This window comes from Zingiber officinale, chromosome 4A (assembly GCF_018446385.1).
Source record: "Zingiber officinale cultivar Zhangliang chromosome 4A, Zo_v1.1, whole genome shotgun sequence".
NCBI lineage: Eukaryota > Viridiplantae > Streptophyta > Magnoliopsida > Zingiberales > Zingiberaceae > Zingiber > Zingiber officinale.
Genome location: NC_055992.1, coordinates 130,503,578 through 130,647,756, shown reverse-complemented (window position 1 = coordinate 130,647,756; position 144,179 = coordinate 130,503,578). Strand labels below are relative to the sequence as shown.

The 144,179-nt window shown below is 37.8% G+C and overlaps 3 protein-coding genes, 1 long non-coding RNA gene and 1 pseudogene across 10 annotated transcripts; 1 reads left to right on the top strand and 4 right to left on the bottom strand.

The window, feature by feature from the left end:
* Positions 1-61,709: 61,709 nt before the first annotated feature.
* LOC121971213 lies at positions 61,710-65,998 on the top strand. 3 transcript variants are annotated; one of them, XR_006109090.1, is made up of 4 exons: positions 61,710-61,738; positions 61,851-62,382; positions 62,477-62,669; positions 65,445-65,998. It is a non-coding gene; the product is annotated as an uncharacterized LOC121971213 (long non-coding RNA). The 3 variants fall into 3 exon arrangements; XR_006109089.1 differs by lacking the exon at positions 61,710-61,738 and having other exon boundaries at positions 61,797-62,382; positions 65,433-65,998; XR_006109088.1 differs by lacking the exon at positions 61,710-61,738 and having other exon boundaries at positions 61,802-62,382.
* On the bottom strand, positions 62,967-65,811 carry LOC121971212 (probable metal-nicotianamine transporter YSL12). Of its 2 annotated transcripts, none has more exons than XM_042522365.1 (6): positions 65,454-65,811; positions 65,070-65,308; positions 64,929-65,026; positions 64,709-64,843; positions 64,441-64,630; positions 62,967-64,364 (listed from the first exon to the last, which is right to left on the bottom strand). In XM_042522365.1, the coding sequence occupies exons 1-6, from the start codon at positions 65,809-65,811 to the stop codon at positions 63,252-63,254; spliced, it is 2,133 nt and encodes a 710-aa protein (XP_042378299.1). In that variant the 3' UTR covers positions 62,967-63,251. The 2 variants fall into 2 exon arrangements, with proteins under 2 accessions (XP_042378299.1, XP_042378298.1); XM_042522364.1 differs by having other exon boundaries at positions 65,145-65,308.
* A 15,762-nt stretch (positions 65,999-81,760) lies between the features above and the next one.
* LOC121971208 lies at positions 81,761-84,963 on the bottom strand (annotated as a pseudogene).
* A 121-nt stretch (positions 84,964-85,084) lies between these two features.
* LOC121971211 (APO protein 2, chloroplastic-like) lies at positions 85,085-93,949 on the bottom strand. Of its 4 annotated transcripts, none has more exons than XM_042522361.1 (4): positions 93,101-93,239; positions 86,938-86,999; positions 86,237-86,731; positions 85,085-86,052 (listed from the first exon to the last, which is right to left on the bottom strand). In XM_042522361.1, exons 2-4 carry the CDS (start codon positions 86,976-86,978, stop codon positions 85,224-85,226), a joined length of 1,365 nt encoding a protein of 454 aa, XP_042378295.1. In that variant the 5' UTR covers positions 86,979-86,999; positions 93,101-93,239; the 3' UTR covers positions 85,085-85,223. The 4 variants fall into 4 exon arrangements, with proteins under 4 accessions (XP_042378295.1, XP_042378293.1, XP_042378294.1 ...); XM_042522359.1 differs by lacking the exon at positions 93,101-93,239 and adding an exon at positions 88,340-89,092; XM_042522360.1 differs by lacking the exon at positions 93,101-93,239 and adding an exon at positions 88,344-89,092.
* Positions 93,950-94,577: 628 nt separating this feature from the next.
* Positions 94,578-102,862, bottom strand: LOC121971207 (vacuolar-sorting protein BRO1-like). Its single transcript, XM_042522358.1, has 8 exons — positions 102,150-102,862; positions 100,522-101,472; positions 99,627-99,716; positions 97,947-98,015; positions 95,852-95,992; positions 95,632-95,680; positions 95,371-95,474; positions 94,578-95,150 (listed from the first exon to the last, which is right to left on the bottom strand). Exons 1-8 carry the CDS (start codon positions 102,807-102,809, stop codon positions 94,785-94,787), a joined length of 2,430 nt encoding a protein of 809 aa, XP_042378292.1. The 5' UTR covers positions 102,810-102,862; the 3' UTR covers positions 94,578-94,784.
* Positions 102,863-144,179: the final 41,317 nt, after the last annotated feature.

Sequence of the window (144,179 nt, the reverse complement as noted above, 5' to 3'; positions counted from 1 at the left end):
ATCATCAATTATTACTAGACAGTATAAGTTTTTATTAATAGATTTAATCCCATGTGAATCAAATAAATCTAAGTGTAATAATTCAAGTGGTGAATTGGTTTGAATTTGATTAATTAGTTTGTGGGTTGATTTGGTCTATATTTCTTGTTGACAAGTATTACAAATTATTGAGTCTAAGTTATAGTTTTGGTAGTCCTCTAACTAAACCATTTAGTTTGGTGACGTTTCTAAAGTTAGTGTGGGGGCATCCTCCTATGCCATAGCCAGATTTCCTCTTTTTATGTCAAGTGACACTTAAGTGAGGAGTTGGCTAGGTTAATTGTATAAATGTTATTATTCTCATGTCCTTTTAGTTTTATTGTAGGGTCTTTCATATGTTTAATTAAGCATTTAGTGGATGTAACCTAACCTTATACTTTGAGTCACACAATTGATTAACACTGAGTAGGTTAAATTTAAAATTTTCAATAAGGACTGCTTTTTTAATAACAAAATTGGATTCTAATTCAATGTTACTTATTCCAATTACCTTCAGTTTGTCGTTGTTTCCAAAGCAAACTATTCCTAGTCTTTTGAAGGTTAACTTTATAAACATTGTTTGATCCACAATCATGTGTCGGGAGCAACCATTGTCCAATATCTAATTAGATTCCTAAAAAAATTAAGAAAAGTAAAATTTTAGCTAAGTGTGAACTTAACTTGATTGATTTTGATTTAATTTAATTTAACTTAAATTAAATTCGATTTTAATTTTAATTTAATAAAAGTTAATTTAATTTAATTTAATTTATTTTATTTTACATTTTATCCTTATTCATCTCACCTAGTCTAAGTTTTCATAAAAAGGGATTCTATAGTTTTGTGAGATGAGTTAAGTTAAATTTCAAGGTTTAGTTTAAACTTGTGTTAGATTCAAATTTAGCTTTGGGTTCAACAAACATGTATTCTTTGGATAAACTTCTAAGCTATGGTGAATCGCCTGGACATCATTAGAGTAACCACGCTTTCGAGGTTTTCCAAATAGTTCTATCCACTGAACTTAATAACAAAAGTTTGGTCTAACCAGTTAGGATTGGTAAGGGGTAGCTTCACTTAGTTCCACTAAGCCAAATACACCAGGTTGAAGTCATATCTTCCTAGATATGCATAGACATAATTTTCCTAACCTACTATCATCCAAAACTTCTCCAGTACTATTTGTCAAGTTAAACTTTTATCCCTTTTTGGTCTAATCCTAATTATTCTGTCGGGTAACGTATTAATTTAGAGGTGCCAACTAATTTGGAGTCTCCCTCTGAATTATTAAACTTTTCAGTTTAGGTTTTAAGTTTATGTCAATTATTTTTATAGTTAAAATAGATTTGATGGTAATTGAAATTAGCTTTGAAGTTATTTGATTTGAATTTATTTTCTCTATTTAAGTTTAAATTATTTGATTTGATTTGATTCTTAAGTTTGGAATTTAGCTTTGAAGGTTTATTTTGGTTTAGTTTTAAGTTAATAGGTTTAGTTGGATTTGATTTTAGATAATGAATTTTAATTTTAGGTACATAGAATTGATTGAGTCTTACTTGCGTGGTTAAGCTCGCTTTCAGAACTCAAGCTTTAGTTAAGTTTTTGTTTTGACTTATCAATGATATAAAGATTTTGTTTGTTAAGCTGGACTTGTATCCAAGCTCGGATTTATTATATACAACTTTTTAAGTTTTAAGAATTAAATCTAAATTTTTCGATGTAGTGGTAAAAGTTTCTAATAATCCTTTAAGTTTATTAATTTCACTTTTTAAATTTGTGTTTTTCTCCTCAAGTGTTACATCTTTATTTGGATTTCTATTTTCAATTTGTTCCTTAAGGTGTTGATTTTCCTCAAGAAGTGATTCATTTTATTTTTCATATTTAATTAATTTTTATTTAAACATGTAATTATTCTAAAAAATTTAGAGGATGGGATAGAAGATACCTCGTTTGAACCTTTGGAAATGATTGTGGACTCGTGTCTTAATTCATCTTTGGACTTGTCGTCTTGCTCTGACTCGCTTTATAATTTCTGTTCCATTGCCATCAATGCGAGGTAGTCATATGATTCCGATCTATGTCATCCCAAGTCATCTTTTCTTCGTCCCGCATTTTAACGTTAACTAGTTTATTCACAGGTGAGTTTAGTTCGGTTACCTTGGCATCATTTGTTTCCTTGTGTAATTCTATGAGTTTATCTCATAGTTCCTTCGCGCTTTTGTGTGGGTCAACGTGGTTCAGTTCTTCCTTTGTTAGCCGCACTGGATTGTGTTGAGAGCCTTGAAGTCAATTCGGACCTTCTTCTTCATTTCTGGATTCTAATTTTCCGGGTCCATTGGAATTCCAGCGTTGTTGACAGGAGCCTTGTATCCTTTGGTGACGTTGAACTATTACTCGAAGTCAGTCTTCAGATACACCTCCATCTATTTCTTCCAATATGGAAAGTCATCACCGTTAAAGAGGGGAGGACGTACGGTATTGTATCCCTCATTTTGGGCTATAAACCTTGCACACAAAAGAAGAAAAAAAGAAAAGAAGTCCAAGACTAGATCTTAGATTAGTAGTGTGAGAGAAAAAAAAATTAAGACTTGATTGGTGTTGTATCAATTCAAAGTAGTTTGCAACGGAAAAAAAAAATTATCCAAAGAGGTAATTGTACCAATTTGGATTATATCGAAAAAGCTCAAAAATCGAAAGAGAGAGAGGGAAAAAAAATCACCCCTTACCTGATTGGTGGTTGCACCAATTCAGAGCGGTACCCATTCTGATATCACTTGTAGGATCGAAAATGATGTTAGAAGGGGGTAAATAGTGATCGTTGAAAATCGAGAGCGAATTAAATCAAAGTACGTAGCAGAAGAAAATAAAACAATGCTAACAAACCAAGTTTTACTTGGTTTGAAGCCTTCGACGACTCCTACTGTAAGGCCTGCACTCGTCGAATGCTTTCGTTAGGCAATCTACTAATAGTTCACAAAAAGTGTTACAAGAGTTAAGTACAAGAACTGAAATAAAAGTTACCGACAACAAAGAAAATAGGAAAGTCTTGGTCGTCGGTTGTCGAAGGAGCTTCACAGTGTCGTAGGAGCTTTTTCAGAGCACCGAGTAAGAACGAAAGTCGTAGCAATTGATATTTTTAAACTCCTGGTCAAAGAACTTTAAATAGGTCCATTCCGAGCACTTGGAACCCCTCCGAGCGCCTGGACCATGTGGCTCGGTCAATCGATGTGCTCCACATCATCTTATGGATAATTTTTTGGGTTCGGGCGCTTGGACCGAGTCTGAGCGCCTGGATCAAGTCCGGGTGCCAAGACCGTCAGGGCGCCCTAGGCACCAGCCTGGGCGAGCCTGCTCCGGGCACCTGGACTAGCTCCGGGCGCTTGGACCTCCATTTCTTCAATAGCTTTCTCATACAAGAAAAAGGTTAGTTCAGGCGATATTTTTACCCTGTAAAACAGAGTTAGCATAGCATAATAAAATATGAGCAGTAATTAGATCATACCTCTTCAAGACCAGGATCTAGTCAAGGTCTCAGCTTAGGTTTCCCAAATGGACCTAAGCTGGACCGACGCCTACAATTCCCTCAACGGGGAACGTGTCCTCACTGGGTCTCTCCTCTAGTTGTTTACCTTCACTTGCCACTTATAGTTACTTGACTTGACCCACCAGGGTTTCTTGCCAGTTGTTAGGTCCGCAGATCCAACTAGATTTCAACCGGTTGTCAAGTCCCACGGACCCAACTAGACTTCCCGCTAGATATTGGGTCCCACGGACCTATCTGGACTTTGCACCAGCTATCGGATCCCACAAACTTAGCTGGATTTTAATCTGGTGTCTCCTGCACATTTAGTAGAAGGGTTAGATAAATAACACATCTAACTTTAACTTTTTGTCATACATCAAAATCAAATTATTAGTGCAACCTGCACCAACATCTCCTCGTACTCTTTTGGAAGTTTTTGCCACTAACAACAGAGTATGTTTCATAGGCAAATTATATGATGGAAGCTTTCAGACTGTTACATCAGAGATATGCATGTTCACTTAAGAAAAGGTGTCGGGGACATTTTTGGCTCGTCTTTTCATAGGATATTTGAAAAAATGTGTATATACTTTGAAATGTGCGCGCAGATACTACAGTGTCACTATAAAAAGGGATTCCCATTTACAAGAAGAGGGATGCACAACTTTATCATTTTACACATTCTTTTGCTACAATACTCTTGCTATTCTCTATATCGTCAAAAATTGACTTGAGGATCAGGGGACCAATATCGAGAACCCCTTCCCGGCCTGACATTGACGCTTTTGTAAAAAAGGTAGATCCGCTATCTTAGCGGCCCCCCTAATGCCAGTCTCTCGGATATGGAAAGAGATAAATACAAGTACACAAGTTATAGGCACATGATAGGATAAACTCCAGATCGTCAGTTCCTGAAAATCAATCCCTAATTATTATACCAGATATATCATACGTCCATCATTTACGCAACATCCTGAGGACGACACTGATACTTTTATATTGTAGGAATATGTAAAATCTTCACCACGTCAAACTTTTAGCTTCCTTGCTTTCCGTCTACTTCATACAAGAACAACTATTATACTGAATACTTATATGTGTTTGAATTTGAATAAAAAAAGGAAAATAATAATCCAATAAAAAACATAAATTATATAAAAATTATATTGAATAAAAGTTTTTAAAAAATATAATTTTATTAGAATTAGTTAGAGATGAGACAGTCTACAATAATTAATAAAAAATATTAAAAATAGTATCATAAAAACAATTTTTTTAAAAAATATATATATATTTTAGAATACCTTAGTATAATATAATCCACCAATACTGAAGACATGTGTTCTAATTTGAAACTAAAAAGAACAAAAAAGGAAAATAGTAATTCAATAAAAAAAATATAAATTATATTGAATGAATGTTTTAGAAAAATTATAATTTTATTAAAATTAATTTGAGATGGGACTCTTTCTAGATCGAATAACTAATAAAAAATTATTAAAAATAGTGTCATAAAAACAAAATTTATATATGAAAAAAAAGGTATTTTAGAATACCTTAATAGTTTAACTTAAAGCGCCCACACCTCTATACTTGGATTTGAACCCATGATCTTTACCTGTTAAATAGTTTTACTACCAACTAACCAAGGAATCCAAGTAAAAACAATTTCTAATTTAATTAATAAGAAATTTAGAGATATTACATTCAAGCGAATTATATGGATTAATCTTGATAAAGTTAATAATTTGGGGGGAAAATATATAATATATAACATTAATTGACAAATTATGTTGTTGCTTCAGTAAGTTCCACGATAAAGCAAATCTGATGATGGCAGGATTTTCACAAGTACAAGTCCAGCAAGATAATTTTATTTTCTACCCAATGAACAACTTCAGTCAATTAATGTGAGTTTAGATTTTTCACAGCAAGGATCCATGCAGGGACAAGAACATAGTAATGTAATTACAATCTTACTAATCCTTTAATAACCCTAAATCCTAAATTCAAAAAAGTAAATTAAAAACTTATGATGGTTTTCATTTATGGAGGCCTAACATTGTGTTTGATTAGTCTGTCAAAAGTCCCTCAAATTATTCTCAAGTATCCATTCCCAAAATAAACGATGAAAAATAATTTACTTGTAGATGACTTGGTCATATTAGTTTAAACAGTGCATAGCAAATTTTCCACATTAATAAATTGATAACAAAAACTTTGGCACAATTCGCTTATTTTTCAAGTTTTGATATGGATTTTGATACTTTTTCATTTACAATTTATGATATGAAAAATAAATGTTAATACAAGGTCATAATTTTATGTGAAGGGAGATAAATTATATATGATATTAACTTATAGCCGACCACTAATGGTCAGGATGTTAGGATGTATACTAAAAGCCTAGTTTTTGATATAAAACATTTATCTAGAAATAAGAATCACATTGGTCAAATGTCTACATTTATGATAAATGTAGTTGTTCAGTTAATTTATATTGTAGATAACATGGTGTGTGGTGTCACACACAGAAGATCATGTTATCAGTACCTTATAAATTATAAACAGTAGCTCACGACCATGATGGAAAGGAACAAACCATTGGAAGGTCGTAGTGTAATTAGGTGTTAGTTTATCTTAACTATATAATTACACTAGTACACTAAGAGTGTATTGAGTAGGACCATTTGAAGTCGTTCCTTTTATACTGGCTTAATGAAGGAGCAAAGATCTCATTTATTATGGAAGTGTGTGCTCTTAATCCTAATATAATAACAAGCACATATATTTGATATTTATTTCTTTAATTTATCAATGGGTGAGATTTAGTTCGATAAATCAATAAGCCCGATAAGTTGGGAAATGATATCACTTATAGTGTGTGTTGTTGATTATAGAAGGAAACTATGTCCTAGTGATCTAGGTTGAAAATGTCCCCAAGAGGAGCTCATAAGGATTGTCATGTTAAACCCTGCAGGTGGACTTAGTCCGACATGATGATGAAGTTGAGTGGTACTACTCTTGGAGCTAGATATTAATTAAGTGAGTTGTCAGTAACTTACTTAATTAGTGGACATTTGTTATCTTAAACACAGGGAGACTAACACACTCATAATAAGAAGGAGCCCAAAATGTAATTTGGGATTGGTGCGGTAGTTCAATAATAGTTCTTTAGTGGAATGAATTATTATTGATAAAATTAAGTTATGTGTTCGGGGTGAACATGGGATGCTTAATTTTATCAGGAGACCAAAACCAATTCCTCCTCTCGGTCTCTATCGTAGCCTCTAGTATATAGAGATTTATACCCACCGCATACCCACTTTCTTACCCATCCAATGGGGCCGGCCAAGCTAGCTTGGAACCCAAGCTAGGGCCGGCCAAGACCAAGTGTATGAGCCATGTAGGTGGCTGGCCAAAGCTTAGGTCTCAAGCTTAGGTGGTCGGCCACTAGAATATTAAAAAGGATTTTTATTAAAATTATTTCTTATGTGGATATCATGATTTTAAAAGAGAGTTTAAAAATTAAAAATTTTCTTTTATAGCTTTCTACAAAAGATTAAGAGAAGAGATTAATCTCTTTCCTTATTTGTAGTTTAAAAGGATGATTTTAATTTTTGGTAAAAACTCTCCTAATTTGTAAATCATCTACATGTTTAAAAGAGAGTTTATAATTTGAAATCTTTCCTTATTTGTTGATTAAAGGAGGATTTTAAATTTTAAGAAAACTTTCCTTTTTAACCATGTTCATGATTTAAAAGAGAGTTTAAAATTAAATATTCTCTTTTATTAGTTTCTACAAAAGATTAAGAAAAGATTTGATATCTTTCCTTATTTGTAGATTAAAAGAGTTTTTAATTTATAGAGATAACTTTCTTTTTATCCACATGTTTAAAAGAAAGATTTTAATTTATTAAATTTCCTTTTTATAAACCAATGATGAAGGGATAAAAATTATTGGACAAATTTTTTTATAAATTTCCGGAAGCAAATAAGGATGTTTTAATTTTTTGTTTAAAATTTTATTTGCTTGGAGAATTTATGTGGTGGCCGGCCATTACAAATTGAAAAGAAAAATTGTTTTTAATTAAATAAATTTTCCTTTTCAATGGAAAAAGAATTAAGGAAGTTTTTATTAAATTTTCCTTATTTGCCAAGACCAACGATTATAAAAGAGGAGCTCATAAGGATTGTCATGTTAAACCCTGCAGGTGGACTTAGTCCGACATGATGATGAAGTTGAGTGGTACTACTCTTGGAGCTAGATATTAATTAAGTGAGTTGTCAGTAACTTACTTAATTAGTGGACATTTGTTATCTTAAACACAGGGAGACTAACACACTCATAATAAGAAGGAGCCCAAAATGTAATTTGGGATTGGTGCGGTAGTTCAATAATAGTTCTTTAGTGGAATGAATTATTATTGATAAAATTAAGTTATGTGTTCGGGGTGAACACGGGATGCTTAATTTTATCAGGAGACCAAAACCAATTCCTCCTCTCGGTCTCTATCGTAGCCTCTAGTATATAGAGATTTATACCCACCGCATACCCACTTTCTTACCCATCCAATGGGGCCGGCCAAGCTAGCTTGGAACCCAAGCTAGGGCCGGCCAAGACCAAGTGTATGAGCGATGTAGGTGGCCGGCCAAAGCTTAGGTCCCAAGCTTAGGTGGCCGGCCACTAGAATATTAAAAATGATTTTTATTAAAATTATTTCTTATGTGGATATCATGATTTTAAAAGAGAGTTTAAAAATTAAAAATTTCCTTTTATAGCTTTCTACAAAAGATTAAGAGAAGAGATTAATCTCTTTCCTTATTTGTAGTTTAAAAGGATGATTTTAATTTTTGGTAAAAACTCTCCTAATTTGTAAATCATCTACATGTTTAAAAGAGAGTTTATAATTTGAAATCTTTCCTTATTTGTTGATTAAAGGAGGATTTTAAATTTTAAGAAAACTTTCCTTTTTAACCATGTTCATGATTTAAAAGAGAGTTTAAAATTAAATATTCTCTTTTATTAGTTTCTACAAAAGATTAAGAAAAGATTTGATATCTTTCCTTATTTGTAGATTAAAAGAGTTTTTAATTTATAGAGATAACTTTCTTTTTATCCACATGTTTAAAAGAAAGATTTTAATTTATTAAATTTCCTTTTTATAAACCAATGATGAAGGGATAAAAATTATTGGACAAATTTTTTTATAAATTTCCGGAAGCAAATAAGGATGTTTTAATTTTTTGTTTAAAATTTTATTTGCTTGGAGAATTTATGTGGTGGCCGACCATTACAAATTGAAAAGAAAAATTGTTTTTAATTAAATAAATTTTCCTTTTCAATGGCAAAAGAATTAAGGAAGTTTTTATTAAATTTTCCTTATTTGCCAAGACCAACGATTATAAAAGAGGGGGTAGAGGAGGCTTCAAGGCTAAGGACTCTATTCTATTTTTCTCCCTCTTTTCCGTGATGTGGTGGCCGGCCCTTCCCTTTCTCTTCTCTCCTCTTGTTGTGGCCGAAATCTATCATCTCTTGGAGCTTGGAGGATGTGGCCGGATCAAGGAAGGAGAAGAAGGAGAGATAGCATGCATCCCTTGGAGCTTGGTTGGTGGAAAATTCTTCATCCTTTGAAAGTTCTTGTGCTTGGCCAAAACTTGAAGGAAGAAGGAAGAAGGTGCCTAGGTGGTTCTCATCTCAGAAGATCGTTTCCCACACAACGTCCGAGGTTAGAAGAGGAATACGGTAGAAGATCAAGAGGTCTTTCTAAAAGGTATAACTAGTAATTTTTCTTTCCGCATCATACTAGTTATTTTTGGAAATAATACTAAATACAAGAGGCATACAATTCTAGTGTTTCGAATTTGTTTTCGATATAGTGTTCTTTTGTTTTTCTTTTCCTTGTGATTTGATTGTTCTTTTCGGTTGACCTAAAGTTATTTTAGGAAATTAAATATTAGCTTTCCTTAAAAGATTTTGTCTAGTCGGTGGTGGTTGCTCCCATATCCAAGAAGGTCATGTGCCTCGCCACGTCAGTACTGGGAACCAATTTTGGAAATTAATATTTAATGGAATTAATAACTTAGGTGATTTGGATCAAACGTGTTAAGTTCCGCAGGAGATCCAAGTCAAAACCTAAAAGAACAAATAGATTAAGTTTTGGATCAAACGTGTTAAGTTCCGCAGGCGATCCAAAATTTAATTTAAAAGAACACATGGTAGCTAGGAAAAGGTTCAGACCTTTGTACAAAATTTTTGTACAGTGGAACCTCTAGGTTTTCCGAGTAGCAACCAACAATTGGTATCAGAGCTAGGGTTTTGCCTCTGTGTATTTGGTATTAGTTTAATTATGCACTTGTCATACATAATTTAGGCAGGATAATAGTAGGATGTGCTAACTTTGTGGATGCAGGATACAACTATTATGGCTTATAGATATTGTGTGTGTGATTGGACCCTTGGACATGTCAAGGGCATTTATTGTGTGTGCATGGTTGTATTATAAAATACAGCAGGAGCTGTATTTAGTTTTATTAGGATTTTATTTTTTGATCTAGTTTACATGTACATTCCTTCGAGGAATATAGGATCGAAAAATGTAAAATTCTATTTATGTCGCGGATCGAATCTTGCAAGGCGTGGAACCTTTTTGAGGACCAGAGGCGCAGCAGAACAAGGAGCAAGATGGATGCGACAACTAGACCTGGTGGCGGTGGCCAAAGATGGCAGCAGCTAGGGTTGGCGACACACGGAGGACAGCAATAGATAAAAGCCATAATAGTTGAAAATTAGTTTTTTCTATTTATTGCTTTTTATGCTGTGTTGTGTGTGCTTGTTAGTATGCATGTTAGGTAGACTAGCATAGTCAAAATTCCTCACTTTAAATAACTAAGTGGGAGAGAGATTTATTTTAAATAAATTCCACGGTCTCCATTACTGGTTTATAAGTGATGTAACAAGTTTGCACGTTGGCTCTGAGTGCCTTCCTCCATATCGGATGAGCTTGTTTGCAGATCACGAGATTAAACTTCCATTTTGGATGACTATAGGAAGTTAATTAAGAGCGTGTGATCTTCCCCATCGGAAGGGGCATAATTTTATTAATGGACTTAGTGCCAAGTAATGGTATACACTTAGGCACGTCTAATAGTATCCTCCCCATCGGAGTCACTGCTATTATTTGTGTGACCGAAGAAAACCAACTATTAATTTGTCAAATAAATAGGTTGACAAGATAATAAAATTAAAAACCCCTCTTACAAATGTTTGATTTTGTATACGTCCACACTATCGTGGCATACAAAATTCACGGTATTTGAGGTAATTTTATTTGTCATAAAGATTTATTGACAAGATAATTAATGGGTAAACCCCTCCTCTTACAAATGTTTAATTTTGTATACGTCCACACTATCGTGGCATGCAAAATTCACGGTGTTTGAGGTGTTGGTGAATTTAAATAATATTGTTTGAGGAATCAATGTTATTTTAAATTCAAAAGTTTTGACCAAATATTTGATCAAAGAAAGATCAACTATTAATTTTATTCATCATAAAGTAAAGTTGACGAGATAATAAAATTAATGGATAAAATCTCTTCTTTGATTTTGTATACGTCCACACTATCATGGCATACAAAATTCATGGGGATTTTAAGGAATTGATCTTGACCAAATATTTTTGTAATTCTTAGGATTTAAAATGTTTGTCAATTCCCTAGTTGTTATACTATAGAAAAGACTTAGTAGTCCCGATTGTAATGATTGGAAATAAGACTTGGACATTAAGGTAGTCTGTCTTTTTAGAACTAAAGAACAATATAGGTGTATTTAATTCATTAGTTGAAACATGTTTAGTGGTGTTATCTACCAGAACCTGGAGTGTAGATACAGATGCCATTAATCATGTCCGCAATTCATTGCAGGGTTCCAGGAAACCCGACAACTAAATGAAAATTAAAACACTGTCCACATGGGCACTACTGTAAAAATGGTAACTGTTGCAGTGGGAGATGTTTATTTTTTGATAAGAATAAAACATGGATTTTTGAGTAATTGTCTTTACGCACCAAGTTTAGAAAGAACTAGTTTTCAGTTTCTAAACTATTCAAAGAACTTGATATTCTGTCTCTTTTAATAACAAAGTTGTTATTAAGAAAAAGAGGGAAGTTATCTGTTCTGGTACGTTGGTTGGCAATTTATAAATCCAATAACTCTCATGATGCAACAAATGGAAATTAGTAACACATCTTCTAACTTTAAGAGAAAGTAACCTTTGGAAATAAACCAATTATATCTTTGGCATCTAAGGCTAGGTTATATTAACTTGAGTAGGATTCATTGGTAGCTGATAAACTTTTGGGTTCATTAGTAGTGGAAATCTTTCCAACCTGCGAGTCTTACTTGGAAGGAAAAATAACCAAGAAGCTTTTAAGTCTAAGGGGTATGGAGTCAAAGATATGTTGAAATTGGTTCATTCTGATTTGTGTGATCCTATGACTATCCAGACAAGAGGTAGTATTGAATATTTCGTCTATTTTATAGACAACTATTCAAGATACAAATAAATTTACTTAATGTACCGCAAGACTAAGTACTTTGATTAGTTCAAAGAGTACAAGGCTGATGCGGAGAAATGTTAAAGTAAAAGTCACTATGGTAAGATCGTAGTGGCAAGTACCTCTTGGGAGAATTTAGGAGTCACTTATCAGAAGTAGGGATTCAATCCCAACTAACTGCACCGGGTACATCCCAACAGAATGGTGTAGAAAAAGGAAGGTATAGGACTCTTATGGAAATAAATAGATTGATGAGTTATTTAGAATATTACCAAAATTATTTTAAGGATATACTCTGGAAACGGAAGTGAATATAGTACCTTCCAAAGACAGAACTCTCTACTCATATAGAATTGCTGAATATGCGTAAGCCTATTTCGAAGCATATTCGGATTCGGGTAGTTCAACACATATGCAGAAGAGAGACAATGATAAGTTGGACAGGAATTCACTTGTTTGTGGGTTATCCTAAAGAAATGAAAGTAGGTTTATAGTCTTAAAAATCAGAAGGTCATTGTTAGCATCAATGACCGATTTTTAGAAAAGGACTATGTGATAAACCATGTGCCCATAAGAAAATTTGTTCTTAAGGAAATAATAAAAGACATGTCTAATCTAGTACCAACTGTACAAGATGAGATACCACTGTTGATACAGTCTAACCTGGCTGTTGTTTTGATGTTGACACTGATTTAAGTTTGTATTAGATGTTATTTGAACTCGGATTGATTACTGGTCAAGTTTGATCGTGTGGAAGGGAAAAATCCAAGTTGGAAACTTGGCACGCGAGGTCAGAGAGGGCTCGGTAGCTCGTTCTCTGGACCTGACGAAGTCGGAGAGGGCTCGGAAGCTCGTTCTCCGGACTAGGTCAGAGAGGGCTCGGTAGCTCGTTCTCTGGACCTGACGAAGTCGGAGAGGGCTTGGTAGCTCGTTCTCCGGACTAGGTCAGAGAGGGCTCGGTAACTCGTTCTCTGGACCTGACTGAGTCGGAGAGGGCTCGGTAGTTTGTTCTCCGGATTAGGTCAGAAAGGGACCTAAGTGGATATTCCATGGTGCATTGGATCGGTCGGCAGACCGATCCAGTGGTACATGAGACAGTGGATCGGTCGGCAGACCGATCCAGTGAAACTAAGTTTCCTGATCGGTCTGGTGACCGATCAGGAAACACTCAGTAGCACACTGAGTGTAATCTGATCGGTCTGTGGATCGATCAGGAAACACTCAGTAGCACACTGAGTGTAATCTGATCGGTCTGTAGACCGATCTTCGAGAGAAGCGGAAAGGATCGGTCATGGAGACCGATCCAGCTGCTGCCTGATCGGTCTCCACGACCGATCAGGATGTGTCCTGATCGGTCCATGGATCGGTCTGGTGACCGATCCACACATAATCTGATTTGTTCGATGTTCTGCGATTCCTCCACTGCATCTGATTTGTCTGATTCATGTGATATAACCCTCTGTGCTGTTAGCTTTTGAGTTTGCAGGATTACAGGCACCATTCCAAGCATAATTTCAAATTAAGTCCATAAGAGGAATACGACAAATGGACTTTCTGCTGTGATTCGCGGCGCATGGTGCATTTGAAGCATCAACGGCTACTGGTGAGATCTGGCTGCGATCCGCTTTACTCCTGGTGATTGGTTCGAGCTCAGAAGACACCAGTGAAGACTGTGATTTCATTGGTGTGAGTTCAGAGGACCAGGTAAGGAGGAAAAGGGATTGGCTGCAGCGATGATTTTGTGCAGATTTACCACGATCCGTGACAGCAGAGAACAGGGGCTTAAGAAGCAGAAAACAACGAGAGTAAAAAATAAGAAGCAAGCAAGAAAGTGAAAAAGTTCTGTTGATCGTTCTTGAGCTCTCGTGTGAAAAACTGTGATCTGTGAGTTCTTGTTTCCACTGATCCTCGTGTGGTTGTAAGCATTAGTTCATTCTTCTTTGCCACCGAGCTCTGTAAGTCTTGTGCTTTAACATATATATTTCTTGAGACTTTGTGGAGAGGTTACTCCACCGAGAAGGAGGATCTTTAGCCGGAATTTATCCGGGGTGCGATCTACCGAAGATCAAGGAGTCGTCCACCTTACGGACACTCCGAGGAGTAGGGGCAAGTTATCCCCGAACCTCGTAAATCGTGTGTTAGTGTGCTTGTTTCCTTTGTTTTAGTTTCCTAATTCCGCTGTGCTAACAAGTTTCTCTGTAGAAATCTTTGTTTAAGTTTTTAAGAGGCTATTCACCCCCCCCCTCTAGCCATCTAAGATCCTAACAAGTGGTATCAGAGCCTGGTGCTCTTCATCTGGACTAACATCCAAAGGAGCAAGAAGATGGCCATGAAGGAAGGATTCAGCACAAACAGACCACCCTTCTTCGATGGAGCAGATTTCCAGTACTGGAAGAGCCGCATGGAGTATTACCTCAAGACTGATATCTCCATGTGGTTCTCGGTCAAGGAAGGATTCACACCACCGAAGGACGAAGAAGGTAAGGAACTCGATTCATCAAGGTGGTCTACTGAACAAACTCGTAAAGGGCAAGCCGATGCCAAGGCTGTAGTCACCTTACAATGTGGGATTTCCAAGGACCAACTCGTCAAGGTAGGTCTATTCTCGAGTGCAAAAGATTTATGGAACAAGCTTATCGAGCTCCAAGAAGGAACTCGTGATTCTCGGATAGCCAAGAGGGACCTATTCTTGAATCAACTACAAAATCTCACCATGAAGGAAAACGAAACGGTAAGTGAACTACATGGGAGGTTCAAGGAAATCATCAATGGTCTACATTCCGTGGATGAACGCGTGGAGAATCGCGATCTAGTAAGGTACGCTCTTAAATCCTTTCCAAGGAATGCCTTGTGGTCATCTATGGTAGATGCCTACAAGGTTTCCAAGGATCTTTCCATTGTAAAGCTAGATGAATTCTTTTGTGAAATGGAACTTCATGAACTTGCTAACAAAGGTCAAAAGGAGAAAGGTATAGCTTTGGTTGCAGGAGAAAAGAGCAAGGATGGGAGAAGAAAGAAAGGAAAGAAGAAGGAGAAAGAGATTCTTTCATCTTCATCCTCCTCCGAGTCCGATGATGAAGGTGGATCATCATCAAGCGAGATGGCAAATTTTGTGAGAAGGATTATGAGAAGAAGCAGGAGATACAAAGGTAAGACTGTAGATCAAAATATTGATAAGTCTAATGTTACATGTTATGAGTGTAGCAAGAAAGGCCACTACCGAAGTGAGTGTCCAAAACTCAAGAAGGAGGAACGGGCCAAAAAGAAGGAGGAAAGAGCCAAGAAGAAGAAAGCTCTCAAGGCCACTTGGGATGAATCTTCCTCAAGCTCATCGGAGGAGGAAGAGAAGAAGGAAAAGAGTACTCGGCAATTGGCACTCATGGCAAGGGAGGAGTCCGAGTCCGAGAGTGATGACTCAAGCACTTCAGCCGCGGCTTCATCATCTTCGGATGATGAAGAGGTAACCTCTTCTCACTTAGAAAAATGCTATAAGACTATTACACATTTGTCTACTTTGCTTAAAAAATCAAAAACAGAAAATAAATCATTAAAAGAAGAAGTAGAGAACTTGAGAGCTCTTAGGGAAGATGAGGTTGATGACCTACATCTAGAGCTCCTTGAAGATGAGAACAAGGCCTTGAAGGGTGAGGTTGAGAAACTCAAGAAAATGCTTGAGAAACTCTCAACTAGCTCTAAGACCCTAGACATGATTCTAAATGCCCAAAGGGCGGTCTACAACAAGGCTGGATTAGGATACCAACCTAAGGAGTCTAGCTTTATTTCTTTAGTGTCAAGAACCCAATTTCATAGATCGCATGTTTCTAGGGTTCATGAGACTAGGAAGAAGGTAACAAAGGCATGGGTGCCTAAGTCCTTCATTGTAGATGCATTAGGTCCCAAGATTTGGGTACCTAAAACATCTATCTTTCATGTCTTGTAGGCTTTGGTAAAGGGGGAGCGTCTATTAACTTGATTTGTTGATAGTGGATGCTCCAAGCACATGACCGGGGACAAGTCACTATTTTCTACCATTCAAAACAAAAATAGAGGTAATGTGTCTTTTGGTAATAATGGTAGCCTTAAGGTTATAGGGGTTGGAGACATTCATATATCCGAATATCTCCAAATCAAAAATGTCCTTCTAGTCAAGGGGATGACTTTTAATCTCCTAAGTGTCAGTCAATTGTGTGATACGGGTTACACAATTGAGTTTCATTCGAGTCAATGTCTAGTCAAAAACATTGACACACTTGACACGGTACTAGTAGGCACAAGGGTAGATAACATTTATCAAGTTTCTTTTAAAAGTGCTACTAATGCTCTTGATAAGTGTTTCATGTCAAAAGAAGAAGAATCGTGGCTTTGGCATAGGAGGTTGGCTCATGTGAACATGAAGAATATCCGGAAGCTGGTCAACAAAGGGTTAGTGCGAGGCTTACCAAGCATCAAGTACCAAAAGACCAAATTGTGTGATGCATGTCAGAAGGGTAAGCAAACTAAAGCGCCTCATAAAGGTAAAAGCGCTGTAAGTACAACTATTGCCTTAGACTTATTACATATGGATTTGTTTGATTGCAGTAGTGTTATTTCATTAAATGGAAGTAGATACTGTTTAGTGATTATTGATGACTTTACTAGGTATACATGGACCTTCTTTTTGAAAACTAAGGATCAAACCATAGATATTTTTATTTCCTTTTGTAGAAGAACTGAAAATGAAAAATCAACAACAATTAAAACCATTAGAAGTGATCATGGTGGGGAATTTCAAAATCATAGGTTTTTAGAATTCTGTCAAGAAAAGGGATATAGGCATGAGTTCTCTACTCCAAGGACCCCACAACAAAATGGGGTTGTGGAGAGAAAGAACCGAGTCTTACAAGAGGCTGCACGAAGTATGCTCAATGAGTACTCACTACCGAGTTACTTATGGGCTGAAGCTGCTATGTGCAAAACCGAATCCTGATACATAGGTTTTTAGGAAAGACTCCCGATGAACTTTGGTTTGGAAAACCCCCTACAATTAAACATCTTAGGGTGTTTGGTTGTAAGATGTTTATTTTGAACACCAAGGACCATCTTGGAAAATTTTCGACCAAAGCTGATGAAGGGATACTGGTCGGGTACTCGCTCACCAGCAAAGCCTATCGAGTCTACAACAATAGGACTAAATTGATTGAAGAGTCCTCGGATGTAGCTTTTGAAGAAATCCCTAACTTAAATGATCAATCAAGGGATGTAGGAGAAATTCAACTTGAACTTAGAAGGCTAAGTTTGAATGATCAAAACATTGAAAGAGTCGAAGTTGACTCTGATGATGATGAACGAAGGCAACAAAGAACTCAATCTGATCCTTTGCCTGATATTGAGTCCTTGCCTGTGCCTAGTGAGACCATTCATGAGGCACCACCAACACCAAGACAATCTAGGATAGCCACTAGTCATCCCCAAGACCAAATTGTGGGAGACATCCAACAAGGGGTTAGGACTAGGTCATTCTTTAGAAATGAGTTTAATGAAGTCGCATTGATTTCAGAGGTTGAACCAAAATTAGTTGATGAGGCATTGCGCGATCCTGATTGGATCATAGCTATGCAAGATGAGTTAGGTCAATTTGAAAGGAGCCAAGTGTGGGACTTAGTTCCTAGACCTAAGAAGACCACCATTATTGGAACTAAATGGGTCTTCAAAAATAAGTTAAATCAAAAGGGAGAAGTTGTAAGAAACAAGGCAAGACTTGTAGCCAAGGGCTATAGTCAAGTCGAAGGTCTCGATTATGATGAGACTTATGCTCCCGTGGCCCGATTAGAGTCCATTCGTTTGATGCTAGCTTTTGCTGCACATAGAGGTTTCAAGCTCTATCAAATGAATGTTAAATCTGCCTTCTTAAATGGCTTTATTAAAGAAGAAGTCTATGTTGAACAACCACCGGGGTTTGTGAATACCGAAGCTCCAAACCACGTGTACAAACTCAAGAAAGCACTTTATGGGTTTAAACAAGCACCACGAGCTTGGTACGAAAGGTTGTCAACATATTTGCTAGAAAAGGGTTTTGTAAGAGGCCAAATAGACCCAACACTATTTCTGCGTAGAGATGGTGAAAACATTTTTGTAGCCCAAGTGTATGTCGATGACATAATTTGTAGCTCAAATAACAAGTGCTATTTGAATGAATTTATTTCTCACATGGAAAGTGAGTTTGAGATGAGTCTAGTAGGAGAATTGACTTTCTTCCTTGGACTTGAAATCAAACAAACTCGAGATGGAATTTATGTCCATCAAACGAAATACACTCAAGAGATGCTCAAAAAATTCAACATGAGTGACTCTAAGGAAGTGTCCACTCCAATGGCGACAAACACTCGTCTTGACAATGATGAGAGTAGGAAACCAGTTGATCTAACGCAATATAGAAGCATGATCGGTAGTCTTCTATATCTCACAGCTAGTCGACCGGACATACTTTTTGCTGTGGGCATGTGTGCTAGATATCAAGTTTGTGCCAAGGAATCTCATCTAACTGCAGTTAAGAGAATTCTAAGGTATCTCAAGGGCACAATTAGAGTAGGACTGTGGTACCCTCGTACGGAGTCTTTTGAATTGATAGGCTATACCGATTCCGATTATGCTGGATGCAAATTGGATCGAAAAAGTACTAGTTGGGGTTGCCAATTTTTAGGTTCATCGTTGATTAGTTGGTCAAGTCGGAAGCAACATTGTGTTGCTCTCTCCACGACCGAGGCTGAATACATTGACATGGGAGAGAGTGTATCACAATTGTTGTGGATGATTCACACTCTAGAAGATTATGGACTTTCATATAAAGGAGTGCAAGTGTTGTGTGACAACATTAGCACAATAAACCTAACGAAAAATCCAGTCCATCATTCTAGGACCAAACACATTGAAGTGCGTCATCACTTCATTAGAGATCACGTAGCTAGGGGAGACATTGCACTCACATATGTTGAGTCAAAGTCAAACTTAGCCGATATTTTCACCAAACCCCTTCCAGAAAATGAATTTAGTCATTTAAGGAGGGAATTGGGAATGTATTTGGCTCAATAAGTCATTTTGACCACATCATGATCAATAAGGACCATTAAAATGACAAGAGAAATTGGAAAATTAATTTGGGCAACTTAGGGACATCTCACACAAACTATAAGGTTTAACAAAATATTTTTGTTTGCTAGAAATGGGGTGAGATGCTAGGATCAACCAAATTATTCAAAATGTATCATGCATCCCTTGAATAATTAGGTTGAAGAGACATAAATTGAGTATGGGGAAGGTCATTACATAATTCATGTGTATTTGGCTCCTAGATCTTACTCATATATTCCAACCAAGGAATCTTGGTTGGATCTGTGTCTAGAAATCATCTAACCTGGTTGATGTGTTGATTGATACCCTTGATTGATACCTTCCTGATTTTGATTGAAAATAGGACAAGTTGGTGAAGAAATTTGACATATTTTGACAAACTTGTAACTACTCATAGGAAGGATATATCGTGAACCGATAGCCTGAGTCATATTTATTACCTTGGTTCACTATAAATCATAGTTTCAGCAAACAAATAAAACGAACTTCTCTTTTGAAACTTTGAGATTCAACACATTTGTTATGAAGTGTCTGAAACTTTCGAGCCCTTGATAATTCAAAATCATTAGAGCTCATCATTAGGAAATATTCACTGGTATCACTGAATATAATCTGTGGGCTCTTCAGATCCTAGGTTCGGTTCTGAACTTGAAAGTTGTTGAACCAAGTTTCAGAGCTGTCGATACGACTGAAGTCACTGATTATCAGACACTGATCGGTCCAGGGATCAGATGATATCTCGATCGGTCTCTACGACCGATCGGAGATGCCGATATCTGATCTTCGACCGATCGGTGGTTAACGCAGCGATTCTTGATCGACTTCGATCGGTCGGGGACCGATCAGGCCCGATCGGTCTCCACGACCGATCGGGAGGCTCCTACCTCTGGCACCTCGATCGGTCCGGGGACTCCCTGATCGGTCTCCACGGCCGATCGAAGCTCTCGATCCACCTCGATCGGTCCGGACCGATCGCTCGATCGGTCTCGCGACCGATCGGAACACTCCGACCGATCGGGCGTTCCACGATCGGTCAGGATTTCTCCTGATCGGACGGCCGTCCGATCTTTTGATCTGTTCACCCCTTTTTAACTTCCCCCAATCCTTCGTCCTCTCATTTCACGCCGAAAACCCTAGCCGAACCACTCCTCAGTCCCGACTCTTCTCTCCATCTTCTCCGAAAACCTCAAATGGCGCCCAGGTAACTTCCTTTCTCCCCGAAATCTGTTCATTTTTGACATTTTAGTTTCTTTTCACAGTGTTTTTCTGTGTGTTGTCTTGGTTCTCTACTTTGTGGCTCCCGTGGACTCCCATTTGCCTCGACCGTGTCCTATTTTTTAACCTATTTAGGAAGAAATCTACCGGTGAGGGTACTTCTAAGTCTTCTGCCGAGAAATCCAAATCCCAGGCACCCTCCCGACCTCAACCTTCCTCATCTTCAAGATTCCCTAACTGCCAGTTTGAACAAGCATTTCAAAATAGGACATTCAAGCTACTCCCATGTCGATCTGTGGATCGAAAGTACATGGATGAGTTTTGTCATTCTGTATCCGAAACACTAGCATATTACAATCTTGACTCGTTAGTCTACTTAGAAAGGGACATCAACTATGACCTAGTCTCTGAATTCTACAACAATCTTCATCAAAATAGCGATGGTATTTATAGAACCAGAGTCGCTAAGAAAACTGTTGATTTCTCTGTAGTAGAATTCTTTAGGTATCTAGGTTGCCGAGTTTGTTCAGGAGATCCTTTTCCCATTTTTCCTGATTTACCAGAATCATTACCTCCTCCACTTGATGTATCACCTGATTCCATCTATGAGTACTTCTTCGGTCATCCTAGACCAGGTGGACTGGATGAGTTGGATGTTGATTTTCCCACCTTTGCCGCTCTACGACTATCTGCCCCTGACTATATTCTTTTTAAGATAGTCACAAACTGTCTCCTTCCAATCACGTCCAAACCTTTAGCAGAGATCCGACCATACCACTGCCTGATGCTTTATGGTTTGCGTCGGCGTCTCGACTTTGACATTATGTCCAGCATCTATTCTTCGATCATCTCCTATTCTCAGCCTAGCAGCTCCACCATTTATATGCCTTATGGGCATATAATTACAGATTGGCTCGAGACCCTTCAGATAGATGTGTCTAAGGGTAGGATAGTGAAGATGGTCAGACAGGATTGTCGGCTTGGGAAACGGGCATTTTCCAAGTCCGGTATCTTGGGACAGAATGGGGATGTTCGGTGGAAGGATGGGAGAGGTCTAGGAGAGTTACCACGGGCACTTCCTCGACAGGTTGTTGTTCCTCCTCCTGCTGCTGATGAGGCCGATCCTGATCTGCGCTGGCAGATCGCTGAGCTAGAGAGCCGCTTCGATCAGCACGATGAGCTGCTGGCTGCTGAGCTCCATGGACTGCGCGTTCGGATCGACCAGCGCTATGATGATCTACGCAGTCAGCAGCTGGTGACGCAGCAGCTGCTTCTGGGCTGGATGGCCAACTACCCACCTCCACAGCATTTCTCGGGCCATCCACCTTCGAGCTCCAGCATGCCGCCTCAGGGTTACGAGCCTCCCGCGGATGATGATGATGTTCCTCGTGTTGAGGAAATTGATTGATACATTCTATGTGTTATTTTGCCTGTCTGTATGTTGGATGATATTTGTTGGATATCTTTGTCTGACCTGGATACTTATGCTACTCCTATATTTTTGCTATTCATTTGCCCATTTCTCATTTTTCCTTATGCTTCAGTTCATATTAATATGCTGTTCCTATGCCATGACTTGATTGTATCTTATCTCTTTCTTACTGTCACATAGTACACTTCGAGGGAACTCTAGGTGCATTAAGAAAAGACAGTATGGGTTAAGGGGGAGTCTTTTGAGTCTTATCACCCCATTCGCACCTTTTCGGTGTTTGACAAAGGGGGAGAGATATCTAAGTTTAGAGGTGTATGAAGGTTTGATTTTAGGGGAGAAGATAACCGGGAGGATCTTGATTCTCGTTATTGACTTCCTTACATCATGGTATATTCATCTTAGGGGGGAGGATCTTGATTCCCCTAAAATTATGAAAATAAGAACATTTCTGATCTAAACTTAAATCGTGTTGTCAAACAACAAAAAGGGGGAGATTGTTGATACAGTCTGACCTGGCTGTTGTTTTGATGTTGACACTGATTTAAGTTTGTATCAGATGTTATTTGAACTCGGATTGATTACTGATCAAGTTTGATCGTGTGGAAGGGAAAAGTCCAAGTTGGAAACTTGGCACGCGAGGTCAGAGAGGGCTCGGTAGCTCGTTCTCTGGACCTGACGAAGTCGGAGAGGGCTCGGAAGCTCGTTCTCCGGACTAGGTCAGAGAGGGCTTGGTAGCTCGTTCTCTGGACCTGACGAAGTCGGAGAGGGCTCGGAAGCTCATTCTCCGGACTAGGTCAGAGAGGGCTCGGTAGCTCGTTCTCTGGACCTAACGAAGTCGGAGAGGGCTCGGTAGCTCGTTCTCCGGACTAGGTCAGAGAGGGCTCGGTAGCTCGTTCTCTGGACCTGACTGAGTCGGAGAGGGCTCGGTAGTTTGTTCTCCGGATTAGGTCAGAAAGGGACCTAAGTGGATATTCCATGGTGCATTGGATCGGTCGGCAGACCGATCCAGTGGTACATGAGACAGTGGATCGGTCGACAGACCGATCCAGTGAAACTAAGTTTCCTAATCGGTCTGGTGACCGATCAGGAAACACTCAGTAGCACACTGAGTGTAATCTGATCGGTCTGTGGATCGATCAGGAAACACTCAGTAGCACACTAAGTGTAATCTGATCGGTCTGTAGACCGATCAGGAGATGCTATTGCGAAGAGAAGAGGGAAGGATCGGTCATGGAGACCGATCCAGCTGCGGCCTGATAGGTCTCCACGACCGATCAGGTAAGCTGTGGACCGATCAGGATGTGTCCTGATCGGTCCATGGATCGGTCTGGTGACCGATCCACACATAATCTGATTTGTTCGATGTTCTGTGATTCCTCCACTGCATCTGATTTGTCTGATTCATGTGATATAAACCTCTGTGCTGTTAGCTTTTGAGTTTGCAGGATTACAGGCACCATTCCAAGCATAATTTCAAATTAAGTCCATAAGAGGAATACGACAAATGGACTTTCTGCTGTGATTCGCGGCGCATGGTGCATTTGAAGCATCAACGGCTACTGGTGAGATATGGCTGCGATCCGCTTTACTCCTGGTGATTTGTTCGAGCTCAGAAGACACCAGTGAAGACTGTGATTTCATTGGTGTGAGTTCAGAGGACCAGGTAAGGAGGAAAAGGGATTGGCTGCAACGATGATTTTATGCAGATTTATCACGATCCGTGACAGCAGAGAACAGGGGCTTAAGAAGCAGAAAACAGCGAGAGTAAAAAATAAGAAGCAAGCAAGAAAGTGAAAAAGTTCTGTTGATCGTTCTTGAGCTCTCGTGTGAAAAACTGCGATCTGTGAGTTCTTGTTTCCACTGATCCTCGCGTGGTTGTAAGCATTAGTTCATTCTTCTTTGCCACCGAGCTCTGTAAGTCTTGTGCTTTAACATATATATTTCTTGAGACTTTGTGGAGAGGTTACTCCACTGAGAAGGAGGATTTTTAGCCGGAATTTATCCAGGGTACGATCTACCAAAGATCAAGGAGTCGTCCACCTTACGGACACGCCGAGGAGTAGGGGCAAGTTATCCCCGAACCTCGTAAATCCGTGTGTTAGTGTGCTTGTTTCCTTTGTTTTAGTTTCCTAATTTCGCTGTGCTAACAAGTTTCTTTGTAGAAATCTTTGTTTAAGTTTTTAAGAGGCTATTCACCCCCCCCCCCCTCTAGCCATCTAAGATCCTAACAACCACAAGGAAACTGCAACACGTATCATAAATGATACACAATTGCAGAAAGTGCCTTGTCGTAGTGGGAGGGTTGTTAGGCAACCTAAAAGGATTCATGTTTTGGGAGAGTTTTTGGACTCGATCCCTGGAGAACATGAACTTGATCTCCGCGCATATGACGAAGCACTCCAAGAAAAAGATGCAACATCCTGGCAAAGAGTAATGAATAACAGAATTAGAATATATGTATTCTAATAAAATCTGGAAGCTTGTAGAAACACCAAATGGTGTAAAAGCCTTTGGGTGTAAAAAGGTCTATAATAGGAAAAGAGGGATAGACAGGAAGGTAGAAACTTTCAAAAGCAAGGCTAGATGAAAAAGGAAACTTTTTCACTGGTAGTCATGCTTAAGTCTATCCGGATTCTTTTATCTATTTGGCAAGTGGATGTCAAGACAACATTCCTTAATGGAAGTCTTGAAGAAAGCATCCATATAAAGCAACTAGAAGGGTTCATTGTAAAGGGCTAAGAGCATCTTGTGTGCAAGCTCAATTAGTCTATGGACTGAGGCAAAGCTTCAAGGTCTTGGAACATCCAGTTTATCAAAGTAATCCAGACCTATGGATTTATTGAGTAAACGGATAAGTCTTGTGTATACAAAAGGTGTGATGGAAACGTGGTGGTGTTTCTTGTACTATACGTAGATAACATTTTTGGTAGTTGGAAACAATATCAATATGTTGTCAGAAGTAAGGGTATGGTTGTCCAAATAATTCGATATAAAGGACTTGGGAGAATGTATATATTTTTGAGATCAAAGTAATAAGGGATCGCAAGAAATAAATAAATAAATAAATATATATATATATATATATTACTTATCCCAAGCTTAATACATCGGAAAAATCCTTGCTCATTTTTAGCATGCAAAACTCCTAGAAAGGTTTCTTACCTTTTAAGCATGGAGTGTCTTTATCTAAAGAGATGTCTCCGATGACATCAAAGGAGATTGAGGACATGTAGGCAGTTCTTTATATTTCGGCAGTTAGACAACCTAATGTATGCTATGCACAAGATCAGAAATCTGTTTTGTCAAGGGCATAGTTAGCAGATATCAAAGTAACCCTAGACAAGGACATTGGACTGCAGTAAAGCATATATTAAAAGTACCTTAGAGGCACTAGAAATTATATGCTAGCTTACAAGGCAGTTAATTTGGTTCCTGTGGGTTGCATGGATTTTGACTTCCAATCGGATAGGGACAATAATAAGTCAACCTCGGGGTTTTGTGTTTACTTTAGGAGGTAAAGTCATAACTATGGAAGAGTGATAAGCATAGGTATTTTTCTGGACTCCACCATAGAAGCTTAGTATATGGCAAGCCTCTGAGGTAGCCATAAAAGCTGAATGACTCAATAACCTCAAGATAGACTTAGATATGATTTCTGGTTTGTCCAAAGATTATTACAATTTATTGTAATAATGTTGGTGCAGTAGCAAACTCGAAGAAACCATAAGTCTATAAGGCAAGTAAACACAATAGAGCGCAAGTACCACCCAATACGAGAAATCGTATAAATGAGGAGAAGTTGTTGTCGCCTAGATTATATCAGATGATAACCTAAGGTCCTTAAGGAAAGAGCTTTTTGAAAGGTATGGGAATCAGATGTATGGCAGCAGATATGGCAGCTTAGTCTTTTAGTATAAGTGGGAGATTGTTAGGATGTATACTAAAAGCCTAGCTTTTGGTATAAAATATTTATTTAGAAATAAGAATCACATTGGTCAAATGTCTACATTTATGATAAATGTAGTTGTTCAATTAATTTATATTGTAGATAACATGGTGTGTGGTGTCACACACAGAAGATCATGTTATCAGTACCTTATAAATTATAAACAGTAGCTCACGACCATGATGGAAAGGAACAAACCATTGAAAGGTCGTAGTGTAATTAAGTGTTAGTTTATCTTAACTATATAATTACACTAGTACACTAAGAGTGTATTGAGTAGGACCATTTGAGGTCGTTCCTTTTATACTGGCTTAATGAAGGAACAAAGATCTCAGTTATTATGGAAGTGTGTGCTCTTAATCCTAATATAATAACAAACACATATATTTGATATTTATTTCTTTAATTTATCAATGGGTGAGATTTAGTTCGATAAATCAATAAGCCCGATAAGTTGGGAAATGATATCACTTATAGTGTGTGTTGTTGATTATAGAAGGAAACTGTGTCCTAGTGATCTAGGTTGAGAATGTCCCCAAGAGGAGCTCATAAGGATTGTCATGTTAAACCCTGCAGGTGGACTTAGTCCGACATGATGATGAAGTTGAGTGGTACTACTCTTGGAGCTAGATATTAATTAAGTGAGTTGTCAGTAACTTACTTAATTAGTGGACATTTGTTATCTTAAACACAGGGAGACTAACACACTCATAATAAGAAGGAGCCCAAAATGTAATTTAGGATTGATGCGGTAGTTCAATAATAGTTCTTTAGTAGAATGAATTATTATTGATAAAATTAAGTTGTGTGTTCAGGGCGAACACGGGATGCTTAATTTTATCAGGAGACCAAAACCAATTCCTCCTCTCGGTCCCTATCGTAGCCTCTAGTATATAGAAATTTATACCCACCGCATACCCACCTTCTTACCCATCCAATGGGGCCAGCCAAGCTAGCTTGGAACCCAAGCTAGGGCCGGCCAAGACCAAGTGGATGAGCCATGTAGGTGGCCGGCCAAAGCTTGGGTCCCAAGCTTAGATGGTCGGCCACTAGAATATTAAAAAGGATTTTTATTAAAATTATTTTTTATGTGAATATCATGATTTTAAAAAAGAGTTTAAAAATTAAAAATTTCCTTTTATAGCTTTCTACAAAAGATTAAGAGAAGAGATTAATCTCTTTCCTTATTAATTTGTAGTTTAAAACGATGGTTTTAATTTTTGGTAAAACCTTTTCTAATTTGTAAATCATCTACATGTTTAAAAGAGAGTTTAAAATTTGAAATCTTTCCTTATTTGTTGATTAAAGGAGGATTTTAAATTTTAAGAAAACTTTCCTTTTTAACCATGTTCATGATTTAAAAGAGAGTTTAAAATTAAATATTCTCTTTTATTAGTTTCTACAAAAGATTAAGAAAAGATTTGATATCTTTCCTTATTTATAGATTAAAAGAGTTTTTAATTTATAGAGATAACTTTCTTTTTATCCACATGTTTAAAAGAAAGATTTTAATTTATTAAATTTCCTTTTTATAAACCAATCATGAAGGGATAAAAATTATTGGACAAATTTTTTATAAATTTCCGGAAGCAAATAAGGAAGTTTTAATTTTTTGTTTAAAATTTTATTTGGTTGGAGAATTTATGTGGTGGCCGACCATTACAAATTGAAAAGAAAATTTATTTTTAATTAAATAAATTTTCCTTTTCAATGGCAAAAGAATTAAGGAAGTTTTTATTAAATTTTCCTTATTTGTCAAGACCAAGGATTATAAAAGAGGGGGTAGAGGAGGCTTCAAGGCTAAGGACTCTATTCTATTTTTCTCCCTCTTTTCCTTGATGTGGTGGCCGGCCCTTCCCTTTCTCTTCTCTCCTCTTGTTGTGGCCGAAATCTATCATCTCTTGGAGCTTGGAGGATGTGGTCGGATCAAGGAAGGAGAAGAAGGAGAGATAGCATGCATCCATTGGAGCTTGGTTGGTGGAAAATTCTTCATCCTTTGAAAGTTCTTGTGCTTGGCCGAAACTTGAAGGAAGAAGGAAGAAGGTGCCTAGGTGGTTCTCATCTCGGAAGATCGTTGCCCACACAACGTCCGAGGTTAGAAGAGGAATACGGTAGAAGATCAAGATGTCTTTCTAAAAGGTATAACTAGTAATTTTTCTTTCCGCATCATACTAGTTATTTTTGGAAATAATACTAAATACAAGAGGCATACGATTCTAGTGTTTCAAATTTGTTTTCGATATAGTGTTCTTTTGTTTTTCTTTTCCTTGTGATTTGATTGTTCTTTTCGGTTGACCTAAAGTTATTTTAGGAAATTAAATATTAGCTTTCCTTAAAAGGTTTTATCTAGTCGGTGGTGGTTGCTCCCATATCCAAGAAGGTCATGTGCCTCGACACGTCAGTACTGGGAACCAATTTTGGAAATTAATATTTAATAGAATTAATAACTTAGGTGATTTGGATCAAACGTGTTAAGTTCCGCAGGAGATCCAAGTCAAAACCTAAAAGAACAAATAGATTAAGTTTTGGATCAAACGTGTTAAGTTCCGCAGGCGATCCAAAATTTAATTTAAAAGAACACATGGTAGCTAGGAAAAGGTTCAGACCTTTGTACAAAATTTTTGTACAGTGAAACCTCTAGGTTTTCCGAGTAGCAACCAACATAGGAAAGGGGACGGAAGGGGAAATAAAGGGAAGGGAAACTTTGAACCTTGTTTGGAAAGGAGTGAGAAAAGGGAAGGAAAGGTAAGAAATGGTAAGTTTTAACCTTCGTTATCCATGGAAAGAAAGATTTTCTTACACCCCGAATTGGGGTGTAAGGAAGAGGAAGGGAAAATAAACGATTTTTTATTCTAATTTTATCCCTGTTCTTAATAGTTTAAGAAATATTTCAATTTCTAATTTTGCTATATCGCCGGAGTTCAATTTCCTCGCCTTCTTCACAGCTCGCTTGCTGCCAGATTATTATAAGAGGAGATCCGACACATCTTCTAACTGAATTGAAGGCAGAAACCATTTTTATCCTCAAAACTTAAGAGGATATCTACTATTTTTTTAATTTTCCATCAAAATTTAATAAGTTTTTAAAGAATAGGAATTCTCGTTATCAGCATTATCTTTCAATTTTTTTTATTTAAGGTTTCTAAAATCATTATTTTTCATTTAATTACTTGATTATCGGTAATTCATTGTTTTATTATGAATAGTATAAAAAATTAATTTTTTTATTAAAAAATAGTTAATTTAAATGATAATATAAAAAAATAATTTTATTATTAAAAATATCTAATTTGTATTTATAAAATAAATATTAATATTATGAAAATTTTCTAATTTAAAAAGTAGGGACATTTTTGTAACTTTATCTATTTAACTTTCATTCCCCTTCCTTTCCTCCCAAACAAAGTAACACATGTTACGTTAATGAACCTTCCCTCCCTCCCAAACAAGGAGAAGTTAAATACTTTACTTCCCCTCACTTCCCCTTCCTTCCCCTCTCTTTCCCTTCCGTTAATGAACCTTCCCTCACTCCATCCAAAGAGAGGGTAAGTGGTTAGAGGATGGAAGGAGTTTTTTCCCGAAGACATGCTCATGTTGAGAATTAATCTATATTTTATTATAGTAAATCTGCCATGCTAAAGCCAACTAGGTACCTGTGGAGACATGATATGAAAAATATTTTTTTTTCATTCAGTACCATCTGATATGATCAAGTCAAAAGTCAAATTGAGTTGACGTCAAATCAAGACAAGCTCGGGTTCGATAAAGTTGAGCTTGGATCAAGTGAAATTGAGCTTGATCAAATCAAGTTCGGGTCAAGTCGACTCCTGAGAGATGACCGTATCCAAGTTTAATCTGCCTAAATTCGAACTTTGATTCAACTAGACAGTTATTGAAGTACTAAGAGACATGGTTGTTGAAACACGATCACCAATAGACATGTCTCTTGGCAAGGAAAGGAAGAGGTGTGCTATTTAGGAATCACGATTATTCTTTCACTTTCTAGTTAAAGTGAACCCTTAACTCTCAACTATCCTTTTTTTCCATTTGTTTTCTCCACCTTTCTCTAATATCGGAGTGGCCTTGCCAAGGTTCATCTTGATCTACTTCTAATGTCTAATCTCCTCTTTGAGTCTTTGTAGACTTTCGTTCGAAGGACCTCCTTAGCTTGCTACTTGAAGTCAATCTGGACCTTCTTTTTTATTTCTGGATTCCAATTTTTTGGTCCATTGGAATTCCAGCGTTGTTGACGGAAGCCTTGTATCCTTTGGTGACGTTGAACTATTAGTCGAAGTTAGTCTTCAAGTACACCTCCATCTATTTCTTCCAATATGGGAAGTCATCACCGTTAAAGAGGGGAAGACGTACGGTACTGTATCCCTCATTTTGGGTCATAAACCTTGCACACAAAAGAGGAAAAAAGAATAAAAGTCCCAAGACTAGGTCTTAGATTAGTAGTGTGATAGAAAAAAAATATTAAGACTCGATTAGTGTTGTATCAATGCAGAGTAATTTGCAATGGAAAAAAAATTATCCAAAGAGTAATTGTACCAATTGGATTATATTGAAAAAGCTCAAAAAACGAAAGAGAGAGAGAAAAAATCACCCCCTTACCTGATTGGTGGTTGCACTAATTCAGAGCGGTACTCGTTCTAATACTACTTGTAGGATCGAAAAGGATGCTAGAGGGGGGTGAATAGTGATTGTTGAAAATCGAGAGCGAATTAAATCGAAGTACGTAGCAGAAGAAAATAAAACAATGTTAACAAATCAAGTTTTACTTGGTTCGAAGCTTTCGACGACTCCTACTCCAAGGCCCGCACTCATCGATTGCTTTCATTGAACAATCCACTAATAGTTCACAAAAAGTGTTACAAGAGTTAAGTACAATAATTGAAATAAAAGTTATCGACAGCAAAGAAAATAGGAAAGTCTTGGTCGTCGGTTGTCGGAGGAGCTTCACAGTGTCATAAGAACTTTTTAAGAGCACCGAGCAAGCATGAAAGTCATAGCAATTGTTGTTTTTAAGCTCCGGTCGAAGGACTTTAAATAGGTCTATTCCGAGTACTTGGAACCCCTTCGGGCACCTGGACCACGTGGCTCGGCCAATCAATGCACTCCACATCAGCTTATGGATGATTTTTCGAGTCCGGGCGCTTGGACCGAGTCCAGGCGCCTGGACCGAGTTCGGGTGCCAGGACCATCAGGGCGCCCTAGGCACCCGCCTAGGCGAGCCTACTCTGGGCACCCGGACTAGCTCCGGGCGCTCGGACCCCCTTTTCTTCAACAGCTTTCTCATGCAAGAAAAAGGTTAATCCAAGCGGTATTTTTACCCTACAAAACAGAGTTAGCACAACATAATAAAATATGAGTAGTAATTAGATCTTGTCTCCTCGAGACCAAGATCTAGTCAAGGTCTCAGCTTAGGTTTCCCAAATAGACCTAAGCTGAACCGACGCCTACAGTTCCCTCAACGAGGAACGCTTCCTCACTGGATCTCTCCTCCAGTTGTTTACCTTCACTTATCACTTGCAGTCACTTGACTCAACCCACCAGGTTTTCTTGCCAGTTGTCAGGTGTAACAACCCACCTTTCTACACTACTACTATTCTCTAAAGGTGGACGCTACTTGACTACTAACTCTACTTAACCGGTATGATTAAAAATCTTTAGGAAAACCCTACCGAAAAATTTCGGCAGAGTCTCCCCTGTACCGGTGACCCCAAACTGGGATACATAACATGTATACTCAGCCACAGGCGGCTGGAACAGATATTTTCACAACCACGCAGTATAATAGCACAATAAAAATATGAAACTACTCTAGCAATGGCAAACAACCATATCACTCCAACAATAGGAGGTATCAAACTACAAATGCGGAAATAAACTCAATTACAATCTCAACTTCATCATAGCATTAAGGAGAAAAGAAAATGAAACATAACAAATCTTAAACTAAGTGAGTTCTTTAGCTAAGTCTCAAGGATCTCCATAGTCCACACATCACACACCGTCACAGCATCTCCTTGTCGCCTTCTTCCTTATATTTTAGCTTTTCCTTTATCTGCAGTAGGAGGAAATGCAGTCTATAAGCATAAAGCTTAGTGAGCGCTATCTACTCACAAAAACTCGATATGCATGTATACAAATAAAGACATGCTAAAACTGAATGCTAACATGTAAAGCTACTCATGCTCATAAATAGCAAAGAAATCAACTAACTGAAAAGCTAACATGTATAGCTACTCATGCTCATATATAGCAAAGGAATCATGCTAACTGAAATACTAAACATGTATAGCTAATTATGCTCATAAATCAATAAAGGAATCATACTAACTGAAATACTAAACATGTACAACTAATCATGCTCATAATAGCGAAAAAACTAACTGAAAAGCTAACATGTAAAGCTAATCATAGAACTATCATGTGTATCAATAAGAAACTGAATTGATACCTAAGCTAAACTAATTAATGCTAAACTGAGTCTAACTTGTATTCACATAACTAATTTGTGAAGTTTTGAAAACTATTTACATAATAGATTAAAATAATAATCATGCTGCTGATGGGCCCGGCAACTGTACTTGCTGTGCGCGCATCCCTAACTAAACCCGGGATTGCAAGTTCCGAGTCTAGTAGGGTTTACTAGGTTATCTAAACCTAGGGACGACTGTGGGAGCCCAACCCAATGGATATCTAATCCAGTACAGTGCCACTGCTGAAAATAAAATACTGATTTCATAGCTAATTTTCTTACCTTGCTTTAACTAGGTTATCTGAACCTAGAGGCGACTGTGGGAGCCCACCCATTGGACCGTAGTCCCATATAAGCTGAAGCAAGACTAAATAAGTTATTTTAAATGCTTCTACTGCATTAACTGAGCTATTAAAATGCCTACTGTAACATTATATTGAGCTAAGCATTTTATCAAGCACTTGGTGTGCACTAGAATACACCCTGCGTACTGAAAATCTGTATACAAAGCTTAACATAAATCTGCATGCAAAGCTTAACAAAAATCTGCATATTAAGCCTATCACAAATCTGCGCTAAAATGCTTAATAAATCTATGACAAACTAAACTGAATGCTTTAAATCTAAAACTGCAATACAATTGGAAAACTGCAATGCCAAACAAAACTAAAACTGGAATACTAAACATAACTAAAACCAAAACAGTAATCTCCAAGGCTGTTCATGTCCCCTTTTGTGGCACAAACTAATTTGAAACTTGTTGGCATTTAAGCCTTTGTGAAGCTTGCTGGAATCTTAAACAAACCTATGTAAAACTAGTTCAAACTTGTACTTTTATAGAGCAACAAAAACAAAACTGCAGGTCTAATTACTCTACTAACTAATTACTCTATTAAAGGTTCTAACCGAATGCTAACCGTGAGGAAGAAAACAACTACAAGCTCAAAATTTATCCCAAGCTATCTCATGTTCATCGCCTACTGCATATACCAATAAGACTAACACACTTCTGTTCAGTATTGTGGCAAGGAACCAAAAACCTAGCTATTCTGTATACCCAGTGCCACGGCAGGGAAAACTCAGACCATATGCCAACACTATGCAATTCGTTTCCCTTCTTTGAAAGTCACAGCATATCTTATTAGGTCAAGGAGGTGTAAAACAATATCAAGAAACATTTTGAAACTCTTTTCCATATCTGTATCGAGACCCAAAGGAAAACTCACGGCAATAGCATAAAACCAAAATCCCTAGCTAAATTCTGAAACTTGTAGGGCTCATGTGTAAACCGAACATACCAATTAGGGTAACAAACAGGAAACCCAAATCAAACGCTGAATTGCTAACATCAAAGCTTGAAGAAAACTAAATCCGAAACCTCAATTCACAGCGACAAGGCAGAAAATCCCGGAAGCAAACAAAGAAGAATCAAAGCTCGCGGAACTACTCCTACTGCAGGTGAGAAGCAACTCACCTTCGTTTCCTTGATTCACAGCCGAAGGAGGAACTTCTAATTCTTCTAGGGCTTGCGGCGAGCTTGAAATCTCGGTCTTCTTCGCGCCTTTGAGTTCTCTTCGACGAGGAGACCTCGAATCTGTGAAGAATCGACGGAGAGAAGTGCTCATCGGCCGCCGGAGACGAAGCCCTAGCTTCGTTTTCCTTCGCTCGGGCAGAATCGGCGCCGACGCCGTTCGTGAGGGAGAAGAGGAATTTTTAGAAAAACTTAATTTCTCTCTTAACTTATCCCTTTTTATAACCTAGGGTTATTTCTGTTATCAATTATACCTTAAATATTTGTCGCTGCCTATTTAATTAGCAACGATCGCTATCCCAGTTGGTCCGTTGGGCTTTGCTTGAAGTCATAGGTTTGGGCTTCGATTCTTGGCCACACCCCTTTTTCTCCGATTTATTTTAAACATTCCATCTACTGCATATATACAATTCGCTCCATATAAGTTTAACAAAACGAACGTAGCCCGTCTGGTCGGCTGTGTCAGGTTACAACCTTGTTCGGGTCCGAGCTCTTGGGTTCAAAACCCGGCTTCAACATATATATTTTTGTCGAAACTTACTTCGCTTAGTAAAAATACCAAACGACCTCTAAAAATTCCATAAAAATACTCTAAAAATTTCTAAAAATCTCTAGAATATTTCTATAGCATTTCTAGATTTTTATAAGAACTTTTAGGACTCCAAATCATGAAATTTGGGGTGTTACATCAGGTTCGTAGACCCAACTGGACTTCAGCTGATTGTCAGGTCCCACGGACCCAACCGGACTTCCCGCCAGATATCAAGTCCTGTAGACTTATCTAGACTTCATACCAGCTATCGAGTCCCGCGAACTTAGCTAGATTTTAGCTTGGTGTCAGTGTTGGTTAGTTCTAGGAAGATCGTACCGGTTCCACAATACAAAAATTTTGTACAAGTGTCAAACCTTTCCTTAATAACCTATTGTGTTCTTTAGAAGTTAAATTAGGAATCGTAGACGGAACTTAATATCATTGATTCCAAATTTAACTTATATGTTCTTGATGGTTTAGACTTGGATCGCAAGTGGAACTTAACACTATTGATCCAAATCCACCTACATTATAAATTCAATTAAATATTAATTTTTAAAATTAGCTTCCAGGTTAAACATGGCTAGGCACAAGGCCTTCTTGGATATGGGAGCAACCACCACTTCCTAGACAAAGCCTTTTAAGGAAAGCTAATATTTAATTTCCTTATATAACTCTAGGTTTAACCAAAAAGAACAATCGAATCACAAATTCGAAAAACAAAAATACAAATTTGAATAGCAAATCCGAAAACTAGAATCTAATACCTCTTGTGTTTGGAATTCTAACAAAGAAAAATAATTAGCATGATGCGGAAAAAAATTACTAGTTATACCTTTTCTTTGCAAGCTAATGACCTCAAGATCTTCTGCCGTATTCCTCGCCTCGCCTTGGACATCGTGTGGGCGACGATCCTCCAAGATGAACACCACCCAAAAGAGCTTCTCCTTCTTCTAGTATTCGGCCACCACCACCAAGGAGCAAAAGAGAGCAAAGGGAGAAGAGAGGGAGAGAGGGTCGGCCGCCAAAGAGATCACCAACAAGAGAATAAGAATTATGTTATCTCATGAGGTCTTCCCTCCCCTTCTTTTATATTACTTGCCCAAGGCAAATAAGGGAAGACTTTTTACAAAAATTAAAATCTTCCTCAAGTTTTTCCTTTTCCATTTTTATTTTTCCTTTTCTTTCCTCTTGATTGAATCAATCACCAAATCATGGGTTGATTGGATTATGATTTGGCCGACCCCTTGCTTGGGCACCAAGCAAGGGTGGCCGGTCAATTAAAGGAAAGAATAATAATTTTTTTATAAAATTTTACAAGAAGAAATCCTCTTATAAAATTTTACAAGCTCTTTTTTCTAAAGTGGATGTTAAAAAGGAAAGTTTTAAAAATTAAAATCATATTTTAAAATTTAAAACTTCTCTTTTAAAAATTTTCTTTTTTTAACATGGTTACAAAAATAGAAAATTTAATTTTAAAACTTCTCTTTCTTTTTTCTAAAACCATGAGAATGGTTAAAAAAGGAAAGTTTTAAAACTTTTAAAACTCTCTATTAAACCATGTGGCCTAATTCAAATAAGGAAAGTTTTTCATTTTAAAATTTCTCTTTTAAAACTTATAGTTTTCTACAAAGAGAAGATTTTAAAAATTCAAAACACCCCTCCTATTTGAATTAATCATGGTCGGACCCTACTTGCTTGGTCACCAAGCAAAAGGGTCGGCCCCCATAGAGGAGGATGTGGCCGGTCCTTGCTTGGTCACCAAGCATTGGACCGGCCCCCTTCTTGGATACCAAGATGGGCTTATATTTGGATGGACTTGAGGCTTTAATGAGGCTACGACAGGGACCTAGAGGAGAAATTGATTTTGGTCTTCCGATGAGCTTGAGTATCCCGTGTTCGCCCTGAACACACAACTCAAGTTCATCAACAATAACTCATTCCACTAAAGAGTTATTGTTGCACTACCGCACCAATCCCAAATTACATTTATGGGCTCCTTCTTATCATGAGTGTGTTAGTCTCCCTGTGTTTAAGATAACGAATGCCCACTAATTAAGTAAGTTACTGACAACTCACTTAATTAATATCTAAGTCCAAGAGTAGTACCACTCAACCTCATTGTCCTTTTGAGCTCCTCTTGGGGACATTCTCAATCTAGATAACTAGGACACAGTTTCCTTCTATAATCAACAACACACACTATAAGTAATATCATTTCTCAACTTATCGGACCTATTGATTTATCGAGCTAAATCTCACCCTTTGATAAGTTAAAGAAATAAATACTAAATAGATGTGGTTGTTATTATATTAGGATTAAGAGCACACACTTCCATAATAACTAAGGTTTAGTTCTTTTATTAAGTCAGTATAAAAAGAACTTACCTAAAATGGTCCTACTCAATACACTTAGAGTGTGCTAGTGTAATTTATTAGTCAAGATAAACTAATACCTAATTACACTACGACTATTCCAATGGTTTGTTCCTTTCCATCTTAGTCGTGAGCAACTGTTTATAATTTATAAAGAACTGATAATATGATATTCTATGTGTGACACCACACACCATGTTATCTATAATATAAATTAATTGAACAACTACAGTTAACAAATAAAATATAGACATTTAACCAATGTGATTCTTTTATTTCTAAATAAATGTTTATAAAAGCTAGGCTTTTAGTATACACTCTAACAGTCAGGTTCTTCAGACTAGTCAACTCCTGCACACTTGGTAGAAGGGTTAGACAAACAACATATCTAACTTTAACCTATTTGTCATACATCAAAATCAGATTATTAGTGCAACCTGCACCAACATCTACTCATACTCTTTTGGAAGTTTTTGCCACTAACAACAGAGCATATTCTATAGGCAAATTATATGATGGAAGCTTTCAGACTGTTACATTAGAGATATGCATGCTCGCTTAAGAAAGGTGTTAGGGACATTTTTTGACTCGTCTTTTCATAGGATATTTGGGAAAATGTGTATATACTTTGAAATATGTGCGCAGGCACTAAAGTGGCACTATAAAAAGGAATTCCCATTTACAAGAAGAGGGATGCACAACTTCATCATTTTACACACTATTTTGCTACAATACTCTTGCTATTCTCTATATCATCGAAAACTAACTTGAGCGTCAAAGGGCCAACGTCGAGAACCCTTTCTCGGCCTGGCACTGACGCTTTTGTAAAAAAGGTAGATCCACTATCTTAGCGGCCCCGTAATGCCAACCTCTCAGATATAGAAGGAGGTAAATGCAGGTACACATGCCATAGACATATGGTAGGGTAAACTCTAGTCGTTAGTTCCTGAGAATCGACCTCTAGCCATTATACAGAGATGTCATGCGTCCAACATTTACGCTATGTCCTAAGGACAACACTGATATTTTTATATTATAGGAGTACATGAAATCTTTACCGCGTCAAACTTTTAGTCACCTCCTTAATTTTTCGTCTTCTTCCTACTAGAACAACTATAATATTGAAGACACATAGTCATATAGGTGTTTGAATTTGAATAAAAAAAAAAAGAAAAATAGTAATCCAATAAAAAAAACATAAATTATATAAAAATTATATCGAATGAAAGTTTTTTAAAAAATATAATTTTATTAGAATTAGTTTGAGATGAGACATTCTACAATAATCAATAAAATATTATTAAAAATAGTATCATAAAAACAAATTTTATTTTTTTTTAAAAAAGGTATTTTAGAATACTTTAGTATACTAAAGACACATGTGTGTAGAAAATTTATAATTTTATTAAAATTAATTTGAGATGAGACTTAGATGGAATAACTAATAAAAAAATTATTAAAAATAGTGTCATAAAAACAAAATTTATATATGAAAAAAAAAGATATTTTAGAATACCTTAGTTTACTTAAAGTTATGCACATTATGGAGTAAACCTGTTAATTTTTAAGAATCAACCTTTATCATTACATAGAAATATCATGTGCCCATCATTTATGGTACGTCCTGAAAACGTCACTGATACTTTTATATTGTAGGATTATATAAAATTTTCATCGCGTCAAACTTTTAGCCGCTTCCTTATTTTCCGTCTTCTTCGTACAAGAACAACTACAGACAAGAACAACTATCATACTGAAGACATATATACATATCTGTGTTTGAATTTGAATAAAAAAAGGAAAATAGTAATCCAATAAAAAAACATAAATTATATTAAAATTATATCGAATGAAAGTCTTTTTAAAAAATATAATTTTATTAGAATTAGTTTGAGATGAGACATTCTACAATAATCAATAAAATATTATTAAAAATAGTATCATAAAAACAAATTTTATTTTTTTTAGAAAAAAGGTATTTTAGAATACTTTAGTATACCGAAGGACCGGATCCTTGGTCCCCTTGTTTTGGTCCACTTCTAGACCAGGATAAGGGGATTGGTGGGAGGCAATGCCCCCCATCTGTTAATAGGTGGAGGCCCATTATCTCCCACCAATACAAAGACTGGATCATGAATTGATCCAGCTTTTACGGACCAAAGGATCCGCCCCCGTATGCTGAAGACATGTGTGTTCCAATTTGAAACTAAAAAAAATAGTAATCCAATAAAAAATATAAATTATATTGAATGAATGTTTTAGAAAAATTATAATTTTATTAAAATTAATTTTAGAATACCTTAGTTTACTTAAAATTATGCACATTATGGAGTAAATCTCATGTCGTTAATTCCTGAGAATTAGTTTGAGATGAGACATTCTACCATAATCAATAAAATATTATTAAAAATAGTATCATAAAAACAAATTTTATTTTTTTTAGAAAAAAGGTATTTTAGAATACTTTAGTATACTGAAGGACCGTATCCTTGGTCCCCTTGTTTTGGTCCGCTTCTAGACCAGGATAAGGGGATTGGTGGGAGGCAATGCCCCCCATCTGTTAATAGGTGGAGACCCATTGTCTCCCACCAATATAAAAACTGGACCATAAATTGATTCAGCCTTTGCGGACCAAAGGATCCGCCCCCGTATGCTGAAGACATGTGTGTTCCAATTTCAAACTAAAAAAAACTAGTAATCCAATAAAAAAAAATATAAATTATATTGAATGAATGTTTTAGAAAAATTATAATTTTATTAAAATTAATTTTAGAATACCTTAGTTTACTTAAAATTATGCACATTATGGAGTAAATCTCATGTCGTTAATTCTTGAGAATCGACTTCTTATCATTACATAGAGATATCATGCGTCCATCATTTACGCTATGTACTGAGGACGACACTAATACTTTTATATGGTAGGAGTATATAAAATCTTCACCACGTCAAACTTTTAGCCACCTCCTTAGTTTTATGTCTTCTTCATACAAGAACAACTATCAATCTACCATACTGAAGACATATATACATATCTGTGTTTGAATTTGAATAAAAAAAGGAAAATAGTAATCCAATTAAAAAACATAAATTATATAAAAATTATATCGAATGAAAGTCTTTTAAAAAATATAATTTTATTAGAATTAGTTTGAGTTGAGACATTCTACAATAATCAATAAAATATTATTAAAAATAGTATCATAAAAACAAATTTTATTTTTTTTAAAATAAAAGTATTTTAGAACACTTTAGTATACTGAAGACATATGTGTGTTCCAATTTGAAACTAAAAAAAATAGTAATCCAATAAAAAATATAAATTATATTGAATTAATGTTTTAGAAAAATTATAATTTTATTAAAATTAATTTGAGATGAGACTCTAGATCGGATAACTAATAAAAAATTATTAAAAATGGTGTCATAAAAACAAAATTTACATATGAAAAAAAATTATTAAAAATGGTGTCATAAAAACAAAATTTACATATGAAAAAAAAGGTATTTTAGAATACCTTATAGTTTAACTTAAAGCGTCCACCCCTATACTTGGATTTGAACCCATGATCTTAGATACATGTTAAATAGTTTTACTACCAACTAGACCAAGGAATCCAGGTGACTAATTTTCTAATTTAATTTATAAGAAATTTAGAGATATTATATTCAAGCGAATTATATGGATTAATCTTGATAAAGTTAATAATTTGGGGGAAAATATATAATATCTAACATTAATTGACAAATTATGTTGTTGCTTCAGGCAAGTTCCACAATAAAGCAAATCTGTTGATTGCAGGATTTTCACAAGTACAAGTCCAGCAAGATATTTTTTTTTTCTACCCAATGAACAACTTCAGTTAATTAATGTGAGTTTAGATTTTTCACAGCAAGGATCTATGTAGGGACAAGAACATAGTATTGTAATTACAATCTTACTAATAGTTTAATAACCCTAAATCCTAAATTCAAAAAAGTAAATTAAAAACTTAACATTGTGTTTGATTAGTCTGTCAAAAGTCTGTCAAATTATTCTCAAGTATCCGTTCCCAAAATAAACGATGAAAAATAATTTACTTGTAGATGACTTGGTCATATTAGTTTAAACATTACATAGCAAATTTTCCACATTAATAAATTGATAACAAAAACATTGGCACAATTCGCTTATTTTTCAAGTTTTGATATGGATTTTGATCCTTTTCAATCCTTTCAGGATACCTGAGGATACTTTTTCATTTACAATTTATGATATGAAAAATAAATGTTAATACAAGGTCATTAAATTATGTAAAGGGAGATAAATTATGAGATCAGTTTATAATCGACCGCTAAGTGATTAGGGGGTGGAAAGAGTTTTTCCCCAAAGACATGCTCCTATCGAGAATTAATCCATATCTTATTATAGTAAATCTGTCATTCTAAAGTCAACTAGGTACCCTGTGGAGACATGATATGAAAAATATTTTTTTTCATTCAGTACCATCTGATATGATCAAGTCAAATTGAGTTGACGTCAAATCAAGACGAGCTCGAATAAAGCTAAGCTTGGATCAAGTGAAATCGAGCTTGATCAAATCAAGTTCGGGTCAAGTCGACTCCTGAGAGACGACTGTATCCAAATTTAATCTGCCTAAATTCGAACTTTATTCAACTCGGCAGTTATTGAAGCGCTAAGAGACACGGTTGTTGAAACGCGATCACCAATAGACGTGTCTCTCGACAAGGAATGGAAGAGGTGTGCTATCTAGGAATCACGGTTATTCTTTCACTTTCTAATTAAAAGTGAACCCTAAACTCTCGACTATCCTTTTTTTTATTTGTTTTCTCCGCTTTTCTCCAATATCGGAGTGGCCTTGCCAAGGTTCATCTTGATCTACTTCTAATGTCTAATCTCTTCTTTGAGTCTTTGTAGACTTTCGTTCGAAGGACCTCCTTAGCTTGCTACTTGGACTTTCGAAAGCTGATCTGAAGGAGGTTGATATACTAAAGCTCGATTGGAAAAAAAAACCAATTTGAAATAATCTACTAAAATCTAACTTGAAGAAAGTATGACCCTAAAGAAATGGTATATTGAAATCCAATTTAAAAAGAAGGAACAAATCAGACCTAAAAGAAAGTTGATTTGGCTCCCTCAATTTTTTTTATTTCAAGAGATGTACGAATACAGAAATAGATGACAAATGGGAGGCGAATGAGGCACAATGCCATGACTTTCGCCACCTTTTGCCCGTATCCCGATATCGATATCGATATCGAGACTCATTGTAGGCTTATAACAATCCGGCACTGCCACGCCTCCTTTGGCGTAGAGCTCCACAACTGCCAGCGCCTGCCTCTAGAAGAGCCTCAGATCTCACTGTAGCTCTGAGACGATTGCGTGTCGGGGCATGCCACACATTCTTGGGTGGAATTAGTTCGTCTAGCACCGTTGTTTGCCAGCCATGTTGCCCGTTGCTCTACTAATGCTTGTGCGCTCCGCAATTCTGCGCTTTGTGCCCGCTCGACCCTACGTGAACCTCCGGATAGTACCCACATAGTCTCACCAAATATTTCCTCAGCAAGACAAATTTTTTTCTACATATATAAAGTACAACTTCGGTCAATTAGTATGAGTTCAAATTTTTCACTTCTTTGCCTGTGCTAGGATCCATATTGGGACAAGAACATAGTAATGTAATTACAACCCTGCTAATCGTTTAATAATCCTAAATCTTAAATCTTAAAACTCTCTTTTAAAAACTCCTGAAGGTTTTCATTTATGGAGGCCTAACATTGTGCTTGATTATTCTGTTAAAGTCTAGCTGATCAATTATGTCATATCTCACTTGTGCCTTTATGTGTCAGTTAAGCCTTTGCAACCTGTCATCACCTTTTTAGGGTTGAAGGATTGTAATTTGCCAATAGATTCAGGCCTTATAGTTGTTGAAATTGTTTCAACCTGTCATGGACCCACTTTTATGTCAATATAATCCTTCTGTTAAAGTCTAACTTGAAATGACATATATGTGTATGAATCTTTTATATATATGCATTTCATTGTTAACGATTCGTTGGACATGATCAAGGTAACGAAGGGTTCTTGGTCGTGACACTGATACTTAAATCATCTTTATGTTAATCTTAAACACTTGTTGCTCATTATTGAATTTCTTGCTATTGACAACTTCATGCAGATCCAGGGAAACAAGGCCTCTCGGCCGGTCGGTTCATTGTTCTTCCTAATGAAAACACTGGAAAAAGTCTGAAAGGTTCAAATTGATGAGGAGAGTCTTTTATCAGAGGACTTGATGCCAAAATGTGAACTCATGCTCATTGTTTCTGTGTTGTTTCAGGTATCTCTATCGACGAGTTTTCTCTTCTGGAAAGCTTCTGCACTCATATCTTAAAAGACTGGGTTTTTGCTACATTTAGTTATTTTTAGATATATAGTTCACATTTTCAACTCAGATGAAATTAATAATTTTCTTCAGCACCTCTATCATTGCCATCTAAAGAAATGATGTTAATTCATAAACTCTATTATGCTTTATCAAAATGCTAGAATTATTCAAGAGAGAGATACACAACTTACAAACTATTATGAACTCAGAGTTGGAAAAGGTATTATAAAAAAGGAACCTTGCAATATATGTAGCAAACTACCACCGAGACACTATATAAAACATGGAACAATATTCAGGTAGGTGATTTACCTTACCCTCCCTTAAGATAACTTCCATTAGTGAAGCTAAACATATATCACATATGATACGGTGCATATTTGGTGGTGTCGATAAGATGATATGGCTTGAAGTCAGGCCAGCGTGGTTGGTCAATAGTCCAGCTAACGAGGAGGTCAAGAAGGTCAAAGGTCAAGTCAGCGTGGTTGGTCAACAGTTCAAGCTGACGAGGAGGTCAAGAAGGTCAAAGGTTAAGCCAACGTGGACGGTCAATAGTCCAGCTAACGAGGAGGACAAGAAGGTCAGAAGGGGCTCAGCCCTGATAGTGAGTAGTAAAAGAGTTCATGGGCCACGAATAGCTGCAGAAGGAGACTACTGGCAGGTCTGCTTTCAGACCCAGCGTACAGGTCGGGATGTTCATGCCATGGATAATAGCAAACACATAGGGGTTGGCGGACAGACCCAGCGTGCAGGTCGGGATGTTCATGCCATGGATAACAGCACACATATGGGTCGGCGGACAGACCCAACGTGCAGGTCAGGACGTTCATGTCATGGATAACAGCACACATATGGGTCGGCGGACAAACCCAGCGTGCAGGTCGGGACGTTCATGTCATGGATAACAACATACGAACACAGGTCAGGGATCCGACCCAGCGTGCAGGTCGGGACGTTCATACCATGGATAACAACAAACAGATGCAGGTCAGGGAGCTGACCCATCGTGCAGGTCGGGACGATCATACCATGGATAACAACAGACGAACACAGGTCAGGGATCCGACCCAATGTGCAGGTCGGGACGATCATACCATGGATAACAGACGGGCACAGGTCAGGGATCCGACTCAACGTGCAGGTCGGGACGTTCATACCATGGATAACAACAAACAGATGCAAGTCGGGGAGCTGACCCATCATGCAGGTCGGGAATCAGTGGATCGTCGAGATGTACATACTTCGAATGACAGACGAAGGTGGGTCAGGAGGCCAGACACTACATGACAAATAGGCCTGCAAGGAATCGTAACCACCTGTCAGAAAACAATCATCACATGTCAGGGAATATTCTAACAGTGAGAGGCTCATACTCCTCTTGGTTCCTCCGCCGACCTATGAGAGAAAGCCACGTGTCGACCACCGCCAGACAGAGTCTGACACTCGACATTCCCTGACATTCGCCAAGTTCCAGAAACCTCAGTTGCAGTATAAAAAGGGATGCTTTGTCCCTTACGCAGGTACGCTCACTCGTCATTTTCTTACCAATTTTTTACTTTTCATGCTTTCTCTATAATTTCTGGGGAAAAAGTACCTGACTTGAGCGTCGAAGGGCCTGACCCGGGGACTTTTTTCCTGGTTTCTGGTCTCTAACGACCGGGTGATTCGTCTGAGTGTGTGCAGAGCGATAGTGTCATCATCCTGGTCCTTTCCTTCTGTACGATTGCCCGTGTGCACTTGTCCAAGGGGTACCTCGCTGATTTAGCATCGCGACAACTCTTCGTCAACTTTTAGTATAAAAAGACCCACCTCCATCTGATTCAGTTTCCGGATGGGATCAACATATAAAGTATCTGAATACATAATAACTGGTGTCATAAGATCTTTAGAGATCATATCTGCAGATAAAGCTGGTTCTGTCCACCTGTTTCCAATTTACAACTATGATGCTGGTTTAATAATAGTATCAAACCTTTCATTCATTTGTCTTGAGAGAAACTTCATGCATATCGGTGGCTTGACTTTGAGCAATGCAAGCACTGCTTGAGGTAGACTCCATACTCCATCACCACACATCAGACCAGATGCCACTGCAGGGACCAAATGCTTCCGCCTGCAAGTGCGAGGTCCATGAGCTGGGGATTTGTACTCCTCCTGCGCCTGATAATCGCGTGCGTCATGCCCGATTTATGGATTTCCAACTCGAACCCCCCGAACCCACTTGATTTGGGCTTGACCCGCGCATGCGTGTAGGTCCACCCAACTTTGCTAAGCAAGGATGGAATGACCTTAAGATATAAGGTCATTCTAACCTTCTTTGCTTAGCAATGTGAAACTAAATACATACACATATGCATTACAAAAAATAAAGAAATAATTTAAATTTTCAAAAGAAAACAATTTTTTAAAACAAAATTCAACACAATCATTAGGCCATTGTTTGATTCTACTTACCTTTCTGAGGGGCGTGACAGAAAACAATCCTACAAACTGACGACAAACGATCATCCATCCTAATTTTGGGTCCTTGATATTCAGTGGATCATTTGCTTCTTTTGTTTGGCCTGCGATTTTCAAACTCATTCCAAGGAGGTAATTGCCATAACCACCTGTTAATAGAGTTTTAAAATTACTGTCAAACTGAAGAAATTATTATATCTTGTTCGACAAAAAGGATAAAATGGAAAAGCATGAAAAAGCTTAATCATAGAAAAATCGGTTGAGAAATTTCAACGAAAAACCCTAAACTCTATTCAATTTGCAAGAAATCACCAACATAATAGTCAGAATTGTTGAAGTGTACCAGAACTCATTGTTTGTGGTCGATTTTGGCCAATGATCTTTAATTTGTAAATTTTCTTAATATCCATAATTGTCTAAGTTTGCTTGTTTTTAATTTGCTCCTCAACAAATCAGAAATTGTGTATGTGATATCCATACTATTATATTCATGACTTATCCTGTCTGAAAGCGTGAAGCCGGGGAGGTGGCAATTCTCCTGACTGGATGATGACCTCGCTCCACTCTGCAAAATAAAACTAAAACTAAGGAAGGCATCCCTGGCGTTGACCCTCCGATACTCAAGTTAAAAATAGAGAAAGGAAAATGGGAAATGATAGAGACCGAGACTTATTTTTCTTGCTTTTCCCTCATACCTGGCATGTCCCTTTTATACCTTTCTTAGTAATCTTCCATCTTTCCCTGTTTAACGATATTGATTATTTACAGAAGACATCTTTGTCTTGGCTTCTGTGTATATAATGACAGATGGAGTGTTCTCCTTTGCTTTCTCTTCCTCAAGACTTTTAGTCTTCTCTTTTATTACTTTGCGTGACTGATGTCGGTGCCGCATCTGATCGGACGGGTGGTCCGCTCGGACTGATTTCATGCCGACCGAGCAGCATCACTCCTATCAGCTGATGTAGTCACTCCTACTCGGATTAGCCTTACTTGAGCCCTGGTGTTAACCACTTTGACTTTGATCTACACCGTGACTATTGACCTATGCCACGTAAGCTCTTATCTCCGAATCAATGACAATTAAGTCCTTAAGTCAAATTCTTTAATTCTAAATTTGATCACATTAATTATGACTTATATAATTGATGACATTAAATATTTATAATTACAATTATAATCTAAAAGTTTTAATAATGACCATATGTATAAACTTATAAATGTGTTAACCTTAGAGCTCAAAACTTTTGTCATTATAGTCATAGGGCTTCCTTAACAATGTCATATATTAATTACATATACATAGGATCAACGTACTCTTTGTTGCATTTTTCACAACTAAACCATCAATGGTCTACATCAATACAATCAAATCACATAGATCAATCATGAATATGTGGTATAAAAATTACATGTAAGGTAATCTAAATACATAAGTTTCAACAACATAACCAAACATATATAGAAAATATATACGGTACAAACTCCCATTGGATCTAGACTTTGTCAAATTGAATAACACTCATATGAGTGGTATGCTCATAAAAGGCATTGGGTTGTAAACCCTTCGTAAAAGGATCTGCTATCATGGAGTTTATGTCTATGTGTTCTATTAAAATCTGTCCACTTTGTACTCTCTTTCATAACAAGGAATTGATATCGATGTGCTTTAATTTTGTCAAGCTACTATTATTGTTAGAATACAATACAACTGATCTATTATTACAAAATAACTTTAGTGGTCTCTTAACCCTTCCCAAAACACTCAACCAAGACAAAAAATTTCAACCATATTCCCTGATTAGATTTATCGTAACATGATATAAACTGTACTGTTATGGTGGAAGAAGTTGTCAGTGCCTGTTTGGCACTTCTCCAAGAGATAGCTTCGCCGACTAATAGAAAACATAGTCTTAAATGGATCTCATGCTATCTTGGCATCCTGCAAAATCAGAGTCAAAATATTCTATGATCTCAAGAGTATTTGACCTCTTATATGTGAGCATGTAATCACTAGTTCTCATTAAATATCTCATTATCCTCTTTGCTACTTTTCAATGATCCATTCTCGGGTTGCTTAAATATCTGCCCAACACTCTAACTATGTACGCAATATCCGGACACATACAAACTTGAGCATATATAAGACTTCATATAGCCAAAGCATAGGGAATTAATCATTTTCATTTCTTGAGTCTTAAGGCTTTTTTAGGGCATTGTTTAAGACTAAACTTATCTTCTTTAGCTACCAAGGCGCTACATGGTTTGGAATCTTCCATGTCAAATCCAAGAGTATCTCAAAAACTACCTCGGTGCATTTAGATTTCTAGTACAAAAGATGTGTTACCAAGATCTTTTATTTCAAATATCTAGATAGAAATCTCTTGATATTATTTAACATACCTATATTGTTTGTGGCAAGCAAAATATTGTCAACATATAGAACCAAGAAGATATGCTTACTCCCACTGAACTTATGATATATATAATCATCTACCACATTTACATCAAAACCAAATAAGATGATTATTTGATAAAATTTGTGGTACCATTGACGAGAAGATTGCTTTAACCCATAGATGGACTTCTAAGTTTGCAAACCATACTTGTAAGTACCCCATGGTAGTTTTGATGTGATCAACTAAGTCAAGTTAGGTCATGTTGTATTTTAACCCATGTGTCTAAGTGTGTAGGAATTTAGAAGCATAGGAAATCAAGGGAAAGACGCAACTAGAGAGAAGGATGGCACGAGAGAGAGTCGACAGACTTAGTGCGTCCGAGGGATGAGGTGTTGCGGAAGAGTATGCTGGTGAACGAGAAGGAGGCGCGCGACATTTCTGAGGGACGAGAAGCCGGAGTGGAAAGTTGCTCGAGAAGGTCGAAAAGTGGGTTCGAGGAGCCCTATTTCGGATGGCAGAAATCACTCAAGCGAGTGGAACTAGAGCAGAAGACCCAAACCCAAGCGAGCATAATCGGAGCAGAAGACCCAGACCAAAAAGTCAACAGAATGTTGACTTTTGGGTCCAAGCACCCAAACCAAAATTTTTATCAACTCACAACGTGGCATCATTCGTTGCGACGAGGATAAAATTATATCCATATTCAAGCACCTGAAACCCTTCTAGGCACCCCGATTAGGGCTATAAATACAACCCTAATCCCAAAAGCTAAACACAATAATTGTAATCAATTCTAATTCAGTTTAGCTTTATAGTTGTGAGATTTAACTGATGCATGTAAGAGGCTTCTCCACCCAGAGGAGATTTTAGTGAGCTTTCAACTTCCTTGAATTAGCAATCCCCTGATTGCAAACCAAGTAACTCTTATTGTGCCTCTTCTTTCTTTAATTAGCTTATTAATTCTTTTATGCAAGTGTTAGTTATCAAGCTGTAAAGATCGAGAAAGGTTCATTTTTTATCTTGCAAGCTATTCATCCCCCTCTAGCCAGCCGCAAAGGGACCATCAAGTGGTATCAGAGAAAGGATGCTTCAGGAGGACTAACCGTCGATCGAAGCAAAAGAAATGGCCGGACTCAACGTCTACCCGCCAACATTTGAGGGGGAGTTCTCATTCTGGAAACAAAAAATGGAGGTATTTTCTCGAACCGATTTTGATATAATGCTTTCTATGAAATTTGGTTTTGATATCCCCAAAAGTAAAGATGGAAAATAACTTGAGGAGCATCTTTGGACTCAAAAGCAGTGCGACAAATTCATAACAAATAGTAAGGTCGAGTTCAGCCTACTAAGTGTTCTTCCTGCTCAATAACTCGCGACAAAATCGATAACTACCAATGCGCAAAAGAACTTTGGGAAAAGTTCTTGGAGTTTACGAACAATCAACGAAAGAAGAATTTGATTATGCTATGGATACCAACTCGTCTTCAAAAGCATCAGAATCCGAGGAGATTATCGGAATAGCGCTAATTGTCGAGTACCTACCGAAGACGACAAAAGCACCTCGAAAATGATCATTGAGAGCATCGATGAAGGGGAAGACACTACAGAAGCAAGCAGCAATGAAATATGAGCATCTACCAACGAATACACGGTAAGTCAAGTAAGTAAGCTTTCTCCAGAGCAATTATTTAAAATTATGCAAATGTTAAGTAAATCATTATATAAAAATAGAACAAAGTATATAAAGTCAAAGAAAGAACATGTATGCCTAAAAGAAGAATTTGAAAAACTAATAGATGAAAATACAAAAATAAAAGATGAAATTAAAATGCTAGAAAAAGATGATTCATACTCAATTTTCTAAATGCTAATGATAGAAATTTTAAATATGACCGAGTACTGAATTGATATTTTAGATTTCATAAAGGTCATGTTAGAAGAACATCACAAAAACATATTCTAAAAGAATTTTTTATTAACCCAATTAGAAGGAACCTATATTGGGTTTCAAAATCATGCTTAAATTGAAAAATCATTATGCATGTGTTACTTTTATTTTGATTTCATATTCATGCTTAGAATTATCAAATAAATAGTTCTGCATAATTACTATTTTAAAAAATTAATTAAAATTAAATTTTTCAAAGAAAGAGAATTTCAGTATTTATCTATAGAAAAATTTTCAAAATTTTTTTGATCATTGTATTATTTTTCTATGTATTTTTTTCAAAATTTGTATTATTCGATTTAAAAATATCTTGTAGTGCTATTTGTTGTAAAATTTATTTTTTCTGTGGAACTTTATTATTTTCTCTATCTAAGATAATTTATCTAAAATTTTTTGACCGTTGATGAAATTTCTATGAATTTATTTATCCAAATACAAATTTCTAACATTAATTTTTTAAAAAAACATCAATTTTTGAAATTTTTTCTGTAAAGTTACCAACTATTATGCATTCTCAGAAAATATTTCAATATTTTTTTTAGATTAATAACTATTTTTAACTTCTTGAATTTATAATCTTTTTTGAAAAATTTTAAACTTACTTTAAATATGTTTGTTTAACTGTTATAAAATTTTCAAAACTTAAAATTTTTTTTTGGTTTATAATTTAAAAAATCCAAATTTTTTAAAATTAAACCTTATTGATTTTTTTTTACTATACTTTAACACTTAGACTTTATTTCAAGTTATTTTCTTAGACTACACCATTTTAATGTGATCAAAGGGGGAGAATTAGTGAAGTCTATCGAGAGGTAGATTTTTTTGTTTATTTTGTACTTGTAAAATTCATTACCTTAGTTGTTTTTATTTGGTTTACCCTAACTTAACTTGGGTTGCTCACATCAAAAAGGGGAAGATTGTAAGTACCCCATGATAGTTTTGATGTGATCAACCAAGTCAAGTTAGGTCCTGTTGTGTTTTAATCCTTGTGTCTAAGTGTGCAGGAACTTAGGAGCACAGGAAGACGAGCGAAAGACGCAGCTAGTGAGAAGGACGGCATGAGAGAGAGTCTATGAGCTCGGTGCGTCCAAGGGACGAGGTGCTATGGAAGAGTACGCTGGTGGACGAGAAGGAGGCGCGCGGCGTTTTCGAGGGACGAGAAGCTGAAGCGAAAGGTTGCTCGAGAAAGTCAAAAAATTGGTTTGGGTGAGCTCTATTCCGAATGGCCGAAATCACCCAAGTGAGCGGACCGAAGCGAAAGACCCGGATCTAAGCGAGCAAAATCAGAGCGAAAGACCCAGACCAAAAAGTTAACAGAATGTTGACTTTTAGGTTTGGGTGCCCGGACCAGAATTTTTATCAACTCGTAATGTGGTGCGATCCGTTGCGACGAGATAAAATTCCATCCATGTCCAGGTGCCTCAAACCCTTCAGGCGCACCGATCAGGGCTATAAATACATCCCTGATCGCAGAAGCTAAACACAACACTTGTAATCGATTCTAATTCAGTTTAGCTTTGTAATTGTGAGATTTGACTGTTGTAATAGGCTTCTCCGCCCAGAGGAGATTTTAGTGAGCTTTCAACTTTCTTGGAGTAGCAATCCCCTGATTGCAAACCAAGTAACTCTTACTGTGCCTCTTCTTTCTTTAATTAGCTTATTAATTTTTTTATGCAAGTGTTAGTTTAATCAAGCTGTAAATATCAAGAAAGGTTCATTTTTTTTATCTTGCATACTATTCACCCCCTCTAGACAACCGCCAACCGCCAATGGACCTACAATACTCTTTGGATCTCCCAATACATAGTATTTGGGTTGCACCATATAGATTGTTTCCTCAATATCTCTATTGAGAAAGTTGTCTTGACATTCATTTGATGGAGTTCCATATTGAAGTGTGTGACAAGTGTCATGATCATCCTAAAAGAGTCCTTCGTTAAAATTGGAGAAAAAAATCTCCTTAAAGTCAATCCTAGATTTTTTTAATATTTCCTTTACTTACAAGACGTGATTTATACCTTTCCATATTACTATTTGAATTCTGTTTGGTTTTAAAAACCGACTTACAACCCACTAGGAATAGGACAAGTTCTTAAACTTTATGACCTTGCATTGCCTTATACTCCTCATTCATTGCCTTGATCCACTTTTAAGAATTTGAATCTTGCATGGCTTAACGAAGGTTGATCGAATCATCCTTTGTCATACCATTATTTTCCTCCTGTTCTTGGAGTAGTACTATGTAGTCATCCAAAATAACACTCATCGTTTCTCCAGCAGACCTTCATAAAGACACTTGTTCTTCATACACTAGGTCTTAAGGCTATTGAGTTTGTTCTTCTAGAAGTTGATTGACAATGTCTTGTTGTTCTTGTATTGCATCTTGATTACTGACAAGAATAAAATTCAATTATAGGAATATGAATCATTTCCTCTTGAAGAGTAGTGGGAATACATTCCTCTTCAAAGACAAGGTTTTATCACTTTATCCCCCCCCCCCCCCTCGCTCCTCCGCGCCCCAAGTCAATATCCTCAAATAAAGTTGTAGTTCCCATCTCAAAGATTATCTTTACCTTGGGATCATAAAACTTATAGCCCCGTGATCGCTCAAAATATCCAATAAAGTAGCTACTTACTATTTTGAAGTTTAGTTTCTTTTTATGTGGCCAATACGGTCTAGTCTCAGTCGGACATCTTCAAATATAAAAATATTTTAGACTTGGCTTTCGTCTGGTCTAAAGCTCAAAAAGTGTTTTGGTAGCTACTTTAGTGGGTACTCAATTTAGAATGTAAGTTGTGGTCTTTAATGCTTCTCTTCAGAGTGGATCTGGTAAAGTAGAATGACTAACCATACTCATTACCATATCCTTAAGGGTGCGTTTGGTTGGGGGTTATTCTGGATAACCTTGGTTATCCATAGAAGGTTATCAACAAAAACCCTGTTTGGTTTAGGTAATTGATGATTCCCAAGTAATGTTTTATGCCCGATACGTTAGCAAAAGGGACATACAACTAGGAATCGGAAAACCTCAGAAAATTGAGGTTTTTCTTGATTCCGGGGTTAACGATTTTTTTTTACTCAAAATACCCTCGGATAAGAGAAAAATGTGACAAAAAAGAAAAGTATAAAGAAAAAATAGGACAACATAAAAAATAAAATTTAAAAATTTAAAAACAAATAAAAAACCATAAAAAATAAAAAAAAAATTGTAAAAACTTAAAATTAGAAAAACATTAAAAAAATAAAAAAAACATAAAAGAATGAGAAACACAATAATAAAACATAAAAAACATTAAAAAAATAAAAAACGTAAAAAATTTAAAAAGTAAAAACTAATTAAAAAATGTTAAAAAACATAAAAAATAAAAAAATCTAAAAATTGTAAAAAACATAAAAATTTAAAAAAAATAAAAAAACTTTAAAAATGTAAAAAAAAATAAAAATTTTAAAAAAAACAAAAAGACGTTTAAAAATAAAAAAATAAAAAAATTAAAAATTAAAAAATTAAAAAAATTAAAAAAAACATTAAAAAACAAAATAATATATATATATATATATATATATATATAAATAAAGAAAAACGTGAAAAAGAAAAAGTAAAAAAACGTATAGTTAAGTATAGTTGGTTTTGTAACTGAGGGTAATATAGTAAAATATTAAACTAGATATTTATTAAAACTTCAAACAAACAAATTTTTGTTGCATTACCTAGATGAACCAAACAACATTTGGTTATATTTTATTCCCCATAACCTTGGTTATGTGATTATCTGATAATCACATAACCACGGTTATACATGATAACTTGAACCAAACGCACTCTAAGAGTCTGATTTTGTTGTTCAGCTACACCATTCTTGGTGAGCCTGGCATGGTGTCGATTCCACACTCCTCTAAGTATTGAGCCAAATGTCTTGGTCGTTACTCACTTGAACCGTCATATCTATCTTAGCATTCACCACCACTATTAGATCTGTCTGTCTTAATTCTTTTATAGAGTTGATTCTCGACTTCAACATTAAATGATTTGAAAATATACAATGCTTGAGCTTTTTCACAAATAAGAAACAAGTATGCATATCTAGAATAATGATCAATGAATGATACAAAATATTATTGACCATTCCGAGAAAGTGTTGGAAATGATCCACAAAGATTTATATGTATCAATTCCAATACTTCTGTAGTTTTATATGCACCCTCTTTCTTTATTTTAGTTGGTTTGCCCTTAATGTATTTAATGCAAATGTTTAGGTCTGTAAAATCAGTGGAGTGTAAAATTTCATCTAATATAAGTAGTTTAATTTTATTTCTAGATATGTGTCCTAAACATTTGTGTCATAATACACCTAAGTTTTCAATATTAAATTTACGCTTAGTACCACGTGATTTCACATTTAGGGTTTCAATAAAGAAATATTGATATCAAGTATATATAAATTGTCATAAATTATAAGTGAATCGATTCCTACAATATTAGAATTAATAGATAAACTAAACTGATTGTTTTCAAACAAATAACAAAAAATCATAAACATAATAATCAGAATTGCAGAAGTATACCAAAACTCATAGTTTGTGGTCAATTTTGGACAATGATATTTAATTTGTACAAAAACAAAATCGTTGTACTACAAGCTGGGACCACAACTCATATTTATAATTATCTAAGTTTGTTTGTTTCTAATTTGACCCTCAACAAATTAGAAATTGTACATGTGATATTCACACTATTATATTTATGATAATTAAGACCTTAAGTTAAATTCTTTAATTTTAAATTTGATCCTTTTAATTTTTGACTTATTTAATTGATTATATTAGTAGCCCCAAAATTCTAAAACTTGAATCTGGAGATAAAAAGACCATAAAAAGGAAAAATATATTGGAAAGTAATGCACCGCTGAAAGCGAGGCCGTAGGCAGTGACGATGCAGGTTTGGATGACGGCGTTCTCCTGGCGAGTGAAGGGGACGTGGAGGACTCCTGTGTGCTCCAACACCTTGGTCCACAACTTGATGAAGAAGCTGAGGAGGCCGAAGGCGACGTTGAGTGAAGGGATGATCCCTGTAGTCGGGTCCAGCTTCATCACGATCACGCTCAGCATCATCGACAGCCCCAAGCTCACCAACAAGACGCACAAGGCCAGCCTTGACTTTTAGGAGCCCTCGGTGAACAAAGAAAAAGGAGTCCCTAAAAGAAAAAAAAATATTTACTAACATATAATTTGAATAAAGTTTAATATAAAATTTTAAAAATCAATATATTTCATTTAAAATATGATAAACTCTATACAAAATATATTTCTCAAGATTCTCCAAAAAGTGAAACACCATACAAAATATATTTTCCAATCTTCTCTAATCTTGTCCGGAATTTGAGTCGGACGAAAGTCGAATGAGCTGTTACTAGTATTGACGGAGAGACGACTAAGACACCCTTATCGTACGTGCCCCAGAGAATGGACCGTCACGTGGCGCTGATGAACGGTGGTCACTGAGCCGATGGTACTTCAGTACTTGAAGCTCTGCGCACACTCAGACAAAAACACGGAACGTTAGAGACCAGACCAGGGGAAAAGTCCCTAGCGCAGACCCTCCGACGCTCAAATCATGTACTTTTTCCCCAAAAGAACAATGTACAAAGGAAAAGGAACTGTAGAAGACAAGTGCGAATGTGCGAGAGAGCGTACCTGCTCAAGAGAGAGGACCTCCCTTTTTATATGACTGTGCGTACCTCTGGAGCTTCACCGATGTCAGAGAATGTCGGGTACCTTGACTTGTCTGGTGATGGAGGACGCGTGGCATCCTCCCATGGAGTAGGAGAAGGTTCCATTCGCAGATGACCGCAGACCATTGGAATATTCCATGATATACAACAGTTATTCTCTGACAGACGGTTACGATTCCCTGACCTTGTTATCGCCTAGCGTCTTCTGTCCCGCCCGGGTTAGATTAGGGGCAGTTCGGGATGATTTTTCAGGTATAACACTTGGCTCGAGTCTTGATGAGAAAGACGAGCTGTGGCGAAAGCCCCATTTTCCCGTTTGGATTGCTAAAGAGACGACCGGGAGTTGGCCCACTGAGAGCACCGGGCCTAGATATGTAGACCGAGCTGAGAAAATTCGGCCAGTCGAATCAGATCAGACATTACCCCCGGTTGCATATTATGTCTCAGATTTGGGATCCTTATCTGTAAGCACCTGACCGGGAATTATGCGGCATGATGACATCAGGCAGCCTCACTTCTTTTTTCCCTAACCACTAACTGTCACGTCCTCCTGACTTCTAACTGCCACACCTCCTTGATTTCTGACTGCCACATCCCCTTGACTTCTGACTGTCACGTCCCCTTGACTCCTGACTATCTGGCCTTATCGGGCCCTACCATTATGCACCATATCATTCTCCAAAAAGTGTAACATCTACAAATACAAAAAAAAAAAAAAATCTAATAATCATTGAAAAAATCTAAATCTTTTAGCATTTTGAGAATGCTATTGTAACTAGTATAGTTTTAACACTCTTTTTCTTTTCTTTTTTTTCTAACTCCCATTTTGAGAATGCGGCATGATGACGTCAGGCAGCTCCACTTCTTTTTTCCCTAACCACTAACTGTCACGTCCTCCTGATTTCTAACTGCCACACCTTCTTGATTTCTGACTGCCACATCCCCTTGACTTCTGACTGTCACGTCCCCTTGACTCCTGACTATCTGGCCTTATCGGGCCCTACCATCATGCACCATATCATTCTCCAAAAAGTATAACATCTACAAATACAAAAAAATAAAATCTAATAATTATTGAAAAAATCTAAATCTTTTAGCATTTTGAGAATGCTATTGTAACTAGTATAGTTTTAACACTCTTTTTCTTTTCTTTTTTTTCTAACTCCCATATTAATATTTCTTTAGAAACATATTTGTACTATAAATTTCAAGTGTAAAAATAAAATAGACAAAACCAACAATAAGCTCGCAACCAAATTGTAAAAATAATAGTGAAATAGCAATAAAACCTTGTTTGTGCTTAATGCAATCAATATAATCTATTATATGATGATTAAAATTGGGATGATTTATTTAAACTCTTTCAAATTTGTAAGAAAATTTATAAAATTTTGGACTCCAATACAATATTAAAAATCAATATTGAATATCGATAATAAGAAAAAATATAGATAAGTAGGTAACTTATGTTGCAAGTTTTTATATTGATGAAATTAAAATTTCAATTGGATAATAGGTTTTTCTGATTAAATTAGAAGAGATTCAAAGAAAAGAAGAAGGGAGAAAATTGGCATTCAGAATTCAGATTTCAGTATTCAAAGTCTTTTAACTTCTGTAAACGAATTAATGAAAAAGAGTTGTATACAGAATAAAGTCTTGGAAAGAAAAAATGACGATTTACATTCCTTTTTTCTTTTTTTTTCTTGTTTAGATTTTTTTAAATTTTAATTGTAAATATATTTTTTTGGGTCTTTATTAAAACAATGAATAAAATATTTTTTTGAGTTTTTATTACAATAACCTAATTATATATAATATATATTATATATGTATGATAAATTTAGAGGTCCTCAAAAATCTAAGCCCTAGACCATCGCCTCCTCCAATGCTATGCCTTAGGGCCGATCTTGATGGTGCACACTGTCACCTACTCCCGCCATGGAGGCACCCGCATCTCATAAAAAACCCGTTCCACCGAAGGCGCTTCCGCTTCCTACTTCACCTCCTTGTCTCTCCATCTCCTTTTAATAACTAAGGACAGCAATATTAGTTCCATGGAAATTCACGAGGAAGAAAAGAATCCTATTCTTGCAAACTAAAATATAGTTAATGCTTTTAGAGAAGTGATTCCATTGACTTAACTACATCAAATTCACTTCATTAATTACGAAAAAAAAATTCTACAGAGTTCAATCAATCTAAAAGCGACGTATGACTGTTGGTATGCAACTTGATCTGATAATATATATTTATTCAAATCACCAAATTTTGTCATTTTAATTAATATTCAACCATCTCTTTCTTTTCTTGTCTATTGACAAAGAAAATCATTCTCAAGTATCTATCCATGCTCATTGCTCCAAAATAAACGATGAAAAATAATTTACCTGTCCTGACTGGGTCATATCAACAACAACTTTGGCACCATTCACTTATTTTCCAAGTTTTGATATGGATTTTGATCCTTTTCAATCCTCTCAGAAAAATAATTAAAGATACCTGAGGATTCATTTTCATTCACAATTTATGGTAAGGAAAAATAAAGAAATTGGTGCAATGTTATTTTTTAAGTTCTAATTAAATATACTCTTTTCCATCGTTTAAAAATAATCTCGCACTAGCCATGAGAACATAAGCTGACATTGTGCTTTGGCCTAACATTGTGCTTGATTAATCTGTTAAAGTCTAGTTCAAGTATGCCATATCTCACTTATGCTTTATGAGTAACCTAGAGTTTGCAACCGGTCATGACTTTAGCTTTTTAGGGCTGAAGGATTGTAATTTGCCAATAGATTCATACCTTATGGTTGTTGAAGTTGTTTCAACTTGTCATGAACCCACTTTTATGCCAATATAATCCTTCTTTTAAAGTCTAGCTTGAAATGGCATAGATGTGTATGAATCTTTTATATATATATATATGCATTTCATTGTTAACGATTGGATGCACATGATCAAGATACCGAAGGCGTCTTGGTTGTGATACTGATACTTTAATTATCTTTTATGTTAATCTTAAAAAGGGTACTTATTGCTCATTATTGCATTTCTTTCTGTTAACAACTTGATGCAAATCAAGGGGAAAAGGTCTCTCGGTCAGTCGGTTCATTGATCTTCCTGACTGATCAGGTCAGTCAAAGGAGCCCCACATGTCCCACTCAACGTTCTAGTCAATGGATGATCGTAGCTCGTGTCAACCGGCTTAGCTCATATTGGTGAATCAATCAATCGGATGATCGATGTTCACGTTGATCAGCCATCAATAGGGAAGACAAAGAGTTGAACAAGGCATTATGCAACATTAATACATCTAGAAAACAAAGAGTTAGTAAAGACATTATACACCATTAATATACATGGAAGACAAAGAATTGGAGAAGATATTATAAATTAAAAGAAGCTCATTATCGTGAAAGGAAATATGATGTTTTTTGGAACCTAAGATATTGCTATTCATCTTCCCTAGGTCTTCACCTTAATTAGCTTCCTATCTTATTTGGCTTGAGCGTTGAAGTGGCCGGCGCTATTCTAATCCTCTTCTTCTTCCTTTGTTCATCTTCAAGTTGTCTAGGTGACAGTAATTTCTCTGCTCGATCTCTCTCTCCTTATGGTTCCAATGGCAGCAGCCAATCCATTTGTTAGTTCACCAATGTATCATCCTCCGAGGATCAGGATCACTGACGAAAACAACGAAAATAATCTCAAAGGTTCAAATTGATGAGGAGTCTTTTATCAGAGGACTTGAAGCCAAAACGTGAACTCATGCTAGTTCATTGCTTCTGTGTTATTTCAGGTATCTCTATCGACGAGTTTTCTCTTCCGAAAAGCTTCAGCTCTCAAACCTCGCTGAGCATATGGCATAAGGACTCGATGGCTTACATTTCAATAAAATTGCAGCAGTAATGTGATCTTCTGCGCTCATATCAGCTTCTGAATATTGATTAAATCATCTTAAAGACTTGTTTTGCAAGATTTAGTTTATTATTAATATCTATAGTTCACATATTCTTCATATCGTTTTCTTCTACACCTCTATCATTTTGTCTAAAAAAAATATTTAGGCATAAACTTGACTATTATGCTTAGAGCATCAATAATCAATCCTCATTATAACACCCACTAACTTATTAAAAATATCAATCCTCATTATAACACTCACTAACTTATTAAAAATATAATGTCTACTGTCACATACTCATTATAATAATATATCTTTTTTATTCATATTCTTTATGGGTCCATAGTCTATTCAATTATCTTAAAATTATATCCTATTAAATAAATATATTTTAAAATATTTAAATTATTATTATTATTTTTAATAATAATCTTACTCTTTTCAAAATAATTTTATTATTTTTAAAAAATAATATTACCATTTTAAAAAAATAAAATAAAATAAAACAAAAGGATGAACGTGTCCATTCCTCTCCTCCCACTCTATCCTTCCCCTGCCTCTCTCTCTCCTAGGCATTATAAATTATAATGTTCACTGACAATGGAAAAAAATATTAAATGAATATTAACAACTCATTGTGGATGCTCTTATAGAAGTGTTAGAATTATTCACGAGAGAAACAACTTACAAACTACATATTATGAACTCAGAGTTCAAAAAGGTACGACCAAAGTTAAAAGAGCACCTCCATTTCTCTAAATCGTGTCTCATTTTGATTTTTTATCAAAAGAATGCTCCCATTGACTTATAAAATAACATAACAACCCTACAATTTATTATTTTCATTATTATCCTGTATATATCCTCCATCTAAAATCTAAGTCGATCGGACGTGATGTAGTTGGCAATGGCTACCGTTTCCATAATTTTAGTCATATTTATTAAAATTATTTTTCATATTGTAGTAATTATGAAACAGTTAACTTAATAAAATAAACAACGACATTATCCTCTTCCCTTTTTTTGGATGAGACTGTTCAGTTGACTGTAATTTTTAGGGAACAATGAATATATTGTTCATATCTTCGGTGGTTCAAGGCCAAAGATGATCCAGAGTCGGGAGTGTCATATACTCAAGGATGTCACTAAGTTGGGAGTTGTTGGCAGTCGAGAATCGGTTCAGGAATGAAAGACCTAGGGTCGAGCCGCCTCCAAATCGGAGGTTGTAGTCAGTCACAAAGCAATTTCAGGGATGGACCGACTAGGGATTAGGGTGCCACCGCAATTGAGGCGGGACAGTTTGACTCTCCTTGCTTTGATTTTAACCACCACATTAACGAGATTATTGACATGTCCGGCTACGTGACACCCTTTGATTATCAACTCCAATGAGAAGTGCTGATCATTCCGACTCCCACGTACATAGCCGAAAAGTCCAAGTTAAATCTGAAAAATTAGTTCATCAAATATAAAAAAATCAAATTGTTTAAGAATTATGAAACCAAATTTAGGCTACACCCGTTACTTGTTCTCATAAACTTCAAGTACAAATGTATGGAAAGCTTCAAATCCACAATCATCCCCAGTTTTATAAAACCGGCCATTGGCCGGAGTCCCCACAAGAAGCTGAAGAGAAATAATTTTCCTAGTGTCTTCACTTGCTTCCTGAAGGTTCAATGGACAAGATCATTACTTGGCTAAGAGAGAAGGTGAAAGAGAGAAGGTTTGAACGTTCTTGAGATAGTTACTTGGCTAAGTTTTCGCCCGGAGGAGTATGAAAGTCATTGATAAGGAATGCAGTTGCAGTGCCACTCAGATTGATCAGCTTGTAGTCGATGATCATTATCTACATTTTAGTTTTTGACAGGTGACTGTGTTCAGCGTGTGATCTTCTTCTCTGTGACCACTACAGATCTTCTAGTCCATAAATTACGGATCAAAGGATGATCCACTGATGAGGATCCTTAATTTAGATGGACTCTATCTATTTAAAGATGGGATCCATCCAAATCAAGGGTACTCATGTAATAGACCATTCCCTAATCTGCAATTTACGGACCAGAGGATTTATTTTCGGTTCTGACGATATGAGCAGGGATCTTCTGATCCGCATTTAGTGGACTAAGGCCCTGACCCACTTTATTAATAGGTGGAATTCAATGGATCCCGCCTGAATAGGCCACCTCCTCGATTCGGATCTGGTAGGTTGCCGGATCGTCCCCTGTTTGATCTGCCCTAGAATGGGGCGTTTTCGATATCTTCTTTTGTCTTCTCTTTATATTGAATCTTCCACAATCTGTTTCTTTTATGTAGTTATGATTTAGGGAAATGTCGGAGGCCAAGAGACGAGTGCTTCTGCTGACGGATAACGTCTTCATTCCTGTCAATGCGGCGCCGCTTCTGCGAGCGATTCGAGTCTGGGATTGGATTTGATCGCTCGAGACGACGTGTACGTCATAGTTGCCTCTTTCTTTCTTTCTTTCTTTCTTTCTTTCTTTGTTGGAATTGACTTCTTTCCTCGCGGCAAGGCACTTGTCCGGAACTTCTATTCAGTGATCCATATGGTTTACAATTGAAGCAGCTGCAGACGCATTAGTCGCCGGAGTTATCTTTTGGCATCTAAAAAGTGATCTTGCGACTACTTGTGCAATTATAATTAATTAGGGTAAATGGTTGGTTAAGGGGGAAAGTTGCCCATTGAGTCTGGATCACTGGATGTAACTGTGTCAGTCTCCAAGTCACTTGAATTTGTTGATGAGGAATGGGTTGAGGAGATCTCTAGAGTGCTTAAAACTTGATGGAACTGTTTGATTTCAGACTTCTTATGTAAGAAGTCATAGATCAGGTGGTTGATTATTTTTCCATTAGATTAAGAGATTGAGATAGTTTTTCTTATGCTGGTAATGTGTCTAACTTGGGTGTCAAATCTTTGGTTTCAGCCACCCAAGAAGAGAGAAGTCAAAGTTACTCAATTGCAGCAGCCTTTGATCACAAAACATCTCATGCAGGAAATGTTAAAGAGTAATAGAGTTGTTAATACATGTTCTCTTCTGAAAAGCTTCAGCTCTCTTAACCACGCTGGGTGTATGGCATAAGGATTCAATGGCTGTTATCAGGCTAACCATTCAAAAGGTAAAAGAGGCTTGAACATCATGATTTTGTGACATTACATTTCAACATAGCTGCAGCAGTATTTTTTGCACTCATATCAGCATATCAGCTTCTGAATCCTGATTAAATCATCTTAAAAGTCTGGGGTTTTTCTAGATTTAGTTTATTATTTAGATCTATTGTTCACATTTTTATTTCAGATGAAATTTATAAATTTTTTCGTATAATTTTCTTTTGCACCTCTATCATTTTCATCTCAAGAAATGATGTTTATGCATAAACTCAACTATAAGACTTTACCAGAGTTGGAAAAGGAAGTATCAAAAAAGAAACCTTGCAATATACATAGATAGTAAACTTCTAGTTGAAAGTAGAAAACTACCATTGCAACACTACATAAAACATGGAACAATATTCAGGTAGGTGATTTAGCTTTCCCTCCCTAAAGATAACTTCCATTAGAAAAGCTAAACATATATTACATATAAGTATCTGAATACATAATAACTGGTGCCATAATATATTTAGAGATCATATCTGACAGATAAAGGTGGTTGCAACAATTCATTCTGTCCACCTTGATTCCTTGTTTCCAATTTATAACTATGATGCTGAATTAATAAAAGCATCTACCCTGTCATTCATTTTTCTCGAGAGAAACTTCATGCATATCGGTGGCTTGACTTGGGCCAATGCAAGCACTGCTTGGGGTAGACTCCATATTCCATCACCACATATCAGACCAGATGCTACTGCAGGACCAAATGCTGCTGCTTTTGCCCTGTCCATCTTTTGCCACACAAATAGTATCACAGTTCCTATAAACATGTCAATGGCAAAGGCTGCTCCGATGTAAAAAGGTATAGCCATTGCCATTGGAATTGGTATACATTGGCCCACCTTCTTAGGAGACAAGTCCCTTGCCAAGTTGATGAGAATAGCCAGTGCGAAAAATATGTAGCACAGTGTGAGGCAGTGCTTTGGTAGTGCGGAGAAACCATCGACACCTAGAATTGCCATGTTTCGGTAAATGATGGCATAAGGTGCTGGGTATTGACTGCCTGGAACGCCGATATCATCGAAGGCCTTATAGAAAAGCCAGAAAACACATGGAGCGACCACACAACCCATGGAAGTACCAATGACTTGGCTCACAAACATAGATCTCGGAGAAGAAAGTGTCAAGTACCCAGTTTTGAAGTCTTGCATTAGATCAGAAGCAGTGGATACAATGCTCATCATGACACCACAGGAGGCAAGGCCCGCAAGCACGCCACCATGGTGGGCACCTGCCCAAGCCCCAAAGACAAAAATGGCAAGCTTTCCGTAGGTCGACGCCATGTTCCAATCTGTAAGGCCACACCCATAGGCATTGCAGAAAGCTAGTACTGGAGCCACGGCATAGGCAACCAAGATGAAGTACCACTTGAGTGGAGGAAAGATGTGAGGGAGTGTGATGATCGAAACTAAGGAAACTATAATATATCCCCCAATTGCTACCCACTTTGGGATTTGATCTTTGAGGAATACCTCAATTCTCCTATCATCGTCGTATGAAACAATTGGTTGTTTAGCCATTTGAACTTCGTCTGAGACCGGAAGAGTGCTTAGACGGATTTTTTGCGAATCAGAAACGAAAGTTTGCACTGTTTTAGTTAGGACCTTGAGGAAATTGTAAAGGCCGTCACCAAGAATTATGGAGACAGCTATAAAGACCTGAATGATGTTGAACACAAGATAAAACTAGGGAATGCTAGGTTTTAGTAGAAACAATAGTGGCAACAAGGATTACCCTGTATCCCTGCAAGCCATGTAGACTGTTTGGTGCAAGATCTGCTGAATACCAGTTGCCCTTTTGATTATTAATGAGAGGCCACATGATTCCCCATGAAAGGATGGCTCCTATGAGAATTGATGCATTCACAATATGTGGGCAGATCATTCCGACTCCCACATACATAGCCGAAAAGTCGAAGTTAAATCTGAAAACTTAGTTCATCAAATATAAAAACTCAAATTGTTTAAGAATTATGAAACCAAATCTAGGCTACACTCGTTACTTGTTCTCATAAGCCTTAAGTCCCAATGTAGGGAAAGCTTCAAATCCACAGTCATCGCCAGATTTATAAAACCATTGGAAGAATCCCCACAAGAAGCTGAAGCTAAAGAATTTTCCTAGTGTCCTCACTTGCTTCCTGAAGGTTTAATGGACAAGATCATTAGATTCTCATAACTGCAAAGGTGAGAGAGAAAAGACTCTGATGTTCTTGAGATAGTTACTTGGCCAAGTTTTCACCCTGAGGAGTATGGAAGCCATTGATAAGGTATGCAGTTGCAGTGCCACTCGGATAGATCAGCTTGTAGTCGATGATCATTATCTATAGAAAACAAGAATAAGTATTCCTACCTAACAATGAAAACATTACCAAAACTTGAAGAGTTTGCAGATGGGCGATTGCCAGTACAATCAGTAGGTCGTTGTTGGATTCTACTTACCTTTCTGAGGGGAACGAGAGAAAACAATCCTACAAAACTGACAACAAACATAAACGCGATCATCCATCCTAATTTTGGGTCCTTGATATTCTGTGAATCATCTGCTTCTGTTGCTTGGCCAGCTATTTTCGAACTCATTCCGAAAAGGTAATTGCCATAACCACCTGTTCATAAAGTGTTAAAATTACTATCATACTGAAGACATGTCTGTGTTCGAATTTGAAACTAAAAAAAGGAAAATGGTTATATTTTGCTGGGTAAAAAGAATCTGTACAAGGATTATTTTAGCTTGTTTGAAAGGTAGCGCACCACTGAAGGCGAGGCCGTAGGCAGCGACGACGCAGGTCTGGATGACGGTGTTCTCTTGGCGGGTGAAGGGGACGCGGAGGACGCCGGCTTGCTCCAACGCCTTGGTCCACACCTTGACGAAGAAGAATCCGAGGAGGCCGGAGGCGACGTTGAGCGAAGGGATGATCCCCGTCGTCAGGTTCAGCTTCATCACAATCACGCTCAGCATCACCGACAGCCCCAAGCTCACCACCAGGGCACGGACTGTCACCTGCTCCCGCCATGCCGGCACCCTCACCCCATCGAAAACCCGCTCCACGGACGGCGCCGGAGCGCCTTCCTCCTCTTCCTGCTTCAGCTCCATGTCAGTCTTCTCCATCTCCTTTCAACGGCTTGTACCGGCAATAGAGCAGCAAAGCAGCGCGCCGTTATTTATTGAGCAATTTCATCAAATTAATTGATTGTTCTTTTTATTCTTTAATATAATATTTGTAATAATTTACAATAATATAGAGAAACTGAGAGAGGAGATATTTCAATAGAATTTTAATTAGCTATAGCTTAAAGGAGTGATTTCATTGACTTAACTGCGTCGAATTCACTAGTCAATCTAAAAGCTACAGATATCTAACTGATCTTGCATTGGTGGAACATAGTTGGAACGAATACGACTTGATATGACAATATCTATTTATTCAAATCACATAATTTTGCAATTTTAATTAACTCTTTCATTGTCTATTGACCACAGAAAATTGTGCTCAAGTTCTTGATCATGACACCCTATATTTCTTCCTGATGAATCCAAAATCAATACCCCAAAATAAAAGTTGCAAATAATTTACTTGTCTATGTCTTGTTCGTGCTAGTCTAAACATTCAATAGCAAATTTCCACATAGATAAGATGACAAGCACTTTGGTATGATTCACAAATATTTTTCAAGTTTTGATGTGGATTTTGATTCTTCCATTAGTTTTTGTCCTTTTTGATCATTTTCATTTTATGGTAAGAAAACAAACAAATTGATGTCATGTTATTTTATATATATATATTTAATTAAACTGACTCCAATTTACTTTGAAAGATGACACTAGAATAGGACGGATAATACGAATTATAATTCTATTTAGTATGTAATACGAGTCTGCAGGTGGGGCACAAAATGAAATGAGATGGAATGGACAAATATATATTATATAAAAAATGATAACGAATGAAGTTTTTTTAAAAAAATTGTAATTTTATTTTATTATTTAAGTAATTAAGAATACCTTAAAATGATGGTGAAGTTGAAATTGAAATTATGTTAATATTTTTTTCACACTAATAATAATTTTAAATTTTATTAGTAATTTTCTCTAATTATTTTTTATATAAAAATATATATTCTTATAATTTTCTTTAATTTCATATCTTAGAATTAGCATTACCGCGAGCAGAGAAATTTCTATAAATATATTATGTCGACGACATTAGAAAGCATACTGATCCTGTCCGAACCAGGAGTCAACGGACGCTGGGGATGTGGCGCTCTCTGCTGGATCCTCGAGTGCTCCGGCGAACCTGCAACAAAACCGAGCCGGGAGGGGTGTCCCGGCGACGGCCCTCCGACGCTCAAGTCAGGCGAGGAATAACAAAGAGGCGGCTTTGGAGATTCAGACTAGCGTACCTCCGGTGAAGAAATGGAGACCTTATATAGACTTCTCGAAGGAGCCTGGGCGCGCCAATCAAAGCAATCACATGTTTTCGACCATGCCCAGGTATGGGTATGTCAGAAGGGCATCCATGCCCATGTATGGGTCTGTCAGAAGGGCACCCATAAGGTCATACCGCTACTGTATCAACCTCTCCATGATGTGACGGCAAGACCCTCTATCGTGAAATCTTGTGTACGGCATAATCATCCGACATGCCTTTGCTGACATCTCATATCCCGAGCCGAACGAATAGGTCGCTCGGCTAACCTTTGTATCCTCGCCCTTATCCTGGCCGAACGGACCACCCGCTCGGCCCTTCGGTTCGAGCCGGGCAGACACCCGCTCGGCCATTCAGTCCTTCCTTTGTATCCTCGCCCTTATCCTGGCCGAACGGACCACCCGCTCGGCCCTTCGGTTCCAGCCGGGCAGACACCCGCTCGGCCATTCAGTCCTCCCGCCTTGGCGTCGGAAACCCAAGCCTATGGCTGGGTTATTTCTGGCTCCGCTCGGACCTGCTCAACTGTTTGACGCGGCCATTACCCGCTTAGTCAGCCCTCCATCCGTCCTCAGGCTGGGACCCTTCAGGAAGTGGGTCCCCCATTCTTACCGCCGGATCACATATATTTTCCAACCTTTTGACTAAGATAAATATAATATATATTCTTATCAGTTTAATATTTGATATAAAAAATTAAATTTATTTTTTTTGATAGATTGGGGAGATGAGCACTTTTGTCTTCTTTTTCTTTGAAATATTATGTTATGGATAATTAAGCAATTTATTATTAGATTGAGTTCAATTAAAAAAATAAAAAGATAATTAGTATCAAGCATTCCATTACATTAATGCATAGATTTGGCGCATCCTTACCAAGTCCAATTTATGAGTCTGGGACACTAATTTATACATATTCGTGTGCACGATGGCTAGTTAAAATTAATTTGAGATGAGGCATTCTAGAATAACCAGTAAAAAAATAATGTCCTAAAAATAAAATTTATGGCGCACCCTTATCAAATCCAATTTATAGGTCGGGGGTACTAATTTATGTGTATTAGTGTGTGTGATAGCTAGTTAAAATTAATTTGAGATGAGACATTCTAGAATAACCAACAAAAAAAAATAATGTCCTAAAATCAAAATTTATGGCGCACCCTTATCAAGTCTAATTTATGAGTCTAGTGTACTAATTTTTGCGTATTCATGTATGTGATGGCTAGATAAAATTAATTTGAGATGAAACATTCTAGAATAATCAACAAAAAAAATAATCTCCTAAAAACAAAATTTATCAAAAATCAAGTATCAAGCATTCCATTGCATTAATGCATAGACCTAGCGCACTCTTATCAAGTCCAATTTATAACTCTGGGACACTAATTTATATGTAGTCATGTGTGCGATGGCTAGTTAAAATTAATTTGAGATGAGACATTCTAGAATAACTAGTAAAAAAAAAAATGTCCTAAAAACAAAATTTATGGTGCATCCTTATCAAATCCAATTTATAAGTCTGGGGCACTAATTTACGTGTATTTGTGTGCATGGCTAATTAAAATTAACATGAGATGAGGCATTCTAGAATAACCAACAAAAAAAAATATAATCTCCTAAAAACTAAATTTATAGCGCACCTTATAAAGTCCAATTGATGAGTCAGTGTACTAATTTATACGTATTCATGTACGTGATGACTAGTTAAAATTAATTTGAGATAAGGTATTCTAGAATAACCAACAAAAAAAATAATGTCTTAAAAATAAAATTTATAACACACCCTTATCAAGTCTAATTCATGAATGTAGTGCACTAATTTATGCCTATTCGTGTGTGTGATGGTTAGTTAAAATTAATTTGAGATGAGATATTCTAGAATAACTAATTAAAAAATAATTTCCTAAAAACAAAATTCATCAAAAACTGAGGTATTTTAGAATAAAATTTATAACGCACCCTTATCAAGTCTAATTCATGAATCTAGTGCACTAATTTATGCGTATTCGTGTGTGTGATGGTTAGTTAAAATTAATTTGAGATGAGATATTCTAGAATAACTAATTAAAAAATAATTTCCTAAAAACAAAATTCATCAAAAATTGAGGTATTTTAGAATACCTCTTATCAAGTCTAATTCATGAATCTAGTGCACTAATTTATGCGTGTGTGTGATGATTAATTAAAATTAATTTGAGATGAGATATTCTAGAATAACTAATACCTTAATTTGAGATGAGATATTCTAGAATAACTAATTAAAAAATAATTTCCTAAAAACAAAATTCATCAAAAACTGAGGTATTTTAGAATAAAATTTATAACGCATCCTTATCAAATCTAATTCATGAATCTAGTGCACTAATTTATGTGTATTCATGTGTGTGACGGTTAGTTAAAATTAATTTGAGATGAGATATTCTAGAATAACTAATTAAAATTAATTTCTTAAAAACAAAATTCATCAAAAATTGAGGTATTTTAGAATACCTCTTTCTTCTTTTTTCTCCTCCTCCTCTACTTGGATTTGAACCCCTAATCTCCCCACATGTTGGGTGGTACCTATTACCAACTAGACCAAGGAATCCAAGTGACTATTTCTTCAACGTAAAATAAGAAAGTCTGAAGATATTGCATTCAAGCAAATTAGATGGATTAATATTGATAAGAGTTAATTAATAGTTTGGGGAAAATAATAATTATATATATATATATAATAACATTAATTGACAAATTATGTTGTTGCTTCAGCCAAGTTCCACAATTAAGCAAATCTGTTGATGGCAGGATTTTCAAAAATACAAGATCAGCAAGACAATTTTTTCTACCCAATGAACAACTTCAGTTAATTAGTATGAGTTCAGATTTTTCACTCCTTTGCTTGTGCTAGAATCCATACTGGGACAAGAACAGAGTAATATAATTATAACCTTGCTAATCATTTAATAACCCTAAATCCTAAATCCTGAAAGTCTTTTAAAAACTTCTGAAGGGGTTTTCATTTATGGAGGCCTAACACTGTGCTTGATTAGTCTGTCAAAGTCTAGCTTGAGTATATTGTTAACGATTAGATGCACATGATCAAGGTAATAAAGGGTTCTTGGTTGTGACACTGTTACTTTAATTATCTTTTATGTTAATCTTAAAAATACTTGTTGCTCATTATTGAATTTATTGTTATTGACGACTTGATGCAGATCCAGGGGAAAGGGCCTCCCGGTCGGTCGGTTCATTGTTGTTCCTAATGAAAACAGTGAAAATAGTCTCAAAGATTCAAATTGACGAGGAGAGTCTTTTATCAGAGGACTTGAGATCGAGTTTTCTCTTCTGAAAAGCTTCAGCTCTCCGACCTAGCCGAGCATATGGCATAACGGCTTAATGACTTTTAATATTTATTTGATATGATAATATCTATTTATTCAAATCAACAAATTTTGTAATTTTAATTAATTTTCAACCATAAATATTTATGTAGATGTCGGTTCTAAATCCGGATGAAAAAGGATGAAGATTATATGTTAGATTGTTAGTCAATATTCACTTTTAGATAAATATTTAAAGAATAGATTCATCAAATTAATATTCAACCATGAAATATTGTCTCGTTCTTTTCTTGTCTATTGGCAAAGAAAATCATTCTCAAGAATCCATGCTCCAAAATAAAGGATGGAAAATAATTTGCCTGTAGATGGCTTGTTCATATTAGTCTAAACATGCCATAGCAAATTTTTCACATTAATAAATTGACAACAAGAACTTTGACACCATTCACTTATTTTCCAAGTTTTGATATGGATTTTGATCCTTTCATAAAAATAAAGATACTTGAGGATTCATTTTCATTCATAATTTATGATAGGAAAAATAAAGAAATTTGATATGGTCGAGAAAGTCAGCATCACATAATTTTATTAAATCAAAAGGCAAGCTGTTAAAACTGAGCTGACTTGACCTGAGCTTGGGTCAAGTCAGCCCAGATAGAAGATCTTAATTCAATTCCATCCGAATCACATCTAAGTTTGGTCTGCCTAAATTCGAACTCTGATTCTACTCGACAGCTGATAAAGTGCTAAGGAACATGATTGTTGAAATGTCGATCACTAAGAGAGGTGTCTCTCGGCAAAGAAAGGAAGAGGTGTGTCCTTTGGAAATCATGATCATTCTTTCACTTTTTATTTAAAAGTAACCAGTTGAAGTATCAAGGGAAGTAATTTTTCATAACTCTTTACTCTCCATACTTTTCTCTATTCATTTTCTCCACCTTTTCTCCAAGGTGTGACTTAGCATTGGAGGGACCTGGCCAAAGTTCATCTTGGCCTCCCTTTTAATCTCTTCTTCAAATTTTCAAAACTTCGTTCGAAGGACCTCCATGCGACCCGGCATTCCAAAAGCTAACTTGAAGGAAATTGATCTACTAAAGATGGAAGTAGGTCTAGTCTGACTTGAAGAAAGACCCAAACTGATTTTTTTTTTATTTCTATCTCTCATCTATATGCAATTCTCTTCTCTCTTCTCTCTTCTCTCTTCTCTCTTCTGTAAACCAACACCAGTATCATTTGAAACTAACATCAGCCAGTATCACGTTGCTGCTGGTCTTAAAGACCAGCACCAACACTGGTGTTGGTCTTTAAATACCAGCACCACTGCTGGTGGTGCTAATTAGCACCAACATGTGCAAATCAGCATCACGTTGGTGCTGCTTTGCGCAAACCAACACCAGCATGTGCAAATCAGTACCATGTTGGTGCTGCTTTGCATAAATCAACACCAGCATGTGCAAATCAGCACCAACTGTTGGTGTTGGTTTGTGCAAATCAACACCAACGTGAGCAAATCAACACCAACGTGTAAATTAGCACCATGTTAGTGTTGCTTTACGCAAATCAGCACAACACACAAACTAGCACCAGCTAGCGTAAACCAGCATGAACAGTTGGTGCTGCTTTGCGCACGTTGGTGTTGGTTTGTGCAAACCATCATCAACATTGGTGCTACTTTGGTGATGATTTGTACATCTCAACACCAACGTATTGGTGCTGGTCTTTAAAGATTAGCTCCTACGTTGGTGTTGGTTTTGTAGAAACCAGCACTACTTTGGCTGTAGGAAAGAGAAGAGAATTAAAAACTGACACCACTTTGCATGTAGGAGAAAAAAAAAGAATTATTGCATGCAAGTAAGAGAGAGATTAAAAAATTTAGATCAAAACTGCGCCAGGCGGCCACATAGATTGTCGCCCATGGTCACCCATATAAGGGTGTCAAGGTAAAATTTCTCATATATGTAGCAGGTGTAGGGGTGAGGTGTCGCACCTCCTCTAGCGCAGATCTCCACAACTATTGGTGCCTCCTCTGGCATAAAGCTCCACAATTGTCAGCGCCTGCTTGTAGAAGTGCCTCATATCCCACTAGAGCTATGAGGCGGTTGTCGGGACATGCCACACATACTTGGACGGAATTAGCTTATCTAGCACCACTGCTTGTCAGTCATGTTGCCCGTTGCGCCACTGATTCTTGTGTGATCTGCAATTCTATGCTTTGTGCTTTCTTGGCCCTATGTGGACCTCCAACTAGTACCCACACACTCTCACTAGATATTTCCTCGGCAAGACAAGTTTTTTTCTACCCAAAGAACAACTTCAGTCAATTAGTGTGAGTTCATATTTTTCACTTCTTTACCTTTGCTAGTATCCATACAAGGACAAGAACAAAGCAATGTAATTGCAACTCTGCTAATCATTTAATAACCCTAAATCCTAAACCTGAAATAATTATTTAAAAATTGCTGAAGGTTTTCATTTATGGACGCCTAACATTGTAGTTGATTAGTCTTTTAAAGTCTAGCTTGAATATGTCATAAAAGGTTCTTGGTTGTGATATGATACTTAAATAATGTTTTATGTTAAGTTTTTGGTTTGGTAATTCAGGCATCTAGCTCTTCAAACCGATTAATCCTAGAGGTGATTGACCCCGTCTCATAGAAATTTTTCACCAACTACTAAAAAAATTTAGAAGTACTAATGGAGATCCATCCAGACAGCCAACATTCTTAGCTCTGATTCTCACTAAAGGGAAAATCCTTTAGATCCCTTGATTATTCTTTGAAGGGCCTAAGTATCGCACCATTACTTGGGCCATCTTTTATGTTAATCTTTAAAAGGATATTGGTTGCTCATTATTGAATTTCTTGCCATTGACAACTTGATGCAGATCCGAGGGGAAAAGGCCTCTCAATTGGTCGGTTCATCAATCTTCCTAAAAACATCAAAAATAATCTGAAAGGTTCAAATTGACGAGGAGTATTTTATCAAAGGACTTGAGATCAACAAGTTCTCTTCCGAAAAGCTTTAGCTCTCCAACCTCGACAAAAATATGGCATAAGGACTCAATGGTTTTTATCATGCTAATCATTCAAAATGTAAACAAGGCTAGCTAAAAACATCATGATCTTGTGACATTGCATTTCAATAGCGTTGTAGCAGTAAGTAATGTCTTTTGCACTCGCATCAGCTTCTTGAACCTTGATTAAATCATCTTAAAAGACTGGGTTTTAGCTAGATTTAGTTTATTATATAGATCTATAGTTCACATTTTCTTCATATAGTTTTCTTTTGCACCTGTATCATTTTCACCTAAAGAAAAGATGTTTATGTATAAACTCTACTATTATGCTTTACGAAATGCTAGAATTATCAAGGAAAGAGATTGTTCTGGCCAAATACTGTGGATGATCAATCCACCAGTCAATGAACTTACTGATGTGCGCGCACTCCAGAGATCGTTGATGAAGGAGATAGAGAAACCTAAGATACACTCGAAGAGAGGGTTAGACTAGTCGGGGGATGATCCCAGAGCCACTAAACGCTTAAGTTAGGGTTTGCTTGAGGTGATATGTGAGAAGAATCAAAAATGGAGAAAGAGGTTGGAACTTGGTGTAGGGTTTTGAGAGAATTGGGATCCTTTGTCATTACCTTGTGAGTGCTTATATGGTTCTCTGGAGAGCATCTCCACATCAATAGAAATATCATCATTATGAGAGTTGGTGAGGGGACCAGACTTGATTGTCGTTAGTTGTTGCTCCACTCATCCAACATCATATATTCAAAGGGGGTATCTAGGAGACTAGATCTGTCAACCTCATAGTCACTCTCCCATTCTCAGGGTGACACACGTCCTGGAATATTTGTAGTTACTGTCAGCAAACCTGTGTAAGGCCTGAGTCTTCTGTCTTGAGGATGAAAAAGATAAGGTTGATGTTGAGTGACCTTGAGAATAGACAAAATTAAGATCTGAGACCAAGACTGAGAATATGTCTGGATCCCACGCTGAGAAAGGGCGTCAATGAATGAGACTGAGACTGAGATGATGCTAGTAATGTCAACAGGGCCAAGAGGGAGTTTGTTGCCAAAACTATAGTTGAAACTGAGAAAGAGTGTGTCACAGAGACTGAGGGGGATATGTTGCTAAGATTGAGAGGGAATCTGTTGCTGAGACTATGGCCGAGACTAAGAGAGAGTTTGTCGTCAAGACTGAGGGGAGTCTGTTGCTGAGACTGAGAGGGAGTTTGTTGCTGAGATTGTAAAAATACCCTGGGTTAGTTTTGAGGTTGATTAACCGAGTTAAGTTAGGTCATGTGTGTTTGATGTATTGTATCTAATTGTGCAAGAACTTTGGAACACAAGAAATTAAGCGAAAAATGTAACAAGCGAGAAAGATGACATGGAAAGAGAACTAACAGACTTGGTGCATCCGAGGGATGAGGAGTTACAAAAAAGAGTACATTGGTGGAGCAAAAAGGACACATGTGGTGCATCCGAGAGACGAAAAGTAGGGAGGAAGTTTGCTCGAAGAGAAGGTCGAAATTAGGTGAGCTCATCTCCGAACTGTCAGATCATCACCCAGGTGAGCAGAACGAAGAATGGTCAACTATTATAGTTGACCATTCTAGGCGCCACCATTGGCGAGAGGCACCCTAATGACTTGAGGCGCCTCACTTGTCTTGATCATGCCTCGAAAGCTAGCCACTGGAGGTGTCTCAATTCAACTAAGGTGTCTCAGATGCCCAGGAGTCATTGCAGAGTGGATAAACAGCGGAGTCCATGTCATCTTAATTGAGGCTCCTCCAATATAATGAGCCGAGGCGCCTCCAATCCACCAGATCAACCAGAGCACTGTTGCGACGAGGATAAGAGTTAGCACCCATTGGAGACATTCTGGATCACTGGAGGTGCCCTAGATGTACCACGTCGACAAAGATCACTTTTGACTAGTGGATTATAAATTGTGCGCTAGAGCTAGTTGTAAAGCTAACACACTCGTTCTTAACCTCTATAACTCAATTTTAAGTCTACACTTTAAATTGTTGTAAGGAGCTTCTCCGCCTCCGACCTTTGCCGAAGAAGGAGATCTTTAGTAAACTATCATTGCCTCGGATTAGCAATCTCCCCGGTTTTAAACCAAATAAATCCAGAGTCCCTACTTTTTTAATGTTATTTTTATCTAACCTATAGTGTGTCCATGCTAAGTAGAAAGCAAAAGATTTGAATTTGAATTTGCAAGTTATTCATCCCCTCTAGCTGGTCCAACGATCCTAACAAGTAATATCAGAGCTCAACTGCCTTAAAAGAACTAACCACCATCTAAAGCTACTCGAAGAAGGCTAGATCAAGTATCTACTCACCAAAGTTCGAGGAGGAATTCATAGCATGGAGCGTAAAATGTAGGTCTTCTTCAAAACAGATTTCGAGGGTGTCTGGTTTAGGGAATAGAAGTGGGGAATGAGAATAGGAATTATTTATTGTTATTGTTAATGTTTGGATTATAGGAATAGAAATACAAATAAGGGAATGAATCCTTGAAATTGGGTAATAATTCATTCTCATGTACCTCTCCTTCAATGAGTCATTACCCTATTTTCATCAATCAAAATATTCCCTTATTCCAAAAATATCCTTGACCTAAAACTAAAAGTTTCTCCCTTAATATCAAATATCAAAATATATTTATTTATTTTTTCTTTCATATCACTTCTCTCTCCTTGTTCTCTCTCATCATATTTTCTCTCTCATCATTTTATCACACACTTTCTCTCTCCTTAATCTCTCCTATCACACTCTCTTTCCTCTTTTTTTCTCATTATACTTTCTCTCTCATCATACTTTCGCTCTCTTTAATCTTTTCCATCGCACTCTCTTCCTTTTTTTTCTCATCATACTTTCTCTCTCCTCAATCTCTCTCATCACACTCTCTTTTCTCTTTTTTTTCTCATATCACTTTCGCTCTCATCATACTTTCTCTCTCCTCAATCTCTCTTGTCACACTCCCTCCTTTTTTCCTCAACATACTTTCTCTCTCATCATACTTTCTCTCTCCTCAATCTCTCCCATCACACTCCCTACTCTCTTTTTTTCTTATCACGCTTTCTTTCTCATCATACTTTCTCTCTCACCATACTTTCTCTCTACTCAATCTCTCTCATCACACTCTCTCTCCTCAATTTTTTCTCATTATATTTTCTCTCTCTTCATCCTCTCCCATCATACTTTCTCTCACATCATATTTTCTCTCTCATCTTCTCTCATCATGCTCTCTCCTATCACACTCTCTTTTCTCATATTCTCTCATCACACTTTCTCTCTCATCATTCTTTTTATCATATTTTTCTCTCACATTCATCTTTCTCTATCTAATTTTTTCTCTTATTTTCCTTTAAAGGTAAAAAAAAAATTTGATTTATTCCGATAGAAAATATGCAACTAATCAAACATTGCTTTTAAGAGTGATATCCATGCTCATACTCATTCTCATTCCACAATACAATGATTCCCATTCCGATTCATATTCCTAGGAAAGAACCAAACACCCCCTTCAACATCATGTTGTGTATCAAAAACAAATTCGAAGTACCCAAAGAAAAAGATGAAGAAGAACTCGAGGAACACCGATGGAACAAACGACAAAGAGATGAATCATGGTCAATGGTAAAGTTGAATTCCATCTACTTAATGTTCTACCTATGCAAGAACTCAATTGGATTGGCAACTACACTTGTACAAAAAAACTTTGTGAGAAGTTCTTGGAACTCCATGAAGATACGTTAGAGGTTAAATTAGCAAGGGAGTTACTTCGAAATTAGTTGAGCAACCTCCGACTAGAGGAAGGAGAAATAGTTGCTCACTTACATGGTAAATTGAAAGAGGTAATAACCGGACTAAGCAACCTCAATGAAATAGCGTTAAACATGGATAGTCTCCAATATGCTTTAAATGCATTTCCAAGAACTTCGGAATGGGCATCGATAGTAGGTGTCTATATATCTCCAAGAATCTTGAGATGAGTAGTCTAAAAGATCTTTTTTCGACTTTAGAACTTCACAAGTCTCGATGTATAGGAATAACAAAAAAAAATGACTAAGAACATAGCCTTGCAAGCAAAAAGGATCGATCAAGAGTCAGAATCATCACTCGACGAAAATGAAGAAGCATAAATGATAAGAAAGTTCAATAAATTTTTTAATTCTAACAATTTTGATAAGAAGCAGGCAAAGAACCTTCTATGAAGAAAAAGGGAAAGTTAGATGCTATAACTGTGATGAAGAAGGATATATCAAGGACAACTAGCCCAAACTAAAAGACATGGGAAAAGAAAAGAACAAAGAGCTAAGAAAGTCCAAGCATAAAAATCTCAAGGCAACTTGGTGCGACTCATCTTCAAAAGAGTCAGAAATCGAGGAATACGCCGAACTAGCACTAACGGCCAACCACCTGCCCGAAGACGATGAAAGCTCTTTGGAGGAGAACAATGATGAAGGGAAGCCTCAAATGATGAACATGACACGGTGAGGTACGACATTTACCCTCAGAATAAATGTATGATACAATAAAAATGTTATCTAAATTTTTATGCAAATCTAGTACAAGTTTCTTGAATTGAGAGAAGAAACATTAATAGTAGAAACTAAATTGGAAAATGCATGCTGAAAACTAGAAAAGATCAAAAACTAAAATTTTTACAAATTCAAACCATTTTTCCTGCAAGAAATGTGAGAGACTATGGAAGACATAATTGATATGTTAGAAATCATAAGGAGTCAAATTATAAAAGTGTTGAAATATGATATTCCTAAAAATAATTTAATTAATCTAGTTGGAGAAAATTTATTTTAGATTTGAAAATCTATTTTGACCTATTAGATTTTTTTTTTGAAATTGCTAGAAATTTAATTGATAGAAATTAATTTGTTTGAATATTAACATTATTGGTAAAATTATTTTTTGTAAATTTTCTTCAATTTTCTTTTAAGTTTAAATTTTTCTGTGATGAACAAATATTTTTCTGTGTAAAGTCTTAGTATTTCACAACTTGATAAAAAATTCAGAATTTTTTACCAATTTGAGATATTTTTAAGATGTTATTTGGAAAATTTGAAGTATAATTCTTAGAAATTAATTTATTTGTAAAATAATTACTTGAAAAATATACAAATTTGCCTCGCATATGTACATCCCCCGGAAAAAAAAATCTTTACTATTTTTTTATTATTATTATCCATATTTTTTTCGATGTAATCAAAGGGAAAGAATTAGTAGGTGTTAAGTTAAGGGGAGGAATTAATTGCAAATTTTTGAGTATATAATTGTTTTTTCATATATAATTTATTGTTTGAATTCTCAAACTTTAACTTGGGTTAATACACATCAAAAAAGGAAGATTGTAAGCACTCTAAGTTAGTTTGATGTTAATTAACTAAGTTAAGTTAGGTCATGTATATTTGATGTCTTGTGTCTAAGTGTGCAGAAACTTAGGAACACGAGAAGTCGAGCGGAAGACACGGCGAGGAATGAGACGCTCGATGCATCTGAGGGATGAGGAGCTGCGTACACTGGTGGAGCGAGAAGGACACATGTGGTGCATCTGAGAGATGAGAAGCCAAGAGGAAGTCTGCTCGAGGAGAAGATCAGAGTTAGATTTGAATGAGCTCTGTTGGGATCTTGATGTCGCTAAAGGGGGTGAATAACGTCTCACCCAAATCGTCACTTCCTACACTTGTTAGTACGCAGCGGAAAACAAAATATAAACTAACAAGAAGAAAGTTAAACCCTATAAACAATAAGAAAAGATAATAAACCAAAACAAACCGTAACACAAGGTATTTACGTGGGTTAGAGATTAGGACTCCTACTCCACGGCTATCCGTAAGGTAAACGATCCCGATCCGTCGATGGATGACTCCCTGGAAACCTCGGGCTAGTTCAAACCTCCTTCTCGGTGGAGAAACCTCACCACAACCTTAATCCAAACACTCTTAGATCACAAGAAGAGCTTGGAAGCTTTGAAAGACTACTAATAGGGGTTAATCATCTCTATTTCGTCAACCTTAACTAGGTTTCCAATGCTTGGTTATATAGGCCACGAGTTGAAAAATCCCGCCTACCAGTCGATTGCCAAAACCATCAGTCGACTGCCCTCTATGGAGATTCGACTGTTACAATTCAACGGCTCGATACCAATCAACTGATACTTTCATCAGTCGATTGTTCCATACTAACCAAACGAACAGAAGCATTCTGTTCGCTCCCAGTTAGGGGTGAGCAAAAGTTCGGTTAAACCGAATAAACCGATTAAACCGACTGAATTTAAAAACTCGGTTCGGTTTATTCGAAAATTCAATTTTTTATTTCTAAAAAATCACTTAATTCGATTCGGGTTCGATTTTGAATTTTTTTATTCGGTTAAACCGAATAGACCGAATAGACCAAATTTTTGAACCAAATCAGTTTTTTAGACTATAAATTTTAGACCGAATCAAATTTTTATTAAGCTAAACCAAATTTTTAGAAAAAAATCGGTTTATTCAGTCGGTTTGTTCAGTTTTATTGAAAATTCTGTTCGGTTCGGTTCGATTTTTATTGAAAATCGGTTCAGTACGATTTGTTCGAAAAAATCGGTTCGGTTAATTTGGTTCGGTTCGGTTTGTTTAATACGGTTCGGTTTTAACCGAATACTCACCCCTACTCCCAATCGACTGCCCGATCGACCACACTAATCGACTGATGAAAATATCAGTCGACTGCTACAATACTGCTACAGTAACGCTACAATAAAACTCTAATCCTAAGATTTAACCCTCGAGTACATTCACTCAGCATTCGTCCTCGACTGACCAACCTAGACCTAGCCTTCTCGCCTCCTCCATCAGTCTCGCGCCCCTCGGATGACTCCCATCCTTCAAGTCTAGCCTTCTGGAGCTTCCATCAGCCTTGTCATTATTGTCGGGTCTTTCTTTGCCAAAAGGTTGCGCCTCCGGGACTTCATTCATTGCTAAGTCATACTTGGATTTATGTTGCCAAGACTGCATCTTGGACTTACACCGCCAAGACTCATCCTTGGACTTTCCTCCTTTGCCAAGATCACACTTGGACTTTCCTTGTTGTACTTGTATCTTGCACAATCACAATGCATATCAAATACAACAATAAACCTAACTTAAACTTTTGCTCAAACATCAAAACCTAGGGTACCCAGATCGCTCCAACAAGCTCAACTCCGGATAACCGGATCATTACCCAGGCGAGTGAAATGAGAATGGTCAACTGTTGTGGTTGATCATTCGAGGCATCTCCGTTGACTGGAGGGGCCCTAATGACTCGAGGCACCTCAGTTGTCTTGAGGCACCTCGGAAGCCAACCACTGGAGGCGCCTCAGATAAACTGAGGCACCTCAGATGTCCAGGAGCCGTTGCAGAGGAGATAAACAGCAAAGTCCATGTCAATCGAACTAAGGCACCTCCGATGAACTGAAGCGCCTCCAATCCGCAAGATCAGTCAGAGTACCGTTGCGACGAGGATAAGAGTCAGCCCATTGAAGATGTCTGGATCACTGGAGGCGCCCTAGATGTGCCACGTCAGCAATGGTCACTTTTGACGAGTGGATTATAAATAGTGCCCTAAAGCTAGTTGTAAAGTTAACACATTGATTCTTAACCTCTGTAACTCAGTTTTTACTTTCAACTGATATAAGAGACTTCTCCGCCTCCATCCTTTGTCAAAGAAGGAGATTTTTAGTGAGTTATCATTGTTTTGTATTAGCAACCTCCTCGGTTGTAAACCAAGTAAATTCGGAGTCTCTACTTTCTTTTTATGTTATATTTATCTTACTTATAATATGTCCTTGCTAAGTAGAAAGAAGATATTTGAATTTTAATTTACAGGCTATTCACCCCCTCTAGCCGGTTCAACAATCCTAACAGAGACTGTGGTCAAGACTAAGAGAAAGTCTGTCATCGAGACTATGAGAGAGTTTGTTGCTGAAACTATGACCAAAACTAAGAGAGAGTTTGTCACCGAGACTGAGGAGGAGTCTGTTACTTAGAATGAGAGAGAGTATGAGACCGTGAGAGAGAGTCTGAGATTGATAGACAGTTTGTTGTTTGTCCTTTAATAAGACTTAAATGACCGGGATGAGTGTACTGGGTCAGTTCAATCAGGTCTGAGTCCTATCTAAGTGAAATTAACCTCCCCTTGGGTCAGGTTTGATACGTTTTAACTTTAACTAACGGATCAGCATGACTCTTAACCCACGAGACATGTGAACAAACTTATTAACTATTATGATCTCAAAGATGGAAAAGGTAGACGGAACCTTGCAATATTCGTCCATAGTAGAAAACTACCACTGCAACATTACATAAAACAAGGAACAATATTCCTTCCCCAAAGAGAACTTCCATTAGTGAAGCTAAACATATATCACATCAAAGTATCTCAATACATAACAACCGGTGCCATAAGATGTTTAGAGATCATATCTGACAGATAAAGCTGGTTCTGTCCACCTGTTTCCAATTTACAACTATGATGCTGGTTTAGTAAAATCATCAAATCTTTCATTCATTTTTCTGGAGAGAAACTTCATGCATATTGGTGGCTTGACGTGGAGCAATGCAAGCACTGCTTGAGGTAGACTCCATACTCCATCACCAGTTCACCACACATCAGACCAGATGCCACTGCAGGACCAAATGCTGCTGTCTTTGCCCTATCCATCTTTTGCCACACGAATAGTATCACAGTTCCTATAAACATGTCAATGGCAAAGGCTGTCCAAGGAAAAAAGGTATAGCCATTGCCATTGGAATTGGTATACATTGGCCCACCTTCTTAGGAGACAAGTCCCTTGCCAAGTTGATGAGAATAGCCAGTGCGAAAAATATGTAGCACAGTGTGAGGCAGTGCTTGGGTAGTGAGGAGACACCGTGGACGCCTAGAATTGCTATGTTTCTGTGAAGGATGGCAGAAGGTGCTGGATATTGACGGCCTGGAACACGGATATCATCGAAGGCCTTATAGAAAAGCCAGAAAACACACGGAGCGACCACACAATCCATGGCAGTACCAATGACTTGGCTAACAAACATAGGTCTCGGAGAAGAAAGTGTTTAAGTGCCCAGTTTTGAAGTCTTGCATTAGATCAGAAGCAGTGGATACAATGCTCAGCATGACACCACAGGAAGCAAGGCCCGCAAGCACACCGCCATGGTTCGCACCTGCCCAAGCTCCAAAGATAAAAATGGCAAACTTTCCATAGAACGTGGGCAAACTCCAATCTGTGAGACCACACCCGTAGGCATTGCAGAAAGCTAGTACTGGAGCTACGGCATAGGCAGCCAAGATGAAGTGCCACTTGAGAGGAGGAAAGATGCGAGGGAGTGTGATGATCGAAACTAGAGAAGCCATACCATATCCTCCGATTGCCACCCACTTTGGGATTTGATCCTTGAGGAATACCTCTGTTCTCCTATCATCGTCGTATGAAACGATTGGTTGTTTAGCCATATGGACTTCATGCAAGACAGGAAGGGTGCTTAGACGGAGTTTTTGTGAATCAGAAACAAAAGCTGGCACTGTTTTAGTCATGACCTTGAAGAAATTGTAAAGGCCATCACCAAGAATTATGGAGACAGCTATAAAGACCTGAATGATGTTGAACACAAGATAAGACTAGGAAATGCTAGGTTTTTTTAGTTGAAACAATAGTAGCAACAAGGATTAACCCTGTATCCCTCCAAGCCGTGTAGACTGTCTGATGAAAGATCTGCTGAAAACCAGTTACCCTTTTGATTATTAATGAGAGGCCACATGATTCCCCATGAAAGGATGGCCCCGATGAGAAGTGATGCATTCACAATATGTGGGCAGATCATTCCGACTCCCACATACGAAGCCGAAAAGTCGAAGTTAAATCTGAAAAAACAGTTCATCAAATATAAAAACTCAAATTGTTTAAGAATTATGAAACCAAATCTAGGCTACATCCATTACTTGTTCTCATAAGCTTTAAGTCCAAATGTAGGGAAAGCTTCAAATCCACAACCATCACCAGATTTATAAAACCATTGGAAGAGTCCCCACAAGAAGCTGAAGAGAAATAATTTTCCTAGTGTCTTCACTTGCTTCCTGAAGGTTCAACGGCAAGATCATTACATTCTCATTATTGCCTTACTGGAAAGGTGAAAGAGAGAAAGGGTTTGAATGTTCTTGAGATAGTTACTTGGCCAAGTTTTCGCCCTGAGGAGTATGGAAGCCATTGATAAGGTATGCAGTTGCAGTGCCACTCGGATATATCAGCTTGTAGTCGATGATCATTATCTATAGAAAACAAGAAATAAGAATTCCTACCTAACAATGAAAACATTACCAAAACTTGAAGAGTTTGCAGATGGTCGATTGCCAGTACAATCAGTAGGCCGTTGTTGGATTCTACTACTTACCTTTCTGAGGGGCACGAGAGAAAACAATCCAACAAAACTGACAACAAACATAAACGCGATCATCCATCCTAATTTTGGGTCCTTGATATTCTGTGAATCATTTGCTTCTGTTGCTTGGCCTGCGATTTTCGAACTCATACCGAGGAGGTAATTGCCAAAACCACCTGTTCAAACTGAATAAATTATTATATCTTGTTTGACAAATAAGTATAAAAAAGAAAAGCATGAAAGATCTTAAACCTGGAGATAAAAAGACAAAAAAAGGGGAAAATATATTGGAAAGTAGCGCACCGCTGAAGGCGATGCCGTAGGCAGAGACGACGCAGGTCTGGATGACGGTGTTCTCCTGGCGAGTGAAGGGGACGCGGAGGACGCCGGCGTGCTCCAACGCCTTGGTCCACACCTTGATGAAAAAGAAGCCGAGGAGACTGGAGGCGACGTTGAGCGAAGGGATGACCCCCGTCGTCAGGTCCAGCTTCATCACGATCACGCTCAGCATCACTGACAGCCCCAAGCTCACCACCAGGGCGCGAACCGTCACCTGCTCCCGCCATGGAGGCACCCGCATCTCATCGAAAACCCGCTCCACCGAAGACGCTTCCTCCTCTTCTTCCTTCTTCTTCACCTTCTTGCCCGTCATCTCCATCTCCTTTTACCGACCTGTACCAGCATTAGAGCAGGAGAGCAGAGTGCCGTTATTTATAGAGCAATTCGTCAAATTAATTGATCGGTCAATAATTATAATGAAGGGTTATGAGGAATTATACTAGTCAAAATTCATATTTAAAGCCTATTTTAATAACTAATTACAGCAATATTAGAGGCTTCCATCAATCTAAAAGCTGCGTATAACTGTTGGCAGACAACTTGATATGATAATATCTATTTATTCAAATCACCAAAATTTGTAATTTTAATTAATATGTCTATTGACAAAGAGAGTTATTCTCAAATATCCATGCTCCAAGATAAACGATGAAAAATAATTCACCTGTCCGTGACTTGGTCATATTTGTCTAAACAGTCAATAGCAAACTTTCCACATTAATAAATTGACAACAAGATCTTTGGCATCATTCACATATTTTCCAAGGTTTGATATGGATTTTGATCCTTATCGATCCGTTCAGAAAAGTAAGTAAAGATACCTGAGGATTCATTTTCATTCACAATTTATGATAGGAAAAAAAAAATTGATAAGATGCTATTTTATAAGTTCTAATTAAATATACTCTTTTCCTTCGTTAAAAATTAATCTCGTACTAGCCATGACAACATGAGCTCATGTACGTTGGCTAACTTCATTTTACATGCAAAAGACGAGCAGTGTGATCACACCACCATCTCAGCTTCTCTGGAGTTGGTCGGTATCCCGATATCTAGCCTCATGGTAGGCTTATAGCAATCAGGCACCACCGCGCCTCCTTTGGCGCAGAGCTCCACAACTGCCGGCGCTTGCCCGTAGAAGTGCCTCAGATCCCACTGCAGCTCTGAAGCGGTTGCCGGGACATGCCACACATACTTGGGCGGAATCAGATCGTCTAGCACCGCTGCTTGCCAGCCATGTTGCCCATTGCGCTGCTGATGCTTGTGCGCTCCGCAGTTCTGCGCTTTGTGCCCGCTCAGCCCTACGTGCACCTCTGGACAGTACCCACACACTCTCACTGGATATTTCCTCATCAACTTGGCCACACCCCCGCGCAAAGTCTCCCATGCTGCAAGTGTTTCTTCGGACAATACCGCAGTCTCCTCGGTATTGGCTGGTGGAGCAATTTCAGAGTCAGGGATTTCATCCACGATGGGTGTTATCAACTTGCTAGGTTCAGGTTCAGGCAAGTCATCCTCATCTGCATCAATGATTTCATTGCGTCCCAAACGAATGACAGGCTTCCTCCGTCTCTTGGTCGATAGGTCTGGCAGATCGACGCCGGCCTGGACACAGAGTTCAACTACAGCTGGGACGCGAGCAATGGCAAACCTCTCCTGGTGTGTTATCCGCCTCCCAAGGCGATCGTGGAGATGGTAGGACTCCATTGGCACAAACACGTCTTCCACCTTTGCCATCGCCCACGCATGAAGGCCATAGCGGTGATTAGCTCGCAAACCTCGGCATGATTTGAAAGGATGCCCGACTGATCCCACATGAACTTCAGTGCAATACCTGCACCATTTGTCAATCATCATCTTCAATCTTCAGTTTGATGACCAATAACAGTATGCAGTAAACTATAGGGTGATTTTGGCATCAATCTACCCAGCCTGCATGGAAGTTTTAAGCGCATAGCCTTTGAAGTGCAATTTATATAGAAATTAGAAAGTATAAAAGAAATGGCAAAGAAAGTTACTTGCATGCGAGAACTGGTATTACTTTCATAAGCCTTTTCAGATTATTTATCAGCAAGACCCTTGCATTCATGACTTCATATGCGACAGGGATCAAACTTTTAACCAGCATTCCGTTTCGAGGAGGTGGTGTTGGTCGTCTGGGCTTTCCTTTCATTCTCTTCAGCCTCTCTCTTGCTGCGCGCCTTAGTTCCAAGACAGGGATTGGAAATGGTTTCTTTTCCTTTGTAGAGTAGTACCGAGGAAGATCAGCATTTTGTGGATACTGCTGCCTTAATTCCTCTGTGGGAACTGAAGTTGGTTTCTGTTTCCTTTTCAAGTAGTTCTGAGGTATATGGGTACTTTGTGGTTGATGCTGTCTTCTGAGTTCTGGAGATGGTTTTTTTTCCTCTCTCAAATAATTCTGTGAAAGATCAGCACTTTGAGGATAGTTGCTTCGAGCGATTGATACACTTCCACAGACATGAACAGAGTGTTGTGGTTCAGTTTTGCACCATCTTCAAAGTTGTTTAGCATCAAAAACGCATAAAGCTACATCAGTTATTATTAGAAGATAATCATATCACAACGAAAGTAAAAGTTCCAAAGTATCATTTTCATTTACTAGAATTGTGAGTCAGCATTCAAAATGCCTCTAGATTATGATATTTCAACAATTCTGAAAAACTATGCAAGTGGTATGACAATAATCATTTTCAATCACCTGGAATTAACTGAAGCGCAAAAACTGGCCCTCAAAATCATCTCTTATCCCACACTTTTTGGCTGCAATTTGAAACACACAAGATTTAGACTTTTGTCCAAAATTAGAAGATATAATGAATTTCATACCCAGTGTTCATGTGATCATAGAGATTCAAAAAGGAAAAAAATAAAAAATAAAAAATAAAAAAACCATGACTACAAGTCATTCATGTTAGATCATGGTACTGTTTTGTGAAATTATAAATATATATAAATTGGCACTTCCCTAGTTGCTTGAATTTTTGGGACAATTTCACAAATCTTAAGATGGTAGGGAATATGGTTTGCAGAAGCAGTATCCATATCAGGATCGAACCAGTAAAAATCCTCATAACTAACCATACCAGATCCACAGATAACAAAGAATAAATTTGTTTAACCTGTATTAACTCTAATCTTTAAATACACATACTTGTCAAGTAAAAGAAAGGAAAACAAACAAACAAGATGCAATCGTGTTCACAAGAATAGATCTTTCGGTGAATACTTTATAAAAGAATGGATATAGGGGCATAAAAGAGGAATAGAAGTTTCACACAACCTTCTCCCCTAAAGACTCCATAGGTCTACAAACTACAAAAATTGAGGACAGAAGAAAAGAACAAACAAATAAAGAAGAAATTTCCAAGAAAATTTCCTTAGGCATCATATACGCCATTTGTTTTATGCAACAAGCAGAACATATAAATTATCAATCCAAAATTCTACTATCATTAGCAAGTTTTTCCCTAGGGATTAAACCTACACAGTTTCTCCATCAATTCATTCAATCCTCCAAACTTTCCTCATTGACCTATTAGTTGCTCTAATTGCAACTGCAAAAGGATTATCCCCTATGTCCAAGCGGGAAGTGTTCCGGACATCAAGACAGCCTTTTAGAATCATATTTCCATCTCAACCAACCATGAGATCGAAATATAAATACGAAAAAAAACCTTGATCTCTCAATGCCTAGCAATGGTTTCCCTTCCTTCCGATGACGTCGAGTAAACCTAGTTGTTCTGATCGAGAGATATCAGAGATCCACATATCATGTCTCGCTGGGCAAAAAAATCTAACTAAACCTTTTCATGGTAGAAATCTAGAAAGAGATAGCTAGCTAGATCAAGATCATAATCCGACAGAAGCCAAATCAAGCACACGATCAAAGTCAGATGCCCACCAAATCTCACGAAAGACATGAACAAGTACATGAAGTAGCCAATAAATTATGGAAGGTTTCAGTCATCAAAAACCGCACTTTCTATTGGATCATCAACCCCAAAAGCTTCTGAACGAAATTTAGGGCTTGCGATGTCCAAATCACAAAAGGGATTTCTCTAGAGGGAAACAAAAAAGGACGACGCCGAGAAACAGCGGACCTGCCTCTACCGGTGCAATGGCTGAATCGGCGCGGTTGAAGGTTGCTGCCGCTGCAACTGCGGCGGCGGCGATTGCGGAGTATGGATTGAACGGAGAGAAAGGAGCAACGAAGCGATCGGATTGCTAAAGTCTGAGTGTGAGGTGGCGGTGAAATGAAACCGATAACACCCATCAACCCCACGTTCCCACCCGAACATATCGTCCAAAAATCCGATCCGATCCGATTCAACCCGATCCGATTCATCAGTTATCCAAAAAAATTACGAAGAGGTTTCCACTTAAAGCCAAGAAATGGCAACTTGTGTTTATTAATAACGCTTGACGTTCTCATTTGCATAAAAGCTTCGTGAGTAAGCAAGCATGACCCCACGACCAGTGTTTCAAAAACTAAACCATATGGTTGAACCGGCTTGGATCAGTATTAGACCGTTCAAGTGGAAACATACACTACCAACCAACAAAATTGGCCTGTGGATCCAAGTTCAACCCAGCTAAACTGAACCAGTTTTTGAACCACTGACATGTTTAGGCCTCTGAACTTTTGAGTTCCACAAATTGTATCATCAAAACATTCAACCCAGGAGTTTGCTTCTTCAATACAAGGCATTCTTAGCAACATCCGTTCTCCGAAACAACAAAGAAACAAGTTTTTTTACTTTTCTTTTTGTGAACAAAAGGATTATTCCAGGTAACTGCCATCAGTTTGTCGGTGTTGAATTGACCAAGCTTGATCAACTCATCCACAGGTGAACCTACATCAATGAAAAGCATTAGTCGACAAAAGATGATGGCATAAAACAAGCATTTAACCATGTGTAACACGCTATTTGGCAGATAATTCCTCTAGTACAAGCCAGTTCTCAGCTTATACATGAAAATGAATGGAGAGTGAACTAAATGAAACGTTTGAACTCAACTCAAATTGTGAAAACAAAACTGTTTAGGAACATAAATTGGCAAACAAAATGTCTAATCCTGGGAACCAATGAATCAAGAAATTGATGAAAATAAATATAAGTAGAATAAATCGGGAAGCAAATGAGTATCACAGATGTATGGGTAAGGAAATAAAAACTAATACAGATTACATTCAGAAATCTATAGGGAAAATGTATCTTAATGAAGCATAAATATGTATACAAGCACAAAAATATATAACAAGAAACTTGGGGCGCGCTTCTTGTTTCAAAGATGGTTTAAGTGGGCTAAAGTACAAACTGGAAGCTTAGAATCATATTTGTGCAGAAAATTCAGTGCCCAAGTATTATGCAATTCGACTTCCATGTATAATAATAAAATAACAGCATATATAGAGGTGTTACGTACTGAGTGGTATCACAATATGTCACGGAACATAGGTTCCACGGATGAAGAAAGTGGTTCTAGACTCGCTGCAAACAAGAGAAACCACCCAACTGCTGTGGTCAACTTGGAGAAGAGAACGTCATAGAATAAAGAGTGTGTTTGCCGTCTACCATCTATGAAATGTTTATAGATATGATGTTTGCAAGTAGACTCACAACATCCTCTTTGATTGCCAACCTTCCATCAAGCTATGGTAGTTAAATATAGTTGTGAGCTTCAATTGTGTAACAGTATTACTTGTGCCAACTGTGTTGTCAATTTGTGGGCTTCACAATGTTGTATAAAGGAGTTGTGGCACTGAAAGTAGGTGTGATAAACAGGAGAATCAATAGACAAAGATGATGGCTCAGTTCTCTATTGAAAATGGATCTATTTAATTAAGTTGGCAAATCAAGAAAATAAGCATTGCACCATTTTTTTTTCAATAGCATGAAGTTCTTTAAAGCAATTTTTAGAAAGTGGTTTGAGTACATGCATACAAGAATATGATCTAACATGCAGTACTCTTTTTAGACCACAATATGGATCAACATGTAGTTCATTATTTTCATTACTCAATACAAACATTGTTTGATGATGAATGCAACAAAAAAAAATATAATAATCTATAAAAGAATTAGGATGGGTAGACATGAAATTCATTTGAGACTAATATCATGGATCTATCATCCAACAAGGAATATTGTTGATGTCATTAACAAGATAAACGAATAGATAGTGGAAATGAGAGAAATTTCTAGAGTCTTGTGTGATCTAGGTGTGTTTCTTAGGCCTAAAAGAATTCTAAGACTATGGTATAGCATGCAATACTTTATGAATTAGAATTTTAGACTGATAGGAAACAACACAGATGTCAATACCATAACAACAACCAAGCTTTATCTCATTAGGTGAGGTCGGTTATATGGATCCTTTTAAGTCATTGAGCTCTATCTCTTACTATATCATCATCTATACTTAAATAAATTTTATCATCTATACAACACAGATGTCAATGCAACAGATAAAAAAGCTAAGATGGATTTGTGAGATTACTAAGAAAAGATAAGATAATAATTAGATGTATTTCAAATAAATCATAAGATGAGTAAAAAATGTGTTCAAATAGTGTGGACAAATTCCATGAAGTCCAAGAGATTCACTAGTTAGATAAGATGAATCGACTAGAATTGTGTGTGATCTAGGTGTGCCTCTTAGGCCTTAAAAATGACTATGGTATATAAGATGCAATACTCAACAAATTAGAATTTTAATATGTTGGGAAAGGTGAAACAAAGACAAAAAAACTAAGATGGATTTGTGAGGTTAATAAGAAAAGATAAAATAAAAATATTATTAACTAGAGAAATTATGTGCAATTCCAAAAAGTAATAAGATGAGTAGAAATTATGTTCAAATGGTGTGAACACATTCAAAGAAGACCATGAAATTCCCTAGTAAGACAAATTTAATCAATTAGAATTGAATGTATAAAAGGGTATAGGAATGGCAAAGAAAATTCTAAATAATATAATAAAAATAATTTGACTGATTACATAGTTGTACATAGAGATCAATGGAGGAATAAGAACAATGTAACCGATCCAAAGTAGTTTAGACAAAGACTACTTTATGATAATGATAAATGAAATATTTCTCATAACACCATGTACCTTTTAAATATGCTAAAAACTAGCTTAGCAGGTTCAAATGAATGAGAATAGATGAACAAAGAACTCTGATCAATATGTTCGGTAATCATAAAAAACTAAAAAATAGACATTTATAAAAACATCGATCGCAATCTCATGTTATTCATCAATTGTGGTTCAAATGCAAATGGGAACTTGAGCTGAGCATAGTAATATTTTGTGTTTTCCACGGGTGACTAACAACATTAACATTCCTATCTTCCACAATTGACAAAGGTAGATATGCAACTAACAATCTCCTTAGAAATAGTTTAACTAATAAATTCACCATCTAGAATTTTCCAGGAAATCAATTTTGGAATATCAATATAGGATCCTCTTTTCACGTTTAACATGTCAATAAATATAAGAAATTGGGACTTGTTAGTTGTTAGTGATCTTATTGATAGTATGAATGTCGAAGCATACTTTTAATTAATCAATCTCTTTTCAGGATTAACACTTAATAGTGTAAGAACAACCCGAGGAGTAAAGCATTCCCCTGCAAAGTATGCCTGCAAAAGTCATTAAAAATATGGCAACAATTTTTTGCTTGTGGCATAAACAATGTAGCAGGAATTAAATTTATTAGTAGGCTTAAATCAGTAATTTATTGTATCTTTTCAAGGTAGCAGCCAACCTCAAATGATTGGAGCAATCTCAGTTTAATGACTGACTGCTTGAATGGCGTAGCAGGCTTGTTTAGTAGGTTTTTCTTAATTGGTGGATAATCATTTGGCTGACATAATGTATGAGATAATTTATGCTGATTATGAATTAATTTCTTTTGAATTTTCCCTCTTTCCCTACTCCTTTGCACAAAGATCTACCGGAACAATTTTGACTCAGCAGGGCTTGTCAAGAAGATTTTTCCTTCTGAAGATAATTTCCAAGTTCCTCATCATCAGTTAATGGAATCAGTAATTCTTCAAGCATAATATTAAGTAGTGAATATCTACAACCTTGATAAATTCCTACTCAATTAACTATAGTAGTCTTTCCTTCAGTTGGACACCATGCAGATTGCTATCTAATATCATATTGCTCCAGAATATTTCAACCAAAATTTTCCACATACCAAGAAGACAAGGAATTCCTAATTATACTCTCAGAATTCAAAGATATGTCTCGTTTGACAATCACCAAAAGAAAGAGATTGTGTTAAAAAAAAAAACATCAACCCAAGAAAAGTAACTGGACTGCTAATGCCAATTAGATGACTTGTCAAGGAAATGCTTTCACTATGGATGTGAGAAATCCAGCCTCCATAATTCAAGAAATTTTTTGTTGGATAAGGAAAAGATTATCGAAATTAAAATTCATTTTTAGCAAATGAGTTAATTAGGATACCATAAAACCACAAAGCTCCATATTTGGATAAGAAACGACAAGGCAATCTAGAATAGAGAGATTCCATATTATAGTATCCCAAAAGGAAACTACTAACCTAACTTTTTTCATCCATGTGTGCTTGTATTAGTTAGGATGATGATGCTTCAAAATGTTGGCATGCAAAATCAAATAACATAGTTTTTGGTAAGGAGTTATCCCAAGCTCTGGAAAAACATCTATGCGGTCGAACAGCAACTCATACTATTTACGTGAAAAAAGAAAACATATTTGGTACTTGGTAATGGACCCACTACTAGCCATATTTGACAAATATAAATGTATCACAGAAAAGGGAAAATTAAACAAAATACGAATAGTAGTAAAGAACCATACTTTCCATTATCCATCAGTGCCGAATGCAGGATCCTCGATGTCAGTTGCTCCTCCACTCACTGAGGAATTTCCTTCTACTTCTCCAGAAACAGTTCGAGGCGCCTTATAATGCTCATAATCAGGGTCATCCGTCGGCAACTCATAACGGCAAACAGGGCAGGAGTTGTGGAGCTCCAGCCATGGGAGGATGCAGTCCTTGTGGTAGACGTGGCTGCACGGCATCTTCTTCGCCATGGCGCCCATCTGGAACGTGTCCATGCAAACCGAGCACTGGGCCTCATCAATCGACAACAGCCCTTCCGTAACCACGACGTCCAGGAGCGATTCCACTGCGGCCTTCGACGCCGGCGGCGTCCCGTATCGGTTAGGATCGTTCTCAGCCAGTTGCTGTATCAGCTGCTCCAGCCCCGGGCCGACGTAATAGTCGCCGACGTTCCCGAGAAAGTGGCGACCTCCGCCGCCAGATCCAACGAGGGATAAACTCTGGATGATATCGCGGAGGGCGGCGAAGGGAGCCGACGAGTCGTCAATGGAAGCCGCGAAGTCGATGATGGAGGAGAACAGGGAAGGTATGGAGTCGAAGACATCGGAGTCGTCGTAGGCGAAGCGCAAGTCGCGATCGGGGAGGGGGTCGGGGCTAGGGTTGGGTGTCAGGATGTCGAGCTCTTCGACGAAGTCGCCGTGGCAGTGGGCGCAGGCCAGACCGCTTCCTACGAAGGTGAAGGTCCGGCTGCACTGGTGGCAGAAGTAACGCTTCTCGGCGGCGGAGCCGGTGCTTCCGGCGGAGGACATCTCGGCGCTGCAATAGTGGCGAGCAACTTTTTAGGGTCCAGAAAAAAGAAAAGAAAAATATCAACCACGATAAACAAACGAGGTAAATACTCACATTGGTCCCTACAAATCAAAGATTTCGGAATTCGGACTCTTTATCATAATTAAGGCATCTGGATTAGTGAATATTATAACCACCACCCTCACATAAAAATATATCGAATTTAAAATATTACATATATATTATATTAATATATTCATTCTCTCATATTCATTTTTTTTATTTTAATTTCATTAAAAATATACCATCAATTCAATTTTATTTATTAATTTTAAATTTTAAAATTTTCTAATAAAAGATTTTTTTATTATATAAAATATTATTTTATTTTTTTGTTTTATAAATAAATGCTTTGAACGTGTTTAAAGCTAAGTTGGTATTAACACCAAGTCATATTGGTTTTAACACTAATACATGGGTTATAACACCTAATAATGTATTGGTTTATAACCCCTAATAACTTACCAATGTGGAAGCCCTAAGACTATTTACACTGGCCAAGTTCATTGTTCCAAAATATTTTCTCTTCTGCCCATCAATTTATTAATAAAATGGATAACTAGGGCAAATGTCCCGTGATTTATTCACTTCCAAGAGTGTAGAACCACCTTGGAGAGGCGACAGTTTCATTTTTGCTCCCATTAATAAAATAAAATATGTGCATGTATTAATAAACCAATTTATTCTACAAACTTCGTTTTCCACCAGATTCCTGGCTCTAAGATATCCACAACTTGTATAGGACAATTAGACAATCCATTTGCACAAGGCATGAATCATATAGACATCCTCCTTATAACAGATTTAAAGATGGCATTACAGAGAACAAATGAGCACGACCACATGAAATTTTCACTGAGGTCTGTAGTAGCTTCCCTGATTCGGTGGTGGATAAGGAGATGGACTCTCCTGCAGCTGAGGCGGATAGTAAGATCCGCGCCACCCAGGGTATGCAGTTGGCCGGTTGGGCTGCTGTAGAGAAGGCTGATACTGGCCACTGGGAATGAGGTAGGGGTTGGTCTGCTGGGGTGTTGCATAAGATGTATAGAGATGAGAATAACCAGGTCGAGGTTGCTCAGCATGCGGTGGAGCACTCTGAGGAGCAGATTGTGGATAAGTATTGGACTGCCTCTGGAGATTCTCAACCATTTCTCGGCACTGAATGTTTCTGGTCATCACGAAATCGCTGCATTGCTGTTTTATAATTGTTACTGCATCCTGTCAAACAAAAACATTGAAGATTGCTTCAGTTGTGGCAGGACAATAAAATGCAGAAAGCTGGCTCATCAAGCACTTAAGGTTAATGAATGTAACAGAAGTTTTTAGTTGTCCAGTAAATGAGTTTTTTTTTTTTATGGTTAAATACCACACCACAGGAAAGCACTTCAAGCTAGAGAGTGCTGAATAAATGATTAATCCATGACTGAAAGTCAAGTACCTGAAGTGTAACATAAAAGTTCAAACCCTCATTGATATTCTCCTTGATTTCGTGATATTTTGCTATTGCAGTAGAGATCTGTTTGAAGCTCTTCTCGCGAGCAGCTGTTGAAGCATAGAATTTTAACCCAATGTAAGAAAGTTTATCATGGAACAATTTTTATTCATAGTAAGATATATGGTAGAGTTCATCTTAGAAAAAGATCAGATATACAAACAAACAATCTCATATGAAAAGCAAGTAACGTTAAAGGGTAAATACCTTTGTAGTCTTCAAGATTAAACACAACAGAGAACTCATCATTTTGTGCCTGTATAAAAAGAAAGCAAACCATTCTAAGTTCTTCAAGCAATTTGGAGAGAGAAAAAAATCATTTCTGCAGTAAAACGAAGAATATTCCACGCACAGGAAGAATATCAAACATTAACATCAAGTCGCTCTGTGGATAGTTCAATAGCTGCTTTCAAGTCTGTGTACCTACCTGTATTTGAAGCAACAGTTGGTCCTGTTCCTCAATATTTTGAACAATTTCTTCACAAATTTGATCGTACTTAGATATCTCCTTCTTAAAGAGGTCTTCTTGTGATCCAGTGTTTGCCATCATCTTTGGTAGTATATCATCCTAAAATCAAAGTCGTAGAAAACTGAAATGAAAAGCACATTTGAAAAACAGTTTGTTCATGCCAACTTTCTTGGTAGTTGGTTCAATGCATTGTCAGCTCCTATAAAATCAAAGAAACTAACTATAGGGAAACCAACCAGAGATCATGTTAATATGCTTAAATACTTTGGATTAAATTCAACTAACAAGGCAGCATTTTGATCAATTATCTTTCATGGCCATTTATATATAGAAGGAACTTCTCAGTATCATCCCAATAATAACCAAAGGAATTGCAGGCCTGTTTAGTATTTGGTTAGTGGGGTGATACCAAGTAACATGCTTTGCTTGCTTTCCTTGGTAGCATTCTTTAAGACTTTAAGGTTAAGTTAGTTATGTGCCCAGACTTGTGTTATGCCAAAACAGCCATCATTTTGGAATGACGGTCTATCCCTTATATGTTATCAGGCAATGTCAAATTGTACTTGCCTACTTAAGTGCTAAGAGCTTAAGACCAAGCTAGGGGTTTGCTTAATTCTTGCACAAGATTAATTAGGTAATAGGAAGTGAGTCATGATAAAACAGTTGGCCCACTGGAAGAGAAATAAAATAAAACTTAAGCAACCACTATAAAAAGTAAAATTCAAATCAATTAAGTGGATAACCGAAACTATGAAAACATACGCAAACAGTCAAACACTTTTTCTTATCTTTATAAAAGGTATGGACTTTAGTTTTTATTTGTAAAAATAAAATTTAAAAAAAAAACTTCAGGGAAATGCTCTCTTTAAGAGACATTTCATCAAGAAACTATGAGTGCTTCTTTCACAATGACAGTTGATCGTCGCAAATTTTAGCAGTTCAACTTTTTCATTTTCTTTTTTTTCTTCAGATTTCTCTCAATTTATTTTTTAGAATGGAATCTTCTGCACCTTCTCTGTTTCGTTCAATATCACTCCTCCTGTCTCTTAATTATCTTGCCTTAGTCTCTCTCGACACTGTCTCAGGGATAACAACTCTCATGCTTTTACCTACTCCTTTCTCTCAACTGTAGTTCTCACTCTTTTTGTTTCTACTATGTACATATTTACTACTATTTATTGGTTGAAATTGGTAATATGAACATAAATATTCAAAGAATAACACAGATTACCATCTTCGAGCATGAAGCTAAGGTAGCAGCTTTACTAGAAGTTTTGGAAAATAAACTTTCTTTGTGGATTCACATATTTATTGAAATAGTATATTTCATTTTTTTTTCCTCTTGTTCATGTCTTAGGTATAGCATGATTGAGATGGAATTTCTGAAACACCCATCTAATATAAACCTTTTTTTTTTTACAAAAAGAGCTAGGCTTGATGAAATTTCCAGCTGGAGATAGAACTATAGTTTTCTTAGCCATACACATAAAACAAATACTATAAATGGCATCTCTTATCTTAATAGTAAAGGCCTAACAAATGAAGGAAAGTTGAAGCAATACTAAAAGCTTCCAGTTAATATATCGGATGATGTTAATATCATCTATCAAAGAAAAACAATGAACTTCAAAGAATTATAGAATGTTTATGATAATCAGTCTATATTTTAATTTGTACTTTCACATCCTTTATTCTTTACGTGAAGCAACATAAAGGCTTAAATGCATTTTATAATCCACAAAATATCAGTGCCTGACTTCACTGTAGCGAGATCCTAGATATTATTCATAACATTGGAAGAAGAATCCCCCGCCTCCCTACTTGTCTACCTTCAAATGAATCTTTTCTAGAAGAAACCACAGTAGGTGATGCACCAGGTAGCAATAGAAGTGAGTTCTTAGTTTGTCAAAGAGAATCTAAGTTAAAACCTCTGAAATATAATTCAAAAAAGACAATGATTCATGAATCCAGTGGTCTGCCCATAGAATTAGATCAGGTAGGCATGTTATCAAGATATTAGATGAAAGATATACTCGAAACAAACAACGCTAACCTTTCTCTTCATCTCTTTTAACATATCTTCCAGACCAGCCCTCTGAACACCTAGATTCTCTATTTGCCTCTGATACAAAAATGAAATTCTTAGGCAAAACGTTGCTGTAACCAAAAGATAACAGAACAAATCTACAGAATCTACAATTCTTCAACTTGCAAGCAGAACAGAATAATCAAAAACAGGGAAGTCATGCAAGATATGACAGGAAGCCATGAGTCTCAACTGTTTAGGGTGCACTATATGGAAATTAAACAACCAATTTACATAATGTAAAACTATATTGCTTACTATAAAAAGTTGTGTTAATCAGAACTGTGAATTTAACCACCTAGGATCGGCTATGTGGATCTTATCTTATAATTTAGCTACAATATGTCTATGCTATTAGAATTAATGAAAGGTCAATTAGGGACCCTTTGGTCGCTTATTAATTAGAATGCCTTATAGCTATGTTGTTTGCAAATGCAATAGCTATTTACAATAGCATGTTTTATATACTATAAGTGCAAGTTCATTACAATAGGTATTTGTACACGCTAAAATCACTTTGCAAATAAACAATATGTGATATTGAACACACTTTACTTCCTATACTTTTACTATCTTGGTTTAATTTAATATAGCATCTTTAATTCTGATAGAATAATTAGTTCATTGAAAATAAAGTGCAAAATATATTTTTTAAGAAATTCTATCATAATAGTTATTATATGTTTTTCAAAAAGAAAAATTAAAAGATCATTTCCATTATAATCACCCGCCTATATCCATCCTATGGATGATATCATTATGAATCCCTCCATGTTTGTCCTTATTGTAAAATAATTGATCCAACTTGTCCCAAATACTTGCAGAATTTTTTATCTAAATATTTCTGTGTTTTTCTTCTTTATTGAGGAACATGCATTTAATATATTCATTCTTGATTCTTCTCAGATTAAAACCTATAGTTCATAAAGATTGTCTTCACAATTTAAGTTTTAAGTTTATTTTAACTAAAACGCTAACCAATTAATATAATTAACAAATAAAATACATTAAAGATATTATAGTTACAGAAAAGTCATTAGTCACCAATAGTTCCATACTAGTAATCATCTCAAAATATATGACATCTTATCAATATAATTATTAAATACTCCCTTCTTTTTCTAACTCCAACCAATCGTAGTGGTGTAACTCACAAAAGTATAATGTGAGATGAAAAGCAATTTTCAAGGGTAAGAAAAAAAAAAATTTGACATAAAGCTTAAATTCGCCCTCAGCAGCTTTTCCTTACTGGCTTTTCCTTGAGTCTTGAATGTTCAGTGATCCCCTTCCTATTGTTCAGATTACATGATTAATATAATAATCTCATTATTATATGCATGATTTTTTACATCCAAGTGGGCTTGTTGATTAGCATTGATAAGTACTGGAAAATTTAAGAAATATGTAAAACAGGCTGTGGAGTAACATTTAATATTGTGTGTGTTGTAGCATTTGTTGGTATCTAAATCTTCATCAAACTACCCTTGAGATAACAAAAATTGAAACAACCAAAGATACATATATATAGGGCAAGTGGAGATCAAGCAAAAAAGAGAGAACAAAAGAAACCAACTCTTAACAATGCTAGTTCACACTTAGTTGTGTATCCTGAGCCAAACCAAAATGAGATGTCAATGAATACATTACCAAGCTTTGTTTCAGTGCTCCTACTATAGCATCTTCATTGCCATCAAGAGACATTATCGGCCTTGCAAGATTTGGAATTGCGGATTCAATCTGTCATATTATTCAAATTGTCAGTTTACTAGGCACAGGAAACGGATCAATTACATTGCAATACTAATAAAGGTGGCAACTACATTTGTTTGTCAAACATGTAGGGGGTCCAGGGAGGACCAACATACTTAGTCTCGAGCAGACAAGTTTCCACAACACAAATTCATGTTAGCTAGATAGGAAAGGAGCATCTTGATCATGGAGCCAAGGCTTATTGTCCCAAATAAATGAAGAGCAACAAAAATTTTTATATGCATAAGGTTCAATTATTATTCCAGAAAATAATTATAAAAGATACGGAGAAACCAAAGAGAAAGGGTTATAAATCAAAGACAATGTTTAGGCACAAGGTGCTATGATCTGCATGAGGTTAAGTACATAAAAGTCAGACACAATTAAAACCAATAACAAAGCTTTGCTAGATAACAACACAGAACATAATTTTAGGTACTGAAATCAATTTATTGCTCCTTTAGTATGTTAATATGTCATGAATAGAACCTGAAAAGAACAAAAAACAAGAAAAATCAAGTGTCTATTATATCATTGTCTCATAAATGTCATACAAAGGATTTTGCTTATCATGTCTTAACCATGAAATGACATTGTCACTCAAGTTAAACCTAAAAGTCATCAAGCACATCATGTCAGCACTCAGCTTCAATAAAAAGAGTACAAGGGATAGTACAAGGACATCATTTTTGTTTTTCTTATTGAACAGACCATTCAAAAATGCTAATTCTTGATAAGTAAGTAATACAAGTTTCTATAAACAGATATTGCCTTCTGGAAACAACAAACATACCGGCTTGTTGTCGAGGATTGCCATCAGGCTGGAATTGTCTCTGACAGCCCTCTCTATCCTTGAATCACTATTGATAGCTTGCTTAATGTTTGCAGCAAATTTGTTCAGTCTGTCCTGCAAACCCTTTGTTAGGATACTTGATTGAGGTATATTCCACTTTGTACCAAATTGGGATCGAAAATGTGCATCCTCATCAGCTTCCTTGTTGAGTAACTCTTCAATCTCAATACAGAGCTCCTGATTAACTCTCCTCAAATCTTTGAGTTGTTGTAACTCAGATTCCAACCCAGCGGGACCACCTCTGATCTGAAGAGCTTCAACATCCTCCTTGAGATCCAAGGGCAAATCAAAGCTACCTTCCAATGCTAAGATAGAATCAGGTAGGTCCATTTCTTTGAGTCTAACTCTTGCTATCTCACTGGCTTGCTGTAACTTCTCTGCTTGCATCCGAATAATGTCATCAACAATGTCAGTGTACTTAGAGAGAGCCTTGGTGTTGTTGTCTGGAACAAGCCTTGAGAATAGTCCCTCCTTGCTAGCATCTAAAACTTCTGCCAATGGCATTGACTTGACAAGAGAGGCTGCAGGCAAAGCAGCCAAAGAACTTGCATCTGGAACCCGCATGAGATAAACCTGTTCGTTCTCCTTAATAGCTCTCTCCAGGTTACTGGTCATTTTGGTCTCCAGTTTGTTAACAGCATCTAGCAAAGGTGGGGCAGCACCCCTTGAATATTTCTTGGCATCAGCAAGGGCATTTATTGCAGTCCTCAACCGACAAATCTCTTCTGCAATTTCTTCCTTATCATGAAGATCCAAAGAGCATCTATAGCTAGCTTCTGCATAAAATTGTGCTGCCTTAGATTGCACATGAGCAATCCAAGACCGATCAAAGTGCTGGTTGAGTGGTGGCAAATTGAGCGCAGCATGAGCTTCCTCGTAGTAGAGGCCAACCTGGTATGATAGTATAGAGAAATCACAGAGTAATATTAAGCTCAAATTTTGAGAGAATGATCAAATATATCACTGGCTTAGTAGCAGAGACGCTGCTTAGTTTAGAAAAAAGGCCTAGAGATCAAATCAACAACAATTTGCAAGCAAATTTTAAATGAAAACAAATAAATAAATAACTTTAAGTGAGTGGAACATCAAGCAACCCAAAATTCTTCATTCGAGCTTTGGGAGCAAAATTAGCTGTTTCTGAGTCTCTGACATGGAACAATCAGATTAAGTTTGCATTTTTGGTAAGAATTCTAGAATAACATACAATATCTAGGAAAAGAAAAGCAGGAAAGAAATATTTTAGAAAATTGATCAAAGAATATCAACTTCCAGAAACATTTCAACAACCATATTTAGATAATCAACTAGGGAATCAGAAATAGAGCGGACATTCTATGACAATTTACTCGGTAGTTACTATGATTTAGTTTGCATAATCATTTGAAAAAATTGAATTAGAAATTTGAAACGGGGGAAACAAAATATATATTTATTTTACAAAGATGCAAATTAAACCCGCAACTAACGAATATTTTGATCGATGAATGCACGAATAGCGAGGACCTAACAAGAACAATTAAAATGCTCAATGGGAGGGCAAAGCACAATAAACCACAAGCTTTTGTTACCTGGCGCGCGACTTTCGAGCAGAGTGTTGGGGGCTTCGCATCCCCAATAACCTTCTCAAAGAAGCATTCCTGTGCCTGCGCCAGCATTAGCTTCTCCAGCATCCAGGCGCATTCCACCGAGAGATCAACGGTTACCCCACCGGTGGAAGAAACCCTAGCAGCCGCGTTATCGCGAAGATAGGCAAACGCCCCTGCCGCGCTCTGAAAAGCGTTGCAGGCCTGCTTGAGGCCCGCAGCGTCTGTGCGGTTCGCCGATAGGGCGATCTGGCTGTAGACGGCGCCTAGATTGAAAATGACTGCCGCCTTCTCGAGGTGTATGGACGTCTGCGCAACCTTCTTGGAGGGCTTGAAGGCGTCGAACCAGGTGAAGGTGAGGGAGTGGACGTGAGCGGGGTCGGGGGATATGGGGAAGCGGGGCTCGATGGAGGCGAGGGCGCGGTAGTAGTTGAGGAGGAGATCGCGACGGAGATCGGAGGCGACGGCTTCGATGGGCTTTTCGAGGTCGAGGCGGAGCCGCCGGACGGCGTTGAGGTCGTCCTCTGCCTCCTGGGCCTCTCGCTCGCCGTACGTGACGGCGATGTAGTGGCGGAGCGGGCGGTAGAGGTCAACGACGGTTGTCTTCTTGTCCGGCACAGCCAGCGTCGAGTTCCCCGTCGTCATGTTCCCGTCGCGATCACGAACGCGTCGCGTCACCGGAGGTGAGAATATATAAACTTGAGGGAAATCTCAACATGCTCTGACAAATTTTAAAAATATTTGAAATGGCCCTAAAACTTTTAAAAAAATATGAAGCGCCCCTCAAAATTAAACTATCACCTTCGTCGTTACTTCTGCCTCACATATATAATTTTAGGAGCAATAAGTATTATCGATGTCATAATAAAATACAGATAAAAAAATTATATAAAATATTTTATTCTAACAGAATGATTTTTTATACGATAAAGATTAAGTATCTAATAAAATATAATTTTACGCACTAGAGATAAGGTTTAGCAACACTGAACGCAGACACCCAAAATTCAGTTCGGATCTTCTGTCCTCATTTTTTTTCTGTCCCCATGTTTTACTGTCGATCGGATGGACCAGATTACATCTCAATACATTATGGTATCTTTAAGATATGTGCAGTATCCTCGTGATGTGCAAGACATTCTTGAGATGTAATCTGATCCATCCGATCGACAGTGAGATACGGGGACAGAGAGAAATAGGGACAGAGGGTCTGAACTACCCAAAATTACGAGTTAAGAACTTTTACCTCTTTTAAATATATAACTAATGTTTAATCCACTTGATCTTGATTAAATTATAGGGCCTATTCAGTCTTAATCAAAACAATAATCCAAAACAGTATTTATATTTATCAAAAATTGAACAATATCTCTCAAATGACAAATCTAACTCGAGTATCAACTCAGAATTTTTTTTTTTGGAGTCGCATGCATGATCCAATTATTTAATTAAAGAATATTTTAATCCCAAAACTTGAGCGGATCCAAGAGTCGATCACAGTCCACCAACGAACAGCCTATTAAGAAATCAATATTTAGATATATTTTAAAAATTCATTTAAGGATCCAATTTGATAAACAATAATAACTAACCTTTTTATTTCACTAAGTGAAATTAATTATATGAATACTTTTATGTTAGTAGATTAATTTTTTATTATATTTTTATTTATATTTAATTAATTCTTTTATAAGCAAAAAAAAAAAAAAGTAGGTATTAATAATAACAACAGTAATTGAACAAGAGTAACTAACCTTACAGTTGGGATCTTCTGGTCCGCAAATTACGAATCAGGAGATGGTCTATTGAATGAGAACTTTTAATTTGGATGAACCCCACTTTTAAATAGGTAGGGTCCATCCAAATCAACGGTATAAAAAAATGAAATATCCTCTGATCCGTAAATTGATTGATTAATATTAATTAATATTAATATTCATATATTGATTTTTCACAGATCACTTCAAATCTTCTTTTCATGTCCACCTTCCTCTTCACATCTAAATTTTTTTATAATTTTTTCTTTTTCAGAAACAAATGGAAAAAAAAAAAAAAAAAAAAAGTTAAGTGCAATGGCTTGTTGCTCCTCACCAACCCATCATTTTCCAACTTCCAAAGAACAAACAACCTCAAAAACACTTATAAGCCACCCCTTGACCTTAAAGTCACAGTCTAACCACTTTAGGGCACCCTTTGTATGTATATCCCCACTGTCACATCCCTATTATTTAATTTGCACCTCTTCTCAATCATTGATAATTTCAAATAATTCAACGATCAATTCCTTAATCTTAGACATTTGATATCTATATATTTATCTTTCTATCTGACTCAAATATGAGTCTCAAAACTCATGCGTTTGCAATCCTCTTTAAATTCATTGAGGAACAATCCAACTAAATTTTGAATACAAGGGCTAGTAGCTAGTAAGCTAGTTACAAATTTCATAAACCAAATTACAAATTTAATAGATACTTGTGAGAAAAGAAGAGTGTATGAGAGATTTGGATGAAGCATTTGGGGGCACGGCGGAGTCATAAATTATAATCCGTCCAAGCTAATCGGTCAATAATAACCTTAAAATGGTCTTAGGAGCTAAAGCCCAAGTAGATTAACACTTCTATGCCCTTGGATATAGACGTCGGTATGTGGACCTTTGAATATGTATACAATGAAATGAGAGTGAAGATTAGTAAAATGTAGTTGCATAATCTCTTTCAATCAATAATATTTGTTAACATCAAGAGAAGAGAAGATAAGATAAATCTATTTATATAATATTTTATCTTGTAATTAATTTATGATCATACAAAACCCGTGCAAATTAAATTAAGATTATTGGCGACAGTGATTAATCTGCCAAATCTTAATTTTACAATAATTGTTGCAGTGTGTCGATTTCTAAACTTTGTTTTCGATAACGAAATTGATAAAATTAATGATGCCTAAAGATACACAGTTAAAACAGTTTCAAACTGTTGGTGGAATATATTTTGTGATCGAAACGGATAGATTTTGTGATCGAAAAGGACAGTGAAGATTTAGATTTTTTTTTTTTCTTTAAAAAAAATTATAAAAGTTTGAAAAGGATTGTAATAGTTTTTCCGATTGGGTTTTGATTTTTTTTTTTTTTGGGAAGATTTTAATTGTTTTTTACGTTTAAGAAAATAAATAAATTAAATTCTCGAGGAATTTTAAATGGTTTTCTTGCTTTTGTAGCCTTTTAAATCCTATACTTTCTATATTTTGTGAATTTTGGGGGATTTTTCATAGTTTTGAGATTTGATATATATAGAGTCAAGTTGATGGTTTAAATTGATGAATTTAAGGTTACGTTTGGTTGGGTGTAATGTAATCTAGCTTGTAATGTAATCAAATTTGTAATGTAATGTAATGTAATCTTGATTATATTACTATGTTTGGTAATGTAATGTATGTAATCTTTGATTACAAAGATGATTACATTTTTTTGTTTGGTGTCCATTATTTTTTATAAGGAATGTAATTCATATTATTATAAAATGACAAAAATATCCTGTGACCTTTATCGGCGGTCGCCACACCTCTGCCGGAGTTTGCGGTAGCCATCCGCAACCAGCTGCCGGCGACCGGCAGACGACCGGCCGACGGCCGGCAGCCGGCGACGAAGGTCGGCGACCGATGGCGAGCGACGGTCGACAACATACTAGGGGTATATTTGACATTTAAACTTTGATGAAACAATAACCTCGTAATGTAATCAGATTACATAACATTTGCTTTGTAATCCATATTACAAATCTTCACTACCTTTTGTAATTCAGATTACATTACATTATGAGTTTTAAATCCAACCAAACAAAATAATCGACTTTGTAATGTAATCTGGATTACATTACAAGGTAGATTACAGGCTACCAAACGCAGCCTAAATGTTTTATTTTCTTTTTAATTTGTTCTTGAATTTTTTAAGTTTATATATATAATATTTTATTAACGTTTAAAATTAATATTTTATATAAAGAATATCATCTAAAAAACTAGTTGTCAAAGTTTAAATAGAAACATTTGTGTATACAAATTTCACCAATTATTCATTAACTTGCATTTATATTTCAAAACAATAAATATTTATCCCAAATTAAAAATGTATTTTATTTTTATTTTAAAAAAGAAAAATAAATGTTACAAGTTGATGGGACGGGCACATGCACGTTACCTCATTCTCCACAAAAAGACAGAAACGTACGCAGTACGCTTATTTAGTTATATCAAATCATTATTTCCGATATATTTAGGTTTTTAAAAAAATCATAAAAATTTAGGATCTAATTAATCTGATAAATTGCTGAAGAAAAAGGTGAAATACTTTATGACAGCACCAATAATTGAATATTTAATTCAATTATCTACTAAAAACATTTTTATAATTTTAGGCGCATGCAATAACTTTTTGAATTAGGATCCGATGAAAATGATTACTTCTTAAATTATGGGGTTTGGGGGGACCATTATGCATACCAACACTTATCTTCTAAGTTTTTGTTTTATGGGACCTATATATTATTTCTTCAATCATATTAAAAATTCTATTTTCAAAATTTACTTCTAAAAATCATCAATCTTTTACCATAAAAAATAGGATCTATCATCCAACGATTAACCCCATACACTCAATTTCATGATCATATATACAAAGATAAATTAAAAAATTTTAGTTGGTCACTATGAAGACGATATTTTTCTCTATTTTATCAAGATTTGATTTCTTATTCATTGTAATAATATCTATCTCATAATAGACAACTCAACCATGCCATGAGAAAAAAGTATCATCAATTTTAGTGGTAAAAAGTGAATACGTTCGTCCACAGTGCCTCAACCCATCCTAAAGTCAACACGGAGAAGATAAATCACGAACGCTAGCCACTAGACCCATTCAAAGAGACAAAAGTATCATCAATCTTGAAACATGTATATGAAGTTGAATTTTGTTAATTAATTTTGTGAGAAAAATATATTGATGAAAAGAAGAAAAAGTTTATATTTGAGTGAATATATGTACATATACATGTTATCATCCCTGGATCAATGTTTACTAGTTTGATTAAGCTCGAGTGTATTCGAGCCTGAGTTTTGATATTTAGACAGTATGTTGAAAAAATATCTGAAAAATATCAAATAGGTAAAGGTTGATTGGATACTTGACGATATGTGAGAGAAAAGTCAAGTAGGTCGTGGAGGACCGGATACTTAACTAGCAAAGTCCTAACTTGAGGATTAGGCAAGGATAAAGTCTTAACTGGAAATTGGATAAGGTAAAGTCCTAAATGGAAGTTAGGTAAAGACAAAGTCCTAACTCAGAGGTTAGACAAGACAAAGTCCTAACTTGAGAGTTAGGAAAGGGAAAGTCCAAGTGGATCAAAGAGGATCATACGTTGGCAAAAGAAAGTTGAAATTAGTCTAGGAGAATCGTACGTTGGTAAGAGGAAAGTCCTAACAATTATTAGGTAAAGGGAAATCTAAGTGAGTCAAAAAGGGTCGCACATTGACAAAGAAAAGTCCAAGTGAGTCTGAGAGGACCGCACGTTAGCAAGAGCAAAGTCTTAACTGTCGTTAGGCAAGAGGAAAATTCAAATGGGCCAAGGAGGATGAACACTTGCTGAGGAAGTCCCAATAGGTCATGGTTGACTGAATGTTGGATAAGGGAACCCTAGACTTAGATCAAATAAGTTAGGGTTAGACAATCGATTAGGGTAATTGGGAAGTCCCAACATGTCATGGTTGACCGAATGTTGGATAAGGGAACTCTAGACTTAGATCAAATAAGTTAGGGTTAGACAATCAATTAGGGTAATTGATTGGGCTAAGCCTAATCGATTAGGGTCACTCCTATCGATTAGGATGGATTGCTAATCGATTCAGAGTTTCACGAAGAGAAATCATGAAGACAATAGTTGAATCGATTTACCCAATCAATTCAGCCACTACTAATCAATTGGGTCAATCGATTAGGTAATGTTTTGTCGTGAGAAAGAAGAATCGTTTGAGGCAATCGATTAAGAAGTGTTAATTGATTGGGCTAATTGATTAATGTATTTTCACGAGCGAACACAGAATTGCAGAATCAATTGGGTAATCGATCTCTCTAAATCGATTGTGATGACTCACCAATCTATTAGGATTTCGAAAAAGAGTCGTTATGCAGGTTGAACGAACAAATCCTACATACGTGACAATCAATTAGGAGTGAGCCTAATCGAATGTGAGGCGTCAAAAAATCCTGTATGAGATTTCTCCACCTATAGATTATTTTCAAGAAGGAATGCTTTACATAATGGAGTATGTACATTGTGTAAACCTTTGAATTAGTCACCTCTTGAGGTGAATATTAAGTAAATCCGTGTTAGTAATTGTTTTGAATTTTCCACTATAATATTTCGTCAATAAAATGATTGAAGCTAATTATCCGCGCTCCTAAAATATCCTAATAATATAGAGTTATACTAGCTATTTTTTAAAAAAATAAGTACGAAAAACGTAAATCAAACACTATTTTTCAGAAAACGCACGTTTTCCAGAAAAATGAAAATGAAAAACACATGTGTCAAACGCACCCTAAGTTTTTTATTGATAGTTTGGGAGCCAAAATTTCAAAGTAATATAGTGACCTTGAGACGAGTTGTCGACCCCTATTTCGTGTTAGAGCCAGTTGCCTGTGAACTTATTTGTCGTCATCGACTACCATGCAACCTAGGACGATAATTTTTAGAAAATTTTGAGCTCAACTCCAACCCAAAATTGTGAATTTTGAGGCTATTTGAGAGAGCAAATTTTTGGATTGATTTGTGTGATTTTGGATTGATTTTGATAATTCAAAATTGATATTTGTTGTATCAATGTAAGTACTAATTTTGCATTGATTTGAGATATCGAACATATTTCCAAATTTGTTTGAACATTTTTAAAAAATTATGATCAATTTTATTTTTAAAGTGATCATACTTATGTTTACTCTTCTAGCTTCCACTATTACTCAGAATAATTATTTTTTTTAATGAATATCATGAAATAAGATTTCGGAGCAAAATGAATGATGTTTTTTTTCTTTAATGTATATATTGATAAAAAAAATTGTTAGAATTGTGAATATAGAAGTTATCATTAAAAACTTTTAATTTTAGTTAGAGAATTATATTTAATACTTAATTGAATATATCATTTAAGGAACTTTCAACTTTACTTTTTTTAGTAATATAATCATATTAATTATGTTTAATTATTTTTTTCATTATTAAAAGTTATATAATGTATAATGATTATTTTTGTCATTTCGTATGGACCGTCAATTTAAAATTTTAAATTCGTCCTTTTCAAAATGGATATAAATGAAGAGTATGATGTAGGAACTAATCACCTTTTAGTATGAACTCATCTTCTAGTTCATCTTTCGATTCATACGTGCGACTGATTAAGCGGCATGACAAACAATTCTTTGCTCGAAAACACTACACGTACGTCGGGACCGACTTGTGAATCCTAATCCTTCTTTTCCCAACATAGGCATAATGCACCACCAAGTAACAACCTAGCCAATTGGAACTTTAATCTCACAAGGTCCCCTACATTGTGCCCTTGTGCCCAATTAATCTTTACTGTAAAGGTACATTTCAATTAAATGATTGGACCACATCAAGGGCAAGCCAAGTAACGTAACTAGAGGTGCTTCAGTTCTATCCCAAGTAAACTTTACAATTGGAACTAATATTTTTGATGCATCCCGTTTAGATTCAGTGGATCATACACCAACAAAATATCTTAGTTTATCGACGGAAATTTCTATCAAAATTCCATTGGTATATTCGGTTACCAATAGAATTCTGACATAATATCTATTTGTCAGAAGAAGATTTATCATAAATAAATTTTCTGACAGAATACAAACTTCGATCGTTAATATTATCGAAGGAATATATATTCGGTCAGTAAATTCTAAAAATATTTATCGACGGAAACTATTGTTTTCGTCGATATACACTGCCGAATATACTATTATAGTAGCTAGTATTTATAGACGGAAATAGCTATTTCTGTCTGTGATTACTAATAGAAAATTGATTTCCGTCGGTGATTATCGACGAAAATAACTATTTCCGTTGGTAATCATCAACGGAAAATAATTTTTTGTCAATGATTATCAACACACAATGTCGATACAAAATAGAGAATACTGAGAGAAACAGTGTTTTCGTCAGTAGTTCGTCGGAGAAAAAAATTAAAAATAATCATTCTGTATTCAAGATCTACCTGTATACAATTTACATATTTATATAAAACAATCACAAGCGATAACATTTTTTATATACAAACATCACTTTTTACAATCCATACATACGTACAATCACATTTTACATATAATCACATTTTACACATCCTACCAATTCATACATACAAACAAACACAATTCTAACAATTCATATATCCTAACAAATCATATATCACAAACACAAATAAACTTGTAGAAAAAAAATAGTCCTATAGATAGAAACAAATAAAAACAAACATAATCTAAATAATACACAAATACAATAATAGAAAAAAAACACATACATAATAATAGAGACAAATATCAATATCTAAATCTAAATGTACAGAATCAAATATATAAATCCATACCATGATACAAAATACTCTAAATAATACTAGTACTATAAAATCATACAGAAAGTCAAATACGATAGATTATATATATATATATTACATATAATAAAAAATATCTGAATAGGAAGAAGAAGATGATAATGATGATCGTGATGAATATATAGATAGGGACTCCTGAAATATATAATAATATAATATTTAGAAATGAGCAAATTAGAATATCAAAATTAAATATATTTTGCATGGTTTATATATGATAAATAGAACATTAAGTTGTAGTTGAACAAACCTCAAAAAAACCTAATCGTCACGGTTTGATGGGTCTTGAGTCTCCTGTGACTCAAAACCATATTGTGTCTGGGTGTGGGTAAAATTAGCCACGATCACTCACATATAGGCAAAGAGAGCTTCATTATTTCGCATCATGTGTCTCTGATATGATCCTTCTCGGCTCTCCTTTGGTCCTCAACAGTCCTCCTCTGCTCCTCAGCTATCTTCCACTGGTCCATAGAGGTCATCCTCTCATCCATTGACTTGAGTTGAGTGCGCAATTCTTCATTTTCATGTTTTAAAAACTACATCTCAATAGAAGAAGAGGAACTAGAATATTCCCTAGGAATTCTCAAATGATCAAATGTAACTTTTGCCTCGGAGCCAAGGCCATAGAGGGTGAATTTTTTTGTCTTTCCACAGACAACATTATTATATATTTCATTTAGCGCGTTGGTGGATAGAGATTGTGACACCTCCCCCTTTAATGATGACTGAAACGTCTAAGTCACTCTATCTATCATTTGATCATGTTTGGAAAAATATAATATGATTAATATATAGTTTGATCACAATTACCAAACTTAATCAATATAAAAATGAATAAATATAATAAAGTTAATAATCTTACGTGTAGGGTCCAGGATTAAGAATCGGCAAATGTTTCATCTTTTTCCTTATGGATCTTAAGAAATACCTCTATACATTCGGGCTATCGAGCAAGATCACGCTCATGCATACACAAATTGATCCTGTCCGAATGCTGAATCAACGGACGCTAGGCACGGGGGCGCTCTTCGATTGCTATCGTGGATCTTCGACTGGTGGCACGAAGCTCCGGCGGACCTGCACAGAAGTCGGGCCGGGAAGGGGTTCTCGGCGGCGACCCTCCGACGCTCAAGTCAGGCGAAGCTCAAGAAAGAAACAGTGGCTTCAAAACGCGTAGAATGCATACCTCCGGCGAAGAATGAGGGCCTTTATATAGGGCAGCGAAGAAGTGAGTGTACACCTACCGAGGTGTACACGTGTCCATGGCCCATACTCCAGTAAGGACTTGTCAGTGAGCTTCCCTAACCCATACTGCTACAGTCTCAGCATGTCCTCGATGGGACAGCGGAATCCCCTATCACAAGATTTGGAGCATGGCCCGCACGTGAAACATACCTGCTGTCAGAAAAAGACGTTCCTTGTCCTTTTCCCCTTTGCTCCAGATCTGGCTTCCGGGCGGACAACTCCCTCAACATCCGGCCGGACATATGCGGTGGTTTACTTGGGGAGATCCTCCATCACGTGCTTTATGGAGACTATTAGCAGTGTTACCTTATGGCTTTGGCCGAGCGTGAAGTCCGCTCGGCCCTGCGACCTTTTCCACTGAGCGCCGGAACCCTGATTTCGACAGGGCGCCTTTAACCATCAGCCGAATATCGTCCGGTCGGCCAGCCGATCGGACCCATCCCTCTCCGGACGTTTGATTCCACCGGACGGTCGGCCAGCCGTCCGGTCGGACCCGGCCCTATCCGGATGGACAACTGCCACTGTGACTTCCATGTGGCATTGACTCCACAGGGTGGGGTCCCCTGTTCTTACTACCGGATCACTTGCCTCCCCTTCAAGTCTAGTCGAAGGAGGCGAATAGTCCGACTGACTGGACAAGGAATCTGGCCGAGCGGCTCCTCCGTGCTGGTATCCTCCGCTCGGCCAACCATAGAGGTAGCCTTAAGCGAATCAACAATGGCATTCACCGGATCTCCTCGTGTTCTGCGCCAATCTTCGACATTAAGGTTGAGCATGCTTTCATTAAATGCTCCGAATGATTGAATGCCACGTGGAGCACTGCCATCGGCGTACGGCGGCGGTGGCATGGTGTTTTGATGTGATCGAAGCGATTCGAAATGGACGGCTCGATGCATGCTTTAATTCCCGTGACCTGGATCCAACGGTGGAGGTCGCCCGACCTTCACCCTATAAATTCTTCGTTTCCTTCTCTCCCTCACCTGCCTCCGCGATTTCGACCATTGCCCCCTGCGCTTTGGAGCTCCGGTGATCCTGTTTCTGCTCTCCGACGCTCTTCGGCGCCTTTTCCTTGATCCCTTTCCCCTCAGCAAGGTTTTATATCTTTCCTTCCTCCTTTCCAGTGTTTCATCCGCATTGCTTTCTTAGTTTCGATCCTTGAAACCTCCTTTCGTTTGCTGTTGTTTTTCTCCTGCCTTTTTGCCTTTTGATTCCTTCCGATCGGCCCATGGCTAGCTCTTCCAATCCCGAAGATCAGTCGCTCGGCCCATGGTACACCACCATGCAGTCCCGATTCGAACAGCGGGACTTCGATATTTTGACAGACAATTTCGAAATCCCAGAGGATTTCGAAATTCGCTTAGCTGGTCCTTCCGCTCGGCCTCACAGGCCGCCGCGCGGGGCTTTCTGTGTCTTCCAAGACCAGTTTACCGCCGGTCTTCGTTTTCCTGTACATCCTTTCATCATAGATGTCTGTAATTTTTTCGGTGTGCCGCTCGGCAGTTTAGTACCCAATACCTTCCGTCTCCTCTGCGGTGTTGTCGTTTTGTTTAAGATTCACAACATCCCCCTCCGACCGGAGGTCTTCTTTTATTTCTATTACCCCAAGCAAGCCGAGCCGGGCACCTTCATGTTCCAAGCTCGGCCCGGCTTGGTCTTTTTCAACAAACTGTTGGATCGAGACGCGCTAGAGGGGGGGGGGTGAATAGCGCTCGCGGCTATTTTGATCGTATCGGAATCGTAAAACTATCAAAGTAAATATACGCAGCGGAAATAACAAATGCAATCACAGAGGGACACAAGAAGTTTTACTTCGTTCGGAGTCTAGGTCGACTCCTACTCGAAGGCCCGCGATCCTTGATCGCTTTCGGTGGGCAACACTTATAAGTACGAAAAAGAGTACAAGATTTATAATTAGTACAGTAATTAAAAACAAGTATACCGACGACAGAATCGTAATCTCGAAGCTCCTGGTCGTCGTGGACTCGTAGCAGCACTTCAGGGTCGTTGATTGAGCAGCACGCAGCACAAGGATCGCTTGGAAGTTCTTATGATTCAATGCTGCTCGAAGTCCCCTTATAAAGGGCATCCAAGGCGCCTTGAAGGCCTCTGAAGGCGCCTTCAAGGCTCCGAGTCCACCGTGCAGATGAGCGCTGACCAGTTTGCGCTTATCACCTTTGAGGGCGCCTTCAAGGGAGGCGCCTTCAACCCTGTTTCACGGCCAGGTCAGCTTTTGTACCCGAGGCGCCTCCAAGCTCCATGGAGGCGCCTCGGACACTGTTCATCCGAGGAATTAGGTTGCTCCTTTGCACCTGCAAGATACGTTAGTCCCAAACACAATCCTGCAACACAAAGTTAGCACAATACACATGATAAATAAAGTATAGACAGTCTCCGGACTGTCCGAGTCTGACTTCGGGTTTCCGACCGGAAACCCTAGGTCGACCCGACGCCTACTGTTCCCTCTACGGGGAACGCGTCCTCACCTACTCCACTCAGGAGATTTACCTGTTTCCAGTCGATCCTCCAGATCGACTGGACTTTTGCTCAGCACCCGACGCTTCCGGACTTTCTGCTGGACATCCGCTTCCCGGCCAATCCAGTCTTTCACCTGGTTCGCGACACCAGGACTTTCCACCTAGGGTTACCACCCCTAGGACTTTTGCCTGAAGACATCAACCTACCAAGACTTTCCGCATAGGGTTACCACCCCCTATGACCTAGGGTTACCGCCCCCTAGGATTTTCCCTTTGCCTAACCGCAGTTAGGACTTTCCTGAAATCCTCAAGTAGACTTGTTAGACTACCAAACATTTTAATTTTGAATTCTTTGCCATTATCAAAACACGAGTTCGATCGTCGGATGCTTCCCGCACCAACAATCTCCCCCTTTTTGATTATGGCAACTCAAATTCAAAGTTAAGTAAACAAACGAATAGACATTTTTAACACAGACAAATCTGCTAAGTATAGATGTCCAAAATAACTAAAGCAAATTTGCCTTATATGCTCTCCCTTAACTTTTGCTCCCCCTTAACTTTTGCTCCCCCTTAACTTTTTGTTTACATTTTTGCTACTCTCCCCCTTTGCCATATATCAAAAAAATGGGTAGTAATAGATGTTTGATTGAGTTGTACATGATTTTACTAAGGTTAACAGGTTAGCTAAGTTCAACAGGGTTTGAAAGTTAATGTCAATTGGAACTTAGTTTCAATAAAGTTTTAAGACAAGGTTATTCATTTAAGTTCAGTTGGTCCTTAAGTCCAAGCACAAGACATGTTCAATAGATTGATTTATTAGGTATCAGAGCTATAAAGAGCAAAAACATTCTTTAAGAAGAAAATTGAGTATCCTTTACCAACTGTCTAACCTTTAGTTACTTGCTGATAGTCTACAGGACAATAGCTTTCACTAGGTTAGTCAAGTTAAGTTATTTTGGTCCAGATAGACTTGACTAGAGCTGGAGAGCTTAACTTGATTAATGTTTATTGCATATTTAACGCCCAGACTTATATTGATGCACAGATATAAGCATTCTTGAGTCCAGGCTATTCCTTATGCATCTCACGCCGTTCTATATTTGTCAATCACAATCAGGGTAAACTTAGGTGCTTTGTGAGATGCTCTGGCTTAATTCTAGGGGAACATGATATCTAGGGGGGAAACCTAGGCTAATTCCAAAATTTTGAAAAAAATCTAGGAACTTGGGAATTTTAAAAATTATTTTTCCTAGAATTTGAAAAAAATGATAAGTAAGTCCAGAAGTTTGAAGAAACTAGGAAATTTTGAAATTTTCTTAGAATTTGAAAAAAACAATGAGAGTTTTTTTTTTTTTAAAAAAAAATAAGAACACTACTCTACCCAACACATTCCTATTTGCCTTCTAAGTGCACTGAACTCAAGTTCAGGTAAGGGTTTTGTAAAGATGTCAGCTAGGTTTGATTTGGACTCAACGTGGTTGAGTGCAATTTCACCTTTAGCTACATGGTCCCTTACAAAGTGGTGTTTTACCTCTATGTGTTTAGTCCTTGAGTGGTGAATAGGATTCTTGGTGAGATTGATTGAGCTGATATTATCAATGAAGATTTGTGTATTTTTATATTCTAGTTGATAGTCTTTTAACGTATGCATCATCCATAGTAGTTGAGATGCACATTCTCCTAGAGCTATGTATTCAACTTCTGTGGTGGATAGAGCAACACAATGTTGCTTTCTGATTGACCAACTTACTAGGCACTGACCTAGAATCTGGCAGCTACCACTTGTACTTTTTCTGTCTAGCTTGCACCCAGCATAGTCTGAGTGAGAATAACCGTAAAGGTCAAAGATGCAAGTTCTTGGATACCAAAGTCCTACATTTAGAGTTCCTTTAATATACCTAAGTATTCTTTTAACATAAGATAGGTGTAACTCTTTTGCACATGCTTGGTATCTTGCGCACATACCTACTGCAAACAATATGTCGGGTCGACTTGCAGTTAGATAGAGTAAGCTACCTATGGCACTTCTATAGTATTTTGAGTCAACTGGTTTTCCTTCAGGGTCAGAGTCAATGTTTATGTTGGTTGCCATTGGAGTATTTATAATTTTTGAATTTTCCATACAGAATTTTTTAATTAACTCTTTAGCATATTTAGTTTGATAAATGTAGATTCCATCTTTAGTTTGTTTAACTTGTAAGCCTAAGAAGAAATTAAGTTCTCCAACCATACTCATTTCAAATTCACTTTCCATTAATTTGACGAATTCTTTTAAGAATTTTGAATTGGTTGAACCAAAGATTATGTCGTCAACATAGATTTGGGCTATAAAGATGTCTTTTCCTATAGTTTTCACGAATAAAGTAGGATCGATTTGTCCTTGGTTAAATTCTTTGGATATTAAGTAATTAGATAATCTTTCATACCATGCTCTAGGGGCTTGTTTTAGTCCATATAATGCCTTTTTTAATTTAAATACGTGATTAGGGTAGTCTATGTCTTCAAACCCTGGAGGTTGGCTTACGTAGACCTCTTCCTTGATAAAACCATTTAAAAAGGCTGACTTAACGTCCATTTGGTATAATTTGAATCCTTTATTGGCTGCATAGGCTAATAACATCCTAATGGACTCGAGTCTAGCTACTGGAGCATAAGTTTCATCATAGTCTAAGCCTTCGACTTGACTAAACCCTTTGGCTACTAACCTTGCTTTGTTTCTTACTATATCACCGTGATCATCCAACTTGTTCCTAAAAACCCATTTAGTGTCTATTATTGATTTATCTATGGGTTTAGGTACAAGGTCCCAGACTTGGTTTCTCTCAAATTGGGCTAATTCTTCCTGCATCGCAATGATCCAGTCTGGATCAAGCAGGGCTTCTTCTATAGTTTTAGGTTCAATTTTAGAAATTAGAGCAATCTGACTAAGGTTTCTATAGGATGATCTAGTTCTGACTCCTAGGTTTGGGTCACCCAAAATTTGGTCAGGTGGGTGAGAGGTGCTTATTCTAGTTGGTCTTATTTGTGAGTCAGAAACTGGTTCTTCTGACTCATTAAGATTAGGTTGGATTTCATCATCGTCTGCTGCTCTTGGATTAGTGTCAATATTTTCATTTATATTAGGTAAATTGTTTTCTTCATCAAATATTACATTAGTTGTTTCTTCAACTTTCAAGGTATTTTGATTAAATACTCTAAAGGCTCTACTGGTAGAGGAGTATCCTAAGAATATTCCTTGGTTAGATTTGGGTGTAAATTTTCCTAAGTAATCTTTAGTATTTAAAATGTGAACTTTACACCCAAATACTTTTAGATAGTTTAGATTGGGAATTTTATTATAGTAGAGTTCATATGCTGTTTTATTGTGAAATTTATTAATTAAAATTCTGTTTTGAATGTAATTTGCAGTATTTATCGCTTCAGCCCAAAATTGATGATTTAAGTGATATTCATTTAACATAGTTCTAGCTGCTTCTTGTAATGTTCTATTTTTACGTTCCACTAGTCCATTTTGTTGGGGGGTTCTAGGACATGAAAATTCATGTTGGTATCCATTTATTTTACAAAATTGGGTGAACTTATGATTTTCAAATTCCCCTCCGTGATCACTTCTTATTCTTTTAATTTTAGTATCTTTTTCATTTTCCGTTAAGTTGCAAAAATTACTAAATATTTCATAGGTTTCATCTTTTGTTTTTAGAAATTTTACCCAAGTGTACTTAGAGTAGTCATCAATTATTACTAAGCAATATTGGTTCCTGTTTAGTGATTTGGCTCCATGTGAATCAAATAGATCAAGGTGAATGAGCTCAAGTATGGTGTTGGATCTTTCTAGGTTAGTTGACTTGTGGGTTGACTTGGTTTGTTTTCCTTTTTGACATGCATCACAGATTGAATTTTCAATAAATTTTAATCTGGGCAAACCTCTAACTAGACCATTTTGACTCATTTTTGAAATAAGTCTTGTGTGTGTGTGACCCAGCCTTCTGTGCCACAGTTGGGTTTCCTCTTGCTGTGTCAGGAGACACTTTATTAAGGATATTGATAAATCAATTGTGTAAATGTTATTTTTTCTAAGTCCCTTAAGTTTAATTTCTGGATTTTCAATATTTTTAACTAGACATCCAGATTTATCGAAATTAACTAGGTATCCGCTGTCACACAATTGACTTATACTTAGTAAATTAAAGTTAAAATTTTCAACCAATAAAACATTTCGAATAATGAAATCGGAACTAAGTTCAATATTACCTTTTCCGATTACTTTAAGTTTACCGTTGTTGCCGAATGCAACTGATCCTAGACTCTTGTACTTGAGTTTGGTAAACTTCAACTTATCTCCAGTCATATGTCTGGAGCATCCACTATCCAACATCCATTTATCCAATTCCTACACATGAAGTAGTTGAATTGGTTTCTTTTTAATGGATTAAAGATAGCGTGTTTGAAACAGACACTATGTTTATTGTCTCCTTAAATTTTCTATTCTATTGTATTCAAGATAATTTAGCAAACACTTATGTTTATTGAGTTTAAGAATAATTTTGAGATTTAAGTTTTTAAAGTAATTTTGAAAGTTAGGTTTTTAAATAATTTTGAAATTAATTTTGAAAAGATTTTTAAATAATTTTGAAATTAAGTTTTTGAAAATGATTTTGAATAATTTTGAAATTAATTTTGAAAAGTTTTTTAAATAATTTTGAAATTAATTTTGAAAAGATTCTTTGAAATTAATTTTGAAAAGATTTTAAAATAATTTTGAAATTAATTTTGAAAATATTTTTAAATAATTTTGAAATTAATTTTGAAAAGATTCTTTGAAATTAATTTTGAAAATATTTTTAAATAATTTTGAAATTAATTTTGAAGAGATTTTTAAATAATTTTGAAATTAAGTTTTTGAAAAGTTTTTTAAATAATTTTGAAAAGATTTTTAAATAATTTTGAAATTAAGTTTTTGAAAATGATTTTGAATAATTTTGAAATTAATTTTGAAAAGTTTTTTAAATAATTTTGAAATTAATTTTGAAAAGATTTTTAAATAATTTTGAAATTAATTTTGAAAAGATTTTTAAATAATTTTGAAATTAATTTTGAAAAGATTTTTAAATAATTTTGAAATTAAGTTTTTGAAAATGATTTTGAATAATTTTGAAATTAATTTTGAAAAGATTTTTAAATAATTTTGAAATTAATTTTGAAAATATTTTTAAATAATTTTGAAATTAATTTTGAAAAGATTCTTTGAAATTAATTTTGAAAAGATTTTTAAATAATTTTGAAATTAATTTTGAAGAGATTTTTAAATAATTTTGAAGAGATTTTTAAATAATTTTGAAAAGATTTTTAAATAATTTTAAATTTTATTTTGAAAAGATTTTTAAATAATTTTGAAATTAATTTTGAAAAGATTTTTAAATAAATTTATTTCTTAGTCATCTCACCCGATCTAAATTGTCAATCAGGGAATCCTATAATTGATGTGAGATGATTTATTGTTGAATTCAAGGGTCTGGTTTAACTTTGTGTTAGATTCAGGTTTAGTTTTGGGTTCAACAAGTAAGCATTCTTTGGATAAACTTCTGGGCTATGGTGAGTCACAAGGAGCTCATTAAAGTAACCATGCCTTCGAGATTTCCCAAATAGTCCTACCCACTGAACTTAGTACAAAACCTTGGTCTAACTAGTTAAGATCCATTTAAGGGTAGCTTCAGTCAGTTCCACTTGGCCAAATGCACCAGGTCGAAGCCATATCTTCCTAGACATGCGATGCCCAAGCTTCCCTAACGTATTATCATCCAAAAACTTCACCAGTACTGTGGTTCAAGTTAAACTTATCTCGTTTTAATCTACCCTTAATTACCCATTTTGGATAGATTAGGTTCAGTTACCCTATCGGGTAGTTCAGTTGGAGGTGCCAGCTAGTTTGGATCCTCCATCTAGTTTTCAATTTAATTTTGAGTTTTGAATTTTGAATTTATTAGAATTTAATAATTTTTAATTTAATTTTGGATTTTAATTAAGATCGTTTTCATTTTAGCTTTCCCTGGATCACGGCCTCGATATGGTCTGTCGAGGTAATATATTTGATCCTTCGGAACCCAGTATTGGCCAAGTCCAATTTGATTGATCAATTTGGACTTGGGGACCCATGCTTGGACTGATTTACTACTTTGTTTGTTTATTAAGGATAAATAAGATTTATATTTCTTTTTACTTTTATATCCTAGCCCAGTTCTATTGTAGACGGCTCTTTGTGTCCCAAGAATTAGATCCAAATTCTTGGAGCCCAGAGAGAACTTTTCTAAAGTAATTTTTAAATCTTTTAACTGATTTTTCAGGTTTGAATTTTCTTTCTCAAGTTGTTGTACTTGAGTTGAATCTTCAGTTAAAGATGTTGAGTTAGTTACTCCTTTAAAAATGGTTACTTCTTTTAAAAGTGACTTAATTTTCAAATTTGACTTGGCTAATTTGCGAAGTAAATAATTGATTAAATTATTAAGCCTAGGAATACTTACAGCGGAGTCTGGCCCTTCGGAAACGGATGCGGATCCGTGGCTTTGCTCGGAGTCGGCTTCTGACTCGCTCTCGGATTCGCTGATCTGGTCCCGGGCCATCAATGCGAGTAAACTCGTTTGGTCGAGTTCGTCGTCTTCGTCCTCCGAAGAAGATTCGTCCCAGGTTGCCTTTAGTGCCTTCTTTCTTCTTTGCTTCTTGGCTTCCTTTTGATTGGGGCAGTTGGCTTTTATATGCCCCTTCTGGTTGCACCCGTAGCAAGTGACTTCGTACTTTGCCTTTGAGTTCTGTTGAGCCTCCTTGGATTGAACTGCCTTCTTTAGATCTTTCTTGTTGAATCCCTTTTTCTTCTTGTAGAGCTTCTTCACGAGATTCACTAGTTCGCTGGTCAGTTCATCCTCTGAATCTTCTGAGTCGAGTTCGTCTTCTGATTCCGATTCAATCTTTCGCCGTACTCTTGATTCCCTCGTTCGACTTGTACCTGCAACCAAAGCAATGCCCTTCTCGGATGGCTGTGCATTAGTTTGTTCATGGAGTTCAAATTCACTAAATAATTCATCTAATTTTAAGGATGACAAATCCTTAGAGACTTTATAGGCATCTACCATTGATGCCCACAATGAGCTCCTAGGAAATGAGTTAAGAGCATACCTTATTATATCTCTGTTTTCTACCTTTTGCCCGATTCCATGAAGAGAGTTCAGAATATCTTGGATTCGAGCGTGTAGAGAACTTGCCGTCTCGCCTTCCTGCATTTTCAAATTGTATAATTTGTTAAGTAACAGATCACGCTTACTTACCTTGGTTTCCGAGGTGCCCTCGTGAAGTTCGATCAGTTTCTCCCATAGTTCCTTTGTGGAGGAGAATGGACCGACTCTGTTGAGCTCTTCTTTGGTCAGACCGCACTGGATGGTGCAGGTGGCTTTGGCGTCGGCTTCCACTTTTTTGATAAATGCGGGCTCCCAGTTCTCACAGGATGTAGGCTTACCGTCTGTACCAGTTGGCAGTTGCAGTCCTGTTTTGACGATCATCCAGGTGTTGAACTGAATCTTTAAATATATCTCCATTCGCCCCTTCCAATATCCGAAGTCTTCTCCGGAAAATAATGGGGGACGAACGGTGCTATATCCTTCTTGTTGGGCCATTTAGATCTACAAAAAAACAGAAACAACAAGATCTATTCCAAGACTAAGTCTTGGATTAGTAGTGCGGGAGGAAGGAAAAAAAATAATAGGCTCAAGTGGTATTGACCAAATTTGAGCAGAAAATTGATTCGTAAAAAGAATTAGAATATAGCTATGAGGCTAAATTCTAATCGACTCCGAACAAAACCACGAAAAAAAAATTGTCTCGAATAGTGGTTGCACTGATTCAAGACGACCCCGCTCTGATACCAATTGTTGGATCGAGACGAGCTAGAGGGGGGGGGGGGTGAATAGCGCTCGCGGCTATTTTGATCGTATCAGAATCGTAAAACTATCAAAGTAAATATACGCAGCGGAAATAACGAATGCAATCACAGAGGGACACAAGAAGTTTTACTTCGTTCGGAGCCTAGGTCGACTCCTACTCGAAGGCCCGCGATCCTTGATCGCTTTCGGTGGGCAACACTTATAAGTACGAAAAAGAGTACAAGATTTACAATTAGTACAGTAATTAAAAACAAGTATACCGATGACAGAATCGTAATCTCGAAGCTCCTGGTCGTCGTGGACTCGTAACAGCACTTCAGGGTCGTTGATTGAGCAGCACGCAGCACAAGGATCGCTTGGAAGTTCTTATGATTCAATGCTGCTCGAAGTCCCCTTATAAAGGGCATCCAAGGCGCCTTGAAGGCCTCTGAAGGCGCCTTCAAGGCTCCGAGTCCACCGTGCAGATGAGCGCTGACCAGTTTGCGCTTATCACCTTTGAGGGCGCCTTGAGGCCTTGGCGCCTTCAAGCGCCTCGAGCGTGGCGCCTTCAACCCTGTTTGGCCAAGTCGCTTTTCTGAGGCGCCTCCAAGCTCCATGGAGGCGCCTCGGACACTGTTCATCCAGGAATTAGTTGCTCCTTTGCACCTGCAAGATACGTTAGTCCCAAACACAATCCTGCAACACAAAGTTAGCACAATACATGATAAATAAAGTATAGACAGTCTCCGATGTCTCTGACTGGGTTTCCGCCGGAAACCCTAGGTCGACCCGACGCCTACTGTTCCCTCTACGGGAACGCGTCCTCACCTACTCCACTCGGAGATTTACTGTTGCGCCGATCCTCCGGATCGACCGGACTTTTCACTCGACGCTTCCGGACTTTCTGCTGGACATCCGCTTCCCGGCCAATCCAGTCTTTCACCTGGTTCGTGACACCAGGACTTTCCACCTAGGGTTACCACCCCCTAGGACTTTTGCCTGAAGACATCGACCTACCAAGACTTTTCGCATTGGGTTACCACCCCCTATGACCTAGGGTTACCGCCCCCTAGGGTTTTCCCTTTGCCTAACCGCAGCTAGGACTTTCCTGAAATCCTCAAGTAGACTTGTTAGACTACCAAACATCTTAACTTTGAATTCTTTGCCATTATCAAAACACGAGTTCGATCGTCGGATGCTTCCCGCACCAACACAAACTTCCTACTTCCAATAAACATTGAAAGGATTATTTTTTCTACATCCGTATGCCCGATCGGGCCAACTTCCTGACCCAGTGGCAGGTCAGCCTACCTCCCACTCCCGAGTTGAAGAAATTCAAGACCCGACCGGACTATCCCCACGCTACAAATATGCTGGCCGGTCTGCGACTTGACATCAACAAACTTCTTCACGAGGGAGTGATGTACATCTTCGGGCTGAGTCCTATACGGACTCCTCTTCCGACCGGCTTCGGTAAGAATTTTACTTGGGCATTTGCTTTAATTGCTAACTGATTTCTTTTCTTTCCCTTGCAGCGGATATTGTCATGGATTCGGTGATGGCCGGTGTTTTGAAGAGAAAGGCGGCCGCTCTGGAAGCCGCGACTGCCAAAGAGATGGAAGCGCTGGGTATCCAGCCGGTCGGATCCCATGAAGGAGAGAGTGGAACTCAAGCTGAGTCGGCCACGCAAGCTTCCCAACAAAATGTGGCTAGCGGCGCCACCCCCTCAAGAGAACGAACTGCCCCCGAGGAAGGTTCCGCTCGGGAGGAGGAGCAGCCTCCACAAAAGAGGCGCCGAGTGGAGACTCCCCTGCGGTCGGCAACCTCAGCGGTCCAACCATCCGAGCGGGTCACTGCAACTGCTCGGGGCAAGGCGCCAGAGACCGAAACCATCTCGTCCGACCGGACGCCTTCGGATTGGGACGAGCTAGCTCCTCCAGCGGAGGCTATTCCAATCAGCACCCTTCCGCCCGCTCGCCACTCAGCCCAGCGCTCGACCATTCATTCCCAATTTTCTACGCCGACTTCTGATCCCCTTCCAACCGCCGGTCAGACGACCCCCGGTCATGGCCGCACGATTTGGGTCACTCTTCATCTACCGACTGAAGAGCTGCTGCTAAAGGCCGACCGTCCATCTGCGCCCGAGCACACCATCACCTTGAAAGGGCCCCTAGCTGAGATGTGGGCCGATGCTCGGGCACGCACAACGCTAATACCCCTCGGAAACTTGGCCAATAGCCACATGCGGGAGGCCACGGGGGTAAGTTTGCTCTACTAAGTTTTGTATGCATTCTTTCCGATCGGCAGCTAATAACTATAATTTTCTTTTGCCAGAGATGGGTGGAGGAAATTGCGGTTTCCAACCGCTTGGCCTTGGTGGATGAAGAGCTGCGACAACTGAAGGCCGCAGTTGGTCCGTCCGGCCTTCAGGGCCCTTCCTATTCCGAGCTGCAAAAGGAGCTGAAGAAAGCTCAAACTCTGTTGGCGGCCGAGCAGAAGAAGACAGCCGACCAGGCCCATGCCCTGGCCGAGTCCGAGCGGCAAGTCAAGTCGCTTGACACAAAAATAACCCTGGCCACCACTCAGAAGAATACTGCTATCTCCGATCTGGAGAAGAAGAACGTTGAGGCTCGGGGCCTGGAGCTAAAGATAAAGGAATTGACAGAGCAGCTCGACAGGGAGAAGGCGGGTCGCTCGGCCGACGCGGCTAAGATTCAGAATCTGAATGAGGCCCTTACTGGCTCCTAGGCGGCGTTCAAAGAATATCAAGATGCCGAGCCGAGTCGAGTCGCGGCCTTAAGATAGAGCTACATCCGCTCGCCCGAATTCTCAGAGAAAATATGCGAGCGGATGTATACAGCTTTCGACTTGGCTATGACTGCCACCGTCACTTATCTGAAGTCTAAGGGTCTTCTCCCTGAGTCTACTGCTATTCCGGCCGGCGATCAGGTGGCGCTTCTGAATAACATTCCCAGGGACCTTTATGATTATATTGAGTAGCTTTCTGTAATTCGGTCACTCGCCAGGATATCATCCTTTTTTTGTAATTGGGCCGCTCGGCCTAAAGCTTTAACTTTAATGCAATGTTTTCCTTATATTTGCTGTCTTTTTACATAACCAAAATATGTGTTCATCCGCTCTCCCATTATCACCCCTCTGGTATTCGAAAGGGATTTTTACCAAGTGCCAGGCATTGCCCTGCCGTTCGGCTAAACATGTAATACTCCGCCTACTTAATTTTCCGCTCTGATAGGAGAGATCCTTCGCTATGTATCGAGCAAGTAATTTTTGGCTCTGGGCCGAGCGGAACGTAGAGACGATTTAATGATATTGAGGGTGAGTTTCTGGGGCAATTGTATTCTCTTTATAGGCATTCCCCGTTCGGAGGGTTTATAGACGCCGGCTCGTCTCTCGATATTTAAAGTCGGAGCTCGACGGTCTTCCGCTCGGACGTTTATAGACGCCGTCTCGTCTCTCGATATTTAACGTCGGAGCTCGACGATCTTCCGCTCGGAGGGTTTATAGACGCCGGCTCGTCTCTCGATATTTTGTTGGAGTGTACACTGAAAGCCTAAGCTTTGTAAACATTTATTATGAATAAAGAATCACATTTGGTCTAATTGTCTACATTTGTTTGTAGTTGTTCATTTAATTTATATTGTAGATAACATAGTATGTGGTGTCACATACAGAAGATGATGTTATCAGTACCTTATAAATTATAAACAGTAGCTCACGACCAAAATGGAAAAGGAACAAACCATTAGCAGGTCGTAGTGTAATTAGGTATTAGTTTATCTTGACTATATAATTACACTAGTACACTCAGAGTGTATTGAGTAGGACCATTTGAGGTCGTTTCTTTTATCTTGACTTTATAAAGGAACAAAGACCTCAGTTATTATGGAAGTGTGCTCTTAATCCTAATATAATAACAAGCACATATATTTGATATTTATTTCTTTAATTTATCAATGGGTGAGATTTAGTTCGTTGAATCAATAAACCCGATCAGTTGGGAAATGGTATCACTTATAGTGTGTGTTGTTGATTATAGAAGGAAGCGTGTCCTAGAGATACTAGGTTGATAATGTCCTCAAGAGGAGCTCATAAAGATTGTCATGTTAAACCCTGCAGGTGGACTTAGTCCGGCATGACAATAAGGTTGAGTGGTACTACTCTTGGACTTAGATATTAATTAAATGAGTTGTCGATAACTCACTTAATTAGTGGACATTCGATATCTTAAACACAGGAAGACTAACACACTCATAATAAGAAGGAGCCCAAAAATGTAATTTGGGATTGGTGCGGTAGTTCAATGATAGTTCTCTAGTGGAATGAATTATCATTGATAAAATTAAGTTGTGTGTTCGGGGCGAACACGGGATGCTTAATTTTATCAGGAGACCAAAACCAACTCCTCCTCTCGGTCCCTATCGTAGCCTCTTATTTATAGAGTTCTATACCCACCTATACCCACCTTCTAAACCCACCCAATAGGGGCCGGCCAAGCTAGCTTGGGAACAAGCTAGGGCCGGCCTAGGTATAATATTGGGTGGCCGGCCCTAGCTTGAACCCAAGCTAGTGGGGGCCGGCCAAATTAGATTTAAAAGAGATTTTAATTTTAATTTTTATTATGTGGAAGAAATAATTTATTAAAGAGAATTAAAATTAAAATATCTCTCTTGTAAAAGATCTACAAAAGATTAAAGAAAGAGATTATATCTCTTTCCTTATTTGTAGATTGGAGAGATGTTTTATTTTCTCTTTAAAAATTATTCACATGTTGATAAAATTAAAATTATAGAAATTTCCTTTTATCAACCATGAAGAGATTTTAAAGAGAAATTTTATTTTTTAAAATTTCCGGAAACAAATTAGGAAGTTTTAATTGTTGATTAAAACTTGTCCAATTTGTTCTCCAATGATATGGCCGGCCATTGGTTTTAATTTGGGAAATTTTATTTTATTTTTCTCAATAAAATCATGTCAAGGAAATTGAGAAAATTTTATGGTAATTAAATTTCCTAATTTGCCTAGGCCAAGGAATATAAAAGAAGGGGTAGGGGTGCCTTCATGAGACACAACATCTATTATTTCTCTCCCTCTTTTGTTCCTTGGTGTGGCCAACCTCTCCCTCTCTTCCTCTTGTGGTGGCCGAACCCTACTCTTCCATTGGAGCTCTTGTGGTGGCCGGATACTACTCGGAGAAGAAGAAGAAGAAGGAGAGAAAGCTAGCATCTCTTGGAGCTTGGTTAGTATTTTGATTTTCTTCCTTGGTGAAGCTTCCTCTTTGTTGGCCGAACCTAGCTAGGAGGAGAAGAAGGTGATTGGTGGTTTCTCGTCTCGGAAGATCGTTGCCCACACAACGTCCGAGGTTAGAAGAGGAATACGGTAGAAGATCAAGAGGTTTTTTCTACAAGGTATAACTAGTAATTTTTATTTCCGCATCATGCTAGTTATTTATGGAAATAATACCAAATACAAGAGGCTTACGTTCTAGTATTTCGAATATGTTTTTCGATGTTGTGTTCTTTTGTTTTCTTTCTTTTCCTTGTGATTTGATTGTTCTCTTTGGTTAACCTAAAGTTATTTTAGGAAATTAAATATTAGCTTTCTATTAAAGGTTTTGTCTAGTCGGTGGTGGTTGCTCCCATATCCAAGAAGGTCATGTACCTCGCCATGTCAGTACTGGGAACCTTTTATGGAAATTAATATTTAATGGAATTAATAACTTAAGGAGACTTGGGTCGAACGTGTTAAGTTCCGCAGGAGATCCAAGTCAAAACCTAAAAGAACAAATAGATTAAGTTTTGGATCAAGCGTGTTAAGTTCATGGCGATCAAAATTTAATTTAAAAGAACACATGGTAGCTAGGAAAGGTTCAGACCTTTGTACAAAATTTTTGTGTGGAACCTCTAGGTTTTCGAGTAGCAACCAACAATTGGTATCGAGCTAGGGTTTTGCCTCGTGTATTTGGTATTTAGTTTAATTATGCACATGTCATACATAATTTAGGCGGGATAATAGTAGGATGTGCTAACTTTGTGGATGCGAGGATCCAACTATTATGGCTTTTAGTTAATTATGTGTGTGATTGGACCCTTGGACATGTCAAGGGCAATTTATATGTGTGTGCATGATTGTATTAAAATACAGCAGGAGCCGTATTTAGTTTTATTAGGATTTTATTTTTGATCTAGATACATGTACATTCCTTTTATGGAATATAGGATCAAAAATGTAAAATTCTATTTATGTCGCGGATCGAATCTTGCAAAGCGTGGAACCTTCTAAGGACCGGAGGCAGCTGAACTAGGAGCAAGATGGATCGACAGCACCCCGGAGGCGGTGGCCAAATATGGCAACTTGGGATGACAACACACGGAGGACAATTAAGAGATAAAAGTCATAATAGTTGAAAATTAAATTTTCTATTTATTGCTTTTATATTGTCTTTGTGTGTGCATGTTAGTTACAAGTTTAGTAGGCTAGCATAGTTAAAATTCCTCATTTATAAATAACTAAGTGGGAGAGGATTTTAAATAAATCCCATGGTCTCCATTCTTGGTTTGTAAGTGATGCAAACAAGCTTGCGTTGGCTCGAGTGTCTTCCTCCATAACGGATGAGCTTGTTTGTGGATCACTAGAGCAGACTTCCATTTTGGATGACTATAGGAAATTAATTAAGGCGTGTGATCTTCCCCAGCGGAAGGGCATAATCTTATTAATGGACTTAGTGTCAAGTAATGGTATACACTTAGACACATCTAATAGTATCCTCCCCATCGGAGTCACTGCTATTATTTGTGTGACCAAATAATACCAACTATTAATTTTATTTGTCAAAAGTTAGGTTGACAAGATAATAAAATTAATGGGTTAAAACCCTCCTTTTACAAATGTTGAATTTGTATACGTCCACACTAACGTGGCATACAAAATTCACGGTGTGATGAGGTGTTGGTTAATTTAAAATAGTATTGTTTGAGGAATCAATATTATTCTAAATTTAGAGTTCTGACCAAAAGTTATTTGTGATTCTTAGGATGACTTTCAACCCACTGTCCATCATACTTCAACAAAATAGACTTACTGGACCTAATTACATAGATTGGAAAAGGAACCTGGACATTGTTCTGACTGCTGAAAGCTATAAATTTGTACTGACTGAACCTTGTCCTGATACACCCACTGGTGAATCTACCCAAGAGGAGATTGAATATCATAAGAGATGGGTAAAGGCAGATGAGATGGCGCGGTGTTACATTTTGGCTTCAATGTCAAATGTATTGCAACATCAGCATCAAGATTTACCAACAGCTTATGATATTATGAACAATCTCAAGGAGCTCTTTGGTCATCAGGATAGGGCTTCTAGACAAGAAGCTATGAGAAAGATAATGACAGCCACCATGAGGTACTCCTGTAAGGGATCATATCCTAAAGATGATGGCTTATCTGAACGAGATACAACCCTTGGAGGAGAAATTGATGGGGAAACCCATCAATATATGATCCTCCAAACGCTACCTAGAAGTTTTGAGCAGTTCCGCCTGAACTATAATATGAATAAAAGGATTTATTCATTAGGGGAACTACTGACAGAAGAAGGATTATTTCGTCACAATTCTCAAATTCACTTTGCTGAAAATGGTTCTACTTCTAAACCGAAAGGAAAGAAGAAGAAGAAACAAGCTGGCTCAGCAAAGAAAGTGAATAAATCTCAGAGTACGGGATTTAAAGCTGGAGTGAAGAAGCCGAAGGGCAAGTGCTTCATCTGCAAGCAGGCAGGACATTGGAAGGTGGGTTGTCCTCGTAGGAACCAAAACAAAGGTATATCTCATGCTTTGGTTGTTGAAACATGTTTAGCGGTGTTATCTACCAGCACCTGGTGTGTAGATACGGGAGCCACTGATCATGTCTGCAATTCCTTGCAGGGGTTCCAGGAAACCCGACGACTAACTGAAGGGGAGATTACCGTCTACATGGGCAATGCTACTAAGGTGGCAGCTGTTGCAGTGGGAGACGTCTACTTGTCTTTTAGTAGAAATAGAAATTTGGTTTTAAGAAATTGTCTTTATGTACCCAGTTTTAGAAAGAATTTAATTTCAGTTTCTAAACTGTTTATAGATGGATATTCAGTTTCTTTCAGTAACGATGTAGTTATTAAAAGAAATAAAGTGATTATCTGTTCTGGTGCATTAGTTGGCAATTTGTATATTTTAAATCCAATTTCTTCCACAAAGCAAAACATGGAAATTTATAACTCATCTTCTAATTCTAATAAGAGAAAGAACCTTCGAAATGAACCAAGCATATCTTTGGCATCTAAGACTTGGTCATATTAATTTAAGTAGGATTCAGAGGCTTATAGCCGATGGACTTTTGAGTTCATTAGAGTTGGAAAATTTTCCAACTTGTGAATCTTGCTTAGAAGGTAAAATGACCAAGAGGCCGTTCAAGGCCAAAGGGTATAGAGCGAAGAAGTGTTAGAGTTGGTTCACTCGGATTTGTGTGGTCTATGTCTGTCCATGCAAGAGGAGGTTTTGAATATTTTGTCTCTTTCATGACGATTATTCAAGATATGGATACATTTACCTAATGCGCGAAGTCCGAGTGCTTTGACAAGTTCAAAGAATACAAGGTCGATGTGGAGAAGCGATTAGGTAAAAGTATCAAACACTACGATCCGATCGTGGTGGCGAATACCTCTTAGGAGAGTTTAGGAATTACTTATCGGAGGTGATTCAATCCCAATTGTCTGGACCTGGAATGGTGTAGCAGAGCGAAGGAATAGGACTCTTATGGAAATGGTTAGATCTATGATGAGTTATTGAATTACCAAATTCGTTTTGGGATATGCTCTGGAAACAGTGTATGTTCCGAACTTAGTACCTTCTAAATCAGTTTCTTCTCGCCATAGAATTGTGGAATGGGCGAAAACCCGGTCTAAGACATATTCGGATTTGGGGTAGTCCAGCACATGTGCAACCAGATCTTGATAAGTTAGAATCTCGTGAAGTTCGCGTGTTTGTAGGATATCCCAAAGGAACGAAAGGTGGTTTATTTTATAGTCTAAAGACCGGAAGGTCATTGTTAGCACCAAAGCCCAGCTTTTAGAAGAAGACTATATAATGGATCACAAGCCCAGTAGTAAAGTTGTTTTAGAAGAACTTAGAGAGGACATGTCTACTTCAGTAACAAGACAAGATGAAGTACCACAAGAGACCTGCAACACGTGTCACACATGATATACAACCACGACTGCCTCGTCGTAGTGGGAGGTTGTGAGGCAACCTGAAAGATTCATGTTTTAGGAGAGTCTTGGACTTGATCCGGGTAAACATGAACTGATCCCGGTCATATATGAAGCACTCAAGATATAGATCGCATCTTGGCAAAGGCAATGAATTCAAATAGAGTCCATGTACTCTAATAAGGTTTGGGAGCTTGTAGAACCACGATGGTGTAAAAGCCGTTGGATGCAAGTGGATCTACAAAAGGAAAAGAGGACGACGGAAGGTAGAAACCTTCAAAGCTAGGCTTGTTGCAAAGGGTACACTCAAAAGAGGGAATCGATTATGAGGAGACCTTTTCACGGTAGTCATGCTTAAGTCTATCAGGATACTCTTATCCATTCTTGCTCATATGGATTATGAGATTTGGCAAATGGATGTCAAGACTTTCCTTAATGGAAGTCTTGAAGAGAACATCCATATGAAGCAACCGAAGGGTTCATTGAAAAGGCAAAGAGCATCTAGTGTGCAAGCTCAATCGGTCCATTTATGGATGAACTTCAAGGTCTGGAACATCCGGTTTAATGAAGTAATCCACCATATGGATTTATTCAAAGTCCGGATGAGTCTTGTGTATATAAGAAGTGTAACGGAAACGTGGTGGTATTTCTTGTACTATACGTAGATGATATTTTGTTAATCGGCAACAATGTCAAGGTATTATCAGACGTAAGGGTATGGTTGTCCAAACAATTTGATATGAAGGACTTAGGAGAATGTGCACACATTCTTGGGATCAAAGTTATAAGGGATCGTAAGAAAAGAATGTTGTGTCTATCCCAAGCTTCATATATAGATACAATCCTTGCTCGTTTTAGCATGCAGGATTCCAAGAAAGGTTTCTTACCTTTTAGACATGGAGTAGCTCTATCTAAAGAGATGTCTCCAAAGACATCAAAAGAGATAGAGGACATGAAAGCAGTTCCTTATGCTTCGGCTGTAGGAAGCCTAATGTATGCAATGGGCATGGTCAGCAGATATCAGAGTAACCCTGGACAAGGACATTGGACTGCAGTAAAGCATATATTAAAGTACCTGAGAAGGACTAGAGATTATATGCTAGTTTACCAAGCAGACGATCTGCTCCCTGTGGGTTACACAGATTCAGATTTCCAATCAGATAGGGATAACAGTAAGTCTACATCAGGTTATGTGTTTACTTTAGGAGGTGGAGCCATTTCATGGAGGAGTGTTAAGCAGAAATGCGTTTCGGACTCAACCATGGAAGATGAATATGTAGCAGCCTCTGAGGCAACTAAAGAAGCAGTATGACTCAGGAACTTTCTAATGGACTTAGATGTGATTCCTGGTTTGCCCAAAATCATCACAATTTATTGTGATAATAGTGGTGCAGTTGCAAACTCGAAGGAACCACGAGCTCATAAGGCAAGTAAACATATAGAGCGCAAGTACCACCTGATACGAGATATTGTGAAGCGAGGAGAAGTTGTCATCGCCAAGATTGCATCAGCGGATAACCTGGCAGATCCTTTCACTAAGGCCCTTCCGGCGAAAGCTTTCGATCGGCATGTGGAGGGAATGGGAATCAGATGTATGGTAGAAGATATGGCAGCTTAGTCATTAGTATAAGTGGGAGATTGTTGGAGTGTACACTGAAAGCCTAAGCTTTGTAAACATTTATTATGAATAAAGAATCACATTTGGTCTAATTGTCTACATTTGTTTGTAGTTGTTCATTTAATTTATATTATAGATAACATAGTATGTGGTGTCACATACAGAAGATGATGTTATCAGTACCTTATAAATTATAAACAGTAGCTCACGACCAAAATGGAAAAGGAACAAACCATTAGAAGGTCGTAGTGTAATTAGGTATTAGTTTATCTTGACTATATAATTACACTAGTACACTCAGAGTGTATTTAGTAGGACCATTTGAGGTCGTTTCTTTTATACTGACTTTATAAAGGAACAAAGACCTCAGTTATTATGAAAGTGTGTGCTCTTAATCCTAATATAATAACAAGCACATATATTTGATATTTATTTCTTTAATTTATCAATGGGTGAGATTTAGTTCGTTGAATCAATAAACCCGATAAGTTGGGAAATGGTATCACTTATAGTGTGTGTTGTTGATTATAGAAGGCGTGTCCTAGAGATACTAGGTTGATAATGTCCTCAAGAGGAGCTCATAAAGATTGTCATGTTAAACCCTGCAGTGGACTTAGTCCGACATGACAATAAGATTGAGTGGTACTACTCTTGGACTTAGATATTAATTAAATGAGTTGTCGGAACTCACTTAATTAGTGGACATTCGATATCTTAAACACGGAGACTAACACACTCATAATAAGAAGGAGCCCAAAAATGTAATTTGGGATTGGTGCGGTAGTTCAATGATAGTTCTCTAGTGGAATGAATTATCATTGATAAAATTAAGTTGTGTGTTCGGGGCGAACACGGGATGCTTAATTTTATCAGGAGACCAAAACCAACTCCTCCTCTCGGTCCCTATCGTAGCCTCTTATTTATAGAGTTCTATACTCACCTATACCCACCTTCTAAACCCACCCAATAGGGGCCGGCCAAGCTAGCTTGGGAACAAGCTAGGGCCGGCCTAGGTATAATATTGGGTGGCCGGCCCTAGCTTGAACCCAAGCTAGTGGGGGCCGGCCAAATTAGATTTAAAAGGGATTTTAATTTTAATTTTTATTATGTGGAAGAAATAATTTATTAAAGAGAATTAAAATTAAGCCCACACAACGTCCGAGGTTAGAAGAGGAATACGGTAGAAGATCAAGAGGTTTTTTCTACAAGGTATAACTAGTAATTTTTATTTCCGCATCATGCTAGTTATTTATGGAAATAATACCAAATACAAGAGGCTTACGTTCTAGTATTTCGAATATGTTTTTCGATGTTGTGTTCTTTTGTTTTCTTTCTTTTCCTTGTGATTTGATTGTTCTCTTTGGTTAACCTAAAGTTATTTTAGGAAATTAAATATTAGCTTTCTATTAAAGGTTTTGTCTAGTCGGTGGTGGTTGCTCCCATATCCAAGAAGGCCATGTGCCTCGCCACGTCAGTACTGGGAACCTTTTATGGAAATTAATATTTAATAGAATTAATAACTTAAGGAGACTTGGGTCGAACGTGTTAAGTTCCGCAGGAGATCCAAGTCAAAACCTAAAAGAACAAATAGATTAAGTTTTGGATCAAACGTGTTAAGTTCCGCAGGCGATCCAAAATTTAATTTAAAAGAACACATGGTAGTTAGGAAAAGGTTCAGACCTTTGTACAAAATTTTTGTACAGTGGAACCTCTAGGTTTTCCGAGTAGCAACCAACATATTTAACTTCGGAGCTCGACGGTCTTCCGCTCGGAGGGTTTATAGACGCCGGCTCGTCTCTCGATATTTAACGTCGGAGCTCGACGGTCTTCCGCTCGGAGGGTTTATAGACGCCGGCTCGTCTCTCGATATTTAACGTCGGAGCTCGACGGTCTTCCGCTCGGAGGGTTTATAGACGCCGGCCCGTCTCTCGATATTTAACGTCGGAGCTCGACGGTCTTCCGCTCGGAGGGTTTATAGACGCCGGCTCGTCTCTCGATATTTAACGTCGGAGCTCGACGGTCTTCATGACTAATCTTTAACACAGCCGCTCGGCAAGAATGATAGCCATCCTTTTAATTCATTTCTGATTCCTGCATTACAAGGACACGGGCAACTAGAATATACATAAATATGTGTTACACCAGTGCACCTTTCATCCGGCACGATAAGGCTGGAGACGATTCACACTCCATGGTCGATCCAGCTGCCGTCCGTCCTCATCTTCCAGATAGTAAGCGCCCGAGCGGAGCTTTTCGATAACTTTGAAGGGGCCCGCCCACGGAGCTTCAAGCATGCCGACGTCGCCGACTGGCTTGACTTTCTTCCAGACGAGATCGCCAACCTGGAATGATGTGGGGATTACGCGGCGGTTGTAGTTTTGCTTCATCCGCTGCCGGTATGCCATCAGCCGAACGGACGCCTTGGCTCTTTCTTCTTCGACCAAATCCATCTCCATGTTCCTCCGCTCGGCGTTGTCCTCATCGTAATTTTGGATCCGAGCGGACTCGACGCCGACTTCAACAGGAATGACCGCTTCGCCGCCATACACCAAGTGGAAAGGCGTGACGCCCGTCCCTTCCTTTGGAGTCGTTCGGATGGCCCATAAGACGCCCGACACTTCATCTACCCAACTTCCTCCCAAGTGATCGAGCCGAGCGCGCAGAATGCGAAGAATCTCCCGATTGGCTACTTCAGCTTGACCGTTGCTTTGGGGGTAGGCTACAGATGTGAAGCGCTGCTCGATGCCGTAGCTTTTGCACCAGTCTTCAAGCAACTTTCCTGTGAACTGCCTTCCGTTGTCGGAAATCAGTCGGCGAGGGATGCCGAACCGACAGATGATGTGTTGCCATATGAACTTTTTGACCATTTGTTCGGTGATCCTGGCTAGCGGCTCGGCTTCCACCCACTTGGAAAAATAATCGACCGCCACTAATAGAAATTTCCGCTGTCCGGTCGCCATAGGAAATGGACCAACGATATCCATTCCCCACTGGTCGAACGGACATGAGACCGTCGATGCATTCATTTCCTCTGCCGGCTGGTGATAGAAGTTGTGGTATTTCTGGCACGAAAGGAACGTCGACACGTTCCTCACGGCATCTGCTTGTAAGGTCGGCCATAAGTACCCGGCCAACAGGATCTTCTTAGCCAGCGATCGTCCGCCCGGATGCCCACCGCAGGATCCTTGATGCACTTCTTGGAGGATATACGCCGCGTCCTCCGGGCTCACGCATTTCAGTAACGGGCGGGAGAAAGCCTTCTTATAGAGCTGATCGCCGATGAGTGTGAACCGACCGGCTCTCCTCCTTAGCAGCTGAGCTTCATTCCGATCGGACGATGTGGCGCCTGAGCGCAGAAACTCCGTGATGGGTGTCCTCCAGTCGCTCGAAAATACGAGGCCCTCCATCCGATCGACATGCGCCACCAAAGATACTTGTTCAATTGGTTGCTGGATGGTGATCGGCGTCACTGAACTTGCAAGCTTGGCTAACTCATCAGCTGCTTGGTTCTCCGCTCGGGGTATCTTTTGGATGATAACTTCTCTGAAGTCAGTCTTGAGCTTCTCGAAGGCTTGAGCGTAAAGCTTGAGTCGAGCGTTGTTGATTTCAAAGGTGCCTGTCAGCTGCTGAGCGACCAATTGGGAGTCTGAATGGAGTGTTACCCGTCCGACACCTACATGCCGGGTGGCCTGTAAGCCGGCTATGAGGGCCTCATATTCTGCTTCGTTGTTTGTAGCTTTATAATCCAGCCGGACGGATAAGTGCACCTTTTCTTCTTGAGGGGAGAGCAACAGTATCCCAATCCCGCTTCCGAGCCGAGTGGATGATCCGTCCACAAATATTCTCCACATAGCTTCCAGTTCTGAATTCTGAACTTCAGTCACAAAATCCGCCAAGGACTACGCTTTGATTGCCGAGCGGGGATGGTATTGGATGTCAAATTCACTTAACTCCGTCGTCCATTTAATGAGCCGCCCGGACGCTTCTGGATTCAGCAATACACGCCCGAGCGGGCTATTGGTTTTGACAATGATGGTATGCGCCAGGAAATATGGACGAAGGCGCCGAGCGGTGAGGACCAGAGCGAAAGCTAGCTTTTCGAGCCGAGTGTAGCGAGATTCTGCATCTTTTAAAATGTGACTAAGGAAATACACAGGCTCCTCTCCGCTCGCCCTCTCCAGTGCTGAGCCGATTGCCTGCTCGGTCGAGGATAGATAAATACAAAGTGGCTCACCAATAGTCGACTTGGCTAATACCGGGAGCGAATTCAGATACGCCTTTAAATCTTCGAACGCCCGGTCGCATTCTTCGTCCCAGTGAAATTTTGTAGCCTTGTGTAAGATCTTGAAAAAAGGAAGGCTCCGGTCGGCGGTTTTGGAGATGAATCTGGACAGAGCGGTTATCCGACCGGTCAAACGCTGCACCTCCCTTGTATTTCTTGGAGGCGGCATATCTTGTAGAGCTTTCACCTTGCTGGGATTTGCTTCGATGCCCCGCTTGGTTACTATGTACCCCAAGAAACGCCCTCCTTTTGCTCCGAACAGGCACTTCTGGGGATTTAGCTTGACTCCATATTTACGTAGCGTTCGGAAGGTTTCTTCCATGTCCTTGAAGAGATCGGCCGCCCGGACGGACTTAATGAGAATGTCGTCCACATAAACTTCTAGATTTCGCCCGATCTGCTCTCTGAATACTTTATTCATCAAGCGTTGATATGTGGCCCCCGCATTCTTCAATCCGAACGGCATCACATTATAGCAATAAGTGCCGTCGGCCGTCACGAAGCTGACTTTTTCTTGATCTTCACGGGCGAGCGGCACTTGGTGATAGCCCTGGTAGGCGTCGAGCATACAGATTAATTCACAGCCGACCGTAGAGTCCACCAGCTGATCTATCCGGGGCAGAGGATAAAAATCTTTCGGGCAAGCTTTGTTGAGATCCCGAAAATCTATGCACACTCTCCACTTGTTGCCTGGCTTGGAGACTAATACTACGTTAGCCAACCAGCTCGGGAACTGCACCTCGCGTATATGGCCAGCCTCTAGAAATTTTTCCACCTTCGCTCGGATGATGGAATTCTGCTCGGCGCTGAAGTCCCTTTTTGTTTGCTTTACTGGCCGTGAATCCGGTCGGACATGTAGCTCATGCTGCGCTATGCTGGGCGAAATTCCAGGCAGCTCATGCGTCGACCAGACGAAGACATCGTGATTCCTTCGGAGACATTGGATCACCTCCTCTTTTCGATTCGCCTCCAGATCAGACGCGATGAAGGTCGTAGCTTCCGATCGGGTTGGGTGTATCCGTACTTCCTCTTTTTCTTCATAAACTAAAGAGGGAGGCTTTTCTGTGATGGCGTTTACCTCAATCCGGGGCGTTTTCCGAGCGGAATTGGCTTCTGCTCGGACCATCTCGATGTAGCATCGCCGAGCGGCCGTTGATCTCCCCGTACTTCTCCCACTTTGTCTTCTACGGGGAACTTGATCTTCTGGTGGAAGGTGGATACGACCGCTCGGAACTCGCTGAGCGTCGGTCGCCCCAAAATGACGTTGTAGGACGAGGGAGAGTCCACCACCACGAAGTTCACTATCCTCGTCCTCCTGAGCGACTCTTCTCCCAGAGAGATAGCCAGTCGGATTTGTCCGACCGGCAGGACTTCATTGCTCGTAAACCCGTAAAGGGGGTTGTCATGGGCAGCAGCTCGGCTCGATCAATTTACAGCTGATCGAATGCTTTCTTGAAGATGATGTTGACCGAGCTCCCTGTATCAATAAAAACGCGGTGGATAGTATAATTCGCTATTACCGCTCTGATGAGGAGAGCGTCGTCATGCGGCACTTCGACCCCTTCCAAGTCTCTGGGCCCGAAGCTTATCTCGGGTCCGCTCGCCCTTTCCTGACTGCAGCCGACCGCATGAATCTGGAGCTGTCGGACGTTCGCCTTCCTCGCTCGGTTGGAGTCTCCTCCGGTCGGCCCCCCAGCAATGATATTGATCTCGCCCCGGGAAGTTGATAGAACCTTGAGTATGGCTAGAGGGGGGGGTGAATAGCCTTTCTTGATTTTTCACCTACAATTTTGTTAGAGGAAGCACAAAAAGAACATACAAATGAAAAACAATAAGAGAACACGGCTAACTCTTCGATTTACTTGGTCTCCACCTCCTTGAGGTGACTAATCCAAGGCACACACACACCCAAGCAAGCTCCACTAAGATCTTCTCCTTTTCAATCCAAGAGTGATGGTGGAGAAACCTTTACAAGATGATCTCCTCCTTTTACAAGATTTTTGATGAGCTTTTGGGAGGAGAGAGTAAGAGTAGTAAGACTAAGAGAGCACTTGGAAAGTTTAAACAGTAATTTCAATCAGTTCCCTTTTTCTTTCCAAGCTCTCAACTTTATATACAGCGTGCTGAAATTCGCGACATCAGTCGACTGATGAAACATGCAGTCGACTGGTATCACACAACGGCTACTGTTTCAATCAAATCTGCGGAGATCCTGTGCGTCATCATCCCAACGGCATTCTGCCAGTCGACTGCTGAAACATGCAGTCGACTGCACCAGTCGACTGCATGTTTCATCAGTCGACTGGTGACTGTGGAACGAGCGAACAGAATGTCTCTGTTCGCTCACAGTCGACTGCATCAGTCGACTGGTGTCCGGAGTTGCTCTTGAAGTCTTTCTCCTCAGCCTTTGTCCCTCAGATGCACTCAAGCCTGCAGCTAATCTTCGTGTCATCCTTCACATTGCCTTGAGATTCACTTCCCTTCACTCCGTTTGCTTTTTGTCCGTAGTCCATCGGATGCACCATCCTTCACCAATCTTCAAGAACATGAGCCATGAAACTTTCCAAGCTTGTGCAGTCTACCAAGTCCTGCACAATCTTAAGTACATATTAGAACCAATGCAAAGTCTAACTTAAACCCTTTGAGACACACATCAAAAACAAAGATCACCTATTTAATTCCTAGGTCGATTGTATCAACAATCTCCCCCTTTTTTGATGTGTGGCAATATGTTTAAGTTAGACATACAACCAACTTTGAAAGCTACAATCATAATATAGACATGAAACATAACTTTGATATTTGTTTTTATGAAACATAAACTCATGAAGAATATAAACTCATATCTTTGAAGATTGTAAGCATGATTTAAATTATGAACCATAAAGCATAACGAGATCCACACACACTCCCCCTTAACACATGCTATATTAAAACATTATAATCTAAAACTCCCCCTTTATATATGCTCTATCAAGAGTATTTTTAACTTAAACTTGTGGTATCCTCCCCCTTTGACATACATCAAAAAAATAAGAAGACACAACAATTTCATCAAACCATGACAATAGTAAACCGAAGCATATGTGTACATGAGTAGTTACAAAATAAAAACACAAACTCAGAAATTAACAATAATACCAGAAACTTAACTAGCATGCATAGATAGAAAAATAAAAGTTCTCAAGCAACATAGGAAAGAGAGTGAATAATATCCAACAACATCAGCATCAATAGTATTCGCGGTGAGAAAAGATAGGCACTACAAAGCCAAAAAGTCACCCGACACCATAGCAACACAACAAACTCCTATGCCGACGCATCATCATGGGAAGGTGGAGGATGAGGGGGGCCCTGGTAGGCAAGATCCCAGCGCCGCATCATATCAAACATCTCTGTCTGCTGCTGGCGAACGCTCCGAAACTCCTCCCGAACAAACTCCTCCAAGTGGTAGACACGCTCCCGCAGTGAGGCACGTGCTGGCTCTGCAGCAGGAACAGGAGCATCCTCTGCATCCTCATCAGAATCAAAATCATCCGGGCCAGGGCGACGACGCCACACCATAACACCATCACGTGGCTCAATCTGGGCTAAAGACATCTGGCGAGGTCCTAACTGATCAAAGTCCTTAGACAACTGATGCAAGGCACCCCTAGTGACATCTATCCCTTTATGCACGAAAAAGGATGTTAAGACATGGCAGAAAGGTATGTATAGCTTCCCCTGGACTGGTCTAGAAAAGTGGATGATAGACTCATAGACCTGAAGAGCAATATCAATGTCAAGACGCTGCTCTAGGGCATACATCATAACTAGATGAGGAAGACGGATTTTGGCTTGCCCTTTGGTCACGATGGGCAGGAGACATGCAATGACAACCTTATACAGAACGTAACTGGGGGCTGACATGCGGGTGGCATCAAAAATACATTTAAGTGGAGGCCGAGGCACATGGAAATAATGCTGATGAATCAAATCAACAGAGACATGAGAGAGTGTATCAGATAGAGGCTCCTCAACCTGAGGAAAGCATGTAAAGGGACTGGTAGACCGCCTACATCCTAAGAATGACCTCAATATTTCAGGGGTGAAGCTAATGGATGTCCCGCCTACCATAGTGACATATGCATGACCCTCAGTACTAGATGGACTCAGATTATTATAGAATTCCTTACATAGGTCTAAATTGACAATAGTTGTGGAATGAAATAACTTTTCTAAACCATAATGCACATTGATGTCAACGATTTCAGGGGCAAGTCTAGTGAAATATGGACGATTGAGATAGCGACAACTCATCATTTTGAAGTCGGTGTTCTCAAAACGAGTACGGCAAGCCGCAGAGGGAAACCGCCCTCCAGAAGGCGCCGGAGGGGGCTGCCGAGTGGGCTGCCGAGAGGTACCCGCTTCACTTGGACGCTTTTGCCTAACTCTAAACCATGCATATGCAATAACCATGCCAAGTACCAGTCAATTGTGAAGGGAAACAACAAGGAAACAACACATAGAAGACTTTAGGTAAGAATCAACCCTAAAATAACAGAACAAACAAGGAAGAAAGTATTACCGACGCTCCATTGTGCCGGGGAATCGTCAAACGACAGAGAAATTGCAGGAACCGCAACCAAACCTCGAAGGGGTGGCTAAACCTTGTTCCAAGCGGCAAATGAGAGAGGGAACGGGAGGGAGAGCAGATCCGAGGGTTTGGAAGAGTTCGTGGAGCCACAAACCGGCGGAATACGTCGGGAAGAAGGTGTAGGAGTCGAGAAATAGCGGGCGGCGGCGAAAAGCTAGGGTTTCTGCCGCCGCCCAAATCTGGCGGCTTATATACAATCGAGGGCATCAGTCGACTGATAAAACATGCAGTCGACTGCATGTTTTATCAATCGACTGCACCCAGAATAAAACATACAGAACCATTCTGTATGGTCGAATAATGCTACCAGTCGACTGCATCAGTCGACTGATGCAGTGACAGGGGACTGGCACGCAGATGGAAGAATCAGGACCTGATTTTTGAAAAATCACTAGATATTCTCTAGACCTTTAAAAATGCCCAAAATTCGTGGAGTGATCTGTTATGTGAATATTTACTTGGGAAAAATGGGTATCCAATTGGATACAAGCCACCCTACAAAATAGATACAAACTTGATAACCATTAAGATTACAAAGATAGAACCTTGAGCCAAAGTTCTAGTTTGAGTTTTTTTTTCTTAGAATTATTTACCTAGCCAAATCTGAGTATATTTCAAGAATTTCCAATCATATTCTAGGAGCAAAGAGCACATTGATTGCGCACAAGCCTTCCCAATGATTGGTCCAATGAAGGATTGATATCGCTAGATGTCATGTTGGCTCACAATGATGCATCATAACTAATGTGAGGAGCCAAACACATCTTCCTAACATCTCACATCATGTTGAAATACATTCAAGTCATCCTAGGTCGTTGTGAGATGCATTCAAGGATGTATTTAGCTTTTGAATTTATGTGATCATGAAAAGCTAAATCTATTATTCTACAAGGCACAAACCAAGCTCTCTTCTAATATAGATAAACTCCGCTTCGGGTAATGGTTTGGTAAAAATATCGGCAAGATTAGATTTGGATTCAACATAAAGTAGTTCAATGTCTCCTCTTGCCACATGATCCCTAATGAAGTGGTGTTTCACCTCAATGTGCTTTGTTCTAGAGTGATGTACCGGATTTTTGGTTAAATTAATGGTGCTCACATTATCACATAAGACCTTGACTTTGGAATAATGGAGCTCATAATCCTCTAAGGTATGCATCATCCAAAGCAATTGAGCTACACAACCACCCATTGCCACATACTCGGCCTCGGTTGTGGACAATGCCACACAAGGTTGTTTTCGACTACTCCAACTTACAAGGGAAGGTCCAAGAAATTGACATCCACCGCTAGTACTCTTTCTATCTAATTTGCAACCCGCATAATCGGAATCGGTATACCCAATTAAGTCAAAATTTCTAGTTCTAGGGTACCAAAGCCCCACATTAAGAGTGTTCTTGACGTATCTCAAAATTCTTTTTGCCGTTACTAAATGTGACTCTTTAGCACATGATTGATATCTTGCACACATTCCTACTGCGAATAATATATCCGGTCTACTAGCGGTTAGATATAGCAAACTACCAATCATGCTCCTATATTGCTTTGGATCCACTAACTTTCCTTCTTGATCACTATCTATCTTGGTGTTTGTCCCCATAGGGGTAGTTGCTCCTTTCGCATTTTCCAATCCAAATTTCTTGATAAGTTCTTTAGCAAACTTGGATTGGTACACATAGGTTCCCTCATTAGTTTGTTTTACTTGTAACCCCAAAAAGAAACTTAATTCTCCAACTAGACTCATTTCAAACTCGCTTTCCATGTGTTGAATAAAATCATGAAGAAGATCATTATTTGTTGAGCCAAAGATGATGTCATCAACATAGACTTGGGCAATGAAAATGTCTCCATCTTTAGACTTTAAGAACAATGTTGGATCAATTGTTCCCCTCCTAAAGCCCTTAGAGATT

Bases quoted from the DNA above. Each gene is read 5' to 3' on its own strand.
- LOC121971211 (XM_042522361.1), bottom strand. From the start codon at position 86,978: ATGATTTTGAGGGCCAGTTTTTGCGCTTCAGTTAATTCCAG. The intron at 86,732-86,937 runs GTGATTGAAAAT...ACAACTTTGAAG, and splicing joins TGCGCTTCAGTTAATTCCAG to ATGGTGCAAAACTGAACCAC. The intron at 86,053-86,236 runs GTAACTTTCTTT...CAAATGGTGCAG, and splicing joins ATACCAGTTCTCGCATGCAA to GTATTGCACTGAAGTTCATG.
- LOC121971212 (XM_042522365.1), bottom strand. From the start codon at position 65,811: ATGGAGAAGACTGACATGGAGCTGAAGCAGGAAGAGGAGGAAGGCGCT. The intron at 65,027-65,069 runs GTTTTCATTGTT...TGTTTTCTATAG, and splicing joins ACTCTTCAAGTTTTGGTAAT to ATAATGATCATCGACTACAA. The intron at 64,631-64,708 runs GTAACGAGTGTA...CTAAGTTTTCAG, and splicing joins CTTAAGGCTTATGAGAACAA to ATTTAACTTCGACTTTTCGG.
- LOC121971207 (XM_042522358.1), bottom strand. From the start codon at position 102,809: ATGACGACGGGGAACTCGACGCTGGCTGTGCCGGACAAGAAGACAACC. The intron at 98,016-99,626 runs GTAATGTATTCA...TTTTTGTATCAG, and splicing joins GAGCACTGAAACAAAGCTTG to AGGCAAATAGAGAATCTAGG. The intron at 95,151-95,370 runs GTACTTGACTTT...TTTGTTTGACAG, and splicing joins ACTTTTATGTTACACTTCAG to GATGCAGTAACAATTATAAA.